The sequence below is a fragment of the Triticum urartu genome, chromosome 4A, assembly GCF_056163025.1.
Source record: "Triticum urartu cultivar PI428250 chromosome 4A, HENAU_Tu73, whole genome shotgun sequence".
In the NCBI taxonomy this organism is placed as follows: domain Eukaryota; kingdom Viridiplantae; phylum Streptophyta; class Magnoliopsida; order Poales; family Poaceae; genus Triticum; species Triticum urartu.
Window position 1 is genome coordinate 233918992 of NC_141876.1, and position 144179 is coordinate 234063170.

At 47.2% G+C, this 144179-nt stretch overlaps 3 protein-coding genes and 1 pseudogene across 11 annotated transcripts; 1 reads left to right on the forward strand and 3 right to left on the reverse strand.

Moving 5' to 3' along the window:
• Positions 1-25648: 25648 nt before the first annotated feature.
• On the forward strand, positions 25649-30745 carry LOC147975463 (uncharacterized). Its single transcript, XM_087520434.1, has 3 exons — positions 25649-26386; positions 26483-26663; positions 30630-30745. Exons 1-3 carry the CDS (start codon positions 25649-25651, stop codon positions 30743-30745), a joined length of 1035 nt encoding a protein of 344 aa, XP_087376560.1.
• Positions 30746-32331: 1586 nt separating this feature from the next.
• On the reverse strand, positions 32332-36248 carry LOC147975464 (uncharacterized). The gene is made up of 6 exons (XM_087520435.1): positions 36085-36248; positions 35391-35635; positions 34892-35119; positions 34548-34705; positions 32940-34436; positions 32332-32679 (listed from the first exon to the last, which is right to left on the reverse strand). Exons 1-6 carry the CDS (start codon positions 36246-36248, stop codon positions 32332-32334), a joined length of 2640 nt encoding a protein of 879 aa, XP_087376561.1.
• On the reverse strand, positions 34475-38214 carry LOC147975465 (uncharacterized; annotated as a pseudogene).
• Positions 38215-39217: 1003 nt separating this feature from the next.
• Positions 39218-90746, reverse strand: LOC125551464 (DEAD/DEAH box helicase). Of its 9 annotated transcripts, XM_048714711.2 has the most exons (17): positions 90084-90746; positions 88961-89186; positions 88123-88368; positions 87595-87729; positions 87181-87305; positions 86852-86991; positions 81970-82040; positions 81447-81608; positions 81251-81337; positions 56694-56867; positions 47620-47664; positions 47240-47410; positions 46971-47156; positions 46162-46244; positions 39971-40141; positions 39759-39841; positions 39218-39667 (listed from the first exon to the last, which is right to left on the reverse strand). In XM_048714711.2, exons 1-15 carry the CDS (start codon positions 90689-90691, stop codon positions 40102-40104), a joined length of 2499 nt encoding a protein of 832 aa, XP_048570668.1. In that variant the 5' UTR covers positions 90692-90746; the 3' UTR covers positions 39218-39667; positions 39759-39841; positions 39971-40101. The 9 variants fall into 9 exon arrangements, with proteins under 9 accessions (XP_048570668.1, XP_048570671.1, XP_048570669.1 ...); XM_048714714.2 differs by lacking the exon at positions 46162-46244; XM_048714712.2 differs by lacking the exon at positions 39759-39841.
• Positions 90747-144179: the final 53433 nt, after the last annotated feature.

Here is a 144179-nt window from a genome sequence, read left to right on the forward strand (position 1 = left end):
TACTATATGCAGAAACGTTGAAAGGAATGGGCATTCCGATGTCCAGACTCAGCGAAAGCCATATGAGTTTCCATGGTGTCATTCCAGGCAAGAAGGCTACATCCCTCTGTCAGATTGCACTCGACGTGGTTTTTGGGGATTCCAAAAATTACCGCAAAGAAAAGTTGACGTTTGAAGTTGTGGATTTCCAGAGTGCTTATCATGCAATTCTGGGTAGGCCAGCTTATGCACGATTTATGGCTCGATGAAAGTGCGTTATATCGACTAGAGGGGGGTGAATAGGTGATTTTTATGAAATTCTTCACTGAGGAATTTGCCGGTGAGGAAATTCCTTAGAGATGAACTACTAGCAGCGGAATAAGTACTCAAAAGTAAACATAACAGAATACAAGCATAGTCATCATGATGAAATGAAGACAGGCACAGAGTACAGGAAGCGTAATCACAGGATAACACGGGATGAAGACACACAGACTGAAGAAATTGAACTGAGGAAATTGAGAAAGTTTTCAGTCAAAGTCTTCAAACACAGATATGAACAAGCACACAACACAGTTATGAGGAAATGAAAGAGTTGAGGAAATAGAACCAGTAAGCTTGGTGAAGACAATGATTTGGTAGACCAGTTCCAACTGCTGTCTCAGTTGTACGTCTGGTTGGAGCGGCTGAGTATTTAAACTCGAGGACACACAGTCCCGGACACCCAGTCAAGGACACTTAGTCCAAGACACCCAGTCCTCACCGTATTCTCCTTGAACTAAGGTCACACAGACCTCGTCCAATCACTCGTGGTAAGTCTTCAGGCGACTTCCAAACCTTCACAAACTTGGTCACTCGGCGATCCACAATTCCTCTTGGATGCTCTAGACCATGACGCCTAACCGTCTGGAAGAAGCACAGTCTTCAAAGGTAACAAGCGTCGGATCCACTCAGGATCAATCTCTTCAGTGATGCTCAATCACTTGGGGTTTGTAGGTGTTTGGGTTTTGGGTTTTTGGTTTTTCCTCACTTGATGATTTTCGCTCAAAGTCCTCAGAGGATGGGTTGCTCTCAAATGAAAAGTGTCAGTTTCTCTCGGAGCAGCCAACCAGCTAGTGGTTGTAGGGGGCGGCTATTTATAGCCTAGGGAGCAGCCCGACATGATAAGACATAAATTCCCTTCAATGATATGACCATTAGGTGGATAGATATTTTGGGACAGTTGGCGCATAGCACAGCAACAGTCGGAATTTTGAGTAGCAAAATCCTCAGGGCTATCATGTTCCTCACTATGTAGGTAATCCGCACTGGCGAATTCCTAACTCCTCAGTCAGGACAAATTCCTCAGAGACTAGAAGAACTTCGTCTCTGTCACTGAAGAAATTGACTGAACTGTATGAGATTTCCAATGGCTTCACTCGAAGGGATTGGTAGGTGTAGGATTTTGAGTTGAGCATCACATGGAAATTTTTCCTTAGTATTTCCTCGACCCCCTTTAACAGTACGGTGTTTCCTATGACTCAAGAAAGTGAAAAACAAAACAATGAAAACGAAAGTCTTCAAGCTTCATATTCCTCGCATGAATATCAAGTCTTCACGGACACACCAATTTCTTCACTTTCAAAGTCTTCATGTAAGTCTTTAGAAATACCAAAATCTTCAGTCGAAGATATTCATTTTTAGGGGTCGACTTTTCCTATAAATATCAAACTCCTCATAGACTTATAGACCTGTGTACACTCACAAACTCATTAGTCCCTTAACCTATAAGTCTTCAATACACCAAAATCACTAAGAGGCACTAGATGCACTTACAATCTCCCCCTTTTTGGTGATTGATGACAATATAGGTTAAGTTTTCAACGGGGATAAGCATATGAAGTGTAACTACTGATATTGAGGAATTTGATTGCAAGATATAGAAGAACTCCCCCTGAAGATGTGCATAGTGAGGAATTTGCCTTTGAAGCAATGCACACTTGAAGAGTTGAATCACGGGGATCTCCCCCTATATCTTGTAATTCATACACGCATTTAACATATAATATGAAGAATTTGAAATGCATGATGAAATATGGTGCCTGATGAAATTCAGCATGAGTGCAATAATATTAACGAGGAATAAGCATGCAGAATAGTGCATCAAAAGTATCAGAGCACAGTGCATCAAAAGTATCAAAGCACCATCGGGTTTAAGATTACAACTCGATCCAATAAAGTTTCAGAAGAACGAGAGTTGTAACTTAGCAAATGAAAAACGCCCATATAGTAGACCCGCTTGAAGACTAACTCATATTTCTCCCCCTTTGTCATCGAATGACCAAAAGGATCGAAAATGAGGACTAACGCCCCTAAAGATAATCATGTTGATGAAGGAGCGCCAGCGTTGTTGGGGTCGTTTGTTGATGTAGGGCCTGCCGCAGTGTCGTCCAAATCTTCATGTTCATCAGTGTCGCGCGATGAAGAAAATGAGCTGGCCACCAGAGAAGGAACTTGGACCTTCTTGAATTTCTTCGGTGGAGGTGCAGACCAGTCAAAATCTTCTTTGAGACCCATGTTCTTCAGATCTTCTTCACCATATAGATGTGACAGGATTGCCCAGGTGCGACCGAAGACTTGATGGAGGTAGTGGTGGTTTTTCTTCACTGCATTGTGTGTGGCAGTCATGTTGTGAAGAAGTGAACCAAACTGACGCTTAACCCATTTGTGATTTCGATCCACCTTCTGGTGAAGACTAAGCAGAAGTTCACGGTCAGTCATCACACGCGGAGCAGTGGCTTGAGGAGTGGACTTAGGTGCATTGGCAGAGTCATGTGTGGCAGAGTCATCATTGGTGGAATAAGATGCAGCTTTGTGAAACTAACCATCCAATGGACGAATGCCTTCATCAATTACAGCTGGTGCCTTGCCCTTTCCATCAACTGAGGAATATGTCTGCTTGAGGACTTCAGTTGGGGGCAAGTAGCTGAGGTGATTCTGGAAATCAGCTTTGTAGTTGAGTGAAGACCTTGTCCTGAGGAATCTCATAATCCAAGGTGCATAAGGCTTCAGCTCAAACGGAGACAGTGCAACATTGGCCATAGTCCTCATGAAGAAATCGTGATAATTGACAGGAATGCCATGAACGATGTTGAATACCAGATTCTTCATGATGCCAACAATTTCCTCATCAGATGAGTCATGGCCTTTGATGGGACTGATTGTCCTCGTAAGAATACGATAGACAGTTCTAGGCACGTACAGCAATTCCTTCACGAGGAATTTGGTTCGTGGTGCCTGACCTGGTTTCAAAGGCTTCATCAGCACCTGCATGTAATGATGTCTGAGCTCAGGTTCACTGTAGACGCAGCGAGTTTCTTCAAGGGGAGGACTGAGTGGTAGAGCACGAAGCAATTCAGAGGCTGGTGCAGTGTAGTGAGTGTTTTCAAACATCCAGTCCAGCACCCATGAATTCACATCTTCAGCATCTCCGGTGATGTGCAGCGTTGCATAGAATTGAAGAATCAGTTCTTCATTCCAATCGCAGATGTCAGAGCAAAAGTTGAGCAGTCCAGCATCGTGAAGAACACTGAGGACTGGTGCGAAGCATGGCAGAGATTCAATATCCACGTGAGGAATATGCTCATGGTAGAAGATTTTCTCCTTGTTGAACAGCACTGAGGAATAGAAATTTGCTTGACTGGCAGTCCAGAAACGCCTCTTCCTAATGCGAGCAGAGTCATATGGGTTGTAATCTTCGAAGAATACGTGCTCGCCGAAGAAATCATCAGCCTTGAACTTTTGCTTGCGTGATAAAGGATCCTTTGGCTTCGGCAGAGGAGTGTCAGTGAGTTGCATCACGACCTCAGGAATCTCAATCGCAGGTTCTTCAGGCTGAGGAATTTCTAGTTCCTCCTCAGTGGCAGTCTGCGTCGCTGGTTGTTCAGCAGCAGCAGTTTCTTCAGCGCTAGTGGCTGGATTTTCCTCATGGAAAGATGCAGTGGGATGAGTTTCTTCAGAGCCCATGTGAACAGTTTGTGTGGGGAACTGAGGAATTTGCTGTAGAGGGGTGAACATTGGAGAGTTTGGATGCTGACTTTCCCAGAATTCATCACTGATTACGGGTGTGGAGCAGCCAATGTCCACATATTCATCTTCCATTTCTTCAACGCCAGCCTCTTCTGCTGTGAACTGAGGCATAGGAGAGGAGATGACAGGTGTTGAAGGGATTTCATCCACTTCAATTTCTTCATCCAACGGTTCAGACGAAGCAGCGGCAGGAGTTTCTTCATCCGATCCGCTAGGTATCACATATTCTTCATCAAAAGGAACAAGGTCCTTTGATGGCCTGTTTGAGATGGGAACAACATCAATTGGATTTGCAAATGAACTTGTCATAGGCTACATTTTCTTCAGAGCTGAAGAATCTGAAGCAGCTGATGCTTTCCTTTTCTTCACTGCAGCACGCTCTGCAGCCTTGGTCTTCTTTACATCTGATGCAGATGGAAGGATTGGAGTTGAAGTTGGTGCAGGAGCAGCTGAGGAATCTGGTTGATTTTCTTCAGGCACAACTGATGCAGTTTCCCTGAGTTCTTCAGTTTCTTCAGGCACACCACTAGTGGGTGCCCTGGCAATTTCTTCAGTGGCTGGAATGCAGTCATCAGCCCTGGAACTCACATTATCTTCAGCAGCCTAATTATCATCAGCGGTGCTGGCATTTTCTTCAGTAGGCTGAGCAGATGCTTCAGCCTGAGGAATTTCCTGTTGCGTTGGGGCTGCAACATTGGGAGTGAAGTTATTCGCAAGTTTCACAAAACGAACCTTGGCTCCAAGCCAATCAGAGCAATATGCGTCAAAGTTATCACTGAGTTTCTTAATCTCAGTCTGAATAGTGACAAGTTCTTCAGTTGTCATAGAGACAACGTTTTTCTTCAGATAGCGCTCTTTCTTGTACTGCGCTTTCTTGATCTGTCTGGACTTCTCAAATTTCCACTTTTCTTCTTGAATGAAGTGGGTCAGCATGTGACTCTGGCCAGGAGTCAGCTTGAAGTCAGGCAAGGGAGTGTTGGGGTCCTTGTGCCAATCATCAATATAGTCGAGTATCATCTTGGGATCCAAAAGCAGTGGCACTTCTGATCCTTTGGCTCTAGCGGCCCTGACTTGCCTGTCTCTGATGATTTCTGCAAGTTCATCATCATCAGCTTCGTCTTCATTAGACGGCACTTGGAAAGCGACTTGCTTCTTTTGAGGACTTGGGCGAGGACCTCGTCCAGCAGTGGCCTTTGTCTTCAGCAGTGAGGGGCCAGCTGAGGAACTTGGTGCAGCTGAGGAACTAGCTGAGACACCTGAGGCAATGGAGATGCCGGGAGTCCTTTGGCACGAAGCGAGATGCACAGGTGCTGAGGATTTGGTCGGAATAGTTGAAGGCTTTGGCGAAGGAGCTGAGGACTTTGGAGGAACAAGAGCAGCATGAGGAATTGGCCGTGAGGGCTTTGATGATTCTGGCCGTGAGGGCATTGCTGAGGAACTTGGCCTGCGTGCAGGCTTCTTAGACATAGCCTTCTTTGGCGTGACAGCAGAGGCCTCAGCAGAGGCAGCAGCAGCGACAGAGTCTTCATTGAATTTCCTCACTACTTCTCTGGCTTGCTTAGCCAACTTGGTTTGGCACTTGGCCCATTCATCAGGATAGTCCTCACCGCGCTTGAGGCTGGTGGGATCTGCTATTTGGCCAGGTGCCAATGGAGCTCTTGGGCATGGAGGATTGAGTGCGAATTTCTTCATGTACTTAGGAGTGACATATCTGTCCTCCCTCCATTCTCTTGCTCATCTCCTCTCTATCCTCTGTTTGCGCACTTTGCGCTCATTCTTGGTTTCCTCAGTAAGTGTGCAGTACCCAGCATATATGTCATCAGGGATTTCAAACGTTGTATTTACCTCAGGCCTCTTTCCTCCCTTCTGTGGCCTTTTACCATCAGCCATTTTCTTCAGTTGAGGAATTTGAACAATCGAATTCTCTGAAGAAGTATGCAACTTTTCTTTGAGGAACGCTGCAAATGAGTTAAGTTGATGAGAACCTAGTGATTCAGCAGCTGACATGTGTACCTGTGAACAGAGTATAGTTGCGAGGAATTTGGAGAGGTCATATGCGTTCTCAGAAGGTTTTTCAAAAAGAACAAGTTTGAGGAATTTGACCAGATGAGTCTTGAAGATTTTCACTAAGCGTTCTTTGTCTTAGGTTCCAGAGTTGTATAGATCGAAGATCCACACAATTGAGGAATCTTGAAGAAAAATGATGCTTAGAGAAACAAATCAAGAACAGATGACTTGTGAGGTGTTCAGTGTGTGAAGATATGAAGAAAAACACTTTTGAAGATTTTGTAGATAATCATTCGAATCAACGAGGGCAGTAAAAGTAACTTTTAATTACCCTGGATGAAGAACACGACGAACAGTGAAGTGAAGAGGTGAAGTTCGTCTGTGCAGATCTTCCACGCCCTAACTTGGCGAAGGAAGACGGCTACAGCGGCGGCGGAGTGAAGATTTCCGCTGTCGGCGCGAGTACGTCGGCGACGAGGTCGAGGCAGTGAAGCTCTTCCTCACCGGCGGCGATGAAGTAGCGGCGGTGCTAGGGTTTGAGAAGCTCGAGCTGGAGAGAGAGGTCGAGCGGAGTAAAAGAAGTGAGGAAGGGAAGGAGGGGTATTTATAGCCACGGTGAAAAACTGATCGCCCGAAGAAATTGGACGAACGTGCCCCTGACCCTTCTCATTCGCATGACATGTGTCACCCACGTAGTGAGAGGTGGAGATCGTGTTAGATCGTGGGTGAGTGGATAAGTGTATCGTGGGATGCGGAACGGTTTGAGCGGCAAAGCCGAAAATTTAGATAAGATAGGTTTTAAAGTTCCGTTCGCAATTTCTTCAGCTGACAAGGACACAGTGAAGATTTTGAACGAGTTTCAAATAGAATGCACATGAAGAATTTGTGAACAGATTGGGTTGACTAAAGCATAGAGGGGAAGGGTCCGATCACATTCACTTAGTAGAAAACTAACTTGAAGAAATAGCAATAAGTGAATGCTATAGAGGACATAAACTCATATATATATAGCCAATGAAGAAAAATGATGGAACCAGTGAAGACTATGCAAAGTTGAAGAATATGAATAATTGAGGAATTTCAACTTTTGGTGGTGGCGTAACCCACCGTATAAGAATGATGATTTCAGACACCGCGTACAATTATCATAGGGTTCTGAGAATCAAATTCTTCGTAATTTCTTCACATTAAGAGTGTTATTCTTCATTTATTGAAGAAAAACGTTTCTTCATGTGTTGCACATCTAAGTCATCAATTTTGCATAAGTGTTAGGATGAGTGTCCTTTTCAAAGAACATTCGAAGATTCTAGGATATTTAGCTCACACCGCAACTTGCTAAATCTCTTCTCATCCAAGGGCTTTGTGAAGATATCGGCTAGCTATTCTTCAGTCTTCACATGCTCAATAGAAATGTCGCCCTTCAACACATGATCACGAAGAAAATGATGACGAATCTGAATGTGCTTTGTATTTGAGTGTTGAACTGGGTTGTGAGCAATCTTGATGGCACTCTCATTGTCACAGAAGAGAGGCACATTCTTCATGTTGACGATGTAGTCCTTGAGAGTTTGCTTCATCCATAGCAATTGGGCACAGCAAGAACCAGCGGCAATGTACTCAGCTTCAGCAATAGATAGTGATACGCAGTTCTGTTTCTTCAAGGACCAACAGACCAAAGATCGTCCGAGGAAATGACATGTACCAGATGTTGACTTGCGATCCACACGATCACCAGCATAGTCAGAGTCAAAATATCCAACAAGATCAAAAACCGAGCCCTTGGGGTACCATAATCCAAGTGTTGGTGTGTGAGCTAGATATCGAAGAATATGCTTCACAGCCTTATGGTGTGATTCCTTCGGTGTAGCTTGAAATCGGGCACACATGCAAACACTAAGCATTATATCTGGCCTAGATGCACATAAGTACAATAAGGAACCTATCATGGAGCGGTATACCTTATGATCGAAGTCAATACCATTTTCATCAGTGCATAGATGGCCATTTGTGGGCATAGGAATTTTGACGCCTTTGCAATCTTGCATGCCGAATTTCCTCAGTACATCCTTGAGGTATTTCTCCTGAGAGATGAATATGCCATTGTGTTGTTGACGAATTTGAAGACCTAAGAAGAATTTCAACTCTCCCATCCTAGACATTTGATATTCTTCACTCATCATATAGGCAAATTCATCACTATGACGTTGGTCCGTACAGCCAAAGATAATATCATCAACATATTTTTGGCACACAAACAATTCACCATCATAAGATTTAGTGAAAAGAGTAGGGTCGAGTGAACCGGGTTTGAAGCCTTTCTTCATGAGGAGTTCCTTCAAGGTATCATACCAAGCCTGTGGGGCCTGCTTGAGGCCATAGAGGGCCTTGTTGAGTCTGAAGACTTTGTCAGGATTCTTTGGATCTTCAAAACCTGGGGGTTGAGCAACATATACTTCTTCCTCAAGCTTACCATTAAGGAATGCACTTTTCACATCCATTTGATATAAAGTGATATCATGATGGTTAGCATAAGCAAGTAATATGTGAATAGCCTCAAGTCTAGCAACAGGTGCAAAAGTTTCATCGAAATCAATTCCTTCAACCTGTGTGTAGCCTTGAGCTACAAGCCGTGCCTTATTCCTCACCACAAGGCCATTTTCATCTTGCTTGTTGCGGTAGATCCACTTTGTGCCGATGATATTGTGCTTGTGAGGATCTGGACGTTTGACCAGTTCCCAGACATTGTTGAGCTCGAACTGATGTAATTCTTCTTGCATGGCCTGAATCCACTCAGGCTCCAGAAATGCTTCATCTACCTTAGTGGGCTCTGTAATAGAGACAAAAGCATAGTGCCCACAAAAGTTAGACAAATGTGAAGCTTTTGAGCATGTGAGAGGACCTGGCATTTTGATGTCATTGATGATCTTTTCACCTTGCACTTCTTTTGCAATGCGAGGATGAGCTGGTTGTCGTTGAAGAATTTGATCAGCGTTTTCTTCAGCACCATTTTCTTCAGCATTTTCTTCAGGTGCATTAGCCTGATGTTCTTCATGTTCTGGAATGAATTCTCCAGCAGATTCTTCAGTAGGAATGACATCCTCAGTAGCCTTGAACTTGATAGTTTCCTCAGGTGCTGGTTCATCTATCACAGTAGGTAGGTGCTCTCTTTGCGAGCCATTAGTTTCATCGAGCCGCACATCTACAGTTTCAACAACTTTGTGAAGAACGTTGTTGAAGACTCTGTAGGTGTGCGAATCCTTTCCGTAACCAAGCATAAAACCTTCGTGTGCTTTCGGTGCAAATTTTGAGTTGTGATGAGGATCTCTAATCCAACATTTAGCACCAAAGACTTTGAAATAACTTACATTGGGTTTCTTATCAGTGAGGAGTTCATAGGCAGTCTTTTTGAAGAATTTGTGAAGATATACTCTATTGATGATGTGGCACGCAGTATCAATTGCCTCAATCCAGAAACGACGAGGCGTTTTGTATTCATCAAGCATAGTGCGAGCCATCTCAGCAAGAGTCCTATTCTTGCGCTCCACGACGCCATTCTATTGAGGAGTGTAGGGAGCAAATAACTCATGAGTAATACCAAGTTCATCAAGATAGTCATCGAGACCAGAATTCTTGAACTCGGTGCCATTGTCACTTCTGATGTGCTTGATCTTCACACCAAAGTTGGTTGAAGCCCTCGAGGAAAATCGTTTGAAGACTTCCTGCACTTCATGTTTGTAAGTAACAAGGTGTACCCATGTATACCGAGAATAATCATCAACAATAACAAAGCCATATTGAGATGCTTCATTTGAAATAGCAGAATAATGATTAGGACCAAAGAGATCCATGTGAAGCAATTCAAACGGGCGAGTGGTGGTCATGATAGTCTTTGCTGGATGCTTGGCCTTCGTCATCTTTCCAGCTTCACAGGCTCCACATAGGTGATCCTTGAGGAATTTGACATTCTCGATGCCAATGACATGCTTCTTCTTCGCAAGCGTGTGCAAATTCCTCATGTCTGCATGACCAAGTCGTCGATGCCAGAGCCAGCCTTCTGAAGCTTTTGCAAGTAAGCACACGGCTGGTTGTGTTCCTGTAGAGAAATCAACAATATACAGATCTCCTCTCCTAAAGCCTTCGAAGACTTTGGAATTGTTAGCTTCCATAACCACAACACAATGGTACTTGCCAAAGACAACAACCATATCAAGATCACAAAGCATTGAGACAGACATAAGGTTGTATCCTAAGGAATCAACAAGCATGACTTTGTCCATGTGTCGATCCTTTGTAATCGCAACCTTACCTAGACCCAATACCTGACTTTTGCCTTTGTCAGCAAAAATGATATGCTTCAGATGCGACGGAGATAATGGAGCATCCATCAATAGATTCTTGTCACCAGTCATGTGGTTTGTACATCCACTATCAAGGACCCACTCAGTGGCTTCGGGTTGATCATCCTGCAGATGAATTAGTGCATCTTACAAACTCATATACTTCATTAGTGAAGAATATGACATCAATTCATCAGATCAATTTCATCAAGTAAAAGAACTGATAAAGCAATATGAGGACGTGAGAAATGAAAGATCATTTCTTCATGATTAGCCTGCATCCTATCAGGCATGCTCAGGTCTCCAGCAAATTCTTCAGACGATTACGTGCGTCTGGAGACCTGACCCTGCAGAAGAGATTAGTTCTTTTTCTTCACCACCCACATCTGAAGGGGTGGCAAAGAGTTCATCATTCTGCGAGCTCCATACGAAAAGGATGGCATAGAAGCCAGTCCATTTCGTCTCACATACGAGGGGTTAGAGTAAGCATAAGAGTATGCAGAGAAATTCTTCGAGGACTTATGGACATAATGATTTGAAGAATAATGCACATATCCATAATCCTTAGATCTTCCCTGCGAAACAGACAAGTTAGCACGATGATGTTCATATGAGGACTTTGATCCATATGAGGAATTTGATCCATATGAGGAATTTGATCTGGGGTTTCTATTCTTCACAGGTGGCGTCATGATGACATTCACCTGAAGATTTTCAAGGCATCTTTTGGGAACCCAGATTTTCTTCATAGGGGAGTCGTTCCTGCAGTTAGTGCCAACATATCTAGCAAATACTTCACCATTCTAAATTTTGAATAGCTTATAGTTGGAGTTAATTGACTCATCATCAGAATGAGGAGATTCACATGCAAATCCAGATAAGTTAGATGGATCAACTGGAGGTCCCTTTGCAGCAACCCATGTAGTTTTGGGGTACTGCTCAGGCTTCCAATATGTACCATCAGCATTGAGTTTCCTCTCAAAGGCGATACCCTCTTTCCTAGGGTTCCTGTTGAGGATCTGCTTTTTAAGCACATCACAAAGAGCCTGATGCCCTTTGAGGCTTTTGTACATGCCTGTCGTGTATAATTCCTTCGGCCCTGCATCGTCAGTGATACTAGCAATGTCCTCAGATGAGGAATTAGTGATAGCAGAGGCATGTGAAGAATTTGAAACATTAGCAGCATTTGAACATTCAGGTGAAGAATTAGCAGATTCACGTTCAATGCAATTCAAGCATGGAGGAACAAATTCTTCCTGAGAAGCGCTGATTTGTTGAGCAAGTAATGAATCACGCTCCTTCTGAAGATCTTCATAACTCACTCTTAGCTTCTCAAGGTCTTGCTTTCTTTGAAGAAATTCATAAGAAAGCTTCTCATGATCAGATAAGAGAGTGTTATGATGACTTTGAAGTTTGTCAAGCTTGGACTGAAGTCTCTGAAGATTTTCAGTCAAAGTTTCAGTGCGATCCATTTCTTCACCCAACATATCATCACTTTTATTTAGCATGTTTTGAACCTTTTCTAAAGCCCTTTGTTGTTTTATAGCAATCTTAGCAAGTATAGAATAGCTGGGTTTAAGGTTTTCATCAGATTCATTCTCACTTGATTCAGAGGAGGTATATTTGAGTACCTTGGCACCCTTTGCCATGAATCAATAGGCGGGAGCGTAGTCATCATTGCCTTCATCAGCCTTGTTGGTGAGGTCATTTTCTTCAGTGTTGAAGATAGGCTTGCTGACGAATGCAGTAGCGAGAGCAAGGCTCGCCACTCCGGATTCGGACTCCTCAGATGACTCCTCTTCCTCATTTTCTTCAGATTCAGCCTCAGAGTCCATTTCCTTGCCAATGAATGCCCTGGCCTTCTTGGAGATGCTCTTCTTGTGATATGAAGGCTTTGAGGATTTTGATGATGAGGATTTTGTGGATTTCTTCTTTTTCTTCGCATCATCAGAACTGCAATCCTTGTATTTCTTCTTCTTTGATTCCTTTTCCCACTGAGGACAATCTTAAATGAAATGTCCAGGTTTCTTGCACTTGTGACAGAGCCTCTTCTTGTAGTCACTAGGTGAGGAATCATTGCTCCTTGAGGATCTTCCAAGGCGACCACATCTTGAGAACTTTTGAAACTTCTTCACGAGCAGAGCCAGATCATGGCTCAATTCTTCAGGATCACCAAGGCTGCTACCAGAGTCTTCATCTTCGGACTCAGATACTGCCTTGGCCTTCAGTGCACATGTTCTACCATAGCTTGAACCATAGAGATCTCTCTTTTCAGCAAGTTGGAACTCATGAATATTTAGCCTCTCGAGAATATCAGTGGGATCAAGTGACTTGTAATCAGCACGTTCTTGTATCATCAATGCCAGAGTGTCAAATGAGGAATCAAGCGATCTCAGCAATTTCTTCACCACCTCATGGTCGGTGATGTCAGTGGCACCAAGTACTTGAAGCTGATTTGAGATGTCAGTGAGGCGATCGAAGGTTTGTTGAACATTTTCATTGTCGAGTCTTTTGCAGCAGTTGAAGAGATTGCGAAGAACATCAACTCGAGAGTCACGCTGAGTTGAGACTCCTTCATTCACTTTGGACAACCTGTCCCAGATAAGCTTCGCTGTTTCCCAAGCACTCACTCTGCCATACTGTCCTTTGCTCAGATGGCCACATATGATATTCTTCGCTTGAGAGTCGAGTTGCTTGAATCTCTTCACATCAGCAGCATTCAGAGAAGGTGTGACTGAGGGAACACCATTTTCCACAACATACCAAAGATCGTTATCAATTGCTTCAAGATGCATTCGCATCTTATTCTTCCAGTAGGGGTAGTCCGTCCCATCGAAGGTAGGACACCCAGCAGAGACCTTGATCATACCAGCGGTCGACATAACTAAAACTCCAGGCGGTTAAACCAAAATCACACAGAACAAGGGAGTACCAGGCTCTGATACCAATTGAAAGTGCGTTATATCGACTAGAGGGGGGTGAATAGGCGATTTTTATGAAATTCTTCAATGAGGAATTTGCCGGTGAGGAAATTCCTTAGCAATGAACTACTAGCAGCGGAATAAGTACTCAAAAGTAAACATAACAGAATACAAGCATAGTCATCATGATGAAATGAAGACAGGCACAGAGTACAGGAAGCGTAATCACAGGATAACACAGGATGAAGACACACAAACTGAAGAAATTGAACTGAGAAAATTGAGAAAGTCTTCAGTCAAAGTCTTCAAACACATATATGAACAAGCACACAACACAATTATGAGAAAATGAAAGAGTTGAGGAAATAGAACCAGTAAGCTTGGTGAAGACAATGATTTGGTAGACCAGTTCCAACTATTGTCTCAGTTGTACGTCTGGTTGGAGCGGCTGAGTATTTAAACTCGAGGACACACAGTCCCGGACACCCAGTCAAGGACACTTAGTCCAAGACACCCAGTCCTCACCGTATTCTCCTTGAACTAAGGTCACACAGACCTCGTCCAATCACTTGTGGTAAGTCTTCAGGCGACTTCCAAACCTTCACAAACTTGGTCACTTGGCGATCCACAATTCCTCTTGGATGCTCTAGACCATGACGCCTAACCGTCTGGAAGAAGCACAGTCTTCAAAGTTAACAAGCGTCGGATCCACTCAGGATCAATCTCTTTAGTGATGCTCAGTCACTTGGGGTTTGTAGGTGTTTGGGTTTTGGGTTTTTGGTTTTTCCTCACTTGATGATTTTCTCTCAAAGTCCTCAGAGGATGGGTTGCTCTCAAATGACAAGTGCCAGTTTCTCTCGGAGCAGCCAACCAGCTAGTGGTTGTAGGGGGTGGCTATTTATAGCCTAGGGAGCAGCTTGACATGATAAGACATAAATGCCCTTCAATGATATGACCGTTAGGTGGATAGATATTTTGGGACAGCTGGCGCATAGCACAGCAACGGTCGGAATTTTGAGTAGAAAAATCCTCAGGGCTATCATGTTCCTCACTGTGTAGGCAATCTGCACTGGCGAATTCCTAACTCCTCAGTCAGGACAAATTCCTTAGAGACCAGAAGAACTTCGTCTCTGTCATTGAAGAAATTGACTGAATTGTATGAGATTTCCAATGGCTTCACTCGAAGGGATTGGTAGGTGTAGGATTTTGAGTTGAGCATCACATGGAAATTTTTCCTTAGTATTTCCTCGACCCCCTTTAACAGTACGGTGTTTCCTATGACTCAAGAAAGTGAAAAATAAAACTATGAAAACGAAAGTCTTCAAGCTTCATATTCCTCGCATGAATATCAAGTCTTCACGGACACACCAATTTCTTCACTTTCAAAGTCTTCATGAAAGTCTTCAGAAATACCAAAATCTTCAGTCGAAGATATTCATTTTTAGGGGTCGACTTTTCCTGTAAATATCAAACTCCTCATAGACTTATAGACCTGTGTACACTCACAAACGCATTAGTCCCTTAACCTATAAGTCTTCAATACACCAAAATCACTAAGAGGCACTAGATGCACTTACACTCGACCATGTTACGTGTACCTCAAACTGAAGATGCCTGGTCCCAGAGGAGTGATCACTATCTCTGGCAATCGGAAGAAGGCGGAAGAGTGCTTCCAGAAGGGCTCAAAGATTGCTGATGCCCAGATGGCCGTGGTAGAATTGCAAGAATACCAGAAAAATGCAGATCCGAGTGACTTGCTGCGAGCCAAGAAACCAGCCACAGAATCAGCATTCCAGTCCTCTGGTGAAAGAAGTCAATTCACATTCACCCGACAGATCCCAATGCTGCTCTGACTCACATTTCGACCTCACTCGACTCCAAATAGGAAGAAGCGCTCATCCAGTTCCTCCGTGAGAACTGGGACATCTTTGCATGGAAGCCTTCTGACATGCCGGGTGTTCCCAGGGAACTGGCTGAGCATCGTTTGCGAGTCGACCCGAAGGTGAAACCAGTCAAAGAACATCTTCGAAGGTCCGCCGTCCAGAAAAGAAAGGCAATTGGGGAAGAGGTGGCTCGGCTTTTGGCAGCTGAGTTTATCCGAGAGATTTACCACTCTGAGTGGTTATCCAATGTTGTCATGGTCCCAAAGAAAGACGACTCACCTCGCATGTGCATCGATTTCAAGCATATCAATCAGGCCTGCCCGAAAGATCACTTTCCTCTCCTTCGCATTGACCAGATAGTCGACTTGACTGCAGGGTGCGAGCGTTTGTCCTTTTTGGACGCCTACTCCGGGTACCACCAGATCCGTCTGTATGGACCCGATGAAATAAAAACATCTTTTATCACCCCGTTTGGGTGCTTCTGTTATGTCACAATGCCATTCGGTTTGAAGAACGCCGGAGCCACATTCATGCGGATGATTCAGAAGTTCCTGCTCACTCAGATCAGATGGAATGTGGAAGCATACATGGATGACATTGTGGTCAAGTCACGTAAAGGTTCCGACCTACTAACTGACCTTGCTGAAACCTTTGCCAACCTCAGAAGGTATGATATCAAGCTCAATCCATCAAAGTGCACATTTGGAGTTCCAAGCAGAAAGTTACTCGGTTTTCTTGTTTCCGAACGAGGAATCGACGCTAACCCAGAGAAAGTAGGTGCTATACTCCGAATGAAACGCCCTGTGCGTGTGCATGATGTCCAGAAGCTTACTGGTTGCTTGGCCGCCCTGAGTCGATTCATTTCTCGCCTCGGTGAAAAGGCGCTGCCTCTTTACTAACTGATGAAGAAATCGGACAAGTTCGAGTGGACCCCAGAAGCTGATGCAGCGTTTGCAGAGCTAAAAGCCCTGCTTTCCACCCAGCCGGTGCTTGCTGCTCCAATCAGCAAAGAGCCTCTGCTGCTTTATATAGCAGCCACTGGACAAGTCGTCAGTATAGTACTTACGGTCGAGCGAGAAGAGGAAGGAAAAGATTATAAGGTTCAACGCCCAGTTTATTATATTTCTGAAGTCCTGACCCCGTCAAAGCAGAGATATCCTCATTATCAGAAGCTTGTCTATGGGATTTACATGACCATGAAGAAGGTTGCACACTATTTCTCAGATCACTCTGTTACAGTCATCAGCGACGCTCCATTGTCAGAGATTCTGCACAACAGAGATGCAACTAGTCGAGTGGCCAAATGGGCGATTGAACTCCTTCCCCTGGATATCAAGTTTGAGGCAAAGAAAGCTATCAAGTCGCAAGCAATAGCAGATTTCCTCGCCGAGTGGATCGAACGGCAATTGCCGACTCAAGTTCACTCTGAGCACTGGACCATGTTCTTTGAAGGATCCAAGATGTTGAACGGTTCTGGTGCTGGAGTAGTTCTGGTATCCCCCCGAGGAGACAGGCTCAGATATGTCCTCCAGATTCACTTTAATTCCTCCAACAATAAAGCAGAATATGAAGCACTCCTGTATGGGTTGCGCATGGCCATCTCACTCGGTGTCCGTCGCCTCATGGTCTATGGCAACTCAGATTTGGTAGTTAATCAAGTGATGAAGGAGTGGGACGTCAGAAGCCCAGCCATGACTGGTTACTGCAACGCAGTGAGAAAGCTCGACAAGAAGTTTGAGGGGTTAGAACTCCACCACATACCCTGACTGAAAAATCAAGCAGCCGACGATTTGGCAAAGATAGGTTCCAAGAGAGAAGCCATCCCCAGCAATGTGTTTTTGGAGCATATTCACACGCCGACAGTTCAGGAAGATCCTTTTACTGAAGAGCCCCCACAACCTAAGAGCACCACAGATCCGACTGAAGTCGAGGTCCCAGCCGTGGTCGACCTGATCATGGAGGTTATGGCCATTACTCCCGACTGGACGGTGCCCTACATTGCGTACATCCTCAGGAAAGAACTCCCAAAGGATGAAGAAGAGGCTCGACAGATCGTCCGTCGATCCAAGGCTTTTACTATGATAAGAGGGCAGCTGTTCAGGGAAAGCGTGACTGGAGTCGGTCAGAAATGCATAACACCAGAAGAAGGTCGAATGATCCTCAATGACATCCACGGAGGGGACCTGTGGTCATCATGCATCCTCCCGGGCCATCGTGGCTAAAGCATACCGAGCTGGATTCTATTGGCCACGAGCAAATGAAATGGCGAAAGATATCGTCGACAGATGTGAAGGCTGCCAGTTTTACTCCGACATGTCTCACAAGCCAGCGTCTACCCTGAAGACCATCCCCCTCATCTGGCCCTTTGCTGTTTGGGGATTGGATATGGTTGGACCACTGAGAACTGGCAGGAGCGGCTTCACTCATGTGCTCGTTGCAGTCGACAAGTTTACCAAATGGATCGAAGCTAAATATATCAAGAACCTTGATGCTAGCACCGCTGTCAGTTTTATCAGATAATTGACATTCAGATATGGAGTCCCACACAGCATCATCACGGACAACGGGTCGAACTTCGACTCCGATGAATTCAGAACTTTCTGCACCTCTTAGGGCACTCGAGTCGACTATGCTTCGGTCGCTCACCCGCAGCCGAACGGACAAGCAGAAAGAGCTAATGGCCTAATTCTCAAAGGACTGAAACCCCGACTGATGTGTGATCTCAAACACGCAGCAGGCGCTTGGGTTGATGGACTTCCGTCAGTTCTGTGGGGCTTGAGGACAACTCCTAATCGGTCGACCGGACGAACTCCTTTCTTTTTGGTTTACGGAGCCAAAGCTGTTTTGCCAAGTGACCTACTCCACAACGCACCCCGAGTCGAGCTCTTCTCCGAAGAGGAAGCAGAGCAGGCCCGGCAAGATTCAGTCGATCTCTTGGAGGAGGAAAGATAGATGGCCTTGATCCGGTCGACCATTTACCAACAAGATTTGCATCAATTCCACGCCAGAAATGTGAAGGGTTGAGCCTTTCAAGAGGGAGATCTGGTTCTTCGAGTTGACCAACAGAAACCGCACAAGCTCGCCCCGACTTGGGAAGGCCCCTTCATCATCACCAAAGTTCTTCACAATGGAGCATACCATCTTTACAGTATTGAGCATCAGAAAGACGAGCCTTGGAACGCGGAGCTGCTCCGCCCCTTTTATACTTGAGCACTCGTTCGAATAAAATGTAATAAGAAACACCTTTTGTAATTTGTTTATCAAAGACAAGAGCTTACGGTTCTCTTATTCGATTGTGTTGTTCTTATTTACTTCTGAAATCCCCCAGTGGGTGAGCTTAGTCGCGAATCCGTTTCGCCTAAGTTCGAAAGAAAATCCTACCGAGTGGAGAGCAATCCTCCCACTCGGAGGCTTAGCTGCGGTCCAGCACTCGCCTAAGTTCTCTCATTAGGAGGCTTAGCTGCAGTCTGGTACTCGCCTAAGTTTGAAAAAACCCTATCGAGTGGAGAGCAATCCTCCCACTCGGGGGTTTAGCTGCAGTCCAGCACTCGCCTAAGTTCTCTCACTAGGAGACTTAGCTGCAGTCTGGTACTCACCTAAGTTTGAAAAAATCCTACCGAGTGGGGAGCAATCCTCCCACTCGGGGGCTTAGCTGTAGTCCAGTACTCGCATAAGTTCTCTCATTAGGAGGCTTAGCTGCAGTTCAGTACTCGCCTAAGTTTGAAAAAACCCTACCGAGTGGAGAGCAATTCTCCCACTCGGGGGCTTAGCTGCAGTCCAGTACTCGCCTAAGTTCTCTCATTAGGAGGCTTAGCTACAGTCCGGTACTCGCCTAAGTTTGAAAAAACCCTACCAAGTGGAGAGCAATCCTCCCACTCGGGGGCTTAGCTGCAGTCCAGCACTCACCTAAGTTCTCTCATTAGGAGGCTTAGCTGCAGTCCGGTACTCGCCTAAGTTTGAAAAAACCCTATCGAGTGGAGAGCAATCCTCCCACTCGGGGGCTTAGCTGCAGTCCAGCACTCGTCTAAGTTCTCTCATTAGGAGGCTTAGCTGCAGTCCGGTACTCGCCTAAGTTTGAAAAAACCCTACTGAGTGGAGAGCAATCCTCCCACTCGGGGGCTTAGCTGCAGTCCAGTAGTCGCCTAAGTTCTCTCATTAGGAGGCTTAGCTACAGTCTGGTACTCGCCTAAGTTTGAAAAAAAAACCTACCGAGTGGAGAGCAATCCTCCCACTCAGGGGCTTAGCTGTAGTCCAACACTCGCCTAAGTTCTCTCACTAGGAGACTTAGCTGCAGTCCGGTACTCGCCTAAGTTTGAAAAAATCCTACCAAGTGGAGAGCAATCCTCCCACTCTGGGGCTTAGCTGCAGTCCAGTACTCGCCTAAGTTAGAAACATATTCCTATCCACAAGGACAACGAGGTGCAGCTCGACTGCAACCTTCTCCTTCGGAGCTGCGGCACAAATACAACGTCTGCTCCATGCCTATCCGCAAGGACGATGAGGTGCAGGTCGACTGCAACCTTCTCCTTCGGAGCTGCGGCTCAAATACAACGTCTGGTCCATCCCTATCCGCAAGGACGACGACGTGCAGGTCGACTGCAACCTTCTCCTTCGGAGCTGCGGCACAAATACAACGTCCGGTCCATCCCTATCCACAAGGACGACGAGGTGCAGGTCAACTGCAACCTTCTCCTACGGAGCCGCGGCACAAATACAACGTTCGGTCCATCCCTATCCGCAAGGACGACGAGGTGCAGGTCGACTGCAACCTTCTCCTTCGGAGCTACGGCACAAGTACAACGTCCGCTCCATCCCTATCCGTAAGGACACCGAAGCGCGGGTCGATTGGAGCCGCACCTCAGAGCTGCGTCTCCAGCGCAAAGACTATTCCAAGCAGTGAGCAAAGTCCATTCGAGGACAAATACAAGCACATTCGGAAATAAACCAAATTCAAATAAATCCTAAAGGTTCCAAGCAACAAATCAAAAGTACTCGGACATCAAGCCCGAAGGAGTTCAACGGTTACAGCAATCACTCAGCATTCTGAGGCAAATTTAAAGCGTATTCAGGTTTCATGAGTCTGTTCACTCGGCTGGAGGAGGGCTGGCAGGCTCCACGAATGAGTCCAGATCGATCCCATCAGCAATCCGAGTGGCGGCAGCGATGAATGTCTCCATGAAGAACTGGAAGTCGTGCTTTTTGGTGTTAGCGACTTTGCTCGGAGCCAGCTTATCTTCATGAGCCTCCTTGCAATGGACTCACACCAAGGACAACGCAACGTCAGCACCGCACCGGGCAGAGGATTTCTTCCATTCTTGCACTCGGTCAGGGATCTCGTTCAGTCGAGTCATCAAGGATTCCAGGTCATTCTGAAGCGTCGCCCCCGGCAAAGCGATGAGTCGATTCAAGAGACAACCTCCTTCAGGTGTGCGAGGTAGCTTGTGGTGCTGGCGATACGGGACTCCATTCGGAGCACGTTCATCGTAGTTTCGTCACAGACTGGGGAAGCGATAGGGTCCAGACCCGTCTCGACCCTTCCAGTTTCTTCGTCAAAGTCTTGGCAGAGTTCTGCAGCAAAAAGTTAGTCAATCGACCGAGCAAGATCCGATCACAAGCATCAACACAGTCGGATTAAAAGAAATACCTTCCAACGCGAGATAAAGCTTCTTGGTGAGAGTCCTCAGATAAGCTTATGTGTCATTCCTCTTGTGGATTGCAGACTCCAACTTTTCATTCAGGACGACCTTGCCCTTCTTCAGACTGGTTACTTCGCGGTTAGCTTCATTGAGACAAGATTTCAGTTTGTTCACCTCTCTTCCAGCGTTCCAATTGAAGCAAGCTTCTTGTCTGCGAGAGCGGTTTTGTCTTGGGCTGCTATTTGCGCGGTGGCGAGGTCCGAGTCCTTCTCCAGAGCCAACTTCATTTTCTCTGCAAAAGAAGCAATCGAATCAAAGAAGAGATCAAAGAGATATGTTGAAAGCCAGTCGACAATCAGTTACCTTCCATACCAGCGGCCTCGTCTTGAGCTTTTTTCAGATTTTGCTGGGCCAATTCCAAGTCTAGGTTGAGTTGCCTCTGCTTCTCCTCAAGTTCAGCGAACTTGGAAGTAAGAGTACAAGACTTCTGTAGAAGACAAAAGACGGATCAATTGATAAAATCAAAGGTGGTTCACTTCCGAGTGAATAAAACCTAAAGAAGTTCATTTAGACCCCAGCCGACTGCACACAGTCGACTGCGGTCTCGGGGACTACACCCAGTGGGTGCACTTGGCGTGCCCCCACCGGTTCGGATCCTACTCGACCGGCCCGCCGGAGTCGAGTGTAAGAAGTAAAAGAAAAGAAAGAAGAACTCAGACCCCAGTCGACTGCCAGCAGTCGACCGTGGTCTCGGGAACTACACCCAGTGGGTGCACTTAGCGTGCCCCCACCGGTTCTGATCCCACTCGCCCAGACCGAGTGGAAGAGCGTAACTACCAAAAACAACAAAACACCCAGCGGGTGCTCAAATTCAACGCAAACAACAGCAGATTATGCAGAAGAATATTTCTTTTCGAGCAACACTTCCTCACAGAACAAAAACGGTCGGAAAGTCTACTCACCTGGACATTGGCCCGAAGGGCGGCACTGGCGTCGTAGGCAGCCTGGCTGTTCTCGTGCACCGTCTTCACCCGCTCCATCATCATGTCAGCCTGTCGGATGGCTTCCACAGCCGCTTCCGACTGGTTGTCTGGGACGGAGTAGCTGGTGAAAAAGTGTGCAGACGACCCAAGTGCGGCGGCTTGAAGCTCCGTGGTGTGGAGTTGGACAGTTGAAGGAATCACAGGTGCAATCGACGGTGCGGGATGCCCACTCGATAAGGGTGCAGCGAACGTCACAGAGGCCCTGCCCGCGTCTTCAGCTTGACGGACGGGAGGTGTTGTAGTTGGTTCTTGCTGAGCCATCCTGCCAGCTGCTACCTTCTTGCTCTTCCTGGGCTTAAGAGCCACATCTTCATCGTCATCTGGAAGATCAATGATGTTGGGTGGAGCTGCAAGGCAGATCATTCGACCCCAAGTGAACCACTCGAACGCAGTCAACCAAAGAATCAGGAACAAAATCACAAGACTTTATACCTGGGTTGGAGGTTACCGCATCTTCCATTTCCTTGTCCCGGTATTGGAAAGAAGAGGTTCCTGACGTAGCAGCACTGCAAAGACCCGTATTCAATCGGTTATGTCTGGTTAATCGAGTCGACGAAAAAGACAAGTCAGATGATTACCCAGAGATAGTAGGAACGGTCACTTTGATCCTGGGCAAAGCTTTTGGCAGTTTGGAAGAGGTGGCTTTCGGCGCTGGAGGCGCTGGAGGCGGTGCAACTTTGGATTGCTTTGCAGCCTTCTCAGTCGGCGTTGGGGAAGACGTCCTGGGGCGCTTCGACGACTGCCCAATCAGCGCGGCCACCAAGTCCGGAGCGCTTGCCGGGTCGTGAGCGTGCTTGGATCTCCTCTCCCTGTGAGGAGGCGAGTCGACTTCTTCGTCATCAGTCGATTCATCGCTCTCCTCGTCCTCATCGGCTTCTGAATGCTCCTCGCCGCTCTCGCCCCCGCTCCCTTCTTCCTCAGCATCTTGGTCTTTCACTCCGTTGGGCATTGAGTACATGTCGATGAGGTCCTGAAAGGATAACGATCAAAGGAAATTCAGTCGACCACAAACAAGACATCACACGGTGAATCGGAAAGATACTTGATAAAACAGAAATATACCTGCTCCTGCTGGTGCGAGTTGTCGAATGGAATCACCCTCCTAGACCCCCAGGGGTTGTCTTTGTTGCCGGTGATTCCCTTCAACCACTTCTCCAAGATATCCTCGCTGACATCCTCTGGGTGGATCTGAGTGGAATCCTCGAGCCCAGAGTACATCCACATCGGATGATCACGTGCCTGAAGAGGTTGGATGCGTCGACCGAGAAAGACCTCCAGCAGGTCCATCCCGGTCACTCCGTTGCGGACAAGCTGGACGACCCGCTCGACCAGCACTTTGACATGCGCCTTCTCTTCTGGAACTACCTTCAGGGGGGCGGGCTTCTCCACTCGAGCCAAGGAAAAGGGAGGAAGTCTAGTCGACTGACCCGGGGTCGGCTGATCCTTACAGTAGAACCAAGTCGACTTCCAGCCCCGAACCGAGTCAGGAAGAATCATGGCTGGGAAAGTACTCTTGCTCCTCATCTGGATCCCCAGACCCCCGCACATCTGGATCACTTGTGTCTTCTCGTCACTCAACTTGGCCTTTTTGACCGACTGGGAGCGGCAGGTGAATATGTGTTTGAAAAGACCCCAGTGCGGTCGACAGCCCAAGAAGTTTTCACGCATCGACACGAAAGCGGCCAGATAGACTATGGTGTTTGGAGTGAAATGGTGGAGTTGAGCCCCAAAGAAGTTCAAAAAACCCCGGAAGAAAGGATGGGGAGGCAGTGAGAATCCGCGATCTACGTGGGTGGCAAGGAGAACGCACTCACCCTTCCTTGGCTGCGGCTCTGTTTTGTTCCCCGGGAGCCATGCCGACTTGTGGGGGATCAGTCCCCCCTCCACCAGGTCGTCGAGGTCGTCTTGGGTGATTGCCGAGTGGATCCAATCGCCCTGGATCCAACCCGCTGGCAGGCCAGATCTCGACGACGATCCGCCCCGGCTGGTCCGCTTGCCCTTGGCCTTCATGGTCGCCTTCTTCGCGCGTTCCAGCGCCACCATCCTCTCCTTCCCCATGGCGACGGGTCAAGCTCGAGAAAAGGTCCGGCGACGAGGGCGGAAGCGAGCGTGGCAGAGAGATTGGGATAAGAAGAAGAAGAAGAAGAAGAAGAGAGAATGGGAGCGCGCGGAGCAGCGGCCTGGTCCGGGGCCTTTTATAAGGCCTTTCACCAAGTGGCTGACTAGTGGACCCAGATGATCTAAACAAATCCCGCAACAGTCGCGCGCGCAGTACGTGGCAAAAAAGGTGGCGCGGGGATCCAGGAGACTTGCCTAATCCGTCCCGATAACCTCGGTTCCGCCCGTCTGGCGCACTTCCCAAAATTCGAATCCCGCGAGATCCGCGAAGAGCAGAACAACCTGTCAGACTGAAGACAAACATCCTCCACATCGTCATTCGGAATTCTACCGTGAAAATTCACTCGACAAAAACCAAGAATGGACTACGGCGACTGAGAAAGGAGTCGACGTCATCACCTCAACTCATTGTTCCAGAAAAGGATATACTCATAGCACAAAGAATGGGTCAGAAGTGTTCCCAACTCCTTCCCCACTCAAACCCTGATCCATTCGGGGGCTAATGATGAAGCTATGTACCTAGGGTAGGGTCATGGATCTGTCCGACATACCCTCCCCAAGGACATCTCTACAAAGAATCAGAAGCAGTCGAAGAGAAACCATCGTCCACTCGACCATGAAGATGTGCTCACTCGACCACCTTGAAGACACTCGACTACCTTGAAGACACTCGACCACCAGAAGATGAGAAACTCTCCACTCTGCAACGGTCAAGACTTAAACCATAGCTTTATGGGCATTTATAGCACTTTACTGCAGACGTTACCAGTAACGCCCCTCCTTTATGAACACTGAACCCTGTGTAACGGAGGGGAGCTGGATTCCTGGCGCACTCTATATAAGCCACCCCCCTCCTCTGGGACAAGGGTTCGCACTTTCTGTAATTCACACACTTATATTCAGTCGACCGCCTCAGGGCTCCGAGACGTAGGGCTGTTACTTCCTCCGAGAAGGGCCTGAACTCGTAAACTCGTGTGTACAACTCCTCCATAGCTAGGATCTTGCCTCTACATTCCTACCCCCCTATTCTACTGTCAGTCTTAGGACCACGACACAACTGTCGTCCTCTTTTCTGTTTTTTTTCTTCCTTTGTTCTCTCGGCTGCACGCCCAACAGAACGTTGCCATTACATGCTAAGTCTCCGCACGATCCTATTCACCCGTGCCATCCCACGGAGGATCGCCAGGAGGCTGACCAACTCATCTATGACTCGATCTAATCCTGTGTGTGCACACACACGTGACAGGTCCTAGTTATTTGCTACATGACGGTGCCGGGGTGCAGACGCAGGCACTGTTGGGCTCGGGCGGCGCCAGTGCGGATCAGCGCACTCATCCACCACAGCAGCAGCCTCATGGAAAGCAAAATCAGGTGCACACTACTAAGAATCTTGACCTATGTCCAATCTGCAAGTCTCCTGAACGTCCTCCTGCACGCTGCCCTCAAGCTTTCTGTGAGCATTGCAATAAACTAGGTCATCTTGCCTCTGTCTGCGTCGAGTTTCTGCTATGGGAATGCATTGCTCCTATGTGTGCCTTTCAGTCTAAAGGGCAGGGTTTCTATTTCATACATGATTCGTGTACTGCTAGTCAGGTTAAGGAGAGGGCCAATAGCATCGTTGTTACTATTATAGAAGGGGAAACATCGACCCGTCAAATGGAGCTTGATCTTAGTGACTACTTGGCTACTGGCTGGCGTTGCTCTGCTCATGCCATTGGCCCTAGAGTTTTCGTTGTTAGATTTCCTAATCCCAGTGTTGTAGCTCAAATCTGCTATGTGGGCAAAGTCACTCTCAAAACAAGTGGTGCGGTGATACACGCCACACAGTGGTCATCTACTGTGGGGGCCAAGGGGGTTATGGAGGTGGCCTGGGTGAAAGTCAGTAATGTTCCTCTGGACAAGAGAAGTGAAAGAAATCTAGCCTATATTACATCTTTAGTTGGTGTTCCACTTGAGATTGACGGTGCTACCTTGCATCACCCAAGTTCAGTTCGGGTTAAAATGGGATGCAGGAATGTGAATGAAATCCCTGTCATTGCTGAGGCTGTCCTTGGAGGTCATTTCTATGACTTCTTCTATGAAGTAGAACAGGTTTTGATTAGGGATCCTGACAGAGAAAAAAAATTAGTTGAGATTGCTCAGAAACCTGAACAAAATATGGGGAAAGATGGTCCTATTCAGACGGCTCCTGGAGCTAAGATGGTCAGTATCTCTCCCGGACCTGGGCTAGCTCCTTCCACGTCCAAGGGAGAGAAACGGGACATCATTCGGGAGTCGCAGGAAAGCGTTGAGTCTGATGATTCCTTACATACCACTTTGTTGATTGATACGATGGCCCAAGAACAGGACATGGGGGAGGATGGTGTAAGTAACCTTGGAAATGAAAAAGAATCTGTTCCTCATATATTCAAGAGTAGCCTAAATTTATACTCTGATGTTGTGAGATCATGTTCACGGGTGAATGAGGTGAATGAATACAAACAAAGCAAGTTGGGTGGGGGCAGTACATACAGAGTTGAGCTACCTGACGAAGCGGGGGAGGATGAGGTGATTCCTACTCCTCCTCTTGTCACCGAAGAAAATCTGCGCTTCAGCTTGCGTAATGTGCAGAACAAAGCGGAAAGGATGGACGACAAGGCTATGGCAGCAATGAAGAAGAGAAACCTAGAAGGTAATCACAATAGTCCCAACTCCTTTGATAAGCTATCTAATCCTGAATTAATTCTTAGAGCGGTTAAAATGGGAGTAAATATTCCTGATACAGATTTTGCTTGCATTGATGTGCTTAGAGAACTTGAAAAATATTGCAATAATGACACTCAGGAGGAAAAGAAAGAGGATGGAAAGAATATGGAGAATCCTATGATATTAACTAATGCCAAAGGGGACCAAACTCCCCTTAGTTTGAGATGGGGTGATGAAAACAATATAGATGAGGAGAATTTCACAATGGTTAAATCTAAAAAGAAAAGAGATAGAAAAGTCAATGTGGTTATATCCAAACCTGTGACCAGAAGTCAAAAAAATCATGCCTCCTTGCTAGATAAAAAGGGCAATCCTACTCTGCCTCCTAGTAGGATTACCAGAAGAGGGAAAAACAACACCTTAATATGAATGGTATTTTCTGGAATTGCATAGGAGCAGGGAAGAAAGGGATGTCTACCTGCTTCTCTGACCTAATGAGAGATCATTCCCTAGATTTTATAGGCCTTCAGGAAACTATGAAGAAAAAGTTCTCCCATAAGTCTTTAAGAAAGATGGACCCTTTCGATAGATATAATTGGAACTGGACTCCTTCTATTGGCAAATCTGGCGGTATCCTTTGTGGCATCAAGAAAGAAACTCCTGGATACCTGGTAACTTCCTTCTTCAAGCTAACATGTACAATGTTAAACATAAGAGTATGTGGACCCTTGTAGTGGTTTATGGAGTGGCCCAAGATGATAGAAAAGAGGAATTCCTTAATGAATTAGCTTATACTTGCTCCCAGATTCATGTCCCCTATATAGTGGGTGGAGATTTCAATATCCTCCGCAGCAGTGAGGAGAAAAATAAAAATATGACACACTTTCACTACACTAACAGATTTAATGATGTCATACAATCCCTGAATTTAAGAGAAATACATATGGGAGGGGGTAAATACACATGGTCCAATAAACAGAAACATCCTACTTTGGAGAAATTAGACAAAGTCCGCATGAGTTTCGAGTGGGAAGAGCTATTCCCATTGGTATATGTCCGTAAATTGGTAAGAGATACTTCGGACCACAATCCCTTGCTTCTGGCCACTGATGTTGTGAAAACCAACCCCTCCCATGATCGAGAGTTCAGATTTGAACTAAGCTGGCTTAAAAATGAACATTTTTATATCAAACCAAAAAAGATTTGGGAACAGCCTGTAAAGTCTGAAGATCCCATCGACATCTTAAACATAAAGCTAAAGCGTATCAAAAAATATTTCAAAGGATGGGGGGCTCACTCCTTTGGGCATGCTAGGAAAAGGAAAAGGTACATTAAAGAAGAACTAGAGAGAATAGAAAATATGGAAGAAAGTGGCCCCCTTGGTCCAGAAATTTATGAAGAGAGAACTGCCTTGTGTGCAGAATTAAATGAGCTCCTGATTACGGAAGAGTTGTTTTGGTTACAACACTCCAAGGAGCATTGGTCGCTCAAAGGAGATCGAAACACAGCCTTCTACCATAGAGTTGCAAATGGGAGGAAGAAGAAAAATACTATTCACTCATTCACTGCGGGGGAGGTGGTGATTGAGGGTACACAGAACCTATTAGAACACGCAACCTCGTTCTACAAAGAACTTTTTGGCCCTGCTAGGGGCAACATGTTTCACTTATCTGCTGATACGTGGTCGGAGGAGGAAAAACTTAGTGAGGAGGATAACATCTTGCTCACTCGTGAATTCACAGAGGAGGAGGTGAAGAGAGCTTTGTTCGGGATGGGATGCAACCGAGCACCAGGGCCGAATAACATCCCAGCGGAATTCTATATGCACTATTGGGAGTTTGTGAAAAAAGATATCATGCACTTGTTCAAAGCTTTTCATTCGAACAAGTTAGACATAGCTCGTCTGAACTATGGCATTATTACACTAATTCCCAAGATGAAAGGAGCAAAGAAAATACAGGAGTATCGTCCAATATGTCTTCTGAGAATATAAGCTTATCACCAAGGTCTTAGATAACCGGGTGGCAATATTTGCTGATATTCTGATCAGTAAGCACCAGAATGCATTTATCAAGCATAGAAATATCATGGACGGGATCCTCACTTTGCATGAAATACTTCATCATACTCATCATAAGAAAAAAAAGTGAGGGTGATCTTGAAATTAGATTTCGAGAAAGCCTATGATAAAATCAATTGGGAATTCCTCCTAGATTGTCACCGCGACCGAGGGTTTGGTGCAACCTGGTGCGGCTGGATCAAAAACATCATATACAATGGTACTGTTAGCGTCAAGTTGAATAACGAAAGAGGACCTTATTTTCAGAGCCACAAGGGGGTGCGCCAGGGCGATCCCCACTCCGCTTTTCTTTTCAACCTAGCTGTTGAAGCGTTGTCTAAGATGATCTGTAATGCTCAAAAAGAGAAACTTATCACGGGGTTGGCTCCGGATCTTGTTAAAGATGGGGTGGCCATTTTCCAATATGCTGATGACACAGTCAGCTGCCTCGAGCATGATGAAAAAGTAGCTGTGAACCTGAAACTGTTACTATATATCTTCGAACTTATGTCTGGACTAAAGATAAACTTCTTGAAAAGTGAAACCTTGTGTGTGGGAGGGCATGACGATACAGTGGCCTTTTATGCAGATTTGTTTAACTGTCAGATTGGTCATTTCCCTATGAAGTATTTGGGAGTGCCGGTCAGCTATTCCACTCTTCACAACCTGCACTGGAATTTTGCTGATGATAGATTTCTTCAATGCTGTGAAACTTGGATAGGCAACGCGGCCTCCTCCGGAGGAAGATTAATCCTCCTTAACTCCTCTCCTACTAGTATCATTTATTTCTATATGTCCATGTTTCTTCTTCCTAAGATGGTCATTGAGAAGCTGGATAAGCATCGTAAACGTTTTTTCTGGCAAGAACATGAGGGACGCAAGAGATACCACTTAGTTAAATGGTCCAGAATGTGTAGATCTAAAAGCAAAGGAGGCCTGGGAGTAAAAGATCTCCGTAAACAGAATATTAGCCTTCTCACCAAATGGTGGTGGAAGCTAGAAACACAACAAGGGTTGTGGGAAGAGGTGATCCGGGCAAAATATATGAAAAAAGACACGGTGACCTCTATCAAAAGCAAATTTAGTGACTCCCCTATGTGGAAGGCAATCATGAAGGTAACCTAGCAGGTAGGAAAGTAGTACTGAATTCGGGCAATCTTGCTAGGGTATGGAAAGATCCCTTGAATCAAGAGATCTCTATGGATCAGAAATATCCTATGCTATATAGCATTTGCAATAAGCAAGAAATCATGGTGGAGAAATTTAGAAATGGTGTGGGGGATGATTTCTTCCGAAGGCAACTACACACGCCGCTGTTAGATCAATGGAACGAGCTTAAAGCTACAATTGACTCCTCGGTGTTGTCCAAGGAACCTGATCAGGTTATTTGGACTCTGGGTAAGAAGAAAAAATTTACGACCAGGTCGGTCTACGATCACCTGGAAAGAAACTTGTCAGGGTGTAATTATAGGTGGATTTGGCAAACAAAAATCCCCTTAAAGATCCAAATATTCCTGTGGCAAGTCTTCCAGGACGCTATCCTGACTAGGGACGTCATGAGCAAAAGACATTGGGCAGGCAACCCCAGATGATCCTTCTGCATGGAAAGAGAGACGTCGACGCATTTATTTTTCACTTGTCCTGTGGCCAGGGTAATCTGGAGGACGATGGGGTGCGTTCTTGGCACGGACAAGTGCCCGAAAAATATATGGCAATACTTCTCTTGGTGCTATGTCTTCCTCCCAGATGGGGAAAAAATTTATACATTTGGGCTTGCGGCCATCTGCTGGGCAATTTGGAACTGTCGCAATCAGGCTACCTTCGAGGGGAAAAAGTTACAGACTCCTTTCGCAGCAATTTACTCTGCATGTGGTTTCATGTCTTATTGGGCAGGTATGATGACTGGAGAAGATCGGGAGGCGATGGAGAGGGGGGCCAAGATGCTCAGGGCCAACGCATCAAACATGATGAGGATCTGCGCGGCCTCAGGCGAGAGGGCACAAGACTGATCTGACAGGACGTGGTCAGCAAAATATGGGTCGCGAGGATGTGGAGCTGATAGTCTTGGGGTCCTTCGTCATGCTTATATTAGTTACTTGCTTATATTAGTTAATTTCTGTCGCCTGCTCCTGTGTGAACTTGTGGTGTCGCTCCTGCGTGAGCCTTTTGGTATCCTAAACTTGTTGAACTCTTTTGGTTTAGGTCTAGATTGCGTTTTTGGGTGTCCTTGGGTTTTCGCCCCATGATAAGCTGCTCAATGACGGGTGCTTATAGTGGGTTTCCCAAGGATGCTCTGAACTCGCTTTCCCCTTTCCAGTTTCCTTGGTAGCTTCAGTTTCGGAACTCTGTATTTCCGTTATGTCAAAGTAATGGAAAGGTGTTATGCCCGGTTCAAAAAAAGTTATTTGCTACATGCAAACTAATTAAATGGAAAGCCAATGCATGCACGTACAAACACATGCATGTACAAACTAGTCTATACTGAACTAATGCATGGAGCTAAAGTCTAATGCAACATTTGGCAGACGTTGTAACAAGATTAGCACCAACAAGATTCGCTTATGTATGTTATGTGTGGTTAGCCAGATTCATGGCTTCACGCATTAATTGAGTGCTCATCCTCACCATCTGTTCGGACGTTGCCAATTGAAGATATTGTTGAGCATATGATAATGGCCAGGGAAGAAAATGGAAAGTTATGGTTGTTCACAATGCATGACTTCTATCACATGTGAGACTTCACGAACATGGCCGTGACATTGCGGGCGATTTGGCACGCCCGATCGAAAATCAGTTTATGAACATGTGTTCCAGACCCCCATGTCAACACACTTGTTCATCAAAACGCTTCATTAAGTACAGAGCTTGATGCTCTTGCTCCAAAAGCGGCACCCAACGCTTTATTTTTTCTGAAGAGGGGAAGCTCCCCAGCCTCTACATCAAAACGATGCATACCGCCAACTTAATTAAAAAAATAAATAGGTTTAACACAAGTCTTAAGGTCTCAAACAAAAGAATAAAAATGCTCACAAAGAGCAGAAAAATGAAAATAAACGTAAAGCCACAACCGGCTGACACAAAAAAGATAGGAAAACTAATTGTCTATCCTATTACATGACCATCATTTAAAACGGTTGAAAATAGTCCGTGCTATCATCTCCCATTGGATAGATTCAGTAACCAAATACTTCCTGGCTTCCGTCAGAGTGAGTAGCACCCAACGTTACATTGCAGAGCTTGATGCTCTTGCTCCAAAAGCGGTAAACAAAGCTTCATTGCATAGCTTGATGCTCTTGCTCCAAAAGCGGCACCCAGATTTCCGGGACCGACACAACCCTGAGTCTGTCCACCTCCGGGTATATTTAAATTCAACGTAGATGGAGCTACATCTACGCATGGAGACCCTGGAGCGGTTGCAGCTGTTTGCCGGAATGATAAGGAAAATTTATGGGATTATCTTTTTTTTAGGAACCGGCAGGAGCACTGTCTTTTTCTTTATAGAAGGGAAGGAGCAGAAAAGCGCAATTTACAGAGGGGCGAGCGGTTTTAGAGACCGCTGCAGGACTACAGAAGACTGAGAACTACCCAAAACTAGTTAGCCAATACCCGTGTTTGGGAAGCATCCTGTAAATGCCAGGTCCCGCTGAATGATAGCGTCTAGGGCGAGTGCGGCAACCTCACGGTGCGTCAGTCTTTGTCCGGTGAAAACACGCCTATTTCGCTCCTTCCAGATTGACCATAAAGTGTAGATGATTCTCCCACTACGCCGCCGGCGGCCCTGCTTGGACTGTGTTGTTAGTGTTTTATCCCACCAGTCGGACACGTTCCTAGGCTCCGGGAGGAAGCCCGAGATTGGTACGCCCTCGTTTGTCCAGGTGTTCACCTGGTTCCAAACCGCGACCGTGAAGGGACAGTCCTTGCAGAGGTGAGTTGCAGTTTCAGGCTGTTGGAGGCATAGCAGGCACCTGGGGTCATGAGGCCATCCCCTCACAGCCAGCATATCCGCGGTGAGGATTCTCTCATGAAGAACGAGCCAGGCGAAGAATTTGCATTTAGGCTCAGCGTTTGCGTGCCAGACCTTCGTCGTGTCGAACCGTGCATAGGAGCCGAAGAATTGCGCGCCGTAGGCCGAAGCCGCGGAGTACGCCCTGAGGTGGTTAAATTCCAGTGAATGCAGTCCTCTTGGGAAGGCTGAAGGGTTGCCTGCCCGATCTGCTCCCAGAGAGTCACAAATTCTCCCAGTTGCTGCATGGTCTGAAGTTTGGCGACCGCCTTTATCCAGTTCTCGTTCGTGAGTTCTTTGTGCACCGATCTGTTCTTTCTGGAGGTGATCTTGTAAAGCTCTGGAGCCAGAAGCCTGAGGGGGCCGCTTCCAGTCCAGTTGTCCTGCCAGAAGAGGGCCTTTTGCCCATTGCCCAGCGTAATCAAGGTGCATGCGCGAAAGAGGTTCATGTCTGCTTGGTCACATGGTAACTCGGATCCCACCCATGGCCTCTCTGGGTCAGTCCATTGCAGCCACGGCCACCGTAGACGTAGGGCGCGGCCGAATCTCTCTAGGTCCATGATTCCCAGGCCGCCCAAATGCCTGGGGCGGCAGACAGTCTTCCAGTTAACAAACGAGTGGCCACCCGATGTCTGAGTTTGGTCCTCTTTCTGCCAGATGAAGGCCCGAATGATTTTGCCAATCTTTCGCAGGGTCCCCTTTGACAGGTTAAGGGCGGTGATGTGGAAGGTTGCCATGGCCGTGAGAACGGATTGCGCAAGCGCCATCCTCCCGGGTTTGTTGAGGAGTTTTCCTTTCCATCTAGGAAGCCTACCCGCGAATCTGTCAATGAAAGGTTGCAGAACAATCCCTCTTAGCCGGCGAAAATGCAGTGGTAGCCCCAAATAACGTCCCGGGAAGGTGGCGATCTTGGCGGGGAAGACTGATAGCACATCTTGAAGGTCAATGCCCGCACATCTAATCGGGAAGACCTCAGTCTTGGTCAAGTTTGTGACAAGTCCGCTTGCGTCTCCAAAAGTCTTCAGTATTGCCGAAATCGCACGTAGCTCGTCCTTGTCTGGGTTCGCAAAAATGCCCGCATCATCGACGTAAAGGGATATCTTGCATCTGGCCGTCCTTGCACGAATGGGCTTTAGGATGCCTTGCCGGGAGGCAAGTTGAAGGATCTGCTGTAGCGGGTCAATGGCCAGGATGAAAAGCATAGGTGATATTGGATCGCCCTGGTTAAGGCCTTTTGCGTGGCTGAATTTTCTGCCGGGGTTTTCGTTAAGAAGCACCCTTGATGAAGAAGACAAGGAGAGGCAGATCCAGTACCGCCAACATTGTCCAAACCCCAGGCGTTGCATGACCTCGAGCAAGAAGGCCCAATTTACCGAGTCAAAAGCCTTTGAAATATCGATCTTGAGAAAGAGGCCCGGGATGTTCCGAGGATGCAGGTCCTTTATGAGGTTCTGAACATGCAGGAAGTTGTCATGGATGGAGCGTTTCTTCACGAAGGCACTTTGGCATTTGGAGACCAAACTGGGAAGTATAGGAGGGGGGCTATTTGCTAGCAGCTTGGAGAAGATCTTGGACAGGCTATGAATCAGGATGATTGGTCTATAGTCTCCAACCACACAGGCGTCGGCCTTCTTGGGGAGCAGTATGATGTTCGCGGAGTTAATGAGAGAGACACAGTCGCCGCGGAGGTTAGCAAGCTGAAGGATTGCGTCAACAATGTTGGTTCGGATGATGTCCTAGCATGCTTTGAAGAAGGCTCCAATGAGCCCATCCGGGCCAGGCGCTTTTACGGAAGGGAGTGAAAAAACCGCGTCTTTTATCTCGTCCTCATTGAAAGGTGCCTCAAGTTCTGAGAGATCCTGCGTGGTCATCTCCAGGTTGTCCCAATTTAAACTTGAGTTACGGGGCGTGGGAGCACCCAAGTGGTCCTGGAAGTGGGAGAGGAGCACATGTTCCTTATCCTCGGCTGAGATGGCAACACCATGGTCCGTGTGTAGTGTCTGAATGTAGTTTTCTCGTCGGCGTCCATTCACCTTTGCATGGAAAAACTTTGAGTTGACGTCCCCAAGCCTGATACGCGTGAGGCGTGCTTGCTAGCGGAGCTTTATCTTCTGGAAGGATAGGAGACCAAGATATGAGAGCTTAAGCCTACGTCTGAGCCCCAGTTCTGCCGGGGAGAGAGACCTTCCCTCCTCGGCCAGGTCGAGACGCCAGATTACCTCCTTTGCAATGTCAATCTGTGTTTTAAGCACTCCAACTCTTTCTCTTTGCCATTTCTTGAGGGCCTTTGCAGTCCTGGCCAGTTTGATGTGTACCTTGCGAACTGGGTTGGTTGACTGGACGTTTTTATTCCAGGCTGCGGCCACCGTTTCCTTGAAACCTGGGAGACGAAGCCAGAACTCCTCAAACTTGACAGATGGATGCCGACGTACCTCCGTATCCCCAAGGAGGAATAAGGGGCATGATCCGAGCAGGCCGACGAGATGGCTTGAAGGTGCGCATTGGGGAAAAAACATCCCAGTCGTCCGAGTGGAAGAAATGATCTATCTTTGTGAGCACTGGATTCACTTGAGCATTTGACCAAGTGAATTTTCTGCCTGACAGTCGAATCTCTTTTAGCTGTAGGTGATTTAGCGCAGAACGGAAACTACCCATGAGGCGGTTATTGATGTTTTGGTTGTTCTTGTCAGCCGCTCTGGTGATGAGGTTGAAATCACCAAGAATGAGCCATCGTGGCTTGACAACATACTTCAGCTCTCTGAGCTCGTTGATGAACAGAAGCTTCTCTTGTTCTCCCTGAGGGCCATAAACGCAAGACAGTGTCCAGTCGAGGCCCTCAGCCACCATGGTCACGGTGGTAGAGATAGTTCCTTGCGTAGCGTGGAAGTCCGAAAGACTGAAGTAACAGTCAGAGACAGCCATTATCATGCCCCCCCTAGAGCCAACAGCCGGGAGGACCTTGTAGTTTGCAGTAAAGGAGGGTCCGAGCATGCTTGTAATCAAAACATCATCAACGTGATCAAGCTTAGTCTCCTGGAGGCAAACAATTGTGGCCTTGCAATCTCGGACGAGGTCCCTCACGGCTTCGCGACGGGCAGGGGCATTTAGTCCACGCACATTCCAGCATATAAGTTTGACATTAGGTTGTGCCATATGAGGAAACAATAAGCACGCAGGATCTGAAAACTTGAGACAGTCGACGAGGATGCACACTGGGGTGCCGCTTTGTGAACATGGGGACACTAAGTTGCGTACACTGGTTCTGAAGAACTCGAAAGGGGGCAGCAATGACTGAGTAGCGAACGACGACACACACGGTAGCAAAGCAGTACGTAGAGGAACTACACATTGTCAACTTCAGGTTCTTCAATGGTGGTGGCTTTCTTCTTTTCTGGCTTGGAGTTGGTCGCCTTAACATGCTTCGCGAGAGTCTCGATTGCCAGGATGACCGGAGCAGCGAGGGGCCTGTTGAACAGTGCCGCATAGGCCGTCTGCACCCCGGCGTCCATCTCTGACTCCGGGCCGAGCAGGTTGCAGGCGCGAGCAATCAACTCCTGGACCGCCGAACTGCCTTGCAGGGCTTGACGTGTCTTCTTTTGCGCGAGCCTCCCGCTCCTCCGTGACGAGGAGAGGTTGACTCCTTTGGCTCCTTTGGTCCTGGGCGGTTTAGGCACCAGGGCAGGAAGCAGGGGCGCCACAGGGGGGGCTGCCACGGAGTCCAGGAACCGGCGAAGCACACAGGGTGTGGGCGTGGTGCTGTTCTGGAGCGCCGCTGCGTCGCCGCCGTCTAGTGTCGTGTGGACAGGGGAGGCCGGAGTCAGAGTTGCCGCGGGTGTCGTGCTTAGGGCCCCAGCAGCGCCAAGGTCGGCAGTGGTGCGGCCACCGGCGTGCGCACAGGGGAGTCGCATTCTGGTGACGGGTCGGTCGTGGCCATCGGAGAGTGGGAAGGGGAACCATCATGGTTCATTGCCTTCAGGCTGGATAGGGGAGGCATGGCGCCAAAACCCGGAGGAGTGTCGTTGATGCAGAGCGCCTCGAGTGCATGGCTGACGCCAATGCATGCGCCACCGTCGGACCAGGCTTCCATCCCCACGGTCGAAGGCGTGGGCGTGCCGACCTCCAGGGACGGCGAAGACGCCGAGCCGGCCCCTGCTGGAGTCGTGGCAGACGCGGCCGGCAGGGCGATTAGTTGACGCAGTTCAGACGCCTCGCGGAGCATCATAGTGCGAAGAGCCAGGCGCGCATCCGCCTCCTTGCCACCGAAGACTCGCCGGCCCTTTGCCTCGGCCAGCGCCACCACCCCCATCTGCCGGAAGCAGCCCACGGCGGGGGAGGGATCGGCAGCGTGGCGCCTCCCGCCGTTGTCGCGCCGACCCCCCGACTGCCCGTCACGCCTTTGTGGGGAACGCGAGCGGGGACGCGGAACGGCTGCGTCATGCCTGCGCCCAGAACGTCGGTCGTCGTGCGCACCCAACCTGTCGTCGTCGTTTTCGCCCTCGTCATCATGCCGCCGCGGCCGCAGCTCGCGGCAGGCTCCATCGCCGCTGTCGCGGCCCCGGGGTGCACCCGGCGTCGTGGTGCCACGGGAGTCGAACTCCCCTGGGATGACGACATCGTCAGTGGACACGGGCACATGGCCGTCGATGGTTCCGCGCTGGCATGTAGGAAACACGGATGTTGGTGGCGAGTATGGCATTTGGCGGCCGTCCTGCGTCTCCATGTCAAGGGGAGCTGATGTGTAGTCTTCAACATGCAGGAGATGGACGATGATGCGGAAGGTGGCGCCGCGAAGGCAGAGTGTCGGCTGCCGCGCGGAGATGGTGACGCCGTCGGCGGCGCGCGAGGTGAAGGTCAGCCAGACCACCTTCGGGATCCTGCTCGGGCTGCTCGTCCATGCCCATAGGCCGATGTCGCGCGTATCCGACATGGAGATGGAGCGCTCGTCCATGACGTCCAGCGCGCAGGTGCGGCCGATGACGCGCTCGATGATGGAGTGAGGCGCGCGCGGAATGGCATGGCTGCGCCGAGCGCGTGCGCCAACGGCCTGATGAAGACGAGCGTGCCGTCTCCCATCCGGAGCCGGCCCCTGTCCAGAGCTGCGGTGCAGAGCTCCTTGCGCTCGAACTTGAGGAGGAACTCCTCCGGGTAGTGGCTGCTGACGGCAACATCGCCCCGCCATAGGCGAAGCCGGTCGTGTAACAAGCGCTCCACCAAGTCCGGTGCCAAGCGGCGAGGCGCGTCAACCGCCCAGGCAATGGCGGCCGTCTGCTCCCAGGAGCGCCTGTCGCGGTCGATGTCGAAAGTGGCCGCAATGATGCAGGTGTCCTCCTCCAGCCTGGACTCCGGCGCGCCGAGGCCATGCTGCGCCATGTCGAGCGGGGGCGAGGCGGGGAAGCCTTGGTGGGGGCGACAACGTCAGCCCGGGAACGGCCCGAGCTCGGCGTGCAGGTGGAGGGAGGGCGCGGGAGAGGCGGAGTGGGTGGCGTCGCGTCGCGCACAGAGCAGAACCGGGCGCGGTGGCCAGAGTGGCCGCATGCAAGGCAGCGTAGAGGCTCGCGGCAGGAGCGGACGCGGTGGTGCTTGCTTAGGCAGCAAAGACACCTCCCCCTCGTCTCCCTTAAGAAGTGTTGCCTCCTCTCCTCGGCCAGGCTGTCGCCGAGCCCGGCCGGACGCCCGTCGCGTCGGAGTAATGGCGCGTCCCTTCGTGGATGACGCCTCGAGACCACCGTCGTCCAGGGCACGGCGCGCCCATCCCCTCCTGTCGCGCCTTCTGGTGCGGCTTGAAAGTCGCCGCCATGAATGCCCCCCTGCAGGCGCAACCACCATGGAGCGGAGCCGGGGGGCCTTAAATGCAGCGCCAGACGAGGACGACGCGGCACAAGAGTCCGGTACGAAGCCCTCTGAGCCCACCAGCGAGTCGGGCACGTAGCCAGACGAGACCGGCGAAGCAGGGCGCGGGGGCGAAGTTGAGGCCGGCGTGTCGGAGTGAATCTGGATCTGGCTTACCGGGAGCTTGACGAGGCCTGACACAGCAATGATGGAACCCTGGCGCTGGGAGAGGAAGCGCAAGGATGGTGGGCTGGAAAGGAGCTGGGGCAGGTTAGCCGGCGGCAACGGCAACGGAGGTGGCGGCGGCAGGGCCGCCGAGCGCGTCGCGGGAGCAACGGCAACGGTCATTCTCAGTTCGTGTGATCCTCTATCGTTTATGGGATTATCTTCGATCACCTGGGCAGGGATTTCAAACTATAGACGATTTTAGAGACATTAGCAGTGCGGGAAGCATTGGCCCTTGCTGATGATTAATGCTAAAAATGATTAAGGTTTCATCGGACTGTCTTCAGGTAGTCAATGACTTAAAAGGCAATCACGGGAGATGCCCACGAAGCTATACTTAGGGAGGTCAGACTACATGCACAAGCTTTTGAGGAGTGCAATTTCAGTCATGAGAGCAGATCAAGAAATCATGAAGCTGATAGTCTAGTGAAATACTCTTTGTACTTAGACATAGGTAGACGTGTGTGGCTACTTGAGCCGCATGACACTGTAATCATACCTCTGGAACGAGTTAATCAATAAAGTTTTAGTTCCCCTAAAAAAAAGAGAAACCTACCCTTTGCTGAATCAAAGGGATCAAGTAATCAATCACTCAATCTCCCCACCTAATACAGCGCATTCTGATTACAAAACTATACGTTACCAGTCATGAACCCTATGCACCTGTTACTCGCAATGCTGGATTTTCTCCATCAGAAAGCCTCAGAAGAATCTTGGAGATCTTCTCTGCAATAAGAATCTGAACCAGAATTCTTTAACGCCATTGATGAACAGCATTTCAGGATATCAATTGTGCATCACACCAGCCACTGCTAGCTAAACGAAACTGTCAGTGGATGCAGAAATGTAGTTCACGCCTTTCCATTTGGGCATCCTGAAAATTTTCCCAAGGAAGTCAGATATTGAATGCCATATATGAAAGTACTGGGGACTGGAGGAGAATCTGGAGCTTTAAGGTAATATACCAGTTTATGTATAGGTATAATCTGTCACACTACATTTTCACAGATTTTCTTAACAATGTTGCATATTATTGGTACACATTTGCCTGAAGTGACAATACCAACACACCAATGGCTGATTAATTGCCTGAAGTGACAACACCAACAAAAGAAGAGACCGTCCCATGGCCAATTAATTGAAAAATCGACCGATTAATTGAATATCTGTGTCTTGCCTTTTCATTTTCTCGAACATGAATAGTTCATTCCAGGTTATAGTTCTTGTCCTTTTCCAATCAAAGAATCTAGTATCTCACAAGGGCTGGCATTATTGCATAGCAATCCGCTAAGCAATGAAATAGCCAGTTCAGAAGTAGTGTGTCTGGCAGATTGACCAGAAGTTCCGCCTACAAAATAGCAAACCTGTTAATAAGGTAATACCTGGAATAAAATATTTAAACTGGTAGAGTTAAATTCAAGTCCTGAGGTCCCTATCTTTGAGGCTCAAGCTACTTTCACGCCTGCACTTTAATCCTAGACAATAACCAATGTGAAAGGATCAAAACCATTTTTCTCAATGATTGACTGCTAAAAAAGATCCTAGATTTGTGCTACGCTAACATAGCCATGTATTCCTTCGAATACCACGACATACATCTACGACGGTCCAACTCACCTACGAATTAATACCCTCTGTCCTAATCCTTCAAAATCGCATGCACTTCTGTGGAATGTTAAGGCAAAGTTCTTGGTGCAGGTATCAATCAGGTTCATCAGGCAACGCTGCCGCCCCCCATGAGCGCCGTCTTTGTGTACTATGGCTGGACTGAAGCTTTTCCCTCGTAATAACTCCAGCGAACAATTAGGTAAGCTAAAAATTCATAACTCCCAACTCTTTTCTTTGTTCAGTGTTCACGAAGATGAAGCAATTTGGAAATCCGAAGAATCCTCGGTCTAGTTTTTTTTCGATTCACCAGCAGGTTACCATCATCAAGTCTTCAATTGATGACTCGGACTAGCACGAAACTATGTCTCCGGCCACGACAACACCAGTAACCATTTCTGCATCAACTTTGAGAACATCGATGTTCGGAATTTCCTCTCTGCCATTTTTCACCATTTTGAAACAGCTGGTATGTTTCTTTTTACTATAAAAAACAATATTTGATTATTCAAAATATTAGTACTAGGTCCGTAGTCAATACTTAGCACAATTAGGTGAAGCAGGTTGAGACATGATCATCACTGGCGACGACGCCGAGTACATTGCCTTTGTGAAGGCCTCTTATGTCTGATCTTGGCCCTCTTCACAACTTTCTTGGGATCGAAGTCTCTTCTACCTCTGATGGCTTTTTTATTTCCCACGAAAAGTATATCCAGTATCTTCTTGCTCGTGCTGCTCTTACTGATGAGCGCATTGTTGAGACTCCCATGGAGCTCAATGTTCACCTCCGTGATACTGATGGTGACCCCTTGTCTGATCCGACACGTTATCGCCATCTTGTCGGGAGTCTTGTCTATCTAGCTGTCACTCGTTCGGATATCTCTTATCCGGTCCATATTCTGAGTCAATTTGTCTCTGCTCCCACTTTAGTTCACTATAGTCACCTTCTTCGTGTTTTCCGATATCTCCGGGGCACGATCTCTCACCGTATGTTCTTTCCTCGCTCCAGTTCCTTCCAGCTTCATGCCTATTCGGATGCTATTATTACTGTGTTTTTCTTGGTGGTTCTCTCATTGCCTGGAGGACCAAGAAACAGACTGCAGTTTCCGTTCAAGTGCAGAAGCTGAGTTGCGAGCTATGGCAATTTTGATGGCAGAGGTGACCTGGTTACGGGGGTTACTTCAGGACTTTGGTGTTTCTGTCACTACACCTACTCTGCTATTGTCTGACATTACAGGTGCTATTAGCATTGCGCATGCTCCTGTGAAGCATGAGCGCACCAAGCATATTGGTGTTGATGCTTTCTATGCGCGCGCTAGTGTGCAGGATCAGGTTATTGCTCTTCAATATGTGCCTTCCGAGTTACAGTTGGTGGATTTCTTTATGAAGGCCCAGACTAGACCGCAGCATGGCTTCTATCTCTGCAAACTCAGTGTTGTTTATCCACCACGAGTACTATTTATATAGCCATGTAGCCTTGTGTATTTACCCCGTTGTATAAGGGGGTTTCTGCATATCCTACACATGTATATATACTGGCCTATGGACGCATGGGAATACAAGTTGCATATTTCCTAACACTCCTCACCTTCGGCGTTGCCAATATCTTCGCCGGCACCCTCCCAATGGGTGTGTGATGCACTGCGAATTGGCTATTCTGCAGCCGATGTTGCCGTGATGGACCCGATCCCAGTGTCCGACCCTGCTTGCTTCATCACATCGTCATCTTTGTCAATGGCAAGCGAGCTAGATGCGGCACATGCTCTAGTTCGCGTGTCTTCGCTGGTCAGAGAGTTGTTGTGGCTTGATCCCCAATGTTGTGTTTCCGACGACAATGCTCGAAGAAGCGCTTGAGCTGGAGACTCGGACAATGTTTGAAGGGAGCAAGACGGCACGGGTGACGCGCAGGACGCCCACCGTGGCTTCATCGTCAGCATCGACGACGATCTCGTCCCATCGGCAAGTACATTTGAATTCTCTAGCTCCCTCGATCGGGCAGATGGCCAAGCACATCCCAAGCTTGATGGTTTCTCAGGTAGGGCAAACGGCCTAGCCCACGCCTCCTCTGCTAGCCGAGTTGCAGGGTAGAAGCCCCAACTTAACTTCGCCTCATTGGTCGCATCTGATGTGGGTCAACAGGAGGCATGTGCGCATCGCCAGCGACCATGTTGTTCATCACTGGAGTTTAGCACGCCATGTAGAGGTCGAGCTCCGTCTGTCGTGAGATTATTGAGCTTTAAGCCCATTTCACTATTTCCAATAATTCCTAGGAAACCCCATAGGCCAATGTGGCCCATTCATGCATGAAGGGAGTGTAGAAAGTTTAGTCACATTCCGGTTCCGGAGAGTGTTGGACCAACATATAAGGTTGGTTGCCTCACACACCGATAAGAGCTTGAGAAGAGGACACACATGCGCGCTCCTCCGCCGCCTGCCTCACCACGCCTCGCATGGGCATCGTGTTTCGTGATTGAAGAGCCATGCTAGGACCTGTACCACGTGTGCGCGCTGCCTTCTTTTTGTCACGCAAGAAACAAATTGAAACATTTTGCACTAATGGAAAACTAAACTGAACAATTATTGGGATGTTTCTCTCCATCTCCTCATTAGTACTTTTAGTTCCGTTTTCAGACTATTAGAGGCCGCTTCCCTTCCATAGACAGCCACTTCGTCTTCTATGTGTCAGCCTCGTTCCAGAGCCTGCCTACTGCTTTCCCATCTCACTTCACAGCGTGCACCACAAAGTGAGACAGCAGCCCTCTTGTGATCCTATACGAGAGGAGCGATCAAATCTTTGGGGAGTGCTCTCGCGGGATTGTTGGATTCTTCTCTACAGTGCTTGTGCACGACTACTACCCCGATGCTGGCAACCTCTTCAGCAACATGGTTACCGATGTGTCCGACTCTTCTTCTACCGCACTTGTTCTTTCCCTTATGCTAAGGATTGCTTCTGGATTATTTGTACTAGCAATTGATCTGGACATTGTGCTTTTATCGTACATGCCTGATTATATGTCTAGCACTTTTGCTCGTTCAGTTGTACATGCTTTTATCTTTTTATCTGTTTAATCTGTTTATCATGATTTATGTATCGCATTTTTGGATTAATTTGAAGGGGAACCTTGGCGCAGCGGTAAAGATGTTTAATCTGTTTACCATGAGGTCCTTGTGACCATGAGGTCACGGGTTCGAGTCCTGGAAACAGCCTCTTGCAGAAATGTAGGGAAAGGCTGCGTACTATAGACCCAAAATGGTCGGACCCTTCCCCGGATCCTGCACAAGCCAGAGCTACGTGCACCGGGCTGCCCTTTTTTATTTTTGGATTAATTTATATAGAAAATTGCTCAAATATTCAACATCTGTAATGGTAGATCGTCGAGCTTACGCATCGGTGCTCATGTCAGATCAGGTATCTGCAGATGCCAGCGATGGTCGTGGGCGGTGGGCCCTTCCTCACATGGCTCCCGACATAGATGGACAAGGGGGTCACGGTGACAAGTACATTGACGGCTCTCAGAGTGGCTGCTATGGCCCTCGTGGGGGCTTAAATGGCCAGGGAGACCATAGTAACAACGATGATGCTCCCATGATCGCGGCGTGGGTTACAGTGGCCATAGCACCAGCTACCAACAACAGCGGGGCGAGTTCTACAGCGATGGAAGTTACCCGGAGGATGAGGTGACAGACTCACGCTCTGTGGTGTAGGCTACACGACAAGGCAGAGGTGGCCACTCCAATGAGAGTACTGCCTATGCCGTTGGTTGCAGGGTAAACAACGGAGGCGGCGGCTACAATGGCTATGATGGTAGCCAAGGTGGCGGGTGTGACCCCGGAAACTTAAACCGCTCGAGTTCGGCACCACTATTGATAGCTACGTTCGTTGTGGCAACCCTGGCGCATACCTGGGCTATGGATTTGTCGGTTAGTTCATTCTCGAAAAGTAGTCCAACCAACTAAACTGAAGCTGGAGAAAAAGTACCGGTCGTACAAAGAACCAAAGGCGCCGACTTGAATTTATATATATATATATATATATATACCCCGCAAAAAAAGAATCTACACACACACACACACACACACACCGTATCTTTTAGCTGGCCCTTCCATCTCTCAAAGTTATAGCTTCAGTTTGATTATCAAATATCAGTTATTATGGAGTATGGGAATAAATGTTGCAGTTGCTTGTGTGGACTATAAAAGTCTTGTCAAGAGCAGTCTTGTCAAGGGGAGCATTTTCCCAATTTGGAATACTAAATTGTATTGTGATGATATAGATCTAAGATAATCCGATCTCTTGGATTTGTGAATCCTTGATAATAAAGGGTTGGCCAAACCGTTTGATAACTTAATTATGCTATGGCCAGCAAGAATGGAAAGTTTATAGTCTGATGATAGTCATTGCTGATGATCAAATTCTTAATCAGAATTGTGCCCTTTTTGTCTGATCATGCAAGTGTGCTGTGTGGCTATGTCATTTGTGTAGTCAGAAGAGTTGGAGAACGAGCAGGCTTTGGTACAAATGGCACCTTTGACTTGTCATACCTTTGACTTATGATGTGATACCAGTTTATGAACTCATTTCTCCTTATATTGTCTTAAGGATCTGTCTTCACTTTCTACTTTTCCCTGATCAAGAAATTTTTTCGGATGCTGGTTTGTGCTTTACACAATCATCCTTTCAGTAATATGTATTAACTTTGATCACAACCTTAATGCAGTAAAAGCTGGTTATGTACACAAGTTTATCTCCCTTGCAAAGGAAACATACATCTAATGTTCACAGTTATGTTGTCTTTTTGTTAATTGTAATTTCTTCATCTGGTTTTATGTAGGTAACTAAGAAGAAAAACTCGAGCAACACTTTAGGTGCACAGACACATGACAGCACATAACTTGCTGAACCTGAATAGTTGAACAAGGTATTGCACTCACCATCCGTGATTTGAATGGATTTATGGAACAGGTTGTAAAATTATATTACCTGCATTATAAGAGTATTATCCAACAACAAAAAAGGGGCAGCCCGGTGCACGTAGCTCCCGCTTGTGTAGGGTCCGGGGAAGGGTCCGACCACTTTTGGTCTTTTCTACCCAGCCTTTCCCTGCATTTCTGCAAGGCAACAGCTTTACCGCTGCGCCAAGGCTCTCCTTCAAGAGTATTATCGAACAATACAGAGTAAAATTATATGTGGACAAGTTGAGGATACTGCACGTGGAAGAGCTTGGCGGCCGATTCAACACCAGTTGTGCATAGGTTACAACTTGCAGGATGGGAAGCACAAGAGTGGATACGATTGGATGGGATCTTGAAGAAAAATTACGAGTGAGTTCGGCATGATCCTCATGGTTCCCTGCATCAATCCTTGAAGAAGCCATCAGAGAACAAGAGAGATTACTTCGCTTCAACTCCAGCTCACTGGTGATTTGAAGGATTTGCCTCTTCTTCGGGCTATGTTAAGGCCAATGTCGCTGATTGATGAGCTTCAGCCTCCAGGTCGCTAATTTGTTCTGTTTCCGCCTGGTTAATTCATCTGTTCTTGTTTGTATTAGTGGTAGATTTTCTATGGATTTGTATGTGTTAGTAAATGATTAAGAGATGTGGCATTCAGCCATGTATTCTGGATGCATTGGCACGCTCAGCCATGTATATTTCCCTCCAGTTTAAATGTTGTCCTAGTATTACGAGAACAATCGGTATTTCTGATAGTATTACAATTTGTTTTTTCAAGGAAAAACACGTTTGGAGAGAGGAAAGGGAGACAACCGTCCAATGCTCATTAAGTAGGTGTGGAGCACAGATGGGAGCAAAACCAATGAGCATGCAAGCCATGTCCAGCGTTTACAGTCCTTTTCAGGGGGAAATGAAGTATATGCATAAAACATGAGACCAAAAGAGAACATGTCAAATAATATGCAACAAATTAACCGTACAACACTGGCAATATAGAAGAACTTATGGGTATATGGAGTCAATGTGCTATCGCGTGTCAGCAACCAATTATTTTCACTTATTTAGTACTCCTTCCGTTCCAAACTATAAGGTGTATTACTGTTTTCAAGAAATCAAACTTTTCTATGTTTGACCAAATTTTCTATGGAAAAAATATCAGCAACTTGGTCAAGCATAGAAGAGTTTGACTTTTTGAAAAAAATAATACCTTATATTTCGGAACAGAGGGAGCATTATTCAATGGATTCCTGGACATGAAACTATTAAGCATTGTGGATTTTAATCCGTTATGTAAAAGCATTGTAGACTAATTCATTATGTATGAACCTAGCAGACCAACATTTTTCACAGTGATTCCTTCAAGTGGGGTTTCTCACATACTACTCCGTATTACTCCCTCCGTTCCCAAATATAAGTCTTCTTAGAGATTCCAACAAGTGACTACATACGGAGCAAAATGAGTGAATCTACACTCTAGAATATGTCTACATACATCCGTATGTTGTAGTCTATTTGAAATGTCTAAAAGGACTTATATTTAGGAACGGAGGGAGTACATACCATTGTCCCTAGCACACCGTTACTTTTCACAGCGGATCTATGTGGAGACTGTTGATATTTACCTTAATTTCCTTTCCAGTGAATGACAAAGAATTGCGATGCGTCTCAGAAGCCATGGTTTCTTCCATGAGCCTAAAAACTTTCCTGCTCATGTTTGTTTTCATGATGATCATTTTGCCAGATGGATATATCCGGCTGATACCAAGATCTGCTGCCATCCGCCTTACATAGAGCTTTTTTAATAGCAACTACACAAAAAAGAAGGGCATCAAGACAAAAAGTTAACATCATCAACACTTAATATCCACATGAAATTTTAGCAACAGCAGACCTCCATATCACGGGGCTCCTTCCCATACTGTCGACGAAGATCTTCTGTGAATTGCATTAAGTTCCATATATCTTGTTCTGCAGCTTGCGCTGCTTCATTGAGCAATTCAACAGGATTTTCAAGATAACTTATGTATTCAGAAGAGAGATGCGGAGAAATGTTAATGTCCAGCTGTGGAAAGAATATAACAAATCAGATGTACTCCCTCCGTAAAGAAATATAAGAGTGTGTAGATCACTAAAGTAGTCATCTAAACGCTCTTATATTTCTTTACAGAGGGAGTAACATTCATGAATGCAAGAAGGTAAAATCATTTGAATGAAATTAGTCATGATTACATGAAGCTATTTAACACAACAAATGAGATTTTTTAGGTTTACCTGAACATCTTTATAAGGAATGGGTTTAAGACGAAATTGATCAACCTAAAAGCAGAAAAAAAATTGTCAAGACTCAAAATAATCACATCATGAAACACCATGACAAAATTTTTAGAAGGAAATTTGGCTCACAGAATGAGTTAAATATCTTTAAACTAAAAATACTGAAATACAAATACATTGCACGCACAATGATGGCAAAGATGGAAATGCATTGGTTTTCCTCCGATGAATAACTACAAGACATAAAGCTCACCATGATATAGACCCAATGAATGAGACACTAATAAACATTATGTGATGTATATGCGCCACAAGAAACCGCAAGGAAATATATAACCATGTGACGACTACCCCAATAAGCATCGTAACACAGCACCAGGTGAACTGTTGTCTTATAGCCCAGGAGATTAACACAAGGGTGGTGAACAAAAGAAGAACACACACGCAGGAATTTTTCTGGTGCTCAGCTGATGCCTTTTAGCCAGAGTGTTTTCCTCTCTTCACATACTAACCAACCTGGTTACATGGCTTTATATAACTCACGTGCACGCACACACATGGTCAAGCCCACAACTGCTTGATCCACTTCTCTCTTAGGCTAGCTACACACACACACGTCCGGCGCTTGCACGGCTTCTCCTCAATGGCAACACGACTCGGCCAAACAAACTGTATGCATGCAGCCTCACACCAACACAGCCTGACCACACTAATACATGTGCACGTAGGCCACATCTCTCCACATGCACTAGTCTCTTGGTCACCTAATACATACGTACATGACTAAGTCTGACTAAAGCAAAGTCACGCCCACTCATCTCCTGGCTTTCCAATCCACTCGCATGCACTCACTCTATCTCTGTGCTGCTGATTCAGCTGCTACACCATGTTGCCGAGCATGCAACTAACCATAACTTAGTAACACTGATGCAACTCTACATGGCTATGACACCATACAACAAATTAAACATGATCTAATCCTATACGCTTAACACCAATAACAAGATCAATTCCAACATGAACTAGCGGTTTAGCACCACCGATGTAAATACATAAATACATATATGGGTAGTAGAATAATAGCTTGTATTATGAACAGCCTTTACATAACCGGATATGGCTTATAAAATGTGCCAAGACTTGGACGGTGAATAGTGCAAAGAAATGGTTCAGTTTTTGTGTTGGTTATCTAAGAGGATATAAAAATAAACTGATTGCCAAATCCACTAGGCAGCATGGAACAACGATGATCATAGAAGGAGAAAGTCCCACTTTACTCCATGGAACTATCAACGAGGGGTACTTTACACCTAACTATTTTCCATCTCACTTAACCCCACTTCCAACACCAGTTCACTCTACCGACTATAATGGTTTTCTGAAGGTAGTAGCGCCCACGAACACAAAGTGCCTTTGGGGCCACCACAGGCAGCCTCGCTGTCCTAACCAGTGAGGGGGTCCGAGAACAAGGGATAGATGCATGCTTGGATTCACCTTTCTAGTTGGAGAATGCACACTAAATTCTATGGCCCATCAGCAAAGAGCATGTTGATGTAGTATCAGATGCTTGGATCAACGTGAGCATGAGATCACATGCTCGACAAAAAAATAAGCGGCGACATATAACAGATTTTGCGAGGGAGATATGGGAGTTGGAGAGGACGAAAGGATGATGCAGCTGACACATGCAAAACCAGGTTCAGTGGCTGCTACAAGGGCATAAACACCTTAGAAATCATTGTAAAAGGTGAAGTGATACAGTTTTAAAAGTTGAGGTGGTTAGGTGAGACACTAAATGGACTAAATGGTAAAACGCTCCTTATGAATAGTTTGAGGGACTAAACTGGACTTTTTCCATAACAGAACAAGTAGGTAGCTTTTGTGATAGTGGAAAGCAATATATCATATATCATATATAACTAAACAGATGATCCCCACTAACTTATTTATCTCAACATGCAAGCATGCCACCTCAACATGCAACCATGTATGGGAAAAGGCGCACCTCAAAATCCAACCATGCATGGAAAAGATCCACCTCAACATGCAACCATGCATGGTGTTGAACATATGGTTTTGCATGTATATTGTATATCCTGGCCCACCTCCTAGTCTTTCGAGTAGAGGTTGAGGCCCACATTATACACCATATATACGTGCATATGCACCCAATCAATACTATCGTGAGTTGCATTGCCAAACCTCTCTTCTACATGGTATCATACCTCTCGATCCTCCCCTAACCCTAAGCCGCCGCCGCCGCGTCCCTCCCAACCGACGCCGCCGCTGCCTCGTGTCGCGACCCCACCCACCTCCCGCTTCCGCCTCCCTCCTAGCTGCGCTGCCTAACCCTAGCCACGCTGCACCTCCCCTGCAGCGCCCCTCTCCACCCGCACCTCCTCTCCACCCACAGCCGCCGCCACCCAATCCTACGCCGCCGCCCCGTCATGGACTCCCCGGGATCCACCACCACCAACAGCTCCAACCCCTTCGCCGGTCCTGCACCCACCGCCGCCGCCATCCATGAGCTCAACATCGAGGCCGGCGTTCCCGTCTGCCTCAACTCCTCCAGCTCCTCATACTATGCGTGGAAGACCTACTTCAGCCTTGTCTTCCGCGAGTATTACCTCACCGAGCACATCGATGGCTCCATCGACCGCGAGTACATGAAGGGCAACCCGGAGTGGTCCACCATCGAGGCCACTCTCATCCGATGGTTCTACCAAACCGTCTCGAAGGACATCTTCCACACGGTCGTCGCGGAGGATGACGATGCTTGCGCCGTGTGGAACAAGATCAACACGCTCTTCACCGATAACAAACTTCAGCACCTCATTTTCTTGCAGCAAGAGTTCTTCGGGTGCCATCAGGATGACTCCACCATCCAGCTTCCCGCAGCCATCGCCGCCCTAGGCCGTTGGGCAGAACCCCTGGACGGGGGTGGTACACGCGTACCACATGCCCGTCCCGCGGGCCCCCGTGTCGGGACTTCTCGGCCCCCGACCCGCGGGCCACCAGGCATTCTTCGGTGCCCCGCAGCAGCCCGCCGGCTACTCTGCCCCGCCCGCCCCGTCGCTCTTCGGTGGCTACGGACAGCCCACTCAGGTGCAGCCCTACGGGGCCTTCCCCACACCGCAGGTCCCCCCGCCATGGGACCCCGCCCTATTGGCCGCGCTGCACTCGGCACCACCTCCAAGCAACTATGGCGGGGAAGGCGATTGGTACATGGACTCGGGCGCCACCGCTCACATGACATCTCATCCCAGTAACCTCACCTCCTCCACTTCCGTTAACACTCCCACTCGTATCACCGTTGGTAATGGTTCGTCTCTACCCATCACCCATGTCGGTCGCACTAATTTTCCTTCTACATCCACACCAATCACTATGTCTAATGTTCTTGTTTCACCTGACTTAGTTACGAACCTTGTTTCTGTTCGTCGTCTTGCACGTGAGAATCCCGTTATCGTTGAATTTGACGATGTTGGTTTTTCTGTGAAGGACGCCCGTACCCGGATGGTACTTCACCGATGTGACAGCCCTGATGAGCTCTACCCCGTGCACCCCGGTGCCACCTCCACCACTCCAGTTGCTCTTGCCGCCGGCGTCAACCTATGGCACGCTCGTTTGGGTCATCCCAACCCCACCGTTTTACGTCAAATTCTTAGGAGTTTTTCTTTCTCATGTAATAAGATTGATGATCATACTTGTGAGGCTTGTCGTCTAGGCAAGCACGTTCATCTTCCTTTTAGTGCGTCCACAACTATTTCCACTTTTCCATTTCAGTTACTTCGTAGTGATGTTTGGACATCTCCAGTTGCAAGCAATACCGGCTACCTATACTATTGGGTGATTTTAGATGATTACTCTCATTATGTGTGGACTTTTCCCCTTCGTCGCAAATCTGATGTCTTTGCCACACTCAGAACATCTACAGCCGCACCCCCAACAGGCCCCCCAGGCGACATTTTCCGCGCCGGCGCAGAAAAAACGCCCCAGTCGCGCCCCCAGGACACCGAAATTCGCCGGCTCGGCCCGTTTTTGGGCCCGACGATCGCAGGCCGAACCCGGCGCACTGGGGGGCACTCGGGGCTCCGGCGCAAGAGAAAAACACGTCTGGCCCACACCGTCAGGCGAAAAGTCAAGTCTATCTTCCAGATTCGCCTCCCAACCCCCGCGCGCTCGGCCGCCAACCGGCTGATCCCGGCGCCGCCCATCGCCCGCCAACGCTAGATAGCCCACTCCCGCCGGAAAAAGAGCAGAGGTTTCGCCGACGCAGCCTCTCCACCACCGGCTGGGCAATTTTTCCGGCATTTCCGACCGCAGAGGGGCAGTGTAGCGGCGGGTACGCGCCCACCACGCCCACAAGGTGTTCGGCGATTTGCCTGCCTCGGCAAAGGACTCGAACGACAAGGAAGCGCTCGCTGCGCTGCTGGAGGAGGAAGCCGAGGCCGACATCCAAGAAGAGGAACATCTCATGGTCCTCGCCGCCCTCGCCGGCTTGCTGGCAAGCAATGAAAAGCCGCGGCGAGGTGGCTCGGCGCCGGGGCGGATGAAAGTAAAGAACCGGCATCGTCTCGAAGGCTACTGCATGCTCTACTCCGACTACTTCGCCGGCGCTCCACTGCACGGCGACAAAACATTTCGCCGCCGTTATCGGATGAGCCGAAAGCTTTTCCTCAAGATTGTGAATTCCATCCGAGAGTTCGACAGCTACTTCAAGTGCAAGAAGGATTGCACCGGCAAACTTGGTTTCACCTCAATCCAGAAGTGCACGACAGCGATGAGGATGCTTGCATACAGAGCTCCCGGTGATTCACTCGACGACTATGGGCACATGGCCGAGTACACCACCATTGAGTGTTTCTACAAGTTCTGTCGGGCAGTGGTGGCAGTGTTTGGACCGCAATACTTGCGAACACCCAATGCGGAAGACACTGCTTGGATCCTAGAACAGAATGCAGCACGAGGATTTCCTGGGATGCTTGGAAGCATCAACTGCATGCATTGGAAATGGAAGAACTACTCGTTTGCTTGGCAAGGGATGTACAAAGACGCCAAAGGTGGTTGCAGTGTGGTACTTGAGGCGGTGGCCACACAGGACCTCTAGATTTGGCACTCCTTTGGTATGCCAGGAACTCACAATCACATCAACGTGCTGAAGTGCTCCCCTGTCTTTGCCAAGCTTGTTGAAGGTCATTCTCCTCCGGTGAACTTCGAGGTCAATGGGCGGCACTACAACAAGGGGTACTACCTAGCTGATGGCATGTATCCGAGATGGTCTACATTTGTGAAGACTATCTCAAACGCTTTGTCAGGAGGCAAGAAGTCCCACTTTGCCAAGGTGCAGGAGGCTTGCAGGAAGGATGTGGAGCGGACATTTGGTGTGCTCCAATCTCGATTTGCTGTTGTCCGGTACCTTGCTCAGACCTAGTCGAAAGATCAAATGTGGGAGATCATGATTTGTTGTGTCATCTTGCACAACATGGTCATCGAGAGCGAGCAGGAAGAGCCAGTGTTTGACACTAAACCATACTACAGGCAGGGTCCTCTAGCCGAAGTTGATCACCAGCTACCGGCAACCTGGACTGCCTACCTTAGTATGCGTCAGGAGATCCGAGACCCACAAGTGTATCATCAATTGCAGCAGGATCTAGTGGAGCACCTATGGAGGATCAAGGGCGACGCCTAGCTCGACGTGTGATGAAATATGGAGTTTTTATTTGTTGAACTATATAATTTGTACTGAACTATTTGTCGTTGCACTATTTTGTTGAATTATTTGATTTTCTGTGATGAACTATGTGATAAAAAAATTATTTATGTTGACAATTCAACGCCGAACCATGCCGAACCACGCCAAATATGGGCCGTTTCTCACCGATATCGGACCATTTTTCTATTTATCTGGGCCGAAAAGCGACCGCGAATGGGCCGATATCGGTGCCTGGGAGTGACCTGGGGGGCGCCGGCTGGATGCCCAACCGCCCCTAGCACCGATTCTACCGCTGGCTCGCCCCCAGGCGGCAATTTTTATGCCTCCTGGGGGGGCCAACGGCTGGAGATGCTCTCACGGCTTTTTACTCCTATGTCACCACACAGTTAGGTCGCCCTATTTTTGCACTCCAAACAGATAAAGGGAAAGAGTTTGATATGTTGTTGTTCGAGGTCTTCTCGCCTCCCACGGCGCCATCTTCCGCCTAACCTGCCCTTACACGTCACAACAGAACGGTCGCGCTGAGCGCATACTCCGCACTCCTAATGACTTCGTTCGTACGTTGCTCTTTCACTCCAACGTACCTCCCAGATTTTGGCCTGACCCTCTGGCCACCGCTACCCTCCTTAACATCCGTCCGTGTCGTCCTCGTTGGAACTACGGCCCTCATCACCTTCTCTTTGGTGCGCCCCCGTCCTATGACGGGCTCCGCATCTTCAGTTGTCTCTACTATCCTAGCACCGCGTCCACCACCCCACACAAACTTGCACCACGATCACTCCCGTGTATCTTCCTTGGTTATCCCTCCAACACCAAAAGTTACCGGTGTTATGACCCTGTCTCCCACCATGTGCACACCTCACAGCACGTGTACTTTGATGAGTCGGTGTTTCCCTTTCACCAGGTACCCCCGTCTACATCGCCTACGGCGCCGCCCCCCCCCCCCTCGCACCTCCCGCCTGGTGCGAGCCCAGGCCGCAGCTCCCGGTCGCCCCACCGGCCAGGCGGCTTTCGCCTCCACCTGGGTTCACGACTCCCTCTCCTGAGGTCGAGTCGGACCGGGCCCCTTGGTCCACGACTCCCTCTCCCGAGGTCGAGTCGGATCGGGCCTCCCTCTCAGGTGCCTCAATGGGCACCCCTCAGGCCACGGCCGCCGACCCTGGCATGGCCACCCCCCTGTCGGCGCTGCCTCTCCTGCCACCGGCTCGCCTGCCAATGCCTCCGCGACGGGCTCGACTACACCATCGCCCGTCGTCGCGCCCGCCCCGGCCGCTTCTCCGCCTCTCAACATGATGACTCGGGCTCGGGCCGGCGTGCATCGGCCCAACACGCGCTACACTTTGGACGAGTATGCCTGTGCTGCCTCGACATCAACGCCCTCACCAGTCCCCTCCTCCGCTCGCGCAGCCCTTTGGGATCCTCATTGGCTTGCGGCGATGCAGGAGGAGTTCGACACATTGCAGCACAACCACACGTGGCATCTTGTTCAGCGGCCCCCTAATGCCAACATCATCATTGGCAAGTGGGTGTTCCGGCACAAGACCTGTCCGGACGGTTCCCTTGAGTGCTACAAAGCTCGTTGGGTGGTCCGTGGATTTCGACAACGTGCGGGCGTGGACTTCACCGACACTTTTGCCCTGATTGTCAAACCGGGCACGATCCGCACAGTGCTCTAGCTGGCCTTCTCTCGTGCCTGGCCCGTGCATCAGTTGGACGTTTCCAACGCCTTTCTGCATGGCCACCTTGCTGAGCAGGTGTTCTGTCAGCAGCCCACTGGTTTCGTCGACGTCGAGCATCCCGACCACGTGTGCTTGCTCTCTCGTTCTCTTTACGGGTTGAAGCAGGCGCCACGGGTCTGTATCAGCGTATCGCTGCCTTCCTGCAGTCGCTTGGATTCCGGTCCACTCACTCCGATGCTTCCTTCTTCGTATATTATCAGGGAGCCGCCACTGCATATTTACTGCTCTACATCGACGACATCATCCTGACAGCGTTCGCTCTTGAGCTCCTTCAGCGGCTTACAGCTCATCTTCATGATGAGTTTGCCCTCAAGGAGGGCCCCTGCACTACTTCCTCGGCATCGAGGTGGTCCGAAGGTCCGATGGGTTCTTTCTGCATCAGTAGAAGTATGCTCACGAGCTTCTCGAGCGTGCGGGCATGCTTAACTGCCGCCACACCCGTCAACACGAAGGCCAAGGTCTCAGCCCTGGAGGGCTCTCCTGCGTCAGATGCAGCGTTCTATCGCTCTATTGTCGGTGCCCTGCAGTACCTGACACTGACGCGTCCGGACCTGCAGTACACTGTTCAGCAGGTGTGCCTCCACATGCACTCCCGCGGGACTCTCATTGGGCCTTGGTGAAGCGTATCCTCCGTTATATACGCGGCACTACATCCTTGGGACTCAGACTAACGGCCTCCGCCTCCACCGACCTCGTCGCCTACTCTGATGCGGATTGGGCAGGCTGCCCCGACAGCCATCGCTCCACCTCAGGCTATTGTGTCTACCTTGGGCCCTCGCTGATCTCTTGGTCGTCCAAACGGCAGCCCATGGTCTCCTGCTCAAGTGTCGAGGCAGAGTATCGGGCAGTGGCTAACGCCGTTGCCGAATGCTCCTGGCTTCGTCAGCTGCTCCAGGAGTTGCTTTGTGATGTTCACAAGGCCACGCTTGTGTACTGCGACAACGTCTCCGTCGTCTACCTCTTCGCCAACTCGGTCCATCATCGCCGCACGAAGCATATTGAGCTCGATATTCACTTCGTTTGCGAGCAGGTGGCCCTTGGCTACTTTCGGGTTCTCCTTGTTCCGACGGCGCAACAGTTCGCTAATGTGATGACTAAGGGATTGCCTACTCCCGTCTTTGAGGAGTTCAGGTCCAGTCTCTGCGTCTCCAGCGACGCTTCGACTGCAGGGAGGGAGGGGTGGTGGGGGTGTTGAACATATGGTTTTGCATGTATATTGTATATCCTGACCCACTTTCTAGTCTTTGTATAGTAGAGGTTGAGGCCCACATTGTACACCATATGGTTTTGCATGTATATTGTATATACGTGCATATGCACCCGATGAATACTATTTTGAGTTGCATTGCCAAACCTCTCTTCTACACATGGAATTTAATGTTATATTGTGCTAGTATGGTACTTATATTCAATAAATATTTTATAACTATACAATAATCAAGTACAATAAATCATATATGTTTTTAGCTTTAGTTCTAAAATTCATGCTTTCCACAACCAAATATCATTGAAGTATATTGCAACTAATTCATGCAGCAACGCGGGGGTATCATCTATGATTAACTAAAATGGGAGGCACACCTCTCAGAACTTGCGATTGACTAAAATGACAATACCTTGGACAAGCTATCAAAAAGCATATCAAAGAACAGATCGATGCCAACATTTGCAACATCTCCAGATTGTTGCTCACCAAACATGCTTCCAATTCCCCTAATACCCATATCCTTCTCTGCGACATGGAAACCTTGACCGAGATCCGAATGCTCTTCAATAGCTCCAAGTCTATCCTGCAGATGGAAACATTAAGTTTACAGATGAAGACATGAAAAGATCTATTAGATTGCACGGAAAACGCATTGTTTAAAGTTAGCTATATTTTGGGTCAGTGAAGTTGAAATTTATTGTCTGTCCTAAACAGAACATTGCCTTGTAATGTTCAAGGTAAGATGGTCTCCTGGCCTTCCAAAGGAAGGTTTTGAAAAAAACTTACTGTTTAATGTTGGACCTCTTGTTCCCCTCGTCGGCCTCTCCGCCCACCGAGCCGCTCCCGCGAGTTCCTTCCCCCCCCCCCCCCCCCCCCCGTCCCCCCGAGCCGCTCCCGCAAGTCCTCGAGGGAAACCCCTAGCGCGCGACCACTCGTTCCCCCATCGGCGTCTTCCCCAGCCGCCACCACAAGGCGCCGCCAGGCAAAGCCCGGCCGGCGTTGGTGGCGGCGGGGATCTATTCCCTCTCCTCGTAGTTGGTGTCCGACTCGGGACGGCGCGACGCAAGAAGGCACTAGGTTGTGCCAGGCCCGACGGCGCGGCGGCGGGCGTGCTCGGTGACAGCGGTGCAGCAGCGACTTGGGGCCCTGACGGCGCACGATTGCTGCGGTGTGGCTTCTCTGGCGGTGACGCGCACGACGGCCCCGTCCAGATCTGGCGGATTTGGCTCCGGTGGCCCGTCGCGCGGCGGGGGCAGTGTGCTGCTTGGGTCGCGGGCACCTGGCTCTGCCATGGCCGGCAACTGGCGGAGCTGGAGGCATGGCAGCGGCGGTGGATGGTGCGGGTCAAGGCAGGAGGGTGACGGCTTGCTTGCTTGCTTGCTCGGCCCTGTGACGGCGCGGGCCGTGGGCGGCTTGGGCCGCGGACGGCCGCCCTGCAGTGGTAGGTGGTGGTGGCGGCGGCGCGGAGGTGGACTGCCGTGATCTTCTCTGCGGTGGCTCATGGCGGTGATCTAGGTCGTTTCACGACGTCGGCCCGTCGGTGAGCGGCCTGTGTCGGCCTTTGATCCCTCTCCTCGTCGTCCGGCCGCTACCGTCGTCGAAGGACTGGACCTCTCCCAGCTGCGGTCCATCGCTCGTCTCGCGCCCGATGCTGTGAGACTGAACTCGTCTCGCGCCAGGCAGCAGGACCGAGCTCATCTTGCTCCCGGCAACAGGACCGAGCTCTTCTCGCGCCCGATGCTGCAGGACGGGTCGATGGAGGCCAATTTTGGCCGGCCTAGTGGGTCCCGTCGCTGGGGGCCGACCAGGGGTGCAAAAGGCGGGTCCTTTCCACTCGTCTCTTTGGTTGGGGTAGTTGCGGCTCTCGGGTGAGGTGGTGTCAAGGTCTTGGATGCCGGGGCGGCCGCCCTGGTGGTAGTAGTGCGGTGCTCATGGGCAGAGCCCGTGGCTCGGTGCTGCCCGGTGGCCATGGCCATGTGGGCGGTGTGGTCGCCGGGGTGTGGCGTTCCGTGGCAGTGAGTGTTGGCCGAGGTGAAAACCTATTCAATCTTTGGATGTACCGGCGGCGGCGAAGCTCGTTTCCTTTCTGAAGGCGTCGTCGTGGCTCTCATTGCCCGTCGTGTTGCTCCAGGGGAAACTGATTCTCGAGTCGGCGATGGCAGCGCTCCGACGTCGTAACCTTCCTGAAGGCGCCGCCTTGGAGCCCACGGTTCGTCATATGCTGCTTCGTCTCTTCGCGATGGCGTGTTGACGGTTGAGGACCCCGGTTGCTTTTGTAGTGCTAGGGATGGTGTTGTTGCGCTCAGCACCTATGTATCCTGCCTTGGGTGTGTGCGTGTGTTGTGGTTGCGTGTGTTTGTACCGGGTTGTGGATGATCGTTGCTTTATATATAAAAAGCGAGGCGAAAGCCTTTTTCGGTATGTGGGACCTCTTGTTGAAAAAGCATAATGGATGTGTGAAGAGTTTCTTTCTCCCCAAAAGCCCAATCTGTGTAGTGGAGGAATTGTAACTTTGAGTAGTTCAGGTTAAATTGAAGCCGGATTGTCATGTTGATGCTATATGCATCACCAACGGTGATCTTCGGCAACGAGGAGCAAATGAGATTCTAGCTGGACAGATGAATTAATGAGCAATCAACCATGGAACTCGCTGGTCACGAACTCGAATCGGCCGAGAGCACGAGTAGTGGCGTGCCTAAAAAAACTAAACCTGGGCTTTGATACCATGTTAGAGGAGCAACTTAGATGTATTGCATAGCCCAAGGGGGGAAATATAATACAATCGACTTGGGGTACGGAAGGAAATCAAGACTAATATGACTACATAAAGAGACATACCGATACTAATAGTAACAAAAAAATTGATCTGCGGGAAGAAAAGCATGTGTTGCACATGCGAGAGAGAAAAACCTAGCCTCTGATACCAGATTGTAATGCAAAGCCCATGGGGAAAATATATAGAACAGAAGACTTGAGGAAAAAGAAATGAAATATAGACTAATACGACTACGTAGAGAGACCTGGACCTATACTATTACTCCTTAACACTCACAACTATGGTTCTATGGGCAGTTGGCAGACGCACGCGCGCGCACACACAGTTTGGGGGATGACAGAGCGAGGATCTGCCTCAAGGCCTATGGGTACACGACATCACAAGCGAGCTTGGTGTCCAAGGGAATCATGGGGTACCTTAATCTAGTATATATGTTGTGTTTCTGGCCCAGGCCCATAGTCTAGAGTGTGGCCCAGGCCCATGTAACCTTGTATAGTCTAGAGTGTGGCCCAGGCCCATGTAACCTTGTATATATCTCTCTCCTCCTCAATACAAAAAACTGTTCGGTCATTCTCTCTTCCTCACGTTTCCTAACATGGTATCAGACCAGGACCAAACCCTAGTCCCTCTTCCAGCCGCCACCCATGAAATCGTCGCCGGTGAGGTGATTCAGGCAGATCTGTCTGGTGAGGAGACATCCACATCGCTGCCCCATCCCATCTTCGTCATCAACCTGTAGGAGCTGCTCTCCAGCAACTCCTCTGTGTGTTGTGTGTCCTCACAGCTACTCTGTGAGAATACTTCCCCTGCTCTCCAGCAACCATCTCCAGCAAGCTCTTGGTGCCTTCCCTGCTCTACAGCAAGCTCCAGGCGTTCCTCCTTCTATCCAGTGAGATCCAGCTCCTGTTTGTGGTTGTCTGCTGCTCTTCTCTTGTTGCTGCCTGCAGCTGCTATCAGATTGGGTGTTTCCAGCTGCTGGCCGCTCACCACTATGGCAAGAAATGATTTCGGATTTGGTTCTTTGATCATAGATATCAAGCTTGATGGTTCAAACTACAGGGAATGGGCATTTTCTGCCCGGACTGTCTTGAGGACAGCTGGTTTTGTTTCTCATCTGACAGATGATCCACCTAGTCCAAATGATGATGCAACAAGGAAGTCTTGGCAAAAGATCGATGATCGTGCGATGGGAGTTTTAATTCTGGGTGTTGAACCCTCACTTCGAATGAGTCTTGAGCATCACACTTCAGCTAAAGAGATATGGAAGTACTTTGAGCAGCGCTACCTTCAGCCCAGCAGTGCACTTCATTTCTCCTTGTTGCAGAATTTACACAACACTCGGCAGCCAGAAGACATGTCCATAGAAGAGTACTATGGAGCTTTCACTCGCATCACTGGGCAGCTAGGTTCCAAAGGGTAATTCTGGTTGTGAGTCATGTGCAGCGAAGGAAAAGTATGACCATCAGACTCTCATGTTTCAGTTTGTGATGGGTCTCAAGCCAGACTTTGAGAACATTCGCACTCAATTGCTTGGTCATACGACTCCTCCCACCTTGACAGAGGCACTTGCTAGCTTGATCGCTGAGGAGACTCGTCTCCGTTCTCTTGGGGCTACTTCTGCGCAGACTCTACACACTACTGTTTTGGCTTTTCCTCAGTGGCCAGGTGCCTCCAAAGCCACACCTTCAGCTGTCGTCTGCTCGTTCTGCAAGAAGGCAGGACACCACAGAGATGGTTGTTTCAAGCTTCATCCAGAGCTGTTAGCTGAGTTTCAGGCTAGACGGGCCCTCAATCAGCAGTGTCGTGCACCCCAGGCTCCTTATCAGCAACAAGCAAGGGGTGCTTCTGCATCTGTTCTCTCTCAGCCCGTTGTTGCTGCAACCCAGTCTTGGGTTCTGGACTCTGGAGCTTCTTTCCATGTGACCTCTGATCGCTCTCAGCTTGTGTCTTGCCAGCCAGTGCAGGATGGTGCCTCTGTTCAGACTGCTGATGGTACATCTTGTTCTATTACTCATCAGGGTTCTCTTTGCACATCCAAGTTTTCTGTTTCTGCCATCTCCTTTGCTCCAGAGTTGTCCATGAATCTTATGTCTGTTGGCCAGCTTGCTGATATGAACTACTTTGTTGGTTTTGATGACTCATTTTGTTATGTGCAGGACCGTCAGAGCAAGAGGGTCATTGGAACTGGCCATCGCCGTAGAGGATCCACATCCCTCTACATCCTTGACACCTTACACCTTCCTTCAGCTTCCACCACATCCGCGTTCCGGATGGCTGCATCAACATCAAGATCCACTTCCTCATGTTCTTTTGCCCAGTGGCACCATCGCTTAGGTCACTTGTGTGGTTCTCGTTTATCTACCCTTGTTCGACAAGGTGTTTTGGGTCATGTTTCCATAGATGCTGGTTTTCACTGTAAGGGTTGTAAGCTAGGGAAACAAATACAACTACCATACTCTTCCAGCACTACTCATTCTAGTCATCCTTTTGATTTAGTGCACTCTGATGTATGGGGTCCTTCCCCCTTTGTTTCGAAATGTGGCCACAAACATTATGTCATATTTGTTGATGATCACTCTCAACATACTTGGGTCTATTTTATGAAGCATCGTTCTGAGTTGTTTTCTATATATAAGGCTTTTGTACGTATGGTCCATACTCAGTTTTCTAGTGTTGTTCGTGTTTTTCGTTCTGACTCCAGGGGGGAGTATCTATCTACTGCTTTTCGCGAGTTTCTCTCATCTGAGGATACTCTCCCTCAGCTTTCGTGCCCTGGTGCCCATGCTCAGAATGGTGTTGCTGAGCGTAAGCATCGCCATATTGTTGAGACAGCTCGTACCCTTTTGATTTCTTCCTTTGTCTCCACTCATTTTTGGGGTGAAGCTATCTCAACTGTTGTTTATCTTATAAATCTCCAACCTTCTACTCGCCTTGAGGGCAAGTGTCCTGGTGAGGTTTTGTTTGGTTCTCCTCCCACGTATGACCACCTCTGTGTCTTTGGTTGTACTTGTTATGTTCTTTTAGCACCTCGTGAGCGTACCAAGTTGACTGCTCAGTCTGCTCAGTGTGTCTTCCTTGGATATAGTCTTGAACATAAGGGCTACCATTGCTATGATTCTTCTGCTCGCCGCATTCGCTTTTCTCGCGATGTCACTTTTGTTGAGGATCAACCCTTATTCTATTCCCCTTCCACTAAACCATCATCCTCAACTTCTTTAGAGTCTACCTCGTTTCTTTCACTTCCACCTATCTTTTTAGATGAGTCCATAGCTGAACAACCTTACTCTGTCCTAACATCAGAACCATCTCCACCACATGTTTCATCTCCTTCCTCACCAGCTCCTTTCTCTCTTCCACTAGCTCCACCTCTAGATAGTCTTCCTTTCCATTACACTCATCGTTATTCTACTCCTCCAGCCAGTACTTTCCATTATACTCGTCTTTCTAAAGTACAATGTGACACGCAGTCATCTATGCCTTTGTCTTCTACTCCTCCAGCCAGTACTACTGACCCTTGCACTGACGGCTCTTCTCTAGCAACGCGATACAAAAAGGACTTATGTGCAGGGGCTGTTTCTGAGCCTAGTACCTATCAGGAGGCAGTTGTGTCACCTGAGTGGCAACTAGCTATGTCTGAGGAGCTTGCAGCCTTAGAGCGTACTGGTACATGGGATTTGGTACCATTACCTCCTCGTTCAGTCCCTATCACTTGCAAATGGGTGTATGAGGTTAAAACCAAGTCAAATGGTTCTGTGGAACGCTACAAGGCTCGCCTTGTTGCAAGAGGTTTTCAGCAGTCTCATGGGAAAGATTATGATGGGACGTTTGCTCCTGTTGCTCACATGACTTCAGTTCGAACTCTAATTGTTGTGGCTGCTACTCGGTCATGGAAAATCTCCCACATGGATGTGAAGAATGCCTTCCTTCATGGTGATTTACATGAGGAAGTTTATATGCAACCACCTCCAGGTATCAAGGTTCCATCAGGTCATGTTTGTCGTCTTCGAAAGGCTCTTTATGGGCTTAAGCAAGCCTCTCGTGCCTGGTTTGAGCGGTTCAGTTCTGTGATTCAAGCTGCCGGTTTTTCTCCTAGTGAACATGACCCTGCACTCTTCATTCATACATCTGAGCATGGCCGTACATTGCTTCTACTTTATGTAGATGGCATGCTGATCACTGGAGATGATGTTGGGTATATTGATTTTGTTAAGAAAAAATTGAGTGAACAATTCAAGATGTCAGATTTGGGGTCTCTCAGCTATTTTCTCGGGATTGAGGTCGAGCACACCGATGATGGTTACTATATCTCCCAGCAAAAGTACACTCAGGATTTGATTCTTCGCTCAGGTCTCACTGACACGCGCATTGCTGCTACACCTATGGAGCTTCATCTGCAGTTGCGTCCTACTGATGGCACTCCTCTTGAGGATCCCTTTCGCTATCGTCACATTGTCGGCAGTCTAGTGTACCTCACAGTGACCAGACCTGACATTGCACATGCAGTCCATATTCTCAGTTAATTTGTCTGTGCTCCCACCTCAATTCATCATGGTCACCTATTCCGAGTCCTTAGGTATTTAAGGGGAACTACATCTCGCCAATTGTTCTATGCTAATTCCAGTTAGCTCCAGCTTCATGCTTACTCTGATTCCACTTGGGCGAGTGATCCTATTGATCGTCGCTCGGTCACTGGCTATTGCATATTTCTTGGTACATCTCTCATTGCATGGAAATCAAAGAAGCAAACTGTTGTGTCTCGCTCCAGTGCCGAGGCAGAGCTTAGGGCTCTCTCTACTACAGCTGAGATTGTATGGCTTCGCTGGCTATTGGATGATCTTGGTGTCTTATGTCATACACCAACACCTCTTCTTTGTGACAGCACTGCTGCTATTCAGATTGCTAATGATCCAGTCAAGCATGAGTTGACCAAACACATTGGTGTGGATGCCTTTTTCACTCGATCTCATTGTCAACAATCCACTGTCAAGCTACAATATGTCCCATCAGAGCTTCAAGCCGCAGATTTCTTCACCAAGGCACAAACTAGAGATCAGCATAGGTTTCACACTCTCAAACTTGGTGTATCAGATGCTCCTGACCCACCTTAAGTTTGAAGGGGGGGTGTTAAGTATATATGTTGTGTTTGCGGCCCAGGCCCATAGTCTAGAGTGTGGCCCAGGCCCATAGTCTAGAGCGTGGCCCAGGCCCATGTAACCTTGTATAGTCTAGAGTGTGGCCCAGGCCCATGTAACCTTGTATATATCTCTCTCCTCCTCAATACAGAAAACTGTTCGGTCATTCTCTCTTCCTCACGTTTCCTAACAGCTGCCATAGTCAATCAAATATGATTATCTAAAGAGCTGGAGGATCATTTGTTTTGGCATTGGACAATGGACATCTTCTGGTGAGTACTCTTAGAAATCTGTTTACTTGGCATTCTTCTTGGAAAGGTCAATTTCGATCTTTACTTCTTTCTTGGATGCTTGTGTTAGGAAATATGAACTTATATTTCCAGGTGGCCATATCATCTGAGATGGTTTGGGCACATTCAGCGCTGGCCTCCAGAAGCGCCAGTGCATGGCTGATGGCTAACGCGTGCCGATAATGTCAAGCGAGGTCGGGGTAGACCGAACTTGACATGGGAGGAGTTCGTAAAGAGGGATCTGAAGGACTGGAGTATCGACAAAGAACTAGCCATGGACAGGGGTGCGTGGAAGCTTGCTATCCATGTTTCAGAACCATGAGTTGGTTGCGAGATTTATGGGTTTCACCTCTAGCCTACCCCAACTTGCTTGGGAAGAAATGCTTTGCTGCTGCTGTTGTTGTTGTTGTTGTATTTCTAGGTGGCCATAGGCCAGTATATATACACGTACAGATGTGGTATAATATGCAGAAAACCCCTTATACAAAGGGAAAAATACAAAGGAGAACACGACTAAATGTGTATAAATCTAACAGCCTGAAGGAACTCCTGCTTCTATCATCGCTTTCAAATTGATGTTCAGCATTACTCTGTGAAAGAGTAGAATGAGAAAGCTAATGAATCTTAAACCTATCGAGCCACTGCAATGGTGCCAAAATTGGAGTATTGGACCTGTAGACGACAAGCTCAATTCATGGCTTGAAACAGCTGCAGAGCGTACGAGTGTCAAGGCTAAGGGGCTGCAATCTCTCATCATCCTGACTCAAGCGGATTCGCTTCTGCACTACTTGTGCATCTTTAACGGGGCTTTGGTTGAGGTGATATTGATCGAGGCAGAGCAGTGTGAAGTTGGTTGGAGCTAAAGAGCTTTGGAGATTGTCGTTGCAAGCCAGACCACCAGATACCTCTACAACTTCTGCAGTTTTAGTGTGCCGTTCTTCTCATACAAAATGATGAGCGTTTAGATGTGTGTTCGGCAAGAAAAAGCAAGGCCACTAATAGGCGCCGGTGCGCCGGCCGAAAATTTCGTCCAGTCCCACGTGGGCCGCACGATCTAGCATTTCTAAACCGTACGATTCCTTCGTCAAGCTTCCAGAAAACGCTGCAGCAAAAAAAAGCAGAGGAGAAAAAAGAAAGGGGAAATAGACCAGCGCCCCCTCGTCCTCGGCCGCAGACGACTCGTGCTCGCCGAACCTTTCCCGTTTGCCTCGCCACAGACGCTCACCGCCGATGCTCGCCGCCGTCGCTCGCAACAAAAAGGCCCGTTGACCGTAGTAGCTTTTTCTCTTGCGTCTGTGTTGCATCCATGGTAGCTCCGCGGCGCGGACCGCAACACCGTCCCTCGCTGGTGCTGCCCACCGCCGGTTGCAGCATCAATGCCGACGACGGTGTCGCTTCCAGACCAAGCTGATGGTAGCAAAGAATGGATTGCTGGTTCCAGCAAAAATCGATGGCGGTGAAAGCAAAATTGGGGCTGGTTCCAGCTAAAACAAAAGATAGTGGTTGCAAAAAAGATTGCTGGTTCCAGCAAAAATCGAAGGCGATGGAAGCAAAATTGGGGTCTGGTTCCAGCAAAAACAAAAGATAGTGGTAACCAAAAAGATTGTTGGTTTCAGCAAAAATTGAATGCAGTGGTAACAAAATTGGTTGGTCAACAAAACCAAGATAGTAGTAGCAAAAAAAGATGCTAGTTCCAGCTTTCATATGCACCGGTTCCAGCACCGATAGACACCGGTTCCAGCACCGCTCGCTGCCCGTCGCAGCACAACTCGCTAGCACATAGTGGCCCTCGATGCCGGAGTTAGAACCGGCAGGGGGGCCAAGCTGAATCCGGCAAGAGCTAAGCTGGAACCCGCGAGCGCCGGAGCTGCGGTGCGGTCGATTTTAGCTCCCCGCGGTGCTGGTTCCAACAAAAATGATGCGTGGTTCCAGCACGCGCTGCAGTGGCTGGGGTCGTCTGAGACACGGCGTACGCGGTGGCTGCTGGTAGCCCTCGCCCGCGACCCCGGCAAGTCCCTCACATCAACTCCACTCACCAGGGGCGCCTGGAAACAGTGCTTGGTCTTTGGGCGTGCCGATGCCAGGCGGTACGCGCCTTGGGATGAACTACGCCATGGCATATGAGGCCAGAAGGAGGAGGGTGCGTGCGTGGCCATGAATCGGCGGCGGTGGCCGGAACAGCTCACGGGATCGTTTAGCTGAGAGATGAGAAGAAGAAAATAGATAAGAGGAGGAACGAATGGCTGTGAGAGACCGAAGAGATAAGGCAAAAAAATAAGGAAAGCGGTGCGTGCGTAGAAGCTACTAGTAGAGCCGAGCGAAGCCTGTGTCCGGCGCAATATTGAGCCGGTCCGCCGATTACAAGGCTTTCCCAAAAAGCAATGGAACAAACAGTGCATGTGATTAAGCTTGGGACATGTAGGCAAGAACATATCCGCTGCACCAGCCCAGTCTGTGAACCAGGTGCACCAATAGCTTTTGGACAATTAGATGAAAAAAAGCAACGGATCAGATTTTGGTCAAAAGTTGGACCACATCATATTTGCAGAAGCAACCTCATAGTTTCAACCCGCACTTCACATCCCACTCTTCCATCAATAAATCTGTGTTTTAATTTTTTTTAGCCCAAACACAACAATGGTCATATATTTTGAAGCGAATGTCTGACTTCCATTCCGTCTTGACTGGCAACTTTGTCTTGATGAGATCTTTGAAACAAGATCACTGTTGAATATGTTTTTGAAATTTTATTTTATTTTCTTTTTGAAACATAATTTAAGCATATGTACATGGATCGATGTGTGGAGGGAGAGGCAAAGTTACAAAACTTATAAAATAAATCTAAGTTTTAATATAAAAATATAAATGTTATGGTTAAGTTTGAAAAAAAGTCCATTTTGAAAAATATATTCAACATTGATCTTGTTTCAAACATCTCGTCAAAAGAAAAATGGTGGTCAGAGAAAAATCAAATTTAGACGTATGGCTCAACATATATGAACATATTTATGTTTGGAGAAAGAAATGACATTGATTCAATGATAGGAAAGGAGAGTGAAGCACGGGTTGATTTTAACATAGTATGAGGACTTTTGCAACTCCGCCTATGTTGTCTCAACATAGCCAGTCCCAAGCCCGGGTAAAGGAGGAGGGTTATGATAGGCTTGGTGAGCCAACGTAAAAACTCAGCCACTCTTATGGAGACGAAACCCAAAAGATTTTCGTTGAGGCATAACCGTCTCAGCGACGCGCCACATCGGAACCCGGGTGTGGTGTCAAATGGGCAAGGGCCGGGCCATCACCTCCTCGGTGGCGCGCCGTATCTTATCTGGATACGGTGGCAAGTGAGCGGGGATCGGGTCGTCGCATCCTTAGTGGGGCGCTACATCGGCGCCCGGATGTAGTGGAAAATGAGTAAGGGTCTTCGCATTTGACTCGACGAGTGCGAAAGGTAAGGAAGCTAGCCAAGCCTAGGAGGATCCGCTTAGGTAGCTGGAACGTAGGGTTTCTGATAGGGAAGCTTCGGGAGCTAGTTGATGCAACGGTGAGGAGAGGTGTAGATATCCTTTGCGTCCAAGAAACCAAATGGAGGGGACAGAAGGCGAAGGAGGTGGAGGATACCGGCTTCAAGCTGTGGTACACGGGGACGGCTGCAAACAGAAATGGCGTAGGCATCTTGATCAACAAGAGCCTCAAGTATGGAATGGTAGACGTCAAGAGACGTGGGGACCGGATTATCGTGGTCAAGCTGGTAGTTAGGGACTTAGTTCTCAATGTTATCAGTGTGTATGCCCCGCAAGTAGGCCACAATGAGAACACCAAGAGGGAGTTCTGGGAAGGCCTGGAGGACATGGTTAGGAGTGTACCGATTGGCGAGAAGCTCTTCATAGGAGACCTCAATGGCCACGTGGGTACATCTAACACAGGTTTTGAAGGTGTGCATGGGGGCTTTGGCTATGGCATCAGGAATCAAGAAGGAGAAGATGTCTTAAGCTTTGCTCTAGCCTACAACATGATTGTAGCTAACACCCTCTTTAAAAAGAGAGAATCACATCTGGTGACTTTTAGTTGTGGTCAACACTCTAGCCAGATTGATTTCATCCTCTCGAGAAGAGAATATAGGCATGCGTGCCTAGATTGTAAGGTGATACCTGAAGAGAGTGTTGTCCCTCAGCATAAGCTGGTGATTGCTGACTTCCGCTTTCGGATTCGTGTCTAGCGGGATAAACGTGTCAAAGTCGCTAGAACGAAGTGGTGGAACTTTAAGGGGGAGGTAGCTCAGGCGTTCAAGGTGAGGGTCATTAAGGAGGGCCCTTGGGAGGAAGGAGGGATGCAGACAATGTGTGGATGAAGATGGTGGTTTGCATTCGTAAGGTGGCCTCGAGGGAGTTTGGAGTGTCCAGGGGAAGGAGAAGCGAAGCTAAGGACACCTAGTGGTGGAACGATGATGTCCAGAAGGCGCTTAAGGAGAAGAAAGATTGTTTCAGACGCCTATACCTGGATAGGAGTGCAGACAACATAGAGAAGTACAAGATGGCGAAGAAGGCCGCAAAGCGAGCTGTCGGTGAAGCAAGGGTTCGGGCGTATGAGGATCCCAACCAACGGTTAGGTACGAAGGAAGGCGAAAGGGACATCTATAAGATGGCCAAGATTCGAGAGAGGAAGACAAGGGATGTTGGCCAAGTAAAATGCATCAAGGACGGAGCAGACCAACTCCTGGTGAAGGATGAGGAGATTAAGCATAGATGGCGGAGTACTTCGACAAGCTGTTCAATGGGGAGTATGAGAGTTCTACCATTGAACTGGACGACTCCTTTGATGAGACCAGCAGGCGTTTTGTGCGGCGAATCCAGGAGTCTGGGGTCAAGAAGGCTTTAAAAAAGATGAAAGGAGGCAAGGCGATGGACACTGATTGTATCCCCATTGAGGTGTGGAAAGGCCTTGAGGAAATAGCGATAGTATGGCTAACCAAGCTTTTCAACCTCATTTTTCGGGCAAACAAGATGCCAGAAGAATGGAGATGGAGTATATTCGTACCAATCTTCAAGAACAAGGGGGATGTTTAGAGTTGTACTAATTACCATGGAATTAAGCTGATGAGCCATACAATGAAGTTATGGGAGTCATTGAGCACCGCTTAAGAAGAACGACAAGTGTGACCAAAAATCAGTTAGGTTTCATTTCTGGGAGGTCCATGGAAGCCATTTTCTTGGTACAACAACTTATGAAGAGATACAGTGAGCAAAAGGACTTGCATACAGTGTTCATTGACTTGGAGAAGGCCTATGATAAGATACCGCGGAATGTCATGTGGTGGGCATTGAAGAAACACAAAGTCCCAGTAAAGTATTACCCCCATCAAGGACATGTACGATAATGTTGTGACTGATAGGAATATGCAACTTGTATTTCCAGGTGGCCATAGGCCGGTATATATACATGTACAGGTGTGGAATATATGCAGGAAACCCCTTATACAATAGGGTAAATACGAAAGGTTACATGGCTATATATATATAACTCTAACACCCCTCCTCAAACTCATGGTGGGTGAACAACACTAAGTTTGGAGAGATAGAAGCCATGCTGCGCTCTAGTCTGGGCCTTCGTCAGAAAATCCGCCAACTGTAACTCGGAAGGCACATACTGAAGAGCAATAACCTGATCGTGCACACCAGCGCGCACATAGAAAGCATCAACACCAATATGCTTGGCGAGCTCATGCTCCACAGGATCGCGCGCAATGCTAATAGCACCTGTACTGTCAGACAAGAGCGAAGTAGGTGTAGTAACAGAAACACCAAAATCCTGAAGTAACCACCGTAACCAAGTCACCTCTGCCGTCAAAAGAGCCATAGCTCGTAACTCAGCCTCTGCACTCGAACGAGAAACTGCAGTCTGTTTCTTCGTCTTCCAGGCAATGAGAGAACCACCAAGAATAACACAGTAAGCAGAAAGTGAACGGCGATAGGAGGGATCACTAGCCCACGTAGCATCCGAATAGGCCTGAAGCTGTAAAGAACTGGAGCGAGGAAAGAATAGACGGTGAGAGATCGTGCCCCGAAGATATCGGAGAACACGAAGGAGGTGACTATAGTGAACCGAAGTGGGAGCGGAGACAAACTGACTCAGAATATGAACCGGATAAGAGATATCCGGACGAGTGACAGCTAGATAGACAAGACTCCCAACAAGATGACGATAACGCGTCGGGTCAGGCAAGGGGTCACCATCAGTATCACAGAGGTGAACATTGAGCTCCATTGGAGTCTCAACAATGCGCTCATCGGTAAGAGCAGCACGAACAAGAAGATCTTGTATATACTTTTCCTAGGATATAAAAAAGCCATCAGAGGTAGAAGAGACTTCAATCCCAAGAAAGTAGCGAAGAGGTCCAAGATCGGACATAAGAAACTGCTCACTAAGACGGGCCTTTACAAAGGCAATATACTCGGGGTCGTCGCCAGTGATGATCATGTCATCAACATAGAGAAGAAGAAGAGTCCGGCCACGAGGAGAAAGGTGGACAAACAATGCTGGATCATGAGCACTCGTTGAAAAACCAGCAGCGGTCACCACAGAAGCAAAACGCTCAAACCAGGCGCGGGGGGCTTGCTTAAGGCCATAGAGAGAGCGACGAAGACGACATACCATGCCATCAGGAACAGAATACCCAGGTGGTGGCTGCATGTATACCTCCTCACGCAGTTCACCGTTAAGAAAGGCATTCTTAACATCAAGCTGAGATACAGACCAGTGGCGTGCAGAGGCCACGGCAAGAAGTGTGCGGATAGTGGTCATATGGGCCACAGGAGCAAATGTCTCATCATAATCACGACCATGCTCCTGCTGAAAACCACGAGCCACGAGACGAGCTTTGTAACGCTCAAGAGAACCATCGAAGCGAGTCTTAACCTTGTAGACCCACTTACAAGTGATGGGACGGACACCTGGAAGAAGAGAAACAAGATCCCATGTACCGGTGCGTTCAAGAGCAGCAATCTCCTCTGCCATCGCAAACTGCCATTCAGGATGAACAACAGCCTCACGATAAGAAGTCGGCTCAAGAACAACAGCACCAACGATGGAAAAACCAAGGCGATCAACAGGCGGAAGCGAACGAGGACGCAAGCCATAGGTAGGCTGAGATGAGGAGGACGGCACGTCAGCAGACACATCCACATTACGTGAATGACGAGTGTAATACTGAGGCAAAGATGGAAGAATACGAGGATGAATAGCCAAAGTAGAATCAGGAGGTGGAGACGAAGAAATCACCGGGGATGAAGGTGCAGAATCTGGTGACATGCGAGGTGAGGAAACCGTGGGAGATGGTGGCGGCAAATCGACAAGAGGTGGAGAAGTAGAGTGAGCAGGACGGAGAGACAAGGGCTCAACTGGAGTGATAGGTGTGTCAGGAAAAGTGAGGAAAGAGATATCCTCCACAGAAAAGGTCGAGGAAGATGGACGCGGGTAGAAGGGACGAGACTCATCAAAAGTCACATCCCGAGAAATACGCATCCGACGACCGATAGGATCCCAACAACGATAGCCCTTATGCTCATCACTATAGCCTATAGTTGCCATGTTTCCGGTACGGTGGGAACGAGGAACGGGAACGGGGAACGAGAGTCGGGGGCTGGAAAAAATAGGGTACAGTGGGGGTATACATCTCTAGAACGATTTTTCTAAAGTGGAAACGTGATCCAATCAATTCCGGTACGATGAATCCGGTACGGTACCATGGAACGAGGAACGTGAATCTTTACGGATACGGATGTGGGGAGCAACTGGCTGGGAGGGGCCGAGGGAGTACTTATACAGGGAACTGGCTGGGCTGGGAGCAACTGGCTGCATCGTCGATTCATGAAGACTAAAGTACATCATCTCCTTCCCAATGGAAAATTTATTCGCAGCCTTGGAGTAATTGGAGAGCAGAACGAGGAGTTATTTAGGGGAGTGAAAAAGAACGGGGCGGAGAGTAAAACGAGGAGTTCGTGATTGATATGGCTGACCTTTTGCTTACTCGATCGATTCAAGAACCAAGACTGTCGAGTCGCCGAACCTGAATCGATGATCCGGCTGCGGAAACGCCGAATCCGCATCGAATCTTACCGAATCGACCCTCGTTCCCAAATCTGATTCCGGCTCGATGAATCCGGATCGATGGACGGCCCACCGTTCCCGTTTCCGGCTACTATGCTATAGCCTAAGAAAACACACTCAACAGACTGAGCGGTCAGTTTGGTGCGTTCCCGAGGGGCAAGAAGAACATAGCAAACACAACCAAACAAACGAAGCATCGAATAATCAAGAGAACGATCAAAGAGACGCTCGAAAGGAACATCACCCTGGAGAGCAGCGGACGGCTGAAGGTTGACGAGATAGGTGGAGGTGAATATAGCCTCGGCCCAAAAATGAGGTGGAAGAGAAGCGGCGATCATCAACGCACGAGCCGTCCCAAGAAGGTGGCGATGCTTTCGCTCAGCCACGCCATTCTGAGCATGAGCACCAGGACAAGAGAACTGAGGAAGAGTGCCCTGCTCAGCAAGAACACCACGCAACATCTTGGAAATATACTCGCCAGCGGAGTCAGCACGGAACATACGAATAGGCGAAGAGAACTGAGTGCGAACCATGGCAGCAAAACGCTTATAGATGGAAAGAACCTCGCTGCGAGAAGTCATAAAATAAAGCCAAGTGTAACGAGAGAAATCATCTATGAAAATAATATAGTATCGATGGCCCCCTTTCGAAGCGAAGGGAGCCGGACCCCATACATCAGAATGGACCAAATCAAAAGGGCGCTGAGAGACCGACTCACTAGTAGGGTAAGGTAACTGAATCTGTTTTCCTAGTCTACAACCCTGACACTCTAAAGAGACATCTCCTGAGACAGACCCCAGAAGACCTCGACGAACTAATGACGACAAGCGAGACCCACAAAGATGACCAAGTCGATGATGCCACTGCTGGAAGGAGCCGGTAGCTGAAGCGACAGAAGCGGATGGACTGGCGATAGTGGTGGCAGCAGAAGGAACATGAAGCCAATCTAGCTCCCAAAGACCCTAAGAGTCACGGCGGCGAGGGCCAGCCCCAACCAAAGTGTGCGTTCGACGATCCTGAACAGAACAGGAGTCAACGTCAAGGATGGCGCGACAACCAGAATCAGTAAGTTGACCGACAGAAAAAAGATTCATGGTAAGTCGAGGAACATGAGCAACATCAGGAACAGAGTAAGAAGGTGTGGTAAGATTGCCTCGACTAGCAACAGAAAGAGGAGTACCATCAGCAGTGAGTACATGAACAGGAAAATCAAGTGATTTAAGAGAGGACAAATTTGAAGAATGAGAAGACATATGAAAAGAAGCTCCGGAGTCCAGAATCCACGAGGATGTACCTGACTGTGTAGAGGGTGGTTGCTCAGTGCGGGAAGCATCAGTCACAGATCCTGCAGTACCCGTCGAAGGAGAACCTGAAGCGGCAAGCAGACGCTAAGTCGCAGAATATCCTGTTCAGTCAAGGCGGTGGCTGAAGATGTCGAAGTAGAAGAAGTCCCTGACGCTAATGATCGCGCCTTACACAGGTGTTTCTTCTTCTGGAAGCACTGAGACTCAACATGACCATCCATCTTGCAGTAGTCGCAGTGAGGACGAGACCGACCCTGGCCGCCCGTAGGAGTAGGCAAGAGCGGCGGAGCGCTCGAGTGGGAAGGAGTCGGTGCAGCAGGCATAGCAGAAACTCGAGTAGCGAGCACAGAGGGAACCTCAAGTAAACCAGCGCCACGGAGGCGAGTCTCCTCAGCACGGATCTCAGAAAGCGCCTCCATGAGGGGGATACGACCACAAGCAAACAACTGAGCGCGTCGGGGCTCAAACTCCTTACGGAGTCGAGACAAGAACTCGTAGACACGATGAAACTCCAAATCAGCCCGCACAGCCTGGCAACACTAACAAGTACGACAACCAGCAGTGCGGAGAGAATCAAGCTGACGCCAGATAGCAGAACTCTGTGCATAGAACTCATCAACAGTGGAGTCACCTTGCTGAAGAGCATGCTCCTGACGAACCACAGACAGGTATAAGGCATCACCAGAGGGCTGATAGCGCTGACGAAGCCGAGTCCACATCTCAAATACAGTAGAGAGGCCGAGAAACTCAGAGGCAAACTGAGGCAGAACACTAGCAGTCAAAACAGCTGCGGCACGAGCATCATCATCAAGCCACTGAGTGTAAGCAGATAGAGCTGCATGATAAGTCTGAAGTGCGTCCTTAGGTCTGAACCTGCTTATCATAAGAAAGAACGACAACGTCATCAGCCAGCTTAGCTGCATCCTTTGCAGCCTGATCAGCGTCGGCAGCAAGAACGGGTGGCATCGACGGAGTAGGAGGAACTGGACACGGCGGACTGGGGACCTCGCCAGAAAAAACGCCCCAAAGACGAAGGCCACGCATGTGAATGCGCATGAAGCCAACGAACTCAATGTAATTAGTGCCATCAAAAATCGCCGGACAACGAGGAACTGCGACATAGCCCGTAGATGCAGACATAGTACCTCTTTTTTTTTCTTTTTTTTTCTTTTTTTAACGGAAGCAGACGAAAAACTGAACAGCGAGCGCACAGCCGCACACGCGCGGCTAGCAGAAGCGGAGACCAAGTCCACGCGGGCGAGCAGCGGAGACCAAGTCCACGCGCGCGAGCAGCGGAGACCAAATCCAAGCGGGCGAAGACCACGTCCAGCACCAACGATGCAGCGAAGACCAAAACAGGTGGCGACTGAGGCGGGGGTCCCGATCGGGACCTTCTCTGCTCGATCTGGGCAGGGAAATCGATCAGGCCGAGCAATCAGGGGCGACGGCGGGAGTCTTCGATCGCGGCTCAGGCGGCGGCGGCCTCACGAGACAAAGGCGGACGAGGGCGGGTCGAGCAGATCGATCTGGGCGGCAGCAAAAGTCTCGATCGGGGGTGGGAGGGAGAAAAACCAGTAGCAGCCTGAGGATTTGGCCACCACGGAGAGTCAGCGCAGCCAAGGATGGAGGCGTCGCGACGGAGGTGGATCAACAACACGAGTTGCGCGTGCTATAAAATTAACCTAGCTCTAATACCATGATAGGAATATGCAACTTGTATTTCCAGGTGGCCATAGGCCGGTATATATACATGTACAAGTGTGGAATATATGCAGGAAACCCCTTATACAATAGGGTAAATACGAAAGGTTACATGGCTATATATATATATATAACTCTAACAGTGACAAGTGTCCGAACAAGTGATGTCGACACTGATGACTTCCCAATTAAGATAGGACTGCATCAGGGGTCAGCTTTGAGCCCTTATCTTTTTGCCTTGGTGATGGATGAGGTCACAAGGGATATACAAGGAGATATCCCATGGTGTATGCTCTTTGCGGATGATATGATGGTAGTTGACGATAGTCGGACAGGGTCAATAGGAAGTTAGAGTTATGGAGACAAACCTTGGAATCGAAAAGTTTTAGGCTTCGTAGAACTAAAACCAAGTACATGAGGTGTGAGTTCGATACTACTAGGCGCGAGGAGGAGGAGGTTAGCCTTGATGCGTAGGTGGTGCCTCAGAAAGACACATTTCGATATTTGGGGTCAATGCTGCAGAAGGATGGGGGTATTGATGAAGATGTGAACCATGGCATCAAAGCTGGATGGATGAAGTGGCGCCAAGCTTTTGGCATTCTCTATGACAAGAGAGTGCCACAGAAGCTAAAAGGCAAGTTCTACAGGACGGCGGTTCGCCCCGTAATGTTGTATGGCGCTGAGTGTTGGCCGACTAAAAGGCGGCATGTTCGATAGTTAGGTGTGGTGGAGATGCGCATGTTGAGATGGATGTGTGGCCACAAGAGGAAGGATCGAGTCCGGAATGATGACATACAAGATAGAGTTGGGGTAGCACCAATTGAAAAGAAGCTTGTCCAACATCGTCTGAGATGGTTTGGGCATATTCAGCTCAGGCCTCCAGAAGCTCCAGTGCATAGCGGACAGCTAAAGCGTGCGCATATGTCAAGAGAGGTCTTGGTAGACCGAATTTGACATGGGAGGAGTCCGTAAAGAGAGATCTGAAGGATTGGAGTATCACCAAAGATCTAGCTATGGACAGGGGTGCGTGGAAGCTTGCTATCCATGTGCCAGAACCATGAGTTGGTCGCGAGATTTTATGGGTTTCACCTCTAGCCTACCCCAACTTGTTTGGGACTAAAGGCTTTCTTCTTGTTGTTTTGTTGTTGTTGTTGTTGTTGTTGTTGTTGTTATGGGGTCTTTTTTTGCAAATGTTTCACCAATCCATCTTGCAGCCTACTCCCAACCCTCAGTTCCATGTCCAACAGGCAACAGCTCAAAAGCCATTGGTGTACGTTCTCCATGCAGGCCCCAAAGTACTTGATAGGCTGCAATAGGACTAAGCAGGATGAGCATAGGCAATATAGAGGTCTGCAGCACCCGGGGATGTTACAATCGTCGACACTACCCCGAGATCCACGGCGAGGCACGGGGAAAAGAGTTGGTCAAGAAATCTAACGGAACTTCTCGTCACCACTAAAAAGGGCCGTTTGTGTTGAAGTGTATATGTGGATTGTCTAGCCCTTTCCATAAGTTTGGACTTTTGGTTGTGTTGGCTAGTGCATGAAGTTTAACATGGTATCAGGGCCTAAGGTCTTGAGTTCAAGTCCTGGCTATCGCAATTTATCCAAAAATTGTTATCGCCCCCCTCTGTGTCCATATATAGGCCTCTTGAGCCGAGTCTATTCACGTGTTGACTTCCCGCGTCACACGTGAGAGGGGTGTTGTGTATATGTGGATTGCCTAGTCCTTTCCATAAGTTCAGACTTTTGGTTATGTTGGCTAGTGCATGAAGCTTAACACTTTGCATCATGTCGAACGTGACATCCTTCCATCGAGATCCTTCGGTTGGGGGAGTCATTTGTGTTAAATTATGATCCAAATTCTAACGTGTTGGACTAGACGTAGTACAAACGGTGTGGGCCGTTGTGTTGCGTTGCGTTGACGTCGACGCGTACGAGTACAACTCGTTTACTTGTCCTCTAAGGACTCCTATGTATGCCGAAAAAGGCTTTCACCTCACTTTATATATAAAGTATATAAAGCAACGATCATCAACAGCGGAGTACAAACGCACGCCACCACAACACACGCACACACCCAAGGTAGGATACAGGCGCTGAGCGCAGCAACACCACCCCCTGTCTACGAAGAGATGAAGCCGCATACGACAAACCGTGGACTCCAAAGCGGCGCCTTCAGGAAGTATACGACACCAGAGTGCCACCACAGCCTGACCTGAGGGTTAGAGTTTCCCCTGAAGCACCACGACAGGCAGTGAGAGCCACGACGACGCCATCAAGAAGGGAACAAGCTTCGCCGCCGCCGGTCTGTCCGAGGATGGAACAGGTTTTCACCCCAGCCAACACTCACCGCCACCGTATGCCACATCCCAGCTACCATGCCGCCCACACGGCCATGGCCACCGGGCAACACCAAGCCACGGGCTCTGCCAATGAGCACCGCACTACCACCACCAGGGCCGCTGCCCCGGCATCCAAGACCAAGACACCACCTCACCTGAGACACGTCGCTACCCCAACCAAAGAGACGAGCAGAAAGACCTTGCCTTTCGCACCCCTGGGCGGGCCCCAACTCAAAGACCCAATAAGCCGGCCAAAATTGGCCACCATCGCCCTGTCCTGCAGCACCGGGCGTGAGACAAGCGATGGACCGCAGTTGGGAGAGGACCAGCCGTTCGATGGGAGTAGTGCCCAGACGACGAGGAGATGAAGCGAAGGTCGAAACGGTCCGACCACAGACAAGCCGACACCGGAGAAGCCGGTCGTCGTGGGCAGAGCCACCGGGCCAACGTGTAGCCGCCACGCCACCGGGTGGAGCATGTCATTAATTCCAGTAATACATCCAATAAGGAAAATGTTGATGCACATGATGGTGAACACGTCGTTGATGATGAACATGTCACTACAAATCAACCTATTGTTCCACCCGGTTAAAATCTTGCACGTGACAGAGTTAGGCGGGGTATTGATAAACCTACAAGGTTAATTAAAGAGTGCAATATTGTTTCTTTTGCTTTATTTGTTGCAGATGAAATTGAAGGTAATGTCGAGCCTTCTTCATATTACGAGGCTATTATTTCTGAAGATAGTAATAAGTGGACGACTGCTATACATGATGAGATGGAATCACTTGAAAAGAATGGCACTTGGGATTTAGTAAAATTACCCAGAGAGAAGAAACCTATTCGTTGCAAGTGGGTTTTCAAAAGAAAAGAAAGTGTTTTTCTTAATGATGAGACAAGATATAAAGCAAGGTTAGTTGCTAAAGGTTATACTCAAATTCCAGATATTGACTATAATGAAGTCTTTTGTCCTGTTGTGAAGCATAGCTCTATTCGCACTTTACTCAGTATTGTTGCCATGCATGATTTTGAGCTTGAACAATTAGATGTTAAAACTGCATCCTTACATGGAGAATTAGAAAAGGATATTTATATGGAACAACCTGAAGGTTTGTTATTCCTGGAAAAGAAAAGCTTGTTTGTAAGTTAAAAAAATCTCTTTACGGATTGAAGCAATCCCCTAAACAGTGGTACAAGAGATTTGACACTTTAATGATCTCTCAAGGTTTCAAAAGGTCTAATTATGATAGTTGTGTTTATTTGAAAACTGTCAATGGTTCATCTATTTATTTGCTTCTTTATGTTGATGATATGTTAATCGCTGCAAAAAGCATGTCAGAGATTGATGAACTAAAGAAGCAATTGTGCAATGAATTTGAGATGAAGGATTTGGATGCAACAAAGAAAATATTTGGCACAAAAATATCCGGAAATAGACCGTCTGAAAAGGTATATCTAAGTTAGAAGGGATATATTGATAAAGTTCTTCGTCATTTTAATATGCATAATGCCAAGCCATTAACTATTCCGTTAGCTGCACACTTCAAATTATCATCAGCCTTATGTCCTAAGTCAGATGCCGATATTGAGTACATGTCTAGAGTTCCCTATTCAAGTGTAGTTAGTTCACTTATGTATGTCATGGTTTGTTCTCGTCCTGATTTATCATATGCATTGAGTGTTGTCAGTAGATACATGGTAATTCTGGAAAAGAGCATTGGAAAATAGTTCAGTGTATTTTCAGATACCTACGAGATACTTCTAATGCTTATTTACAATTTGGGAAAACTAGATATGGACTTGTTGGTTTTGTTGATTCTTATTTTGCTGGTGATTTGGACAAAAGAAGATCACTCACAGGTTATATTTTCACCATTGGTGGTTGTGTTGTGAGTTGGAGAGCAACTTTGTAGTCTATTCTGGCTTGTTCCACTACTGATGCCGAGTATATGGCTATTTCTAAGGCATGCAAAGAAGCTAATCTGGTTGAGAAGTTTGTATACGGAGCTTTGTGGAGATTCATCTTGCCCTAGCGTATTTTCTGACAATCAAAGTGCTATATGTCTTACAAAGAATCCAATGTACCATGAGAGAACGAAGCATATTGATGTCAGATTTTACTATATTCGAGATGTTATTGTTGAAGGTGATTTGAAGGTATGCAAGATAAGTACGCATCATAATCCTCCTGGTATGATGACAAAGTCAGTTCCTACCAATAAATTTGAGCTTTGCTCAGTCTTAGTTGGTATTTCTCACTAGTCCTATGGACTTTGACGCACAAGGTGTTTATGTTGATTTGGATGGAGTTATTGACTTCTTTTCGACTACTGGAGGGAATTTGGCTCAAGGTGGAGATTGTTAAATTATGATCCAAATTCTACCGTGTTGGACTAGACGTAGTACAAACGGTGTGGGGCGTTGCGTTGACATCGACGCGTACGAGTACAATTCGTTTACTTGTCCTCCAAGAACTTGTGTATTGCCCCTCATATATACCTCATGTAGTTGCACCTAAAGATGGCATGTCGTCTCAGTGCTTGTAATACTCCTCCATCAAAGTGATTGCGCCTTCATGCGTCCGTGGTTTTCTCCCGCAAGGGTTTCCACGTAAAAATCCGTGTCTCTCGTGTCTCGTTTATTCTCGTTTTATCTAACAGGTTGCACAACCCGAAACTAACTGGTCAAGAGAAACATCAACCCCGAATGGAATCCTAAGCTTTGAAAGACGGGAAGAGAGCAGACTTAAAACTCGCGAGGAGGTAAGAGAGGAAGTAGAATGGGATAAGGAATAAAAGAAGTCCTATTTAGATCCATCCAACACATTTTGCAAAATAGCACTAGACACAGCTGTAACTGTTAGCGAGGTTATCCTACAGGCCTTGCGGACCCTACTGCTCCGAAACCATTCGTTACGGAGCGGCTACGGGTTTCGGAACCTGGGCACTAATACCACTTGTAGCACCCCAGGATGTTACAAGGTCCATGAGATGATTAATCATCTTTATAGGCCAGCTAACTAATGTTTATAATTATGATTGGCTATCTGTAATCTGTCATGTAAGACATTTCTTTCTATAATCAAACTGAGTGCTGCTTCTAGAACCACCAAGAGAAGATGACCCCACTTATCAGAAAATTGCATAGACAATGAACTAATACTCATGCAGAGTTCAGTAAGGGCTGGAGATGGTGGTTAGAACATTCTATGTTGATGTTTGAATATGCTTTCAGCATCAGGTACATTAAATGATATGAGCATAAATATATTAGACAAACCAAAAAATTATAAAGCACTGCTGCAGCAGCTCACCATGGCAATTCTGGAAAGCAAAGACTTGTCGGTGTAGAAGAGGTATGTGAAACCCTCTCTGCCTGATCTTCCTACTCTTCCTCGCAACTGCGGTTGAAAAGAAAAGCAGCGAACTTGAGGTCCAGACCTCAGATTTCATACAACAATTTTTTTGCCAGAAAAAAAGGCAAAGTAAAACACTGAGAACTAAAACCACCTGATACAGCTGCGCGAGCCCAAATAGTTCTGCATACTGGACTATCATTGTGTTGGCATTTGGAATATCTATTCCACTTTCAATGATATGTGTGCATATAAGAATCTTTATTTCCCCACAAGAAAACTTTTCCATAGCAAGTTGTATATTCTTTGACACTTTCTGTGGGAAAAATATATAGCAATAAGATTGGTCAAGCACCATTCATCTATGCAACAAGAACATAAATAAGTATCGAAGTTCTAACATCAAATGTGTTAAAGAGCTATATTATGTTCCATGTATAGCCTGTATATTTTCCCCATTGTATGAGGGGTTTCCTGCATATTTACCACTTGTACCGGCGAATGGCCCCCAGGAAATACAAGTTGCATATTTCCTAACAAGATAGCCTAAACTTCATTAGTAGAAACTTGCACTTCGGCCTTTAACACAAAGCAGTGCACACAAATGTAGATAGTACTCAAGATATTATGTTGTAAATGCAGAATTCTTGCATTCTGAATCAGCTTAGCCAACTAACCTTTCCATGAGCAATAGCCATCGGTACATCTGGAAGAGAGTCCTTGAGAAATTGCAATACATCTTCTATGGCTGTTTGAATAAGAAATGAAACATGTTTACTGCATAGATACTTTAAAAGACCAAAGTGCATTGCTATACCAACTAGTTTAAATAAATGCGCCTCATCTCAGATTAGATCCGGTTAAAAAAGGGCAACCGTATTACGTGGACATGAGTCTACTGTATCAAGGAGCAGCAGCATGGGAGATCATGAGAGAGAATAGCAGCAGAGATGGTAACAAATGAATTGGATTATTGAAGAGTCCAACCGTATTTGAAAAGGTCTACCAGCCCCAATTGTATTAGGAGAGGTCAAAAACCTGAGCATGCTTTATATAAGGACATCATGTATCTGCTTTTGAGTCAAGATTCACGTTCAGTATAGGACAAGCATTCTATCGAGAGGGGCACAATTGAAATCCAAGAAAAGATCCTAGACCAAAGTTCTTATAAAATCCAATCAGCCAACTCAAATTTCTAGTATCTCTAAGCCCCACTACCACCGAAGATTTTCTTTCGGTACTACCGGGCCACTTAAGAGTTACTCCTCCATAGAGATCAAACCCATCCAGGGTGCCGGAACTACCACACCTTTTTTGTCTCGGTATTGCCGAGCCAATTCTGACTCAGGCATTCTCTGTTAGCTCTGGCACCTCCGGCCGTAACTTCTGAGTCCTCTCGCTTTGCTTCTCTATGTGGTCACAATATAGGTCCTGGACCTCCGTGAAAGTTTTGTCTGGTACCTCTGATATGTGACTTTGGCTTTTCTGCACAATTCTCATTTGAGGGTTGCTTTGTCTACTAAGGTACTACCGAGCAAACAGTTTTACCCAATACTTCTGAGCCAGTTTTATTCTCGCAGAAAAGATCCACCTTTTACTGATCGGAACCATAGCTCTATTTTCTGCCAGCAGTTCCAACTACTGTGTTTTATGTCATATTTAAACGTGTTCGGAAGTTTCGAAGATTTTCGTCTACTACTTACGGCTAGTTATCTTTTCAAGATAACGGGAAGATTTTAAATTATCTCTATTTATAGAACCCCATACCCCTCCGTGGAAGCAAGGAAGCAACCACCCCACTCCTCACTCCATCCAACTGCCACAAGAGATAGAGAGAGCTCCAAGGCAATAAAGAAGACGAGAAGACAAGTGTTGGGTGATTTCAAGAACACTTCTTGATTCTTGAGGCCAAAACCTACTCCCTTTCTTGAACCCTTCACCTCAATTTCATATCATTTTCACCACAATCATATCCTTTGTGAGAGAGATCCTATGGGTTCATGACAGATACTTTGATTGAAGATTTTTTGAGTAAGTACTACCAAGTGACTTTGCTTTGCTTGTTACTCTTGGAGGACATGCACCTCCTAAACGGTTAGGAGTCACTTGAGAGCCTTCGTCATCAATGTGTGAAGAACTCAAGAGTTTTTTAGGGCAAGGAGATCACCTACTTTGCGAAGATCCCCAAGTGATCCTAGAACTTTTAGTGAGGCTTGGGGCCCTTGGTGGGTGACACAACCGAAGATCCCCGAGTGATCCTAGAACCATTTGGTTTGAAGCCTCCATTAACGCAGGGTAGGAGAGCGCCAACTATCCGTACCACGGGAAAAACATCGTTGAGCCCCTTGTGTTTGCATCCTCTCAATCACCATTTACTTTCTTGCAAGGTACTCTATTCCACTGTCATACTCTTTAACTCGTTTGCTTCTTTAGTCACAAGGATCAACTAGAATTGTGGTTGCTCTAAGCAACGCCAGCTTGGTTAAAATTTGGAGTAGTGATTTTCGGAGAACTATTCACCCCCTCTATTCCTTAGCCCTTGATCTCAACAACTGGACGTCAAGGCCCACGGTGCGAGACATTGGAGTATATGGACCTCCATAGCTGGTTCAATGCAAACAGCATGGGGGAGAGCGGAACCCCCTATCACAGCCCCTTGTTGTGCCACACCAGCAGCACCGATTCTCCAATCAAAAACACCCGTGTGCTGACCGTGAAAAGGACAATGGAAACCAACTCGCGGAAGCAAGGTCCAAACCCTGCCCGACAAAGCACCTAAAGAGCAGTGCCCAGGATATGGAGCCGAATGCACGTCCAATTGGAGCACCACACAAGGCTCCTTAAGCCAGTGAAGGTTAGCATGTCGTCTGCTGAACCAACATGAAATTATCATGTATGCAGTGGTTCTTAAGGAACGCACATTGGTTCTCCTTAACCCAGGAAGCCAATCTCAGTGACAAGCTTGCAGCCAAGATCTTCACCACCAATTTGGCAAAGAGATGGGTGAGGCCAATGGGGCGGTAGTCCTTCGGAGTAGAGTCATCCGGCCGATTGGGCACAAACATCAACAAAGCTTCATTCAGACCCTGAAAGCCACGCCCATTAAGTGAATGCAACTTGGTGAAGGCGGCCATGACATTGCCTTTTGATGCGCCCCAACCTGTTTGGAGGAACTAGTCGTGAATCCGCCAGATTCAAGTGACGCACCACCTCCTCGGAGGAAGGGTCATCGAGATCATAAGTCCTCCAAATGGGTTCTCAGAGTCTAGGTCCAGTAAGAACACGCGTTATTCAGCCAAGCCAAGGAGCAGGTTGAAGTGATCCAAGGATGCCCATGGTGGTGCTCGTAGTTGTGCCCTAGAGCACAACCGGCAGATGGTGGGCCTTCAATGCTAAGCACGAGGCCCAACTCGGTGGATGAGGCATGGGTTGAGTGCAGCTCCCGATTCAGCTCATGGGCCGCAAATGGCTACAAGGCACGGTCTACAACCCACAGCGGGTTGTGGTCAAACAACTTGGTCAGCACTTTGCTGGGGGTGGCTGCCGCCACCAAGTCTTCCTCATGTCCTACAACAATTGTCTCTCATCCTACCGTGACCGTCCCGATTCAAAGACACCAAAAGGCATGTTGTCCTTCCCCTTGCAAAAAGTGCAACAGTCGCGATTTCGAATAGTTACGCATGTCAGCTAATGGGAGGGAGGACTAGGATATGGCACCCAGGCCCAAAGGCGTGCGGCCCGTGCAACCGCACAAGAGCCCAAGTTTCGTAGAGCTATTTAGATAGGCCTAGTTCAGCCCAGACACAAACCGGACACAGAGGCCCAATTGGGTCACAGGAAACCTGCCAGAAGCCAGCGACGGAAGTGCACATGGGCCATCTACAGGCTCACGCAGCCATCAACGCGCCCACGCATTGACGCAGAGGCACACAAGATCAATTGGTCTGATCGTGAGAACAGTGCGTTTCGCTTGTTGGCTTCTCGCCTCCTCCCGATTTCTCACATGCTTTTCCGCGCATTGTCGCCCACCTAGCCACTCCGTCGAAGCATCACGGGGCGCCAGCGCCGGCGTAGCCCACTCACCTGGATAGCTACAAAAAATGAATATGGCAAGGCAAGTAAACAATCTTCCTCAAGTGCTTATATTTATTGGCCAGGGTTTTGAATTTTTAAGAGTGTTACACTTGAAAGAATTTGATTAATGTGATTTTCCAATTTTGAGGAGTGATCCATATATGTCTACGTATGAGTCCTCTGCCTGGACGAGCGCATCTCTTCTTCTTCATCTGCGCAATTGCTGATTGATCTTGGCGTGACGAAGTGTCGTCTCCAGGCTGCTCACCCCTGCTTCCGTCCATCAACGAGTAGTTCAACATCCACCACTTCTATTTTTCTAGAGCAGTAGGGCCTATTTTAGAGTTTGGCACAGGTCCCCATATCTTTGTCGGCTCAGCCCTAGCACCTAATGTAGCTGCCTCGTGCCCCATGTTGGATCGGTCTGCGTCAGCTCGGTTTCCTTTATGCATCCCTTCTTTTCTTCTTTCCCCATTTGCTTTTGTTCAATTGTCCTTCCATCGATGAATGCAAGGAAACTTGAAAATTCCCTCATTCCGATAGATTATGGCAAGCACAATTCTTCATACAATATGATTAAATTATTCTATGCTATAAAATTATGATTCATGCACAACAAATGCAACATTCGTTCAAGCAAATGTTTAGAAGGTGTTTGGTCCCAACAGGTAACGCAAATGTAAACATAATGGAAAATGGAAAAGCACCAGGACTGTAAACGTAATCGACAAAAATCATAACTTGTTTGGTTCAAATGCTGTTACCGGAAGAGATCATGGACGATAGTTCGATTCATGTAGAGGAGCTGCTTATGTGAGAGCCTTGTTGTATCGTTTTCAGATTTACATTGGTTTCCTACCGGAATCAGTTTCGTATTGGGCTGGGATCTGATCCAGCGTGATGAGATTACTAGCCAACAAACCAAACAAGATTTAACGTTATTTGTTAACACTGTAATTAGACCGCGTTACAAATGTGTTAACCAAACACCTCCTTAAATACAATACACTAAAGAAACAAGTACTCCCTCTGTAATGAAATATAAGATCGTTTATATTTCTTTACAGAGGGAGTACAACTTCTGTGTAGGAGATACAATAATAAGCTCTTGTTTCCGATATAATGCTAATGATCCATGATGTTTCCTTCACTCATGATGTTTTGATCAGTGGGTATTTATGATATATTTTTTCCATGTTGAGTCATTGACTTCATATTGCCATGTAACTTACAGCAAAATTTCCATTATGCGAGTCATTGAAAAGGGTCTACGCTGTTGAAAATTTAGCTTGGCCTACTTTTATGAAAGCATCATCTGGTCGGCTGAATTCTGGAAACATATGTCAACTACTTTCCATAGTCACAAGCCACACATAAAAAAACACTAAACTAAAATTTTGGACTTATATATTCAGGTTCATGCATTATGAAGATTTATTGTAGTATCGTAAACAAAATGTCATATTTAGATAACGAAGATGTGACCTTTTATTCGAGGAACAACATAGAAAACTTGACCGCCACGCTTCAACTCCAATTTGATAGCTGATAGAGCACTTTCTCTACTAAATGCTGACACATAGGTCTTGACAGCGACTCTTTCCGGAGGTGGTGTAGACATTAAACTGAAAGCAAGCACACAGTTCTGTTAAGAACAGAAAAAGGAGTTCAAAAGTTGAACGTAACCGAAGTACAGAAGCTATGTGAACAAAAAGCCCACAAGAAAACTATCATCTCTTTTAAGAAGAGCAATAGTTCCCTTCCAACTGAAATGAGAAGGTGAAAACATGGCAAGCACTGCAATAAAATCGTACCTTGCATCACGGAAACCGGTTAAAGCAAGATACAGAGTTCGTGGAATGGGTGTTGCGGACAGGGTAAGAACATCAATAGAAGCTTTGAATGATGCAATCTTCTCCTTTTGTTGTACACCGAACTTCTGTTGGAGAAGATGGAGTTTGTGAGGTGTGCATATAAAAATAGGCAGAGTTTGCTTCAAAGATATTATATCTTCTGATCTTTTTAATACATTACTGAAGACAGAGCTCTCTCTTGCTATATACCCTAAAAAGAGAACATTTTTATGTTACTAGTGCCCAAATTATAACCATCAAACTAATGTGTATCATTGGCAGACTAGACCAGCAAACGCACAAAAATGATGTCAAATGAATACAGGGCAAGGATATGCTATCACCGTGAGAGAGACATTACGATTTATAGAGTACCTGTTCCTCATCCACCACTAGGAGACCAAGATTGTTATAGGCCATCCGTTCTGTAAGAAGAGCATGAGTTCCAACAATTATTTGCAAATGCCCATTCGTAATTTTGGTTATTAGCTCATCCTTTTCATCCTTGCTCTGCAAGGAAGACACATACCAAGCCATGCAAATGATAGCCAATCCCTTCAGCAAACGAATGTACTTGGCATTGTATAATACGCGTTACCAAAATTAACCGTGATTTGAGTTAAACAGTCAGTGAAATATGAAAAGTGGAAACGAGATGGCGCTGCCACAGATTGCATAACGCAGTATAGATTATATAAACATTATTTAGTATAGCTACAACACAACCCACATATACAAATTAGAGTATTACAACGAAACCAGAGTGGAATGCTTTCTAGGGTCAAGATGAATTACACAAACTAAATAATTACTAAAATTATAGTTCAGAAACATAAACAAAGAAAGATAATTTTACATGATGAGTTGTATTATGGGTTAAACTCAATTTGTTTCGTGGCATACCTGAGCACCGCTGAATATGGCGACCTTTATGTCAGGATAGTTGGAGAAACGCTCAGACATTACGTCATAGTGTTGATTGGCTAGTATTACAGTTGGTGCGAGAACCATAGCTTGATATCCTGTAGATACAACGATGAATATAGCACGCATTGCAACTTCCGTTTTACCAAACCCGACATCTCCACAGATCAATCTGTCCATTGGTGTTTCCCTTTCAGTCAGATCATTCTCAATATCTATGAAAGCCTGTCATTAGAATGAACAATGTTAAAAAAGCTCTTTTTAAGATTATTCAATAACAGTGTAAGTAGATAAGAAAAGAAACCCCAGGCATGGTAAGAAGTTTAAAGAAGGTGAGAAGCAAAAGAAAAAACTGGCAATGACTGGAAATAAATAGTAATCAGTAATGTGCCGAAGGTTATGTATATCTGACATGGATTTCTACACAAGTCAACCAAGATCATTCAACAACCTTACGTTTATTGTGTCAGAACAGACACGCAAAATCTAAAAGTTGTCCACACTACAGCGTAATGGAAATCTGTTACTCACAACAAGTATCATATACAGGAAATGAATAGGTAATTTCAAATTTCTGAAGCAAGTATAAACTGTAAAAAGATCTGAATTTAAGCTTCCAAGCTGATGTCAAGTAACCCAAACAAAGTGTTTCTGACCTCAGAAGCAATCAAACTATCATTGCCTTATGTTTCACCCTTGATGTAAACAAACAACAGGCAAACATATGGTCGCCAACCATATCCATGAAAGATTAACAATTTTATCAAGAATATTAACTGCATGAAGAAAAGAACACAGCTTTTAGTTGAGAGCAAACCTGGTTTTGATCTGGGGTAGGCTCGTAAGGAAATTCAGAAGCAAACTGATCCATCGCCTCAGGCTTTCGGTACGGCGGCCTTCTCTGCCTCATCCTTTGTAAATATAACTCCATCAAGTTGACCACCATCTTCTGAACAGCAAGCTTTCCTTTCAGCCTCCTCTTCTCCCATGTAGAAGGATCATTCAGCTTGCTTAGATTCCTTGGCCTCTTTTTCTCATGAGGACTGCATAAAAGTTCAAACTGGATAAATGGTCAACGTGCATTTTTGTTTTCCATCAAACTCAAGTGACCATCCCACAACATAGCACGTAAATCAAAATTTAAGCACAGATACCAGGTAGCTAAAGAAGAGGTGCAAACTAGGTCTAGTGCTAAAAAGATGCAAATTCATGCAACTACTTGGATCAGGAATCACATTCTTTTAAATTGGCATCAAACTTGAAAACCGGGAAATATGGCGTGCACCTCACAAAAACTTGGCAATTGTAAGTTTGGAACCAATCCCAGTCACATGGCTAACCACCAGCATTTTGCAATGTGGCAATGACATAGTTTTGTTTACTTTAATACTTAAAATAGCATTTGCTCAGACACGTCTGGACAAGCATATTGATCCAACAATTCCAGTCCTACATACAATCTATATACCTATAGTAAAAGGAGTGAGTTGTGCAGATCCAACAAATCTCAACTGTTCAACAGCATATATTCAAAGGTCCACGTCACTCCGGCGTTAAACAAGTTTAGTACTTCCTCTGTTCACTTTTATAAGTCATTTAGGACAGCTGGAATTGAACTGTTTTAAGTTTTGTCTTAAATGTCTAAAAGGTCTTACAAAGGTGAACAGGGGAGTACTAAACACATTTAGCACCCTCTCCTAATTAATATAATGCCTAATATCAATGTCAGCATTAACCACATAATTATATCCTACCTAATATTAACATACAATTTATATCTTGCCTAATATTAATGTGCAATACAATTAATATCTTGCCGAATATTATCGCGCATTGCACATACACAATTTAGTTAGAAGAGACGCTACAGACAAGAGGAGAAGAAGTTTCAAAAAAGAGACAGAGAGAGAGAGGTGAGCAGGTTAACCGCGGAGGTATACAGGTTGTATCGGTAGAGCATGCGTGCTGCCTGGTCGACTGCAAGCTTCGCCATGGCGTCCGCATACTGAATGAACACGTAGTCCTCTCCGTCCTCTCCGCTTATACAGACGAACTTGCCGACGCCGACTTTCTTGTGAACGACGTACTCGCCGGGCTCCAGCTCACGCGGGTCCACACGGTGCCCCAAAGAGCTCCTGGCCGCCATCCCCTTCCTCCTTCCGCCACCCTCCTCCTCGTCCTCCCCGTTGCTTCCGACGTCTCTCTCGTATTCCGGTTCGGCCGCGTGCCGGCGGAGCTGGCGGAGGCCGAGGCGCTGCTGCTCGCGGATCATGTGGAGGTAGGCCTCCGCCTGGGCGGGGTCCATGGGAGATGTGGCAGCGGAAGAGACACCGCGGCGGCGGACGAGCGCGCGGAGACGGTTATTGAGCTGCGAGATGTCGTCGGGGGGCACGGCGGCCGTCACCGTGGCAATGGCCACGACCGGGGAAGCGAGGCGGAGGCGGCGAACAGGGAGGCGGAGGCGGAGCTGGGGGGATAGGGTCGGTGGTCGGTGAAGGAAGTGACGGTGGGTATTTGGTGGTGGAGCACGAGGGATGAGGGTGGCCATGGATGTGGCGTGGAGGCGAGGGTTAGAAACAGCACGGGAGCGGCATGGTTTTAAGCCGCCCAAACGCGTCTTAAAAATCCAACTCAGATGACACTCTTAAACGGACCTCAAACACCTAAGCTGATCAGCCCGTATCCAATTCAAGAATGGATATAAAGCGCCATCTCAAACACCTAAGGTGATCGGCCCGTATCCAATCCAAGGACGGATATGAGGCGCCACCTCAAACACCTAAGGTGATCGGCCCGTATCCAATCCAAGAACGGATATGGAGCGGCAGGGCGCTTCCGCCACATGAGACCCGACAGCCCTATCAAACCACAATTTGCACCAAACCCTTCCTCCTTCTCCCGCCGCCCTCCTACCTTTCTCGTGCCTGAGCCCTTGCCGTCTGACAGTGACCTAGGATGGGCCCACTAGTCAGTCTCTGATGCACCTGTGTGTGCACTACACCTGTGTGTGCACTACACCGGGTGCACGTAGTGAATTGTTGCTATTTTCGTAATATTTCGTAATAAAAATAAATCAGGAAATTACAAAAAATTGTTTAAAGTTCAAAAATTAATAGAAAATAAACATAAAATAGATGAAAATAATTTATATAAGAAATATGATCAGGAAAATGTGACCAATCCGAATATGCTATCCACTCATCTGTCACATGCCTCTAACATGACGAATATGGATCCTTCCCCTCTGTTTCATCTGTCTGATAACTGTCGAAAACCGGGAAAACATTCCTAGATTTTTCCTGCTTCGTCTATAACGTGTAGCACTACGTTAGGTCACCCCTAGCACTACATATTGCCATGTCATGCATCGTGATGTATTTGTTTGCTTTTATATTTATTGTTTATTTCCCCTCTTCTCTCCGGTCGACCCTCAAACTGACGCTGCTCTAGAGTACGACTGCGCCACTGACGTTTAGCCCCTTGCAGCAGAGTTTCCAGGCAAGCAAAACCCTCCTTGATCATTCATATATCGCCCATTTCCTTCTCTCTTATGCTTGCATTAGAATTTGGTACTATATTTGATTGATCCTATTATGATTATAGCCTGATTTTGTAACCTGCTATTGTTACCTACCTGCTTATCCTATATGCTTAGTATATGTTGGTTAGTGATCCACCAGTGACCCCTCACCTTATCCCTGTTGCCCCCGCTTTATGATCGATGACTCGATCAACGTGATCGACGTTCAGAGCCCGACACATCACCTCACACCCCTTTAGTTGCACGACTCTGCAGAGCTACCACCGAGTGTCGAGGGTGATACCTCGTATAGCACTTCTGATAAGATCTCTATGATGTAGCTAATCGGTCATGGTATACGAAGGGTGATTCCCCCTTCACCACTCCCAATAACGACTCTGTCGTGCAACACCTCAAGTGTGAAAGGGTGGCTCTGTCGTGCAACTAAAGGGGTGTGAGGTGATGTGTCGGGCTCTGAACGTCGATCACGTTGATCGGGTCATCGATCATAAAGCGGGGGCAACAGGGATAAGGTGAGGGGTCACTGGTGGATCACTAACCAACATATACTAAGCATATAGGATAAGCAGGTAGGTAACAATAGCAGGTTACAAAATCAGTTTATAATCATAATAGGATCAATCAAATATAGTACCAAATTCTAATGCAAGCATAAGAGAGAAGGAAATGGGCGATATATGAATGATCAAGGAAGGTTTTGCTTGCTTGGAAACTCTGCTGCAAGGGGCTAAACGTCAGTGGCACAGTCGTACTCTAGAGCAGCGTCAGTCTGGGGGTCGACCGGAGAGAAGAAGGGAGATAAACAATAAATATAAAAGCAAACAAATACATCACGATGCATGACATGGCAATATGTAGTGCTAGGGGTGACCTAACGTAGTGCTACACGTTACAAACGAAGAAGGAAAAAATCTAGGAATGTTTTACCGGCTTTCGACGGTTATCAGACAAATGAAACAGAGGGGGAGGATCCATATTCGTCATGTTAGAGGCATGTGACAGATGAGTGGATAGCATATTCGGATTGGTCACATTTTCCTGATCATATTTCTTATATAAATTATTTTCATCTATTTTATGTTTATTTTCTATTAATTTTTGAATTTTAAACAATATTTTGTAATTTCCTGATTTATTTTTATTACGAAAATAGCAACAATTCACTAGGTGCACCCGGTGTAGTGCACACACAGGTGCATCAGAGGCTGACTAGTCAACCGGGCATGTGGGTCCCTCTGGCAGTGACCTAGGATGGGCCCATGCTAGTGCCACACCGGCGGCGGTGGCGTGCGAGGGAAGTAGACACTGGGGTGCCGCGGCAACGGGCGCCGGCGGCCGCTGCGAGCCAAGGAAGGCAGGTACGGGCGCGGGGCGTGCAAGGGGAGCTGTGGGCGCGCGCGGCCAAGCAGCAGTTAGCAGCGGCAGACGGGCGCGAGCGGAGGCGCGGGCGGCGAGGGGCGTGGCCTTCATAGGGCTACAGGGCGCGCGATCGCAGGCGACAGCGGACGAAGCAGCAGGTGGGTGTGAGCAGTGGTGAGCGAGCCCAGGGCACGCGGACGCACATGACTGAGGAGTGGCGCGACGTGGGCGCACACGGGGCCGCCATGGCGCGAGCGAAGCGCGGGCACAGGAAGCCCAAGGCGCGGGCAGGTAGAGGAGGAGCATGAAGGAAATATGTCGTAGAGGCAATAATAAAGTTGTTATTTTATATTTCCTTATATCATGATAAATGTTTATTATCCATGCTAGATTGTATTAACCGGAAACTTGATACATGTGTGGATACATAGACAAAACAAAGTGTCCCTAGTAAGCCTCTACTAGACTAGCTCGTTAATCAAAGATGGTTAAGTTTCCTAACCATATACATGTGTTGTCATTTGATAAACGGGATCACATCATTAGAGAACGGTTTGATGGACAAGACCCATCCGTTAGCTTAGCATAATGATCGTGTAGTTTTATTGCTATTGCTTTCTTCATGACTTATACATGTTCCTCTGACTATGAGATTATGCAACTCCCGAATACCAGAGGAACACCTTGTGTGCTATCAAACGTCACAACATAATTGGGTGATTATAATGATGCTCTACAGGTGTCTCCGGAGGTGTTTGTTGAGTTGGCATAGATCGAGATTAGGATTTGTCACTCTGTGTATTGGAGAGGTACCTCTGGGCCCTCTCGGTAATGCACATCACTATAAGCCTTGCAAGCAATGACTAATGAGTTAGTTACAGGATGATGCATTACGGAACGAGTAAAGAGACTTGTCGGTAACAAGATTGAACTAGGTATGTGGATACCGAAGATCGAATCTTGGGCAAGTAACATACCGATGGCAAATGGAATAACGTATGTTGTTATGCGGTTTGACCGATAAAGATCTTCGAAGAATATGTAGGAACCAATATGAGCATCTAGGTTCCGCTATTGGTTATTGTCCGAGGATGTGTCTCGGTCATGTCTACATAGTTCTCAAACCCATAGGGTCCGCACGCTTAACGTTCGATAATGATTTGTATTATGAGTTATGTGATTTGATGACCGAAGTTTGTTCGGAGTCCTGGATGAGATCACAGACATGACGAGGAGTCTCGAAATGGTCGAGAGGTAAAGATTCATATATTGTAAGGCTATATTCGGACATCGGAAAGATTCCGAGTGATTCGAGTATTTTTCAGAGTACCGGGGAGTTACGGGAATTCACTGGGAGAAGTAATGGGCCTTATTGGGCCATACGGGAAAAGAGGAGGCAGGCCAAGGGGAGGTGGCGCACCCCCCCCCCATGGGTCCGAATTGGACTAGGGGAAGGGGGCAGCGTCCCCCTTGCCTTTTCCTACTGCCTCTCTCTTTCTCACTTTCCTTCTCTCCTACTCCGAAAAGGAAATGGATTCCTACTAGAACTTTGAAGTCCTAGTAGGACTCCATACTCTTGGCGCACCCCTAGGGGGTGTAACACCCACGACACGGTTATATCTCCCACGTGTCGGAGCACGACTTAGAGGCATAACCGCATAGTAGGCATGTCACAAGAGGGGTAATCTTTACACTTCCCATGTACTGAATAAGAAAGGGATAAAGAGTTGGCTTACAATCGCCACTTCACACAATACATAAATATAGCATTACATCATCCAAAATACAATCAAGGTCCGACTATGGAACCAAATAAAGAAAGACAACCCCAATTGCATAGATCCCCGATCGCCCCAACTGGGCTCCACTACTGATCGACTGGAAACGAAACAACACAACGAACACGATCTTCATCGAGCTCCCACTTGAGCTCACTTGCGTCATCTGCACTGGTATCATCGGCACCTACAACTGTTTTGGAAGTATCTGTGAGTCACGGGGACTCAGCAATCTCACACCCACGAGATCAAGACTATTTAAGCTTATGGGTAGGGAAAGGTAGTGAGGTGGAGCTGCAGCAAGCACTAGCGTATATGGTGGCTAAGTTACGCAAAATAGAGCGAGAAAAGAAGCAAAGCAACGGTCGAGAAACTAGAAGTGATCAAGAAGTGATCCTGAATCCACTTACGCACAAACATAACACAAGAACCGTGTCCACTTCCCGGACTCCGCTGGAAAGAGACCATCACGGCTACACACGCTGTTGATGCATTTTAATTAAGTCAAGTGTCAAGTTCTCTACAACTGGATATTAACAAATTCCCATATGCCCATAACCGCGGGCATGGCTTTCGAAAGTTCCCAACTTAGCCCATCACAAGCTCTCACGGTCAACGAAGGATATTCCTTCTCCCAGGAAGGCCCAATCAGACTCGGAATCCCGGATACAAGACATTTCGACAATGGTAAAACAAGACCGGCAAAGCTGCCCGATGTGCCGACAAATCCCGATAGGAGTCGCACGTATCTCGTTCTCAGGGCACACCGGATAGTTCAAGCTACGAGTAAAACCAACCCTCGAGTTGCCCCGAGGTGGCCCCACAGGCTGGCCGTTTCGGACCAACACTTAGACAAGCACTGGCCCGGGGGGTTAAAATAAAGATGACCCTCAGGAGCGCGACTCCCAAGGGAAAAGTAGGTGGTGGTGAGGCAAATGGTAAAACCAAGGTTGGGCCTTGCTGGAGGAGTTTTATTCAAAGCGAACTGTCAAGGGGTCCCCATAACACCCAACCATGTAAGGAACGCAAAATCAAGGAACATAACACGGGTATGACGGAAACTAGGGCGACAAGAGTGGAACAAAACGCCAGGCATAAGGCCGAGCCTTCCACCCTTTACCAAGTATATAGATGCATTAATTAAACAAAATATATATAGTGATATCCCAACAATATCCATGTTCTAAACATGGAACAAACTTCATCTTCACCTGCAACTAACAACGCTATAAGAGGGGCTGAGCAAAAGCGGTAACATACCCAAATAATGGTTTGCTAGGAAAGGTGGGTTAGAGGCTTGACATGGCAATATGGGAGGCATGATATAGCAAGCGGTAGGTATCGCGGCATAGCAATAGAGCGAGCAACTAGCAAGCAAAGATAGAAGTGATTTCGAGGGTATGATCATCTTGCCTGAGATCCCGCAAGGAAGAAGAACGAGTCCATGAAGAAGACAAACGGGCGTAGATGAACGGATCCTCACAACTCCGGAACGAAACCGAAGCTAACGCGAGAAGTAACCCGGAAAGAAGCAAACAACATAGTAAACAACCATCACATAATCATGGCATGATGCACAACCAAGTATGATGCATGTCCGGTTTAATGATACATGGCATGACATGGCAAAGTGCACAAGCAAACCTACAAATTAAGTGGAGCTCAATATGCAATGAGTTGCATATTGACGAAACACCACATGATTTATTTAGTTCTCTCCCGTTTATGTACTCAACAATATTAAATGTTTATTATCATGGCAAGAGGTGGAGCAAATGAAAACTACCTATCTAGGCAAGTTTAAATGAGGCCGGAACAACAAACAACAAGTCCGGAAAAACCTCATGTGCAATATTTTAGGTTTGGTACTGTTCTACCCTAAAACATATTTTAGAGTTGTTAAGCATGCAAAGTAAAACCACCATGTTAAACTAGGCATTTTTCTACCCCATTTACATATAAAGTTTATTTAAAACTGAGCTACGGTTAAATAGTTATGAAATAAATCATTTTAGCACAATTAAGCAAAATTTAAACAAACAGAATTTTAAACATTTCAAACATGTATGAAAGTTGGATATTATGAAACTAGACACAATCTTAAGCATCTTTCATATAAAGTTTGTTTTAATCCGATGCACGGTTAATTAGTTAGGATATGCATGAAGTTTAGGGTCTAAACTGCAAAACTGCAATTCCCTGGAAAATTAGGAAAATCGTTCTATGAAAAAAAACACAAAACGGGCCGTATCTAGCTGGCCCAACAATGGGGAAAAAGGAGGGCGGTGGAGCTGGCCTCACCATGGGCCAAGGCCCGGGTCAGGGGTGGAGGGAGGCCGAAGCAGGCCGGCTTGGGCGATTGCTGGGCCGGCTGCGCAGTGGGCTGGGGAAGCGCGCTGGGCCGGGTGATCTGGAGGCAGAGGCGCGGTCAACGGAGCGGCTGGATTGAGCGGGACTTGGCGCTGCGGTCGTCCTTGAAGCAGAGGAAGCAGAAGCGCGATGGCGCCGGGGACAACAAGGAGGTGGGCTCGGGACGATGGGTCGAGGGACTTGGGGCAGAGGAAGAAGGTTCGGCAGGGGCGCGGTTTTCCAGGGCGTCAAATCCGGCCGGCGGAAGCCCATCTCCGATGATGGTGGCGCCGGCTGGTGCTCTTGCAGGGCTCCGGCGATGAGGCAACGCGACGGCCACGGACTTGGCGAAGCAGGGGAGCTCCGGGACGAGTGGGACGTGGGGATGGACGCAGGAGGGCGGATCCGTCTGTCTCCTGACTGGCTTGGTGCAAAAGGCGGCGAGGGAGCTGCGGCAACCATGGCGGAGGTCAACAGGAGGTGCGGCCATGGCTTCAGGCTCCATGGGTCCTGCAGGTCCAGAGAGAGGGGCGCGTGAGGGAAGGAGGAAGAGGAGCAGGGGAAGAAGAGGGAAAACAGGGCCGGCTGGCCTGGCGCTGCTGCTCGCCGGTGGCTCGCGGTGGCGGAAGGCACACGGGAGGAGCGGCGGTGGCCTCGATCCGAACGAGATCGAGAGGTGCGGGAGGCCACGAGAGGCTTGGGAGGCTTCCTGGTCGTTGGATCGTCAGATTTGATGGTCGTGGATGGATCTTGGGGGTGCTGGTGGATGGCTGGATTTTGGATCGGGGATTTGGCTGCCGATAGGTGGGGATGGATCCCGAGGGAAACTGGCTGGCGACGCTCGGTGGGATAAACTCCCTAGAAGTTAGGGTTTGGCCTGATTAGGTGAGGTTGGACTGTAAATAGAGAAATAGGGTTGAGGTTTGACCCTCCGATCGTAATCAGGCGGTCGAGAAAATATAGGTTGGGAAGTCCAATTAAGGAAACGAAGATGTTTTGTAGATGTTTGGGGATGTTCCGGACCCGACGGTGATGACTATCCAGGTCGGGTTCGGGACAGTTTCGGACGCGCGCGCGAGGAGGGCCACGGGCTGACGAGAGAGGTTAGGTTGGGCCTGGCGGTATGCAGTGGACTGTGTAGACGGTATCGAGCTGAGAGAAGAGAAGAGAGAGAGAGGCCCGACGTCTGTTCCCGGAGACCGAAAATGTCCGATGAAAAGACCGGCTAATATTGCCGTTATAGTTTAACGGTTGGGCTATCGAACGAACTCCGAATGCGATGAGATTTGATAGGCTGTCTACTAACAACATAACAACACTGCATGTCAACTTTCAACCCATTCGGAGAACATTTTCCGGCCACTTATAAAATATTATTTCGGACATGCCGCGGGCGCGTGCAAGTGTATCTGGGCTCAAAACGGACAACGGAGAGAACGAGGAGACCCGGACAAATGCAAGTTTTGAAAACATGATGATGCAATGCACATGATGACAAGACAAGATGCAACACGCAAGCGAATGACATGGCAACGTTAGCGAATAACTGGAGGACACCTGGCACATTGGTCTCGGGGCGTCACAGGGGGCGGCCTCTCTCCCTCTGAGGGAGTCCTGGATTAGGGGGTGTCCGAATAGCCGGACTATACCTTCGGTCGGACTCCTGGACTATGAAGATACAAGATTGAAGACTTCGTCCCGTGTCCGGAAGGGACTTTCCTTGGCGTGGAAGGCAAGCTTGGCGATACGGATATGTAGATCTCCTACCATTGTAACCGACTCTGTGTAACCCTAGACCTCTCCAGTGTCTATATAAACCGGAGGGTTTTAGTCCGTAAAAACAACAATCATACCATAGGCTAGCTTCTAGGGTTTAGCCTCCTTGATCTCATGGTAGATCTACTCTTGTACTACCCATATCATCAATATTAATCAAGCAGGAGTAGGGTTTTACCTCCATCGAGAGGGCCCGAACCTGGGTAAAAACATCGTGTCCCTTGTCTCCTGTTACCATCCGCCTAGACGCACAGTTCGGGACCCCCTACCCGAGATCTGCCGGTTTTGACACCGACATTGGTGCTTTCATTGAGAGTTCCTCTGTGCCGTCGCCATCAGGAAGGATGCCTCATCCCGTCTTTAAAGAAGGTACCGTTGCTAAGGGAGCTTTGGCTGTCGGCCAAACTCTCCACCTAGGTGGTTTCCTTATGACCGCCTGTTCGGCTGCTGCGCCGACGATGACCTCTCGGGTCATCGAAAGCAATCTTCACGTCGGCTCGGAATTCGCCGAGCAGCTAGATCCAATGGAGCTCTCTTCCCTAAACGAGCTCTTGGATCGCATCGCCGCCCTGGGAGTCGCTACGGATTACGACCAGATTGGGCCTAAACCCGATCTGAGAGAGATTAACTCTCCCCAGGTCACCCATCACGTTGCCGTGGTAGAGGGACAGTGCGGCGACCCTTCATCTATATTAAGGACTAGCTATGTCCGGATTCCCGATCCCTCCAAGCCGGATACCCGCGGAGGGGAGGACATCACTCAAGACCTGAACTAAAAGTCAGGCGACGGGCTAGATTCATTGGACAGCATCCAAGAATCCAAACTTCCGAGTTCGGAAACTCCTTGGCCTCTGGGTCTCAGATTGGGTGAGGTTTCGGATTTGATTCCACCCACCCGTACATAAGCGATCTATCCCAAATTAGGCAAGAGCCCGAAGAAACAGTACATCATTACTGGGCCAGGTTCCTCCTGGTTATGAACAGGATAAAGAACTGCCGCGAGGAAGACGCAATTTCATTCTTCTGCAATAATTGCACGGACAAGGGAATCCTCAACGCCATAAGTCGTCGTGATATTACACGCTTCGCTGACTTGGCATCCATAGTACGGAAGTACTGTGCGATGGAAAGCGCCTGGAAAACCGAAATAAAATTTTGGGACAATCCGGCCCTGAATACAAACCCAGTCCGAAATAAAAGGGCGCATCATCGCCAGACACCCGGGTTCAATACCAAAAAGCAAAAGCCCTCTATAGGGCACGGAACCGTACTGGAAGGATGGCTTAATGGACCCTGTAAAATTCACAATGCAGAGGGCGCCACACCAACTCACAGCCTTAGAGCATGTTGGATACTCCGGCAGGTGGCAAAAATTGGCGAAGATCTTCTAATTCCAGAAGCCACAGAAAGCCACCCCAAAGACACCAGCACGGTATTAACAGTCTTCGAGACTTTCGCATCAAATAATATGCGAAAAGAACACTCCACAGCCTTGCCGAAGTCTACCAAGTAGCAACAATAAACCCATGGAGTGACACGGCTATTACTTTTAACGCCAGTGATGAACCTAAATTCCGAACAGCCCGAGCACCAGCCGCATTGGTCCTCAGTCCAATAGTGGACGGCTTTTGTCTTACCAAGGTACTCATGGATGGCGGTAGCGGATTGAACCTCATTTATGAGGAAACCTTTCAAAAAATGGAAATAGACTGGAACCGCATTGAGCGAAGCAGCACAACCTTTAGAGGAATAATTCCCAGTCGGGAAGCGCGTTGTACAGGAAAAATCACACTAGATGTGGTGTTCGGCACGCCGGATAATTACAGGTCCGAAGAGGTCACGTTCCAAGTGGCCCCGTTCAGTAGCGGATATCACGCTCTGCTAGGGCGGGAAGCGTTTACAATCTTCCAAGCAATACCCCATTACGGGTACATGAAGCTCAAGAAGCCCGGGCCTAACGGAATCATCACTCTCACTAGTGATCCGGACATAGCACTCCGTGCCGAAAACAAGACAGCCGCACTGGCCCTCGAGGCGCTATCCGAAGCCCTAGCGGCTGAGGAACTGACTGCGCTGCGCTCCATGGTGAATAGGGACGATGTGATACTCGACAAAAGATCCAAGTCCACCTCCTTTAAACCGGCGGATGAAATAGTCAAATTCCATGTCCATCCAACGGACCCCAATAAAACATCTTCCATCGGGGCACAGTTAAACCCTGATGTAGACGCCGCACTGCGAGAGTTCCTATGAGAGAACTGGGACATTTTCGCCTAGCACCCTTCAGACATGCCAGGAATCCCACGCAGGCTGGCCGAACACAGCATAAATATCCTAAAAGGATTCAAGCCAGTTAAACAGGCTCTTCGGCGTTTTTCCGAACCTAAGAGACAGGCCATGGGAGAGGAACTAGCCAAGCTATTGGAGGCCGGATTCATCAAAGATATAAAACACCTGGACTAGCTAGCAAACCTGGTGATGGTACCAAAGAAGGACAAATCAGGGCGCCTGTGCGCTGATTTTAAAGACCTTAACAAGGCTTGCCCAAAGGATCCCTTCCCCCTCCCCCACATCGATCAAATTATCGACGCTACCGCAGGACACGATTCGTTGTGTTTCCTCGACGCATACTCCGGCTACCATCAAATAAAGATGGCAGAGTCAGACCAAGCCGCAACGGCATTTATCACACCATACGGCCCATTCTGCTTCAACACAATGCCCTTCGGGCTCAAAAATGCCGGTGCAACATATCAGCGCATGATTTAGACATGTCTGGCAAATCAGATCGGCAAAACAGTGGAGGCATACGTAGATGATGTGGTCGTTAAAACAAGACATGTCGAATCTCTAGTAGACGACTTGAGGCTAACATTCGATAATGAAAGTGAGTTATATCGACTAGAGGGGGGGTGAATAGGCGATTTTTATGAGATTCTTCACTGAGGAATTTGCCGGTGAGGAAATTCCTTAGCGAAGAACTACTAGCAGCGGAATGAGTACTCAAAAGTAAACATAACAGAATACAAGCATAGTCATCATGATGAAATGAAGACAGGCACATAGTACAGGAAGCGTAATCACATAATAACACAGGATGAAGACAAACAGACTGAAGAAATTAAACTGAGGAAATTGAGAAAGTCTTTAGTCAAAGTCTTCAAACACAGATATGAACAAACACACAACACAGTTATGAGGAAATGAAAGAGTTGAGGAAATAGAACCAGTAAGCTTGGTGAAGACGATGATTTGGTAGACCAGTTCCAACTGCTGTCTCAGTTGTACGTCTGGTTGGAGCGGCTGAGTATTTAAACTCAAGGACACACAGTCCCGAACACCCAGTCCTGAACACGCAGCTCAGGACACCCAGTCCTCACCGTATTCTCCTTGAACTAAGGTCACACAGACCTCGTCCAATCACTCGTGGTAAGTCTTCAGGCGACTTCCAAACCTTCACAAACTTGGTCACTCGGCGATCCACAATTCCTCTTGGATGCTCTAGACCATGACGCCTAACCGTCTGGAAGAAGCACAGTCTTCAAAGGTAACAAGCGTCGGATCCACTCAGGATCAATCTCTTCAGTGATGCTCAATCACTTGGGGTTTGTAGGTGTTTGGGTTTTTGGTTTTTCCTCACTTGATGATTTTTGCTCAAGGTCCTCAGAGGATGGGTTGCTCTCAAATGACAAGTGTCAGTTTCTCTCGGAGCAACCAACCAACTAGTGGTTGTAGGTGGCGGCTATTTATAGCCTAGGGAGCAGCCCGACATGATAAGACATAAATGCCCTTCAATGATATGACCGTTAGGTGGATAGATATTTTGGGACAGCTGGCGCATAGCACAACAACGGTCGGAATTTTGAGTAGTAAAATCCTCAGGGCTATCATGTTCCTCACCGTGTAGGAAATCCGCACTGGCGAATTCCTAACTCCTCAGTCAGGACAAATTCCTCAGAGACCAGAAGAACTTCGTCTCTGTCACTGAAGAAATTGACTGAACTGTATGAGATTTCCAATGGCTTCACTCGAAGGGATTGGTAGGTGTAGGGTTTTGAGTTGAGCATCACATGGAAATTTTTCCTTAGTATTTCCTCGACCCCCTTTAACAGTACGGTGTTTCCTATGACTCAAGAAAGAGAAAAACAAAACTATGAAAACGAAAGTCTTCAAGCTTCATATTCCTCGCATGAATATCAAGTCTTCACGGACACACCAATTTCTTCACTTTCAAAGTCTTCATGAAAGTCTTCTGAAATACCAAAATCTTCAGTCGAAGATATTCATTTTTAGGGGTCGACTTTTCCTGTAAATATCAAACTCCTCATAGACTTATAGACCTGTGTACACTCACAAACACATTAGTCCCTTAACCTATAATTCTTCAATACACCAAAATCACTAAGGGGCACTAGATGCACTTACAGATAACCTCCGAACATACGACATCAAGCTCAACTCGGAAAAATGCGTTTTCGGCGTTCCAGCCGGAAAGCTCTTGGGCTTCATTGTACCCGGTAGAGGAATTGAAGCAAATCCAGCCAAGATCCGAGCTCTGTCACAATTGGATATCCCGAAGGACCTCAAACAAATACAAAAATTAACCGGATGCGTGGCGGCTCTAAGCCGCTTTATCTCTCGCTTGGGAGAAAAGGCCCTACCCCTTTACCGCCTCCTTCGGCGCACCGAACACTTCGAGTGGACGGATGCAGCCACGGCCGGACTCGACGAAATAAAAGCCATCTTGGCAACAAACCCAGTCCTGGCCGCGCCAAACATTGGCGAACCAATGCTATTATACATTGCAGCAACCCATCAGGTCGTAAGCACAGTGCTCGTCGTCGAACGAGAAACGGACGTACACAAATTCCCCCTTCAAAAGCCGGTCTACTATGTGTCCACTGTCCTTACTCTGTGCAAGTCACGGTACCCGCATTATCAAAAGATTGCATATGCGGTATTTATGGCATCCCGGAAGCTGCGACACTACTTTCAAGAGTGTTCAATAACAGTAGCCTCGGAAGTGCCACTTAACGATATTATAAACAACCGCGACGCGATGGGCCGGATTGCAAAATGGGCCATTGAGCTCCTCCCGTTCGACATAACTTACAAGCCACGACGAGCTATCAAGTCGCAAGTTTTGGCCGACTTCGTCGCAGAATGGACGGAGGCCGAACTCCCTAAAGAGTACGACACATATTCAAACTGGGTCATGCACTTCGACGGCTCCAAAATGTTGGCCGGTCTAGGGGCTGGCGTCGTTTTGACGTCCCCCACAGGAGACACAGTTCAATACATACTCTAGATAATGTACACAGACTCCAACAATGCAGCCGAATATGAGGCCCTTTTACATCGTCTCCGGATGGCAGTATCCATGGGCATTCAACGCCTAGAGGTGCGCGGGGACTCGAACCTCGCAATATCCCAAATAAATGGAGACTTTGATGCCAAGGATCCAAAAATGGCAGCTTATCGCAACGCCGTCCTAAAAATGTCAGCTCGGTTCGAAGGGCTCTAATTTCACCATATAGCCCGGGAAAATAATCAGGCGGCAGATGTCCTGGCACGCATCGGCGCAAAATGCGATGTATTCCCCCCAACATCTTCTTGGAAAGGCTGTTCAAGACATCCGTAGTATGGGAAGGGGAACCCGGCAATAACAGCCCGGACCCAACCGCACTGCCCGACACCGAACACTCTGACATAATTGGAGGCTCTGCCAATGAAATAACACCTTCAGCCCATGTAATAATGGCCGTCATCGCCCCATGGACAGAACCATTCCTCGCCTACCTTACTAGGCAGGAACTCCCCGAGGACCAAAATGAGGCACGCTGCATAGTGCGGCGATCTAAAGCCTATAAAGTCCATGAGGGAGAGCTTTATAAGAAAAGCACTACCGGAGTCCTTCAAAGGTGCATCTCCGAAGAGGAAGGGCGGAACCTCCTGGCTGAAATTCATGCCGGACCCGGCGGTCATCGCGCTGCAACTCGGTCCCTTGTAAGCAAGGCCTTCCGTACAGGCTTTTATTGGCCGACGGCCCAGGCAGACGCCCAGGACTTAGTCCAACGATGCATTGGTTGCCAGCTTTTTGCAAACCAAAGCCATATGCCACCCACCGCCCTCCAAACTATCCCCATCACTTGGCCCTTCGTGGTCTGGGGGCTTGACATGGTTGGACCCCTTAAAGGCGGAACCCACAAGAAAAAATACTTACTAGTCATGGTGGATAAGTTCACCAAATGGATAGAAGCCAAGCCTGTTAAGACGGCCGAATCCAGACCGGTGATAGACTTTATATCCAGGGTTGTACACTGTTACGGCGTCCCCCACAGCATCATCACTGATAGCGGCACGAACTTTACGGCCGACGAGGTAAAACTCTGGTGCAAAAACATGGGCATCAAGCTCGATTATGCTTCCGTCTATCACCCACAAATTAACGGCCAGGTCGAACGTGCAAATGGTCTTATCATGAGCGACATCAAACCCAGATTAGTGCGGTCCCTTAAGGAATCTAATACGCACTGGGTAGAGGAGCTCGACTCCGTACTCTGGGGGCTGCGGACCACGTCGAATCGCACCACCGGATACACACCATTCTTCATGGTGTACGGCGCAAAGGCAGTTTTGCCCCGCGACATAATTCATGAATCACCTCGAGTGCGCATGTACGAAGAAAGAGAAGCCGAGCTCGATCGGCAGGACAGTTTGGACGCCTTGGAGGAAGAGCGTGACGTGGAAAAGGCCCGTTCCGCATTCTATCAACAGCAGACTCGAAGATACCAAAACAGAGAAGTACATGCCAAAAATTACAACGTTGGCGAATTAGTTCTACGTCTGCCAGACAAGAAAAAGGACAAACTCAAGCCCAAGTGGGAAGGTCCCTTCATAATTGACCAAGTCCTGACTGGTGGAGCGTACCGCCTGCGAGATGCATCGGATAACCGACTCGAGCCGAATCCATGGAAAGCAGCCCGTCTCCGAAGATTCTATGCCTAGCGCCGGACTCTGCGTTCATCTCCTTCCTCTGTCCATTTTTTATATACTTTCTGTCTTACATTTCTCTCCTTCTCCCCTCCCTCTCTCTTATAGCCTTTAAAGGCTCATAAAGTGACGTGCTATCCACGCTCATTAAACCTGGGGGCTTCTTTAAACAGAAGCTTATTTATACGGGCTTCATGCCCAACACATGTGTCACACTTCCGCATGTACCTTTTATTCACCATTATATGCATCGATATGATTTAAGTTTTGGCCAAGCTGGGTTGCCTGGCTCCTGTGCTTACCCCTACGTTCCCGATTATTCGGCTAGGTGGTAAAGGGAGCACCTCTGCGATTGTTACTGCCGGGTCAGCCGGATGTGTACCTCAGACTGGGTGAAGCCGAAAGCTAGCGTTCTTAAGGGAATATTCGGTCGGTGAACTAAAGATGATCTTTTTTTCACTTATTTATCTATACGCCCCCAGATGTTTTTCCTGCGTCTCTTTTCACAGAATGGACATGCACTTTAGGGCATGCCTCCCAGGGAAAGGAACCCCTAACGGAACTATTCTCCCTGGAAGATGTTTCTTACTAACCATGTAATATAACATAACTAGTTGGGCACTTGTCTGTTCAAGCACTAATGACCCCTACGCCTGGTCTCCATGCATACCCCGGTTCTTATATAACCGTGAGGGTATTCGGACACACTCCGGACCGTGAGGTCCCGAGGTTGAAGCGAAAAGGTCGGCCATGACAAACGATCTACAATCCGGCTAGAAGGCATTACACATGTCAATTAAAATTACATAGTCAATCTGACTGATTGTATTCCTCTTCAATACCATCTAACAGGCTATCTAGTTTACAGTCCTGTTGGGAATACTTTGCGGCCAATTCTACTTGGCCGTATACTAAGCTCACGGGGATTTCCTTTCCATCGGGCCCCACGGGTCCGACCTCGGCCATGTGGTTTGGGTCAGCCTTCGTGTACCGCGTCTTCACCATGGCCCAGGCCTCCCTGGCGCCCTGATGGCAGGCTGCCATCTTCCACAATCGGAAGCGCCGCCGTGCTCCCTTTAGCTTCTCTACAAGCTCTCCAAGGCCTTCGGGCATGGAGACGGATGGCCACAAGGCCTGGGCGACGCCTTGCATCACCTGCCGAACTCGCTCGTGCAGTTGTGAGAGCTCGGGAAGAAGGTCACCCGTAGAACCGTACATTTCCTCTGTAGGATGACCTGTTAGCATACCTACAGACATTACTCTGTTAGTCGACTTCCTCGCCGAACTCTTTTTTCAAAGTTCGTTTAAGCACTTACTAAATATGCAACGTCGAAGCCGCTGATTCTCCTTAACGGAGTCCAACAGCTGGGCACGAACATCCTTCAGTTCAACGCCCAGCTTGGTATTGGCATCTTGGAGATCGTTCTTCTCTCGCCTCACCTTTGTCAGCATGCTCTCACCAGCCTTCAGCTGGCGTAGGAGTTGTTGCTCTTCCGGATTTAATCCGGCGCCATCTACAATTTCATTTGTTAGATTTGCACCCACGCCGCACTTCGCAGAATACTTATCTTTCGAAGCGTATATTACTAGAGGGGGTCTCCTTGGGCTCCCCTGCCACGGCTAGTGCGGCCTCAAGTTGGGCTTTGCACTCTTCTAGCTCCTGGGACAGTAGGGTATTCTTTTTTGTAAGAACCTGCATAAAAAATGATCCTTAAATCAGTTATTCTAACTGTTTCAAGTCTCGGGGGCTACTGATATATATATATAATTACCAAAATTTTCTTACCCGTATGTCTTTTACATATTGCTCTGCGGCTCTGGCTAGACCATTTTGAGCGGCACGGAGGTACGCATCTCCCGAATTGAAGGCATCCAATGCCTCTTGGGAGAAACAAGCGTCGCGAAGAACTGTCCGGCGACGCCTGTGGTTCATGGCACTCTCCACCTCGGAATTGGTGGCAGACAGCCTGTCCGCATCCTCTATCGGAGGAGCGTCCGGTGCGCGCCTTATGTTCGCCTCCGCTTCCGAACCAGGCTTTGGAGCCTGGCTAGTGGAGGCGCGATTGGCACCCTCTCCGGATATAGTCCGGCGAGGTCTCTTCGTCCTGAAAAGAGCACGAGCGTTAATATGCCTTGAAGGAATAACACCTGGGAATACGATGGCGCGCTATACCTTTGCGCTGGCGTCTCAGTCCGGACCGCACTTCTTTTCAGCCCGCGGGGCCTTGCCGCCCCTCATTGGCTAGTCGCCGCAGGCTCGGCCTCCCGTCTCAAGGACCTCCCCTGCAAAACACGGTTGTCATACGGCAATCGAAAACACGCGAGGATAGATCCCTTTTCAAAGTGCTGGGACTTCGGTCTCAGTTACCCGTGAGGCCGGGAGTAGCCCTGGGTAATCGGCCGTAATGGCCACCAAGGCGTTGTCCTTGCTCAATTGATGAAACACCCCTTCAATCAGCTTCATAGATAAGTCCAGATCCTCTTGAGAGGCCGGGTCGAGGGACCATCCCGGATCCTCGGGTTGTGGACGAGGGCTGTTTATTTCTTTAACAGCCTGGCTTGGCAAGTAAAAGTGTCCACTTACCCAACTTGGGGGATTGTACATAGAAAATCCACCCTGTGGGTTGACGCGGAGAAATTCCTCCTCTTCTCCCTTGTACAGAGCGGACAAGATCTTTATCTGAGCGGCAGCCGAATCCGGCCCCTTACGACCGTGGTAGGTGGCGTCGTCCTCCCCGTTGAAGTCCCACATGGGGTGGCCTCTATACTGAAGCGGCTGCACCCCTCGCATGATGCATGCGGCCATGACCCCGATCATGGTCAGTCCGGAATGAGCTAACAATCTTATCCGGACCATCAGGTAAAGAACGTCCTTGTCACTTTCCCTCTAAGGGCTCCGTGGATGCTAGCTTAGGCGCTTCTTTAGGGGAGCATTGTCAAACTCAGGGAGGCCGATCCGGACAGGATCCGGCAGCGGGACATCCTCTATATAAAACCATTCCGAAGGCCAGTCCTCGGACACCTTCTTTGGGGTTCCGGATAGATATTCGGTCCCGGCGATGTGCCACACTTTGGCTCCGCCCACTTGATATATTGACCCCTTCTGAGAATGGGGCACAAGGCAGAATAGCCTTTTCCACAGCGCGAAATGAGCCTCACAGCCCAAAAATAGCTCGCAAAGGGCTATGAAGCCCGCGATATGCAATATGGAGGCAGGCGTGAGGTTGTGCAGCTGGAGGCCATAGAACTCCAGGAGCCCCCAGAGAAACGGATGAATTGGAAATCCGAGCCCTCTTATTGAGTAAGGGATAAGGCATACCCGCTCTCGTTTGGAGGGATTGGGGGCGCTCTCCGCTTGCTCTCCACCATTATATGTGGCAAGTCCGACTCGAACCGGGACCATATAGGCCGGGGGGAGAAATCCCTTGGTCTGGAGCGTCACTAGCTCGCTGTGCGGGATGGAGCATCTCTCCCAATCTCCAGGCTGAGGGCTGGAAGGGCGAGAGGAGGAGCTGCGGCGGCCGGTCATGATAGAATGGACCTCTGTCGGATACGCTCTGATGAATACTCACGGAGGGGAGAAGGTGTGGTTTGGATCTAAATCCTCGTCCCCTTTAATAGGCGGCTCATTCACGCGGCTAGGGGTGTAAATGTAAAAACACCCTGACTTTTCGTATTCGTTTGACACGTGGAAGACGGCCATTATTGGCGTAGAATCCAAGGAGCGCTACATTTACAAGAAACCGGACATTATTCAACAGGTACATGGAATTTGGAGGAGAACCCGCCTTGCAATGCCGAAGACAATCTGCGCGCCGGACTCGTCGTCATTGAAGCCTGGTTCGGGGGCTAGTGAGGGAGTCCTGGATTAGGGGGTGTCCGGATAGCTGGACTATACCTTCGGCCGGACTCCTGGACTATGAAGATACAAGATTGAAGACTTCGTCCCGTGTCCGGAAGGGACTTTCCTTGGCGTGGAAGGCAAGCTTGGCGATACAGATATGTAGATCTCCTACCATTGTAACCGACTCTGTGTAACCCTAGCCCTCTCCGGTGTCTATATAAACCGGAGGGTTTTAGTCCGTAAAAACAACAATCATACCATAGGCTAGCTTCTAGGGTTTAGCCTCCTTGATCTCATGGTAGATCTACTCTTGTACTACCCATATCATCAATATTAATCAAGCAGGAGTAGGATTTTACCTCCATCGAGAGGGCCCGAACCTGGGTAAAAACATCGTGTCCCTTGTCTCCTGTTACCATCCGCCTAGACGCACAGTTCGGGACCCCCTACCCGAGATCCGCCGGTTTTGACACCGACACCCTCCCTCCTTTATATACGTGGGCAGGGGGCACCCCAAAGACACACCAAGTCTTCTCTTAGCCGTGTGTGGTGCCCCCCTCCATAGTTACACACCTCGGTCATATCATCGTAGTGCTTAGGCGAAGCCCTACGCCGGTAACTTCATCATCACCGTTGCCACGCCGTCGTGCTGACGGAACTCTCCCTCGTCCTCAACTGCATCAAGAGATCGGGGGATGTCATCGAGCTGTACGTGTGTTGAACGCGGAGGTGCCATACATTCGGTGCTTGGATTGGTTGGATCACGAAGACGTTCGATTACATCAACTGCGTTACTAAACGCTTCCGCTTTCGGTCTACGAGGGTACGTGGACACACTCTCCCCGCTCATTGCTATGCTTCTCCTAGATAGATCTTGCGTGATTGTAGGATTTTTTTTGAAATACTACGTTCCCCAACAGTGGCATCCGAGCCAGGTCTATGCGTAGATGTTATATGCACGAGTAGAACACAATGATTTGTGGGCGATAATAGCCATACTTCTTACCAGCAACGTCTTACTTTGATTCAGCGGTATTGTTGGATGAAGCGGCCCGGACCGACATTACATGACCGTGTTCATGAGACTGGTTCTACCGACGTGCTTTGCACACAGGTGGCTGGCGGGTGTCTATTTCTCCAACTTTAGTTGAATCGAGTTTGACTACGCCCGATCCTTGTTGATGGTTAAAACAGCATGCTTGACGAAAAATCGTTGTGGTTTTGATGCGTAGGTAAGAACGGTTCTTGCTAGAAGCCCGTAGCAGCCACGTAAAACTTGCAACAACAAAGTAGAGGACGTCTAACTTGTTTTTGCAGGGCATGTTGTGATATGATATGGTCAGGACGTGATGAGACATAAATTGTTGTATGAGATGATCATGTTTCGTAAAAGTTATCGACAACTGGCAGGAGCCTTATGGTTGTCGCTTCATTGTATGAAATGCAATCGCATGTAATTGCTTTACTTTATCACTAAGCGGTAGCGATAGTCGTAGAAGCAATAGTTGGCGAGACGAAAATCATCCTACGATGGAGATCAAGGTGTCAAGCTGGTGACTATGGTGATCATGATGGTGCTTTGGAGATGGAGATCAAAGGCACAAGATGATGATGGCCATATCATATCACTTATACTGATTGCATGTGATGTTTATCCTTTATGCATCTTATTTTGCTTAGTACGGTGGTAGCATTATAAGATGATCCCTCACTAAATTTCAAGGTATAAGTGTTCTCCCTGAGTATGCACTGTTGCTATAGTTCATCGTGCCGAGACACCACGTGATCATCGGGTGTGATAAGCTCTATGTTCACATACAATGGGTGCAAGCCAGTTTTGCACGTGCAGAATACTCGGGTTAAACTTGACGAGCCTATCACATGCAGATATGGCCTCGGAACACTGAGACCGAAAGGTCAAACGTGAATCATATAGTAGATATGATCAACATAATGATGTTCACCATTGAAAACTACTCCATCTCATGTGATGATCGGACATGGTTTAGTTGATATGGACCAGTGATCATTTAGATGACTAGAGGGATGTCTATCTAAGTGGGATTTCTTAAGTAATATGATTAAACTAAACTTTAATTTATCATGAACTTAGTCCTGATAGTATTTTCATATCTATGTTGTAGATCAATAGCTTGCGATGTAGCTCTCCATTTATTTTTGATATGTTCTTAGAGAAAAATAAGTTGTAAGATGATAGTAGCAATGATGCAGGCTGGCTCTGTGTCTGAGGACTATCCTCATTGCTGCACAGAAGAATTATGTCCTTGATGCACCGCCAGGTGACGGATCTATTGCAGGAGCAGATGTAGATGTTATGAACATTTGGCAAGCTCGGTATGATGACTACTTTATAGTTTCGTGCACCATTCTTTACGGCTTAGAACAGGGACTTCAAAAACATTTTGAACGCCGCAAAGCATATAAGATGTTCCAAGAGCTGAAATTGATATTTCAGACTCATGCCCAAGTCGAGAAGTATGAGACCTCTGACAAGTATTTCGCCTACAAGATGGAGGAGAATAGCTCAACCAGTGAGCATGTGCTCAGAATGTCTGAGTACTACTATCGCTTGAATCAAGTGGGAGTTAATCTTCCAGATAAGATAGTGATTGACAAAGTTCTCTAGTCACTATCACGAAGTTACTGGAACTTCGTGATGAACTATAATATGCAAGGGATGACGAAAACGGTTCCCGAGCTCTTCGTGATGCTGAAATCAGTGAAGGTAGAAATCAAGAAAAGCATCAAGTGTTGATGGTTGACAAGACCACTAGTTTCAAGTAAAAGGGCAAGCGAAAGAAAGGGAACTTCAAGAAGAATGGCAAGCAAGTTGCCACTCCCATGAAGAAGCCCAAAGCTAGACCCAAGCCTGAAACTGAGTGCTTCTACTGCAAAGGAAATGGTCACTGGAAGCGGGACTGCGCCAAATACTTGGCGGATAAGAAAGATGGGGAAGTGAACAAAAGTATATATGATATACATGTTATTGATGTGTACTTTACTAGTGTTCATAGTAACCCCAGGGTATTTGATACCGGTTCAGTTGCTAAGAGTTGTAACTCAAAACAAGAGTTACAAAATGAACAGAGACTAGTTGAGGGCGAGGTGACGATGTGTGTCGGAAGTGATTCCAAGGTTGATAAGATCACCATCGCACACTCCCTTTACCTTTGGGATTAGTGTCGAACCTAAAATAAATGTTATTTGGTGTTTTGCGTTGAGCATAATATGATTGGATCATGATTATTGCAATACAGTTATTCATTTAAGTCAAAGAATAATTGTTATTATGTTTACATGAATAAAACCTTCTGTGGTCATACACCCAAGGTGAATGGTTTATTGAATCTCGATCGTAGTGATACACATATTCATAATATTGATGCCAAAAGATGCAAAGTTGATAATGATAGTGCAACATACTAGTGGCACTGCCGTTTAGGTCATATTGGTATAAAGCGCATGAAGAAACTCCATGCTGATGGGCTTTTAGAATCACTTGATGCTTGCGAACCATGCCTCATGGGCAAGATGACTAAAACTCCCTTCTCTGGAACAATGGAGCGAGCCACTAACTTATAGGAAATAATACATACTGATGTATGCGGTCCGATGAGTGTTGAGGCTCGCGACGGGTATCATTATTTTTTGACCTTCACAGATGATTTAAGCAGATATGGGTATATCTACTTAATAAAACACAAGTCTGGAACATTTGAAAAGTTCAAAGAAATTCAGAGTGAAGTTGAGAATCATCATAACAAGAAAATAAAGTTTCTACGATCTGATCGCAGAGGCAAATATTTGAGTTACGAGTTTGGCCTTCATTTAAAAACAATGTGGAATAGTTTCACAACTCATGCCACTTGGAACAACACAGAGTACTGGTGTGTCCGAACGTCGTAACCGTACTTTATTAGATATGGTGCGTGTACGTGCATCTAGTGCCCCGTAGTGATTTTTGGTGTATTGAAGACTTATAGGTTAAGGGACTAATGTGTTTATGAGTGTACATAGGTCTATAAGTCTATGAGGAGTTTGATATTTACAGAGAAAGTCGACCCCTAAAAATGAAGTTCTTCGACTGAAGACTTTGGATTTCTGAAGACTTTTTGAAGACTTTGAAAGTGAAGAAATTGGTGTGACCTTGAAGACTTGGTACTCATTCAAGGAACATGAAGCGTGAAGACTCTTGTTTTCGTAGTTCCATTTTCTCTTTCTTGAGTCATAGGAAACACCGTACTATTAAAAGGGGTCGAGGAAATACTAAGGAAAAATTTCCATGTGATGCTCAACTCAAAATCCTACACCTACCAATCCCTTCGAGTGAAGCCATTGGAAATCTCATACAGTTCAGTTATATTCTTCAGTGACAGAGACGAAGTTCTTCTGGTCTCTGAGGAATTTGTTCTGACTGAGGAGTTAGGAATTCGCCAGTGCGGATTGCCTACATAGTGAGGAACATGATAGCCCTGAGAAATTTGATACTCACATTTCCGATCATTGCTGTGCCTTGTGCCAGCTGTCCCAAAATATCTACCCACCTAATGGTCAGATCATTGAAGGGCATTTATGTCTTATCATGTCGGGCTGCTCCCTAGGCTATAAATAGCCGCCCCTACAACCACTAGCTGGTTGGCTGCTCCGAGAGAAACTGACACTTGTCATTTGAGAGCATCCCATCCTCCGAGGACTTTGAGTGAAAATCATCAAGTGAGGAAAACCCAAACCCAAACACCTACAAACCCAAAGTGGTTGAGCATCACTGAAGAGATTGATCCTGCGTGGATCCGACGCTTGTTACCTTTGAAGACTGTGCATCTTCCAGATGGTTAGGCGTCATGGTCTAGAGCATCCAAGAGGAAATTGTGGATTGCCGAGTGACCGAGTCTGTGAAGGTTTGGAAGTCACCTGAAGACTTACCACGAGTGATTGGGTGAGGTCTGTGTGATCTCAGCTCAAGGGGAATACAGTGAGGACTGAGTGTTCTGAACTGCGTGTTCAGAACTGGGTGTCCGGGACTATGTGTCCTCAGGTTTAAATACCTAGCCGCCCTAACCAGACGTACAACTGTCACAACAGTTGGAACTGGTCCACCAAATCATTGTCTTCACCAAACTACCTGGTTCCATTTCCTCAACCCTTCCATTTCCTCATTTCTGTGTTGTGTGCTTGTTCATATCTGTTGGAAGACTTTGACTGAAGACTTTCTTAATTTCCTCAGTTCAATTTCTTCAGTCTGTTTGTCTTCATCCCGTGTTATCCCGTGTTTACGCTTTCCGTACTCTGTGCTTGTCTTCATTTCATCATGATGACCATGCTTGCGTTATGTTATGTTTACTTCTGAGTACTTATTCCGCTGCAAGTAGATCTTAGCTAAGGAATTTCCTCGCCTTGAAATTCCTCTAGTCGATATAACGCACTCTCAGTGCGATCTATGATGTCTCTTACTGATGTACCACTATCGTTTTGGGGTTAAGCGTTAGAGACAGCTGCATTCATGTTAAATAGGGCACCATCTAAATCCGTTGAGACGACACCATATGAACTGTGGTTTGGCAAGAAACCCAAGTTGTCGTTTCTTAAAGTTTGGGGCTGCGATGCTTATGTGAAAAAGCTTCAACCTGATAAGCTCGAACCCAAATAGGAGAAATGTGTCTTCATAGGATACCCAAAGGAGACTGTTGGGTACACCTTCTATCACAGATCCGAAGGCAAGATATTCATTGCTAAGAATGGATCCTTTCTAGAAAAGGAGTTTCTCTCGAAAGAAGTGAGTGGGAGGAAAGTATAACTTGATGAGGTAATTGTACCTTCTTCTGGATTGGAAAGTAGTTCATCACAAAAATTAGTTCCAGTGATTCCTTCACCAATTACTGAGGAAGCTAATGATGATGATCATGAAACTTCTGATCAAGTTACTATCGAACCTCTTAGGTCAACCAGAGTAAGATCCGCACCAGAGTGTTACACTATTCTGGAGGTCATGTTACTTGACCATGATGAACCTACGAACTATGCGGAAGCGATGATGAGCCCAGATTCCGCGAAATGGCTTAAGGCCATGAAATCTGAGATGGGATCCATTTATGAGAACAAAGTGTAGACTTTGGTTGACTTGCCCGATGATCGGCAAGCCATAGAGAATAAATGGATCTTCAAGAAGAAGACTGACGCTGACGGTAATATTACTGTCTACAAAGCTCGACTTGTTACGAAAGGTTTTTGACAAGTTCAAGGAGTTGACTATGATGAGACCTTCTCACCCGTAGCGATGCTTAAGTCTGTCCGAATCATGTTAGCAATTGCCGCATTTCATGATTATGAAATTTGGCAAATGGATGTCAAAACTGCATTCCTTAATGGATATCTTAAATAAGAGTTGTATATGATGTAACCAGAAGGTTTTGTCGATCCTAAAGGTACTAACAAAGTGTGCAAGCTCCAGCGATCCATTTATGGACTAGTGCAAGCCTCTCAGAGTTGGAATATACGCTTTTATAGTGTGATCAAAGCATATAGTTTTATACAGACTTGTGGTGAAGCCTGTATTTACAAGAAAGTTAGTGGGAGCACTACAACCTTTCTTATAAGTGTATGTGAGTGACATATTGTTGATCGGAAATGATGTAGAATTTTTCTGGAAAGCATAAAGGAGTGTTTGAAAGGAGTTTTTCAAAGAAAGACCTCGGTGAACCTGCTTACACATTGACCATCAAGATCTATAGAGATGGATCAAGATGCTTGATAAGATTTTTCAATGAATACATGCCTTGACAAGATTTTGAAGTAGTCCAAAATGGAACAGTCAAAGAAGGAGTTCTTGCCTGTGTTGCAAGGTGTGAAGTTGAGTAAGACTGAAAACCCGACCACGACAGAAAATAGAAAGAGAATGAAAGCCATTCCCTATGCCACAGTCATAGGTTCTATAAAGTATGCTATGCCGTGTACCAGACCTATTGTGTACCTCACCATGAGTTTGGCAAGATGGTACAATAGTGATCCAGGAGTGGATCACTGGACAGTGGTTAAAATTATCCTTAGTGGAATAAGGATATGTTTCTTGATTATGGAGGTGACAAAGAGTTCATCGTACAGGGTTACGTCGATGCAAGCTTTGGCACTGATCCGGATGACTCTAAGTCTCAATCTGGATACATATTGAAAGTTGGAGCAATTAGCTAGAGTAGCTCCGTGCAGAGCTTTGTAGACATAAAAAATGTGCAAAATACATAAGGCTCTAAATATGGCAGACTCATTGACTAAGCTTCTCTCACAAGCAAAACATGATCACACCTTAGTACTCTTTGGATGTTAATCACATAGCGATGTGAACTAGATCATTGACTCTAGTAAACCCTTTGGGTATTAGTCACATGGAGATATGAACTAATCACATAAAGATGTGAACTATTGGTGTTAAATCACATGACGATCACACCTTAGTACTCTTGCAAGCAATGTGATTTGGCATAGATCGAGATTAGGATTTGTCACTCGGTGCATCGGAGAGGTATCTCTGGGCCCTCTCGGTAAGGCACATCACTATAAGCCTTGCAAGCAATGTGACTAATGAGTTAGTTATGGGATGATGCATTACAGAACGAGTAAAGAGACTTGCCGGTAACGAGATTGAACTAGGTATGTGGATACCGAAGATCGAATCTCGGGCAAGTAACATACCGATGGCAAAGGGAATAACATATGTTGTTATGCGGTTTGACCGATAAAGATCTTCGAAGAATATATAGGAACCTATATGAGCATCCAGGTTCCGCTATTGGTTATTGACCGGAGATGTGTCTCGATCATGTCTACATAGTTCTCGAACCCGTAGGGTCCGCACGCTTAACGTTCGATGATGATTTGTATTGTGAGTTATGTGATTTGATGACCGAAGTTTGTTCAGAGTCCCGGATGAGATCACGGACATGACGAGGAGTCTCGAAATGGTTGAGAGGTAAAGATTCATATATTGGAAGGCTATATTCGGACATCGGAAAGGTTCCGAGTGATTCGGGTATTTTTCGGAGTATCGGGGAGTTACGGGAATTCACAGGGAGAAGTAATGGGCCTTATTGGGCCATACGGGAAAAGAGGAGACAGGCCAAGGGGAGGTGGCGTGCGCCCCCCATGGGTCCGAATTGGACTAGGGGAAGGGGACGGCGCCCCCTTGCATTTTCCTACTCCCTCTCTCTTTCCCTCTTTCCTTCTCTCCTACTCCGAAAAGGAAAGGGATTCCTACTAGGACTTGGTAGTCCTAGTAGGACTCCATACTCTTGGCGCGCCCCTAGGGGGCCGGCCTCCCTCCCTCCCTCCTTTATATACGTGGGCAGGGGGCACCTCAAAGACACACCAAGTCTTCTCTTAGCCGTGTGCGGTGCCCCCCTCCACAGTTACACACCTCGGTCATATCGTCGTAGTGCTTAGGCGAAGCCCTGCGCTGGTAACTTCATCATCACCATCCCCACGCCGTCCTGCTGACGGAACTCTCCCTCGTCCTCAAGTGGATCAAGAGATCGAGGGATTTCATCGAGCTAAACGTGTGCTGAACATGGAGGTGCCGTACATTCGGTGCTTGGATCGGTTGGATCGCGAAGACGTTCGACTACATCAACCGCGTTACTAAACGCTTCCGCTTTCGGTCTATGAGGGTACGTGGACACACTCTTCCCGCTTGCTATGCTTCTCCTAGATAGATCTTGCGTGATCGTAGGATTTTGTTTTGAAATACTGCGTTCCCCAACAAAGCGGCGGTCGGAGGCGGGCGCGGCGGTGACGACAGCAGGGGAGCAGCAGCAGCACGCATCATAGCGAGCAGCGCAACAGCAAAACGAGCAGTAGGTAGAGAGCAGCGCAGCCGCGAGAGTAGCAGGCAACAGCACACAGGGGGAGGCAACAGGCGACGTGGGCGTGCGGTGTATTGGGCGATGGATACGGCGTTGGGAAGAAGGGGAAACGTAGGGGGAATGGGAGAGGGGGCTCACAGCGAGGGGCGATGGCGAGCTTGGGAGGGGTTGGGGACAACCGGAGCTGCAGATCCGTGGCGGGGGCCTCCCGTGGTTGTGGCTACACTGAGGGCATGGCGTCGGAGGCGCCCCTGTGTAAATGGGATCGAGGAGGGGAGAGCGTAAGATATTTGGGACGACTAGGGCGTCGACGTTGGCGCCCTTATCCTCCCCACTGCGACTGTAGCGGTGCGGTGGCTGGCAGGGTGCGGCTGGGACAGCGCCCTGTCTCGGTCATGGAGGTGGGAGGTAGGGGCCGACCTGGGAGCGAGCTGGGACATGCACTGTGGCCATTAGCGGCAGTGGCACAGTGCCCCTTTTTTCTATTTTACTTTTGTTTTCTTTTTATTTAGCTCATATTTTCTTTTATTTTCAAAAGCTAAATAGTTTTATAAAATATAAAACTTGCACCTTAATTAGTATTATAATTTTAGGCCACTCCAAAAAAAGTTTGACATTTTAAATAAAATAGAGTAGAATTTTTATAAGTTAAAAAGCAATTAAAATATTCTTTTGGCCCCTCTTTTAACTGTTTTAGGGCATATAAATATTTTATTAAATGTTGGATCCACCATGACAATTATCCAGGGATTATTTGCAACACTATGAATTTTTGTCTTACCATTTGAAGAAATAATCTATTTGGGTTTTTTTAAAAATTTGAAATTGGCTTTGATTTTTGTCAAGTGGCAACTTGGCTCAGTCAAACTTGATGACATGGCACCATTAGTGTGAGGTCACTGTAGCATGACACTGGGGTGTTACAAATCTTCTCCACTACAAGAAATATCGTCTTCAGATTTATGAGGTGGAGTAAGGGGGAAAGTTTTGGTTACAAATTTCTAACGGATCTTCTCATCCTTGGTTTATCTTCTCGAAGGATTTGATCCCTCTTGTTGATGTCTTCATTTATCTACTTCATGTCATCATGATGTAGTCGCCATCCTTTCTTCGGGAACTCCAACGTACTTACGAAAAGGATAAGGGGTAACTTCGGAAGAACAGACCTCTACAAGGTTGCTTATCTGGTAGATAACATCAGGGAAAGTGGCGGAAAAGTAACCCTCGAATTGAAACTTAAGAAAATATCAAGAGCAAAGTAAGAAGGTACTATGAGAAGTTTCGAGCATGCAAGCAATCGTTCAATGCCTAATCAGAAGGTGAAAGGGGTTCAGAGCAATGAAAATAAATATTGCATTTGGTACTAGAGTAGATCATCTCTAGGAAGGTGGCTCGTGATCTACATACGAAGGCAAGCGTGAGGACTAACTTTGGAAACAGGGATGTACAGGAGAGTCAGGTTTCGATCCTGTGGAACTGTGGGTTACGGGCCCACCATGTGGGTTAAAAATAGGAAGGGCATTGACATATTGCATGGCCACGATAGCCAGACATGTTAGAGGATAGTTTGTCAGCTATGTTGGCAACAACGTCGGTACCAAGGGCCGGGGACGAAGAGAACCATTTTCCTGCTTGTTAAGATGATGCGGACCAATTGGTAAAGTTCTCGTCCACTGAGGTTACCGGAATGTCGTCAACAATAGTAACAGGGCTGTACACCGAGGTGTTTACATAAGCGGGGAAATATTATTGCTTATTCTTATAGATCACAATGAAGGTTAAACAAAACAACGGAAAGGAAAATGTGGTTATTAGATTAACCGTACCAATGTAAAGGAAAAGGTGTTTATATAAAAGTATTGGAGTATATGCTTCCGAAGAACAAACAGAGCATGATATACATGACAGTTCATCAAGTACTTATCCATTTAGTTAATGGGGCAAGGAGAATCATGATGTTTACCCATACTGCGGTGTTTGGATAATTGATGAGGAAACATTTAGCCTTGTGCTTCCAATGTTCTCCTTTGATGATAGGAATACCACAGTCATGCTTCGAGGTAGCACCGACATGGTCATCAGATAATGGTCGGACTTTGGATACACAAAGGATCCATCAAGAACAACTTATAAAAACAAGTCATACAATTTCATCATGGAAAAGATGAGAATGTGGCCGATGGGCTTGACAACAATTCATCGAGATTTCCACAAAGATGGATTCCCAAAATTATATGAACAAGGAGATAGCATTTGTCAGATCAAATGATATATTGAGGTATGCTCGAGAAAACATCCACAATTAAACATTGATCGAAAGGTGCACCCGGAAATCTGTGCTAGGTAGCATGATCAATGCTAGAATGTTGATTCAATAGCCAACACACAAAGCATGAAATTATCGTTGATGACCCACAAGTGTAGGGGATCTATCGTAGTCCTTCCGATAAGTAGGAGTGTCGAACCCAATGAGGAGCAGAAGGAAATGATAAGCAGTTTTCAGTAAGGTATTCTCTGCAAGCACTGAAATTATCGGTAGTAGATAGTTTTGTGATAAGGTAATTTGTTACGGGTAGCAAGTAATAAAAGTAAATAAGGTGCATCAAGATGGCCCAATCCTTTTTGTAGCAAAGGACTAGCCTGGACAAACTCTTATATAAAGGAAAGCGCCCCCGAGGACACATGGGAATTATTGTAAAGCTAGTTTTCATCACGCTCATATGATACGCATTCGGTACTTTGATAATTTGATATGTGGGTGGACCGGTGCTTGGGTACTGTCCTTGGACAAGCATCCCACTTATGATTAACCCCTATGGCAAGCATCCGCAACTACAACAGAAGTATTAAGGTAAACCTAACCATAGCATGAAACATATGGATCCAAATCAGCCCCTTACGAAGCAACGCATAAACTAGGGTTTAAGCTTCTGTCACTCTAGCAACCCATCATCTACTTATTACTTCCCAATGCCTTCCCCTAGGCCCAAATAATGGTGAAGTGTCATGTAGTCGATGTTCACATGACACCACTAGAGGAGAGACAACATACATCTCATCAAAATATCGAACGAATACCAAATTCACATGACTACTGATAGCAAGACTTCTCCCATGTCCTCAGGAACAAACGTAACTACTCAAAAATCATATTCATGTTCATAATCAGAGGGGTATTAATATGCATAAAGGATATGAACATATGTTCTTCCACCGGATAAACCAACTAGCATCAACTACAAGGAGTAATCAACACTACTAGCAACCCACATGTACCAATATGAGGCTTTGGGACAAATATTGGATACAAGAGATGAACTAGGGTTTGAGATGAGATGGTGCTGGTGAAGATGTTGATGGAGATTGACCCCCTCCCGATGAGAGGATCGATGGTGATGATTTCCCCCTCCCGGAGGGAAGTTTCCCCGGCAGAACAGCTCCGCCGGAGCCCTAGATTGGTTCTGCCAAGGTTCCGCCTCGTGGCGGCGGAGTTTATCCCGTGAGCTAGCTTATGATTTTTTCCTCGACGAAAGACCTTAGAAGATGGGCATCAGAGGGCTACCAGGGGGCCCACGAGGCAGGGGCGCGCCCAGGGGGGTAGGGCGCGCCCCCACCCTCGTGGATGGTGGGTGGCCCCCCTCTGGTATTTCTTTCGCCCAATATTTTTTATATATTCTGAAACTTGCTCCCGTGAAGTTTCAGGACTTTTGGAGTTGTGCAGAATAGGTCTCTAATATTTGCTCCTTTTCTAGCCCAGAATTCCAGCTGCCGGCATTCTCCCTCTTCATGTAAACCTTGTAAAATAAGAGAGAATAGGCATAAGTATTGTGACATTATGTGTAATAACAACCCATAATGCAATAAATATCGATATAAAAGCATGATGCAAAATGGACGTATCAACTCCCCCAAGCTTAGACCTCGCTTGTCCTCAAGCGAAAGCCGAAATCGAAAAACATGTCCACATGTTTAGAGATAGAGGTGTCGATAAAAATAAAATTCGAACATGAGAGCATCTGATCATTCTTAGAACAACAACATATATATTTCATTCACAGTTTGGCTAGCATGAGAGGGAAAGGCAATCTCAACATGTTGAATGATCCATGACAATATAATTTATTTCAGATGTAAGAAAACATAACCCATTATGTTGTCTTCCTTGTCCAACCTCAACCTTTTAGCATGTCATATTTTAGTGAGTCCTCACAATCATAAAAGATGCCCAAGATAGTATATTTATATGTGAAAACCTCTCTTTCTTTATTACTTCCTATTAATTGCAATGATGACCGAAACTATGCTTGTCAACTCTAAATTTTTTTGATTCATCATACTCTTTATATGTGAAGTCATTACTCTCCATAAGATCCATATGATCTCTTTATTTCTTTTTATTCTTTCTCTTTTATTTTATTCCCTCAAGATCATAGCAAGGTAATCAAGCCCTCGACTCAACACTAATCTTTATTATATATAGCTCACGGACTCGATTACATAGGAGGATCATAAAGCAAAACTCAAAGCTAGATCATACTAAAATTTTATTCTACTAGATCAAGATATTATCAAAAGGATCGAACTAAGAAAAATGGTAAAGATAAAAGTGTGATGGTGATACGATACCGGGGCACTCCCCCAAGCTTGGCAGTTGCCAAGGGGAGTGCCCATACCCATGTGTTTTTGTCTCTTTCTTTGGGGGTGGTGATGTGATATTCTTGGCGATGATGCCCCTCAGGATGCGATTCTCTTCCTCGAGCTTATTGACTTGCTGCTTGAGGTCCATTATTTCCTTACGGAGCTTGCATGTGACAGCTAAAGCTCCTTTCACCCAAGGGTGTTGCATAGCCGCGGGAGAACAAGTAACACTCTTTCATATTTTCATAAGAAAGAAACCTAACATTGGAAGGGATGACCGAGTTTGGAATAGTTGAGTTCTGTAGTTCTCCCATCGTGAATCCAGCTCGGGAACAAGAAGTAACTTCTTCATCCTCCTCCATGGCATCTATCCTTTTCATGTCGGCCTCCATCTCTTCCTCAGTTGATGGCCCAAAGTGGTCAGCATAGCTATTTGCTCTTGGCCCCGGTGTCGGATGAGACACCCGACTCTCCCCGACCGACTCTTGAGAAGACATCTTACTCTAAATCTGCAGCAGAAATAGCTCAAAACAAAAACAGAGGATGTTTGCGTGGTATGGTGGTCAAAACTTTCGGGAGATTATATAATGAATTTTTACAGACCGAAAGAAGTATCGTGCAAGAAAACGGAGTCCGGAGAGCACACGAGGTGCCCACGAGGCAGGGGGGCGCGCCCTCCACCCTCGTGGACGCCTCGTTTCCTTCCTGGACTTCTTCTTATTTTCCTATTTTCTTAAATATTCCAAAACAGAGAAAAAATGCTATTAGAACTGTTTTGGAGTCGGTTTACTTACCGTACCTCATACCTCTTCCTTTTTGGAGTCCAAATCGTCCTGGGAAGTGTCCCTTATGTATTCCTTCGGGGTTACGGTTTCAACAACATTAGTTTCAACATTTATAGGATTACGTGAGATATAATGTTTGATTCTTTGACCATTCACCACCCTCGGATTTGTGCCTTAGAAGTTGTTGATTTTTATGGCACCGAAACGATAGAACTCCTCGACGACGTAAGGCCCTTCCCATTTAGAGTGGAGTTTTCCTGCAAAGAATCTTAAAAGAGAGTTGTATAATAATACATAATCACCTATATTAAACTCACGTTTTTGTATCCTTTTATCATGCCATCTTTTAACCTTTTCTTTAAACAGTTTGGCATTCTTGTAAGCCTGGGTTCTCCATTCATCGAGTGAGCTAATATCAAAAAGCCTCTTCTCACCGGCAAGTTTGAAATCATAATTGATCTCTTTAATGGCCCAATATGCCTTATGTTCTAGTTCGAGAGGTAAATGACATGCTTTTCCATAAACCATCTTATATGGAGACATACCCATAGGATTTCTGTATGTAGTTCTATAAGCCCATAATGCATCATCAAGTTTCTTGGACCAATTCTTTCTAGATCTATTAACAGTCTTTTGCAAAATTAATTTAAGCTCTCTATTACTTAATTCTACTTGACCACTAGACTGTGGATGATATGGAGATGCAATTCTATGATTAACATCATACTTAGCAAGCATTTTACGAAAGGCACCATGAATAAAATGTGAACCACCATCAGTCATTAAATATCTAGGGACTCCAAACCTCGGAAAAATAACTTCTTTAATCATCTTAATAGAGGTGTTATGATCAGCACTACTAGTTGGAATAGCTTCTACCCACTTAGTAACGTAATCAACAACAACTAAAATATGTGTATACCCATTAGAGGAAGGAAATAGTCCCATATAATCAAAGACCCAAACATCAAATGGTTCAATAACATGTGAATAATTCATAGGCATTTCTTGACGTCTACTGATATTACCAATTCTTTGACATTCATCACAAGACAAGACAAACTTACGGGCATCCTTGAAGAGAGTAGGCCAATAAAAACAGGATTACAATACCTTATGTGCAGTTCTATCTCCAGCATCGTGTCCTCCATAAGCCTCAGAGTGACACTTGCATATGATCTGTTCTTGTTCATGCTCAGGAACACAACGTCTAATGACACCATCTGCTCCTTCTTTATAAAGGTGTGGGTCATCCCAAAAGTAATGTCTTAAATCATATAAAAAACTTTTTCTTTTGTTGGTATGTGAAACTAGGTGGTATAAATTTAGCAACAATGTAATTAGCATAATTAGCATACCATGGAGCTGTACGAGAAGCATTTATGACAGCTAATTGTTCATCAGGAAAGCTATCATCAATAGGTAGTGGGTCATCAAGAACATTCTCTAACATAGACAAATTGTCTGCAACGGGGTTCTCAGCTCCCTTTCTATCAATAATATGCAAATCAAATTCTTGTAGCAAGAGAACCCATCTAATAAGTCTAGGTTTAGCATCTTTCTTTTCCATAAGATATTTAATAGCAGCATGATCAGTGTGAACAGTTACCTTAGAATCAACAATATAAGGTCTGAACTTATCACAAGCAAATACAACTGCTAAAAATTATTTTTCAGTAGTAGCATAATTTCTTTGAGCACTGTCTAGAGTTTTACTAGCATATTGGATAACATTTAATTTCTTATCAACTCTTTGTCCTAGAACATCCCCTACAGCATAATCACTAGCATCACACATGATTTCAAATGGTAAATTCCAATCAGGAGGCTGAACAATAGGTGCAGAAATGAAAGCTTTCTTAAGTATTTCAAATGCTTCTACACAATCATCATAAAAAACAAAAGGAACATCTTTTTGTAAGAGATTAGTTAGAGGCCGGGAAATTTTAGAGAAGTCCTTAATGAACCTCCTATAAAAACTGGCATGACCAAGGAAGCTTCTTATACCTTTAATGTCCTTAGGACACGGCATCTTTTCAATAGCATAAACTTTAGCTTTATCAACTTCAATACCTCTTTCAGAAATTTTATGCCCCAAGACAATACCTTCATTAACCATAAAGTGGCACTTCTCCCAATTCAAGACAAGATTAGTTTCTTCACATCTCTACAAAACTCTATCAAGGTTGCTTAAGCAATCATCAAAAGAATTTCCATATACGAAGAAATCATCCATGAAAACCTCAACAATCTTTTCACAAAAGTCAGAGAATATAGCAGTCATACATCTTTGGAAAGTAGCAGGTGCATTGCATAAACCAAAAGGCATACGTCTATAAGCAAATGTACCGAAAGGGTAAGTAAAAGTTGTCTTTTCTTGATCCTCTTTTGACACAGGTATTTGAGAGAAACCAGAATAACCATCTAGAAAGCAAAAATGTGTATGTTTGGATAATCTTTCTAGCATTTGATCAATAAAAGGTAAATGGTAATGATCCTTTTTAGTACCTTTATTTATTTTGCGGAAATCAATTACCATTCTATAACCTGTAACAACTCTTTGTGGGATCAATTCATCTTTATCATTAGGAACTACAGTAATACCTCCCTTCTTAGGGACACACTGGACATGACTTACCCACTGACTATCAGCAACGGGATAAATTATACCTGCCTCCAGAAGCTTTAGCATTCCTTTTCTGACCACTTTTTTCATCTTAGGATTTAACCATCGTTGGTGATCAACAACTAGTTTCACGTATTTCTCCATTTTTATTTTGTGCTGACATAGAGTGGGATTAATGCCCTTAAGATCATCAAGAGTATATCCAATAGAAGCACGGTGCTTCTTCAGAGTTTTCAATAGTTTCTTTTCTTCATGCTCTGAAAGATTAGCGCTAATAATAACAGGATATAGCTCTTTCTCATCAAGATAAGCATATTTAAGAGTATCAGGCAATGGTTTAAGCTCAAACACGGGATCACCCTTGGGTGGAGGAGGATCCCCAAGGATTTCAACAAGCAAGTTGTGTTTCAAAATAGGTCCCGGTTTAAAGAATACTTCATCTATTTCCCTTCTTTCATTCATAAACATATCATTTTCATGGTCTAGCAAATATTGTTTTAAAGGATCATTAGGAGGCACGACAATAGAATCAAGACCAATAATTTCATCTTTACTAGGCAATTCTTTATCATGGGGTTGTCTACGAAATTTAGCAAAATTAAACTCATGAGACATATCCCCCAAACCAATAGAAACAAAATCTTTATTGCAATCGATCCTAGCATTAACAGTATTCAAGAAGGGTCTACCAAATATAATGGGACAAAAGTTATCTTGTGGGGAACCAAGAACAAGAAAATCAGCAGGATATTTAACTTTCCCACACAAGACTTCAACATCTCTAACAATCCCAACTGGTGAAATAGTGTCTCTATTGGCAAGCTTAATCACAACATCAATTTCCTCTATCTCAGCAGGTGCAATATCATGCATAATTTCTTTATATAAGGAATGAGGTATTGCACTTGCACTAGCACCCATATCACATAAGCCATGATAGCAATGATCTCCTATTTTAACAGAAATAACAGGCATGCCTACAATAGGTCTATGTTTATTTTTAGTATCGGGTCTAGCAATTCTAGCAGATACATCACAGAAGTAAATAACATGCCCATCAATATTATCGGCCAAGATATCTTTAACCATAGCAACACTAGGTTCAACTTTAATTTTCTCAGAGGGTGTAGGTGTTCTAGTATTACTCTTACGAACAAAAGTTGAAGCTATAGCATGATCCTTTATTCTAACAGGGAAAGGTGGTTTCTCAATATAAGCAGTAGGAACAACATGATCATTATAAGTGATAGTCTTTTCTTCAACTTTAATAGGTGCAACTAATTTTACTTCAATGGTAGGATCATATTTAAACCACTTCTCCTTAGGGAGATCAACATGAGTATCAAAGGATTCACAGAAAGAAGCTACTATCTCAGAGTCAAGTCCATATTTAGTGCTAAATTCACGGAAAGCATCGGTATCCATAAAAGATTTAACACAATCAAACTTAGGTGTTATACCTGACTCCTTACCTTTGTCGATATCCCAATCTTCAGAGTTGCGTTTAATTCTTTCCAATAAATCCCATTTGAATTCAATAGTCTTCATCATAAAGGAGCCAGTACAAGAAGTATCGAGCATGGAGCGATTATCGAGAGAAAGCCAAGCATAAAATTTTGAATAATAATTTCTCTTGAGAGCTCATGATTGAGGCATGAATATAACATTGAATTAAGCCTCCCCCAAGCTTGAGCGATGCTTTCTCCTTTGCAAGGCCAAAAATTATATATATAATTACGATCACGATGAACAAGATGCATAGGATAAAACTTTTGATGAAATTCCAATTTCAATCGGTTGTAGTTCCATGATCCCATATCATCACATAGCCTAAACCATGTCAGTGCCTTTCCCTTCAAAGATAAAGGGAAGACCTTCTTCTTGATAACATCCTTGGGCATACCTGCAAGCTTAAATAATACACAAACTTCATCCACATATATTAGGTGCAAATCGGGATGTAATGTTCCATCACATGTGAAAGAATTACCTAGCAGTTTCTCTATCATACCCGAAGAAATCTCCAAGTAAACATTTTCAGTAGGTTCAGTAGGTTGAGGAGCAACTCTTTGCTCTAATGGTCGGGGTGAAGATACCCTGAACAAGCCCCTTAAAGGATTATGTTCCATAGTAACAAGTGACAGTAAATTTCAGCACACTATATAAATTTTTTCCTTACCAAATTCCACCTACCAAAGACGCTTCACTCCCCGGCAACGGCGCCAGAAAAGAGTCTTGATGACCCTCAAGTGTAGGGGATCTATCGTAGTCCTTTCGATAAGTAAGAGTGTCGAACCCAATGATGTGATACCCCGGATGCAACTTGCCATATTTGTAACTCTGACTCTTGCCATTTTCGGCTTTAAGTTATGAGATTCCCTTCGTGGTTGGGTTTCAGTCTTCGTTTTGCATTTTGTTCATGTCATGCATTCCATATCATGCCATCATGTGCATCTCATTTGCATATGTGTTCGTCTCATGCATCCGAGCATTTTCCCCGTTGTCCGTTTTGCATTACGACACTCCCACGTGCACCGGCGCACCCCTCTTGTCTCTTTTCGTGAGCAGGTGTTAAACGGCCTCGGAATGGACCGAGATTTGCCAAGTGGCCTTGGTACACCACCGGTAGACCGCCTGTCAAATTTCGTTCCATTTGGAATCCGTTTGATGCTCCAACGGTTAACACTACAAAAAAAAGACACATCCGTGACATTTTGGGCCGAACGAATTTTTTTCTGTCATACATATGACACTTCTATGACGAAAATTATGACAAAACCCGGTATCATCATAGATGTGGTGGGCTCCTACTTCTATGACAAAAAATCATGACAGAAAATGGGCTTTTCGTCCTGGGCGGGCCGAAGACGCAGTTGCATGACATTCTTTGGGCCATCCATGACGGAAAAAACCGTGGTAGAAGCGAGGGGGAGGAAAATTTCAGGAAGTTCCCGGTTACGGCGGGAGGTCGGGGGCCGAGCGATGCCCGTTTCTCTCGTACACGTATGCGCGTGTGTGCGAGGTGTTGGCTCTAACTGAACCCGAGCGATTGCACTGCAGGCTACACGTTACTGAACCCGAGCGATCGATCGATGGCTGTTAACTGAACCCGATCGAGCGATTCCTTCGCTACTGCTGCTAACTGAAGCCGAACGATGGGATGAACAATGAGCGTTGCGGGGGGGGGGGGGTTGGATGAACAGTGAGCGGTGGAGTTGCCTCTGGATGAACAGGACCCTGTGGTGTGGTGGAGGGTTGGATATACAGTAGACGGTGGAGGGGTGCCCATGGAGGGGTGGATGAATAGGACCCCGTGGTGTGGAGGGCTAGATGAACAGTAGACGGTGGAGGGGTGGTTGAACAGGACCCCGTGGTGTGGAGGGCTGGATGAACAGTAGACAGTGGAGGGGTGCCCGTGGAGGGGTGGTTGAACAGGACCCCGTGGTGTGGAGGGCTGGATGAACAGTAGACAGTGGAGGGGTGGTTGAACAGTAGCCGGTGGAGTAGCGCTGTGGACGCTGGATGAACAGGAGCCCGTGGAGGCTGGATGAACAGGAGCCCGTGGAGGCTGGATGAACAGGAGCCCGTGGAGGCTGGAGGAGGTCGACGGTGGAGATGAACAGTATCCCGTGGAGTCCCGTTTTGCGGTACGCCACACCCCTCCCGATGAACAGGACCCTCGTTTCGACTGTAGCGCTCCAACACAAGTCCGTTTCGTCCATTTTGCGGTACGCCACACCCCTCCCGATCAACAAGACCCGCGTTTCGACCGTAGGAGGTCCGTTTCCTCCATTTTGCGATACGCCAGACCCCTCCCGATGAACAGGATCCCGTTTCGAACGTGGCCGGTCGAACACAAGGCCGTTTCCTCTGTTCTGCGGTACGCCATGCCTCGTTTCCATCGCCTGTTCCGTCCAAGCCCTCCCGATGAACACGACGCATTCTGTTGCCTCCCCATGAACACGACGCATTCCGTTGCCTCCCCATGAACACGACGACGACGCTGATTCTTCGTTCCGACCCAGCCATGTACACGAGCCCTGGCCGTACGTATGCACGGGTAGGCGTTCGAGACCCCGCCCGTATGTACACATACGTGGCCGTATTTTCTTTCTTGCACCCTGGCCGCTGTACGTACGTGTAACGACTAGAATGACAACGCTACATACGCTTCGACCAGGTGGGTCCCGACTGTCAGGCACTTCCTTGCCTGCGAAGATGTAGCTGGTCGGTCCCAGCAGTCAGGGGGCGAATCGTTTTTTGCCCGGACACACTTCCTTGCGTGCGAAGATGTAGCTGGTGGGTTCCAGCAGTCAGGGGAAACGTTTTTTTCGCGAAATACAGTGGCCCGTCCGGTGGGTCCCAGCTGTTAGGTGGAGGAATCATTATTTTCCGCATAATAAGGAGGCACTTCCTTGCCGCGCCCGTGGACCCAGCTGTCAGCCTCTCCACGTACAATCCACGTCCGATGGAGTCGTTCCTTGACCACGTTGACCACGCCACGCCGAGAGCACCAGGGCGGTGGACGACGGCGAGGCCTAGGAAGGGGACGACAGGCAGGGAAGACTCGGCAGTTGTTTCCCACGCAGAGGGGAGTATGACTGTACGAGGGTTTACTGGTTCGTCTGCCGTCGCTGGAGAATAACAACAAGTGTGGGTGAGTAGAGGGATGGCTAGGCCAGTGATGGGAGTATGGTCGGGCGGTGAGGCCTGCGCGGCAGCACAGCCGACCGCGAGGAGTAGGGAGCAGGCAGTCCCGCCGGTGCTTGTTTGAGCGGCTGGAGCAGGAAGAGCAGAGACTGAAGAAGCACGACGGCTGTTGGATGGACATCCAACAGTCAGTGCTTGTGCGCCAACCTTTTTTTAGGAAAGCCTCAAATCTGTGGAAAACAGCATACAACCCATCTGCCATTATTTCTAATAATTTACAGCCCATTTGCTAATTCTTAAGGTTTTTTTGGAGCCCATATTCTTTTTGTTAGCATTACAGCCCATATTGTGGCAACGGTTAAAAACTTATACGAAATTTTGCATATTTCGGTGCGGTCCGAACTGTTTTTAATCCCGAAATTTTGACTCACATTCAAACTGATTTTCAAAATAAATGTATATCAATATAAAATCCAACAAATTTTCCATGCATAAAAATTAATGTAATTTAAAATCTTGAAATGAAAAAAAGATATTTGAAACTAATTGCCGGTTTGATGTGTTTTAAAAATGTACAACCCATTTCTCATTACTGATGGGCCATTTTCTTGGCCAGCCGAATGAAAGCTCTCCTCGTCTTGAAATATTTGCAGCCCAACAGACCTGACAAAGCGACATACTTGGCAAATCATAAAAAAACTGGGCTGTGGCCATGGACCCAGCTGTCAGCCTCTCCACGTACAGTACTCTTCCGATGGAAGTCGTTCCTTGACCATGTTGACCACGCCGCGCGGAGAGCACCATGGCGGTGAACGACGGCGAGGCCTAGGAAGGGGACGACGCGGCAGTGGACTACAAGGGTTCACTGGTTCGGCTGCGGTGTGAGGCCGCCGTCGCCGCAGGGCTTGGCCAGCGGTGGGAATAGTAGGGGGCGGTGAGGCCTCTGCGGCAGCACAGCCGGCCACGGGAGGCAGGAGCATGCGGCACGACCGGCGCTGCTTTGGGCGGCTGGAGCAAGAAGACCAGAGGTTGAAGAAGCACTACGGCCGTTGGATGGACATCGTACGGTCACTGGAGCTAGAATCATTCATATTGACTAAGTTGACAAAGCCCTTCGTCCCCGTCAACTTAGTAGGCCCACAAGTCAGCCTCCCAGCAAGGTGGGTCCCAGCTAGCCGGGGGAGTATTCATTTTTTTGTGCGTAATAAGGAGGCACTTCCGGTGGGTCCGAGCTGACAGCGGGGGGAACATTTTTTTTTGCGAAATACGGTGGCCCGTCTGGTGGGTCCCAGCAGTCAGGGGGAAATGATTTTTTTTGCAAAATACTGGTGGCCCGTCCGGTGGGTCCCCGCTGTCAGGTGGAGGAATAATTATTTTCTGCGTAATAAGGAGGCACTTCCTTGCGGCTGCCGTGGACCCAGCTATCAGCCTCTCCACATACAGTACTCTTCCGATGGAAGTCGGTCATTGACCACGTTGACCACGCCGCGCCGTGAGCACCAGGGCGGTGGACAACGGCGAGGACTAGGAAGGGGATGACTCGGAGCCGGGGAAGACGCAGCAGTGGATGCCCACGCGAAGAGGAGTACGAGGGTTCACTGGTTTGGCTGCGGTGTGAGGCTGCTGTCTCCATAGAATAACAGGGGGTGTGGGTGAGTAGAGGGATGGCCTGGCCAGCGGTGGGAGTAGTAGGGGGCGGTGAGGCCTCCGCGGCATCACAGCCGGCCACGGGAGACAGGAGCACGCGGCACGACCAGCGCTGGTTTGGGCGGCTCGAGCAAGAAGACCAGAGGTTGAAGAAGCAGTACGGCCATTGGATGATGTGACGCCCCGAGGCCGATGCGCCAGGTGTCTTCCAGTTATTCGCTGTCGTTGCCATGTCATTCACTTGCGTGTTGCATCTTGTCTTGTCATCATGTGCATTGCATCTTCATGTTTTCAAAACTTGCATCCGTCCGGGTTCCCCCAGTTCCCTCCGTTGTCCGTTCTGACCCAGAGACACTTGCACGCGCCCGCGGCACCTCCGAAATATTATTTTATAAGTGGCCAGAAAAAGTTCTCGGAATTGGTTGAAAGTTGGCGTGCGGTCTTATTATAGTGTAGGTAGGCCGCCTGCCAAGTTTTATCGCATTCGGAGTTCGTTTGATGCCCCAACGGATAACTATAGCGACATTATAGTCGGTCAAAATGTTGGACGTTTTCGGTCTCCGGAAATAGCTGCCGGGCTGCACTCCTCTTCTCTCATCTCGGCCCAACCTCTTTTCACAACCCACCTGCAGCCCACATAAACCCCCCTCCGTTCCGGATCGTCAGATCGCGATCGGAGGCTCCGAACCGCTCCTAAAACCCCCTAAACCCAAACCCTAGCCATCCCTGCCTATATATGGACACCCCTTCCAAATTGGGCAGCCTAGCCCTTCCCCTACCTCCCTCCCGCCTCCCTCCTCAAATTCCGTGCCACCAACCGCCCCCCTCGTTTTCCGGCGCCAGCCACCGTCGTCCCACCAATTAGCGAGCTTCTAATGGCCGCGCCGCCACCTGAGACCTCCAGCGCGCCCTCTCGGACCAGTGGCAAGCCGCCACGCGTCGCCCCAGCTCCCCCTCGCGTCTCCAGAAGCGCGGGCCACCGGAACCCATCCGCGGCCCATCCAGGGCCGATCTAGGCCCGAGGCGCCCGCACCGCGCCTCGCCTCCTCGCCCGCTTCCCCGCCGCCAAGCACCGCCCGCCGGATCTCGCCCCTCCTCGTCGCCCCGCCACCGCCGGCTGGCTCCGCCGCTGCCGAGCCTCAGGCCAGCTCCGCCGCCCCTCCTCTACATCTCCCTGCCTCTCCCTAACCTCTCTCCTCTCCCCTGCAGTGCTCCTCACCGCCGCCGCCATGGAGTTCGTCGTTGGCTCCCTGCTGCCGCCCTGCTCCAGCGACGGATCCGACGGTATCCGGCCCCCACCGCCCGGATCCATCCATCCCCGATGGGATCCGCCTCCCTCCTTCACCGGAGACACGCCAAGCCACCGCCGTCGTCCCGCTCCGCGCGGAGGAGCGCCGCCGCCCGCTCGACCCTGCCGGCGCCCGTTGACCGCGTCGACCCGACGTGGGCCGGCTTCACACCCCAAAGCCCACCCTTCTCAAGCGGCCTGCTCCAGCGCACCCTGGGCCGCCTCCACCGACCTGGGGTGAGCCCAGCTAGGTGAGCTGCAAGCCGCTAAGTGGGCTATTTCAGATGTGGCCCGAGACATGTTTTTTTTTCCGCAGATCATTTTGATATTAATCCTGAGACTGCAGTTTTTACAGAAAAACCCTCTAACTTCATGCATTTAATAACTTCACAACCGTGCATCAGATGTAAATAATTTATATATGTAAAATGACTAGAATTTCATCTAGTTTCATAATATCCAACTTTCATGCATGTTTAAAATGTTTAATGCTGTTTGGTTAAATTTGCTCCTATGTCATGTTAAAATGCTTTAATTCATAACTAAATAACCGTAGCTCCAAACCTAATAAACTTTATATGTAAATGGGGTAGAAAAATGCCTAGTTTAACATGGTGGCCTTACTTTGCATGTTTAACAACTCTAAAATATGGTTTAGGGCAGAACAGTACCAAACCTTAAAATATGCATATGAGGTTTTTCCGGAATTGTTGTTTGTTGTTTCCGGCCTCATTTAAACTTGACTAGATAGGTAGTTTTACTTTGCTTCACCTCTTGCCATGTTAATCAAAATTTAATATTGCTGGGTACATAAACAAGATCGAACTAAATAACTTGATGTGGTGTTTCGTCAATATGCAACGGAGTTGCATATTGAGCTCCACTTAATTTGTAGGATTGCTTGTGCACTTTGCCATGCCATGCTTCATTAATCCGGACATGCATCATACTTGGTTGTGCATCATGCCATGTTCATGTGATGGTTGTTTTACTTTGTTGTTTGCTTCTTTCCGGTGTTGCTTCTTCGGGTTGGTTCCGTTAACGTCGCGTTTGTGAGGATTCGTTCGACTACGTCCGTTTATCTTCTTCATGGACTCGTTCTTCTTCCTTGCGGGATTTTAGGCAAGATGACCATACCCTCGAAATCACTTCTATCTTTGCTTGCTAGTTGCTTGCTCTATTGCTATGTCTATGCTACGATACCTACCACATGCTTTATCATGCCTCCCATATTGCCATGTCAAACCTCTAACCCACCTTGTCCTAGCGAACCGTTGTTTGGCGATGTTACCACTTTGCTCAGCCCCTCTTATAGCGTTGCTAGTTGCAGGTGAAGATTGGAGTTTGTTCTATGTTGGAACATGATTATTTGTTGGGATATCACAATATATCTTATTTACTTAATGCATCTATATACTTGGTAAAGGGTGGAAGGCTCGGCCTTATGCCTAGTGTTTTGTTCCACTTTTGCCGCCCTAGTTTCCGTCATATCGGTGTTATGTTCCCGGATTTTGCATTCCTTACACAGTTGGGTTATAATGGGAAGCCCTTGACAGTTCGCCTTTAATAAAACTCCTCCAGCAAGGCCCAACATTGGTTTTACCATTCGCCACCTAGCCTTTTCTTTCCCTTGGGTTCTGCAGACTCAAGGGTCATATTTATTTAAACCCCCGGGCCAGTGCTCCTCTGAGTGTTGGTCCAACTTGTCAGCCGCCGGTGGCCACCGGGGGCAACTCCGGGCTGGCCTACCGGAAGTTTGGACAATCCGGTGTGCTCTGAGAGTGAGATATGTGCAGCTCCTATCGGGATTTGTCGGCACATTCGGGTGGCTTTGCTGGTCTTGTTTTACCATCGTCGAAATGTCTTGTAACCGGGATGCCGAGTCTGATCAGATTGTCTTGGGAGAAGGAATATCATTCGTTGACCGTGAGAGCTTGTGATGGGCTAAGTTGGGACACCCTTGCAGGGTTTTGAACTTTCGAAAGCCGTGCCCGCGGTTATGGGCAGATAGGAATTTGTTAATGTCTGGTTGTAGAAAACCTGAAGTTTATCTTAATTAAAATACATCAACTGCGTGTGTTACCGTGATGGTCTCTTCTCGGCGGGGTCCGGTAAGTGAACACGATGTTGGAGTAATGCTTGATGTAGGTTGTTCTAGGATCACTTCTTGATCATAGTTGTTCGACCGTGCTTTGCCTTCTCTTCTCGCTCTCTTTTGCGTATGTTAGCCACCATATATGCTAGTCGCTTGCTGCAGCTCCACCTCATACCTTTTACCCTACCTATAAGCTTAAATAGTCTTGATCGCGAGGGTGTAAGATTGCTGAGTCCCCGTGACTCACAGATACCTCCAAAAGCAGCTTGCAGGTGCCGATGATATCAGTGCAGGTGACGCAACCCAGCTTAGCTGGGAGCTCGATGAAGATCATGTTCGTTGTGTTGTTTCGTTTCCAGTTGATCAGTAGTGGAGCCCAGTCGGGATGATCGGGGATCTGTGTAGCATATGGGGTAGTCTTCTTTTATTTTGGTTCCATAGTCGGACCTTGTCTGTATCTGGATGATGTAATGCTTTATTCATGTATTGAGTGAAGTGGCGATTGTAAGCCAGCTATGTATCTCTCTCCCTTATGTATTACATGGGTTGTGTGAAGATTACCGCACTTGTGACATTACTTTCAATGCTGTTATGCCTCTAAGTCATGCTTCGACACGTGGGAGATATAGCCGCATCGAGGGCGTTACAAGTTTGTAATCAGAGCCTTCCCCGACATAGGAGCCCCCTGCTTGATTGAATCGCTGGCGTTGTTGAGTCTAGGAAAAATGTTTTGAGTCTTTTAGGATTATATATATATATATCAGAGAGTAGGATTCTTTTTACTCCTCAGTCCCTTCGTTGCTATGGTGAGGCATCCTGACGTAGAGTTTTGACTCTTCTCTTCTCAAATTTCACTTAAATTTTTTTTATGATCACACGGGTATCTTGGAATTGTTCCGATGGTTTTGTGATGAGAACATTGTTCTTGGTGCCTCCTGACATTTAGGGGTTGTGGCAGTGTCCCGGGGAGTTGAGCTCCGAGGTGTTGTCGTCACAATTTTATCGTTGCAGTTCTGGAATACCTGAGTTTTGCCGACATCGAAAATCTCTTTTATGCAGTTGTTGGTGAGATAACCTCGATGCCACCCAGTATTGGGGCGGGAGTTCGGGAGTATTGCCATAACTCGTATAACGGATGCTTTTCGAAGGTTGAGGTAAATGATTTCCGAAGGTTTCTTGGTTATGTGTTGAAGGATGGATACAGCTGGATGTAGGATTTGTTAGTTTTGGGTGAGATTATTATGCTTCCCCTGTATGCCCAACACCTGATTGCATAACCGGAAAGTTTCGGGAGTTTATAAGTGGGAATTCAAGTAGCTCTTAGGATATCTTTCCTACAGATGCATGATATGAGATTGGGGTTCGACGTCTAGTGGTCCGCCTATCCACGGTTGGTTTTACAGTGGTCTCGTTGTGTCTTAAAGAGTCCTTGGCTATGTTGACTCGGGGACGCTTCGTATGTCATGTGCACTGCCTTGTACATGATGGTGCTGTACGATCGAGCCCGTGTAGGCCCCACCACGAAAACTTCGGATGAAATCTCGATCATATGTTTGTTCCGGCTTATTCTGCAAGCCAATCCTTGTTTTGTTTTGAGTTGTGGTATTCGAGTTGCTTCGAAGTCAAATGTTGATTCTATACCTTCCCCAAATGCTGTTCTCATACTCCGATGTGAATACTAATCCTTCTCGATAATCGAGATTGTCATATCACTCCTTTTCACCGGTGTGTTTCTCTTCAAGTGGATCCGATCATTTTCAACATCCGCAAGATCAACTCAAATTTTTCGTCAACGGTGTTTGTTTCATTCGTCTCCAAGTTGTCTTTGTTTTCCCACCCTCCCACCCTTTTTCCTCAAGGACTCAGATTTCTTATTCAAGTATCATTTTATTCATGGGAAGCCTCTCCATTCCTTTTCCGTCAATGTTCTTATCCGGTGATTCTCATGAAGATTCTAATGGAGCTTCAAGTTTGTCATTCTTCATTCTTTTCATCTCCGGTGGTTTCAAGTCAAGCTTTGTTGATCATATCCTTTCCTCGTTTCAATGTTTTCTCATGCCAGTGCACCTCTTAATCATCCACTTCTCGCTATTCAATTGTTCTGGAGTGCTAAATATATCTCGAAGATTCATGTTCCCACTCCGCATTCGATCAACCTATTCCGAGGTTGTTATCTCATTCAAGCCATCTAATTCAACCGGTGCAATCTTTCTTTTAAATCATTTCAACGGCGTATCTTTTAGTGGGCCCTAACCCACATGTCTTTCCCAGGATTTTACCCGACTCTTCTTATTTTCCCGGAGTTATCCTCAAGTTTTTCTCAAAGTTTGACGTAAAAATGAGTTATCATCAGTCAAATGCCTTTCTCCAAGATCTTTCAAAATTCTTTCATCATTGGCTCAACCTCTTCATTTTTGATTCTCCCAGAGTGTCTAAGCAATTCTCAGTGGTGGTTTTCGTCATCTTTCTCAACATTTGAAGACCGAAGAAGAGTTTCTCTTTAATCTTGCTCCATTCTCTTCAAGATTCATGGTGCTAGCCTTATGTCATCCTCTCATAATTGTTTTCGATCGTGAGAATTCTTTTCACCCATCCGGAGCATTTCATGAGTTGTTTCCATTTCTTTCCTCCGAAGGCCATCTTTTCAAATATTATTCATTCTAGCTTGCAGCTATTGTTCTCCAAATCTTACCGGTGCTTCATTCAAGCATTATCTAATCATCTCGTGATCTCTTCATTCTCTTGCATATAAATTTCCCTAAGTATCGTTGTTCGTTTTCAAATTCTTACCGATGTATCATGCAAATATCCTCTAATCAATTCGGGATCTCTTCGTTCACTTGTATCTAAATTCTCTCAAGTATCCTTGTTCATTTCATAATTCTTTCCAGTGTTCCTTTATCTTTTCTTCGGTCATTTCAATTCTTACGGTGGTTCTCCCAAGATTCTTCTTCCTTCGTGTATCATATCAATGCATTCGTGCTTTTAAAATTCTACCGGTGGTTCGTTGAAGACCTTCTCAATTTTGCGCTATATCTCTCTTAATCCTTTCCAACGAGAATACGTAGTATGACAAATCCGTTGCTTGTCATCAATTTAAATTGGTGAAGGATACACATAACATAATTCTTATTCTTGTTTCATCCAAGTGATCAATTCCTTCCTTCGGAGTTTGTTCATGATGAATAAATTCTTTATTTCTTTGTTCCATCTTTTCCTTTTCCGGAGTTCCAAGCTCTTTCAATTATATCATTTCAAAGCTTCATCTAATCATTGCAAGGCTTCAGTCTTATTCTTTTCATCCTTCACTTCCTTTTGATCATTCTTTTATTACAGAGTTCTTCACGAAGGCTCAACATGATGATTTGCAAGGATACTTTTCATTCTTCAATTGTTCTTCAAGATTTCTCTCGGAGCTAAGACCTACCAAGATATTACTCTAAAATAAACATGGTGCCCAACACATGTTTTGTTTGAGGAGTTCAAGCCTTCTTCATCTTGCATTCCGAAGTGCAATTCTTTCTACCATATCATTTGAGGTGGTGCTATGTCATTCTTCATAATTTGAGTTCATGTTTCATGATTCACATGTTGTCAAGAATGAGATATCTTAAATCCATCAATCTCTTCATTGGAGTTATCTTGGGTTATATTTCACCTAAAACCTTCCCTAAGGAATGTTGCTAATTGTGGTGTTTATCGATGATCCAAGTTTTCCTCCTATTCTTGTGATGAAAGTTGTTGTCATCTCTTCATCACTCTCAAGCAAGCAATTGTTTGCGTTTGTGGCAGGTTTTCACCTCAAGTTTTTGAGATGTTTTCCAAAAGCCCTCAACAAGCCTGTTCTTTTCGTTGTTGATTTCCCAACAACTCCGTTCAATCCTTCTTTTTAAGGATGCTCTCTCAAATTCATTTGATGTAGAACATGTTGTTTTCTTCTCCGTTCTTTTCATTGCATTCTTTCATTTCTCCCGGAGGCATTTTGGTGATGCTCTCTTCACTCATCATCGCGTATTGTGAAGATCATGTTCTTTCCTTTGCTTATCCATTCAACCGGAGTGTTGTGTTTTCATTCAAGTTCTCTCATCTTATCAAGTTTTACCTCCTTTCTCAACTGGAGTGCTATCTGAAATCTTTCTTACCCCTTGTGCCATTCTTTCAATAGTTCCGGAGGCAGCGTGTTGTTGATGTCATCAAGTATCCTCTCATCTTGTCAAGTTCTTGTTAATTCCTTCCATTTGCAGTCGGAGTGCTGTACAAATTATACCATTCTTTTTCCTCCTCTATCTTGTTTTAACCGGAGTGTTGTCGTAATTGATCTTTATCGTTCCTTCTGCATCTCGTTTCTACTTGCATGTACTTCTTGTCCTTTGTAACACTTTTCATATGCCTTTCAACCTACAAGGTTCTAGTAATGACCCTTGTTCCTCTTTTCTAACGGAGTGTTTTCAACTTTGTTCATCTCCGTTGTATTCTTTTCTCGAAATCGTTTAACCTCTCAAGGTTCTTGGTTTCACTCGTTTGTCAAAGAAGCAACTTTATTTTACCTCTTCCTCTTCCGTTTCTCCCCGGTGCCATCCTAGATCTCGGGACGAGATCCTCTCGTAGTGGTGGAGTGTTGTGACGCCCCGAGGCTGATGCGCCAGGTGTCTTCGAGTTATTCGCTGTCGTTGCCATGTCATTCACTTGCGTGTTGCATCTTGTCTTGTCATCATGTGCATTGCATCTTCATGTTTTCAAAACTTGCATCCGTCCGGGTTCCCCCAGTTCCGTCCGTTGTCCGTTCTGACCCAGACACACTTGCACGCGCCCGCAGCACCTCCGAAATATTATTTTATAAGTGGCCGGAAAATGTTCTCGGAATGGGTTGAAAGTTGGCATGCGGTCTTATTATAGTGTAGGTAGGCCGCCTTCCAAGTTTTATCGCATTCGGAGTTCGTTTGATGCCCCAACGGATAACTATAGCGGCATTATAGTCGGTCAAAACGTCGGACGTTTTCGGTCTCCGGAAACAGTTGCCGGGCTGCACTCCTCTTCTCTCATCTCGGCCCAACCTCTTTTCACAACCCACCTACAGCCCACCTAAACCCCCCTCCGTTTCGTTCCGGACTGTCAGATCGCGACCGGAGGCTCCGAAACGCTCCTAAACCCCCCTAAACCCAAACCCTAGCCATCCGTGCCTATATATGAACACCCCCTTCCAAATTGGGCAGCCTAGCCCTTCCCCTACCTCCCTGCCGCCTCCCTCCTCAAATTCCGTGCCACCAACCGCCCCCTCGTTTTTCGGCACCAGCCACTGTCGTCCCGCCACTTGGTGAGCCTCTAATGGCCGCGCCGCCACCTGAGACCTCCAGCGCGCCCCCCGGACCAGTGGCAAGCCGCCACGCGTCGCCCCAGCCCCTCCCTCACGCCTCCAGCCGCGAGGGCCCGCCGGAACCCATCTGCAGCCCGCCTGATCTGGGCCCGAGGCGCCCGCAACGTGCCTCGCCTCCTCGCCCGCTTCCCCGCCGCCAAGCGCCGCCCGCTGGAGCGCGCCCCTTCTCGTCGCCCCGCCACCGTCGGCTGGCTCCGCCTCTGCCGAGCCTCAGGCCAGCTCCGCCGCCCCTCCTCTACATCTCCCTGCCTCTCCCTAACCTCTCTCCTCTCCCCTGCAGTGCTCCTCGCCGCCGCCGCCATGGAGTTCGTCGTTGGCTCCCTGCTGCCGCCCTGCTCCGGCGACGGATCCGGCGGGATCCGGCCCCCACCGCGCGGATCCATCCATCCCCGATGGGATCTGCCTCCCTCCTCCGTCGGAGACACGCCAAGCCACCGCCGTTGTCCCGCTCCGCATGGAGGAGCGCCGCCGCCCGCTCGACCCTGCCGGCGCCCGTTGACCTCGTCGACCCCGCGTGGGCCGGCTTCACACCCCAAAGCCCACCCTCCTCCAGCGGCCTGCTCCAGCGCCCCGTGGGCCGCCTCCACCGACCTGGGCTGAGCCCAGCTAGGTGAGCTACAAGCCGCTAAGTGGGCTGTTTCAGATGTGGCCCGAGACATGTTTTTTTTTTCCGCAGATCGTTTTGATATTAATCCTGAGACTGCAGTTTTTATAGAAAAACCCTCTAACTTCATGCATTTAATAACTTCACAACCGTGCATCGGATGTAAATAATTTATATATGTAAAATGACTAGAATTTCATCTAGTTTCATAATATCCAACTTTCATGCATGTTTAAAATGTTTAAAATGCTGTTTGGTTAAATTTGCTCCTATGTCATGTTAAAATGCTTTAATTCATAACTAAATAACCGTAGCTCCAAACCTAATAAACTTTATATGTAAATGGGGTAGAAAAATGCCTAGTTTAACATGGTGGCCTTACTTTGCATGTTTAACAACTCTAAAATATGGTTTAGGGCAGAACAGTACCAAACCTTAAAATATGCATATGAGGTTTTTACGGAATTGTTCTTCGTTGTTTCCGGCCTCATTTAAACTTGACTAGATAGGTAGTTTTACTTTGCTTCACCTCTTGCCATGTTAATTAACATTTAATATTGTTGGGTACATAAACAATATCGAACTAAATAACTTGATGTGGTGTTTCGTCAATATGCAACGGAGTTGCATATTGAGCTCCACTTAATTTGTAGGATTGCTTGTGCACTTTGCCATGCCATCCTTCATTAATCCGGACATGCATCATACTTGGTTGTGCATCATGACATGTTCTTGTGATGGTTGTTTTACTATGTTGTTTGCTTCTTTCCGGTGTTGCTTCTTCGGGTTGGTTCCGTTAACGTCGCGTTGTGAGGATTCGTTCGACTACGTCCGTTTATCTTCTTCATGGACTCGTTCTTCTTCCTTCCGGGATTTCAGGCAAGATGACCATACCCTCGAAATCACTTCTATCTTTGCTTGCTAGTTGCTCGCTCTATTGCTATGCCTATGCTACGATACCTACCACATGCTTTATCATGCCTCCCATATTGCCATGTCAAACCTCTAACCCACCTTGCCCTAGCAAACCGTTGTTTGGCGATGTTACCGCTTTGCTCAGCCCCTCTTATAGCATTGCTAGTTGCAGGTGAAGATTGGAGTTTGTTCTATGTTGGAACATGATTATTTGTTGGGATATCACAATATATCTTATTCATTTAATGCATCTATATACTTGGTAAAGGATGGAAGGCTCGGCCTTATGCCTAGTGTTTTGTTCCACTCTTGCCACCCCAGTTTCCGTCATATCGGTGTTATGTTCCCGGATTTTGCATTCCTTACACGATTGGGTTATAATGGGAACCCCTTGACAGTTCGCCTTGAATAAAACTCATCCAGCAAGGCCCACCATTGATTTTACCATTCGCCACCTAGCCTTTTCTTTCCCTTGGGTTCTGCAGACTCAAGGGTCATCTTTATTTAAACCCCCGGGCCAGTGCTCCTCTGAGTGTTGGTCCAACTTGTCAGCTGCCGGTGGCCACCAGGGGCAACTCTGGGCTGGCCTCCGGAAGTTTGGACAATCTAGTGTGCCCTGAGAACGAGATATGTGCAGCTCCTATCAGGATTTGTCGGCACATTCGGGTGGCTTTGCTGGTCTTGTTTTACCATTGTCGAAATGTCTTGTAACCGGGATACCGAGTCTGATCGGATTGTCTTGGGAGAAGGAATATCCTTCGTTGACCGTGAGAGCTTGTGATGGGCTAAGTTGGGACACCCCTGCAGGGTTTTGAACTTTCGAAAGCCGTGCCCGCGGTTATGGGCAGATGGGAATTTGTTAATGTCCGGTTGTAGAAAACCTCAAGTTTATCTTAATTAAAAT

What these genes read in the sequence shown, in the direction of transcription:
- LOC147975464 (XM_087520435.1), bottom strand. Translation starts at nt 36,248, where the DNA reads ATGGACGCCGGGGTGCAGACGGCCTATGCGGCACTGTTCAACAGGCCC. An exon ending in CATCAATAACCGCCTCATGG is followed by an intron (nt 35,120 to 35,390) that starts GTAGTTTCCGTT and finishes TTCGTCTCCCAG; the next exon opens with GTTTCAAGGAAACGGTGGCC. An exon ending in TCTGGGAGCAGATCGGGCAG is followed by an intron (nt 32,680 to 32,939) that starts GCAACCCTTCAG and finishes TGCCTCCAACAG; the next exon opens with CCTGAAACTGCAACTCACCT.
- LOC125551464 (XM_048714712.2), bottom strand. Translation starts at nt 90,691, where the DNA reads ATGGCCACCCTCATCCCTCGTGCTCCACCACCAAATACCCACCGTCAC. An exon ending in TTTTTGATAGCTTGTCCAAG is followed by an intron (nt 47,665 to 56,693) that starts GTATTGTCATTT and finishes TTCTGCTTTTAG; the next exon opens with GTTGATCAATTTCGTCTTAA. An exon ending in AGGAGCCCCGTGATATGGAG is followed by an intron (nt 47,157 to 47,239) that starts GTCTGCTGTTGC and finishes TTTTTTGTGTAG; the next exon opens with TTGCTATTAAAAAAGCTCTA.
- LOC147975463 (XM_087520434.1), top strand. Translation starts at nt 25,649, where the DNA reads ATGGAGCTTGATCTTAGTGACTACTTGGCTACTGGCTGGCGTTGCTCT. An exon ending in TTGGAAATGAAAAAGAATCT is followed by an intron (nt 26,387 to 26,482) that starts GTTCCTCATATA and finishes AAACAAAGCAAG; the next exon opens with TTGGGTGGGGGCAGTACATA. An exon ending in GAAGAAGAGAAACCTAGAAG is followed by an intron (nt 26,664 to 30,629) that starts GTAATCACAATA and finishes CTTATTGGGCAG; the next exon opens with GTATGATGACTGGAGAAGAT.